Source organism: Suncus etruscus, chromosome 10 (genome assembly GCF_024139225.1).
Source record: "Suncus etruscus isolate mSunEtr1 chromosome 10, mSunEtr1.pri.cur, whole genome shotgun sequence".
Lineage (NCBI taxonomy): Eukaryota > Metazoa > Chordata > Mammalia > Eulipotyphla > Soricidae > Suncus > Suncus etruscus.
This window is the reverse complement of record NC_064857.1, coordinates 21167889-21312067: the sequence shown is the minus strand read 5'-3', so window position 1 is coordinate 21312067 and position 144179 is coordinate 21167889. Positions and strand designations below refer to the sequence as shown.

The following is a 144179-nucleotide window of genomic DNA, read 5'->3' as shown; positions in this document are numbered from 1 at the left end:
GCCAAAAGTCTGAATTTAAAAAAGAGACCAAGAGGAGCAAGTTAGATGCTCAAAAGGCTAATTTATGCAGGTCACCCGCTACAGCAGAGGAAAAAAATAACATATTGGAAATACCTTCTCAGTGTCACTGGATTTGGGCCCAAACCAAATGGACAAAATGAAAGCTGGATTCAATCTATATTATTGGTCCTCTTCCAAACAGGTATCCATTGGTTAGTATTCCTTTATTTTTTAATACAAAAAACATGCACTGTGTATGCATTTACAAAATATACACATGCTTATATAATTATATATTTATATGTGGATTATACATTGTATATTTATACACATATTTAAACTGAGTAGTAATTAAGGAGAATTCTCAGAGTACATAACTATAAATCAAGAAAAATTAGATATAAACAGCATTATTTTTGCCGAGGATATGGGCAATTCTTCATGGTATATGGTTTAGGATTTAGAAAGAGTGGTTAATATTTTTTGGTAAATAAAAGTAAACTTCTGCTGCCAAATTTGTAGATTGGATAGCTCTCTGCTTGTAGATTTGTAGATCATTTTTATTCTGAGTTAAATCAAGCAAATAAAACAAAGTGGGGATAGAGAGGGAAAGATGAATGTACCTAAAGGAAAATAATTCTCTTTGTCTTCTTCTGGTTGAAAAAAATTTAAAGGAGAGAAATTTCTAATCTCATCTTCATGTAATTTAGTTTTTCACTTAATGTGCAACCATAAGCATATCAAAATTTCAGTGTTGAGATTAGTAATTTCATCTTAAGTACTTTGGAAACATGAGGATTGCAGAAGCATTAAAGCACTTGTCTTGTATACCAGTGGTCCCAGTTTAATCCCAGGCATCACCTATAGTCCCTGAGTACTGCTTGGAGTGATTCTTAACAAAGAGTCAGGAGTAAGAGTAAGCCCTGAGCACAGCCGGACATAACCCATCACTCAAAAATAAATAAAAGAAATTCTAACAAGTCATGGAATGAAAACCAAATGTCTGTAAAAAAAATAAATAACAACCTTTTAGTTAAGGCCTTATCTAATGACCAGTTTCAAAGTCCATGCAAGGGTCACAAGAGTGTATTAAAATATCACAGAATACAGGCAGAATAAAACATTGAAAATATCATTAGGAGAAAAAGTATGAGAAGCAGAAAAATATCTGAAAGACTGTAGAAACTTATACAGGTTACATGTGAAATTATATTTGGGGGGTCTGAATGGTGGTGCAAGAGGTAAGGTATCTGCCTTGCCCTCGCTAGCCTAGGATGGACCATGGTTCGATCCCCCGGCATCCCATATGGTCCCCCAAGCCAGGACTGATTTCTGAGTGCATAGCCAGGAGTAACCCCTAAGCATCACAGGGAGTGGCCCCAAAACAAACAAAAAATTATAGTTGGTATATTTAAATATATATGATCCAAGTCAGTAAATATAAAAACACTACTGGGTATAGCCCAAAAAGCATTGCATAAAAATGTAATTAAAGAAAGTTTGAGCAAGAGAAAAAGTGTAATATAGAACTAACTAGTATGTAAATTAAAAGGAAGAAATATAATGATGAAGATGTCAATGTTTATATCCACAAAGTAATTCAAATTTCCAACAATTGCAAATTATCATGTAATCACAGAACTATATAGCATATTTTAGTCATCAAACTTTGAGCAAGAAGGGAAAAATTAATACTGATTGTACGATATTATTAGAGGCCAAGAATGTGACTCAGTTGCAAAGTATGCCTTAATATATGAAAAATAGGTTCAACCTCTGGCATTTATGAAAAAAAGATAAGTGAAAAAAAGACATTAGATATAGAAGGAAAAATAACCAAGTCATCACATAGTAACCCTAATAATCCCAATGTAATATAGGTAAGTGGATTATGATAGGAAATGGAAGAAAAAATATTAGTAGTGTCAGATCAATTATATTGTGGATAGGGTATTTGCCTTTGATACCTGGCACCCCAGATAGTCCTCTCAGCCTGCCAGGAATGATCCGTAAGTGTGGAGTCAGGAATAAGCCTTGAGCACTGGCAGGTGTTGCCCTCCAAACAAATGAACAAAATTAAAAAAATAAAAAAGAGGGCCCGGAGAGATAGCACAGCGGCGTTTGCCTTGCAAGCAGCCGATCCAGGACCAAAGGTGGTTGGTTCGAATCCCGGTATCCCATATGGTCCCCCGTGCCTGCCAGGAGCTATTTCTGAGCAGACAGCCAGGAGTAACCCCTGAGCACTGCCGGGTGTGACCCAAAAAACATAACACAAAAACAAAAACAAAAGAAATATTAACTATATTGTTTATAGGAAAACTCCCAAAGAATTTAGAAAACAGGGGCTAGAGAGATATAGCACAACAGTAAAGCATTTTGCCTTGCATGCAGCCAATCTGGAATGGCCGGTTGGATTCCTGGCATCCCATATGGTCTCCCAAGATTGCTAGGAGCAATTTATGAGCACAGAATAATTGCTGAGCATTGCCAGATGTGGCCCCCAAACCAATCAATAAATCAATCAATAAATAAACTGCTTTAAAATAATTTAAAAAATATGAAAAATTAAAAAGGTATACTTTAATAACAGAGTAAGGAAATTCCGATGCAAATGATACAGCAATAAAAAGTATGGGAACTCTTCTTTGAGGTGGCTCTAGTGTTTTTGACTTTCCCTATATTAATTTATTACTCCTTGATTGGTTTAATCTGATCTAAGAATGCATAGGCATAACCTGTACAATCAACATATTCCAGACAACACAATAAAGAATTTTAATAATTAAGTTATAAAGGAGAGGAGAGGGTAGCATATATTTGATAGTATTTCTATAGAGGAAATCAACTACAATGTCTTATGGATAGTTGGTAACCATGTGAAGACTTATGTTTAAAAAATTGAGGCATTGTGCCAACAGACAGTACCAATTTACAAGCTATTTGAGTGAGACATTTTCAAAGCAAATCCCTCTGTCCCAGCCAAGTCTTCAGATGTTTGCATCATTGCCAACAACTTGATTATAACCATATGAAAGATTCTTAGGCAGAACCTTCCAGCTAAACCGCTCCCAAATTCCTCATTCATACAAATGGACTATATAAATTTTTGTTATTGTTTTAAATCATTAAATCCTCAGACAATTTGTTGTGCAATGTTATGCAATTTATATCCTACAGACATAATTTCCACTAAATATGAAAATATAATAAAAAACTTAATAGATATGACTATAATGTCAAAATAAAAGGAATAATAACTTGGAAACATTTTAATATAAATTACAGTGAGATTTTAATATTTTAACTTGAAAAATGTTTTGAAAAATACATAGGACAGATGATAACTCAATGGGCTGAACACATACTTCGAATGCAGGGAGCCAAGTTTGATCTCTTTTACCTTATGGTCCCCAGAGTATTTCTAGAAACAACCCCTGTACATTAATCTAGGAACAGACCCTGAACACTGCTGGGTGTAGCACTAAAACAAAAAAATAAGGGAAGAAAACAAACAAATGATGGTGTGTGTGTGTTTGTATGTATGGGTGTAAATTTTAAGAGATTAACATACAGCTATGTTCTCTGAGTTTAGTAAAATTCAACAATTACTGAAAGTGTCCTTATTTGAAAATCAAACATGAAACTTTAATGTTTTAAAGGAGAAAATGTTGGAAATATTTAGATTTGAATTATGAAAATGCCATGTGTTAGAATTTTAGAAATACTACTGGGTTAAAAATCATAAAGAAAATGTGAAGATTTCATATGCTTAAGAAAGATTTTTATGAAACTCTGAAAATAGAGGTGAAAAATAAATAATAAATAGTGAGATATTAAATGACATACGATAGATAGTGAAAATACAACATAGTGATAAAAATGAGTAAGGTTACAATAATATGATAGAGAATGAATAACAGAATAAATAGAAAGCCTAAAAATTTGAAAAGTTCTGAAACAACAATGTGCTGAATATATTGAAATTAGATAATAAAAGGAGATAAATTGTGATGAAGAACAGAATATAGGTATCACAAATAGTTTAATGTTTGTACAGAGAAAACTAGTTATTTAAAACTATAAAAAAACAAAAGTAATATAAAATGTAATCAATGGGGATACTGAATCAACAATCAACAATATTCTCTATAAAGAATATACCCTAGATAACTATATATATATATATAAACATTTAAGTATCTTTATATCCTACAGACATGATTACATGTCTAAGCACCATGATTACAAACATATATGTAGTTGACTTTTAGTTATAAAAAGAACACCCCCCTTCACCAGTGCAATATTCCCACCACCAATGCTCCCCAACTCCCTCATTTCATCTTATTCTTTATTCTTTATTCCCAGAAAACCTGGAAGCACTAAAACATAGTTTTTAGGAATACTACAACCTTAGAGTTAAAATTCAACACACAATATGAGAAAGAAAAATAGTGAGATGCTCTTAATTAAGAATATTCAAAGCTACTATAAGTATTAATATATAAGACTAACTATTCTTAGGATAGAAAGTATTCTAAACACAGAGTCACTGGAATAACCCCTGAGTACTAATGAATGTGGACCACCAAAAAAAAAAAACAAAAACCCATAAATTTTCAATGTAAGTAATGTGATTTTAATCTAGAAAATAATGTAAAATATGATTAAAATACAAAATAAAAATAATTTTATACATATTATTAGTTGATGGTTTAACATGGAAAATTATTATTAATATTTTATAACAAATTATAAAATATTTAGAATAATTAAAAGTCATTTTTATGAAAAATCATACATTTGTACAAGAAATATTAAAAAACTACACTCAAATAAATGTATAATCATAGTATATTATTGATACAAAGACACTGAAAATTATGAGATTTATATGATTTAATGCACTTCCTAAATTTCAACAAAAGTTTTCATGAAAACTGACTAACTTATTTTAACATTATTATTTTAGATCCAAGGGACAATAACTGATATTTTCTTCTTGAAAAAATGAATACAAGGAGGATCCTTTTTTCCTACCACATATCAAGATCTATTTTAATCCTATGATAATTTTTACATATGATAGTTCATGTAATATGCTGCTGAAACAAAATTCATAACTTAAAAACAGCCCACATGTAAAAGCTCTCTCAGATAGAATTGCTTATTATCAGTGAAGAGATGATATTCCCTGGATAAAGGGTGGTAGAAATTTTGCCGTTAGTGAATAAAAAACAAAACTAGTCTTAACCTCAGACTTAATGAAGAAATCAGTTTCAGTAAATATGAAAGGAAGCATAAAATATTATTTTAAATTTTTCATAAAATGATTTTTAAAAGAATATAGTTCTAGAGACAATGACAAATTTCCCCCTTTTTAAATAAAGAGATTTGTCCAAAAAAGGCACTATAGGAGGAAAAATGAAAAAGAGCAATAGATGAGTTGGGATAGTGTGCAGATAGGCTTTTGCTAGCAAAAGAAATCAAAATAACCAAGACTTGTGAACATGCTTATAGTAATTCAAGCAATGGAAAGACAAATATCATGGATATCATGTCTCGTTGTATTCTCAAAATAAATGACTATAAGTTTTATGCATGTCAGAAATTGGCATTCACTATAGATGAAAATATATCAATGCATACAATGTTTTGGAAAGCTATCAAGATTTACAATAATGTTAACAACATTGTGATCCAAGGTTTGATAAGGATATCTAACTATTCCTTTGTACTTTGCATAACTGATTCTCAAATAATCAACTATTTATTTTTATTTCTCTTTTCTTTGATTTTTTTTATATGTTGTTCCTTTTTGTCTTTCTTTTTTCTCTGACTCTCTTTCCTTTTTATCTGTTTTGTTTTGGGGCCGCAATTGATAGTGTTCAGGATTTACTTCTACTGTGTACTAAATGATCATTCCTGGTGGTGCTCAGGGAATCAAAGGTGATGCCTGGGATTCGAACTGAGGTCAACACATGCAAGATAAATGACTTAACCCCTGTACTATGACTCTTTTTTATTTTCTCTTTAAGAAGAGTTCACTTGTTTTATTTTTGCTTTTTTAATTTGAAGTAAAAATAGATTTTATTTAGAGGAACTGAGGAAGGGGAAAAAAAAGAAAAGAAAGAAAAAGAGTAAAGTGCTCAAGAGAGAACTCAGACTTCTTCACATAAAGAAAGATCCCTGGCACACAACCCAGTAGGAAAGTAGAAATATCAAGAGAAAATATGTGAGCTACATGTACCCAAGAAGCACAGGAGCTTGCTTCTTATTACTTTATTGTTTATATATATTTTCAAAAATTTATATGTCACAGATAAATTCATATGTGTCATATATAATATTTCGTTTATTTTTCTAAAGTTGGGCAAAACCCAGCAGTATGTTCAGAGCTTACTCTGTACTTATGAATAACTCTTATCTGCCCCATGAATAGTATTGTTCCAGGTATAACTTATTTATAAAGTTATTTTCTTAACCAGGAACAAGTTATTGATAATTATATGATAATAAGTAATCTTTAAAGACTACTCCTGGTATAATGCTTGGAAGTTGTAGAAGTATTCACATTATTATATGGTATTAGGTATTGAGCCTGATCCTCCTACAGGCAAAACATTCACTCTAGTCCTTTGAATTATCTTCCCGGCCCTTAAAATTATGGAATTTGAGGGAAAAAAAAAAAGATGATATTCCTCAATTATTTTGTGGAAGGCTAAAACTTTAACTACCTTGGATATCCCTGGGCTCTGTTCACCTCAACAAGGGTCAACAATTACTAGTTAAATTTAATATTATTTATTTTTTGGTTTTGGGGTCACAACCCAAATGTGTTCAGGATCTACTCCTGGCTATGTGCTCAAGGATCACTTTTGAGATCCACTTTAAGGATCACTTTGAGGATCTTATGTACCCTGGGTAGGCTGCATGCAAGGCAATTCCCTCTGTCCCTCACTTGTAATTTCAGATATCAATTTTAAGATTTCTTATTTTTAGATAGAAATTGAATCTAAAGCCTCTTTTAAGATTGCTAACACTTACATTAAAATGATTTTATTAATTCCCAGTATTAGAATGAGAATCATATTTAAGCTTATATCTTTATATCATCCTATTTTAAACAGGATAAAGAATCTGTCTTATCCTATCTGTATTTGGCACAGAGCTTACTTTGTTATGTCATAGCTCCAACACAAAATTCAGCATTTTACTTCTTTTATTACCCAAAATTATTTTTAGCCAGAATTGTCTGTTTCTTACACTTTTTAAATCTTCGCATTATGTAAAAAAACAGATCAAAACAAACCTCTTTTAGATGGAGTTATTTGGATTCAATTTGGTTCCCACTACTCTTTTTTGTTCCTACAATTTAGTTGTTTATGAGTTTTGGTAAGTGTGTTTCAAAATATACCTTAACCACAAGTGAGGCTCCTTTCTTTTTCTAGGCTTCTTCAACATTTCTAACCCTACACTTCTTGGTGAGAAGTCACTGTAGAAGTTGTTACTACAGATGTGTCACCAGTTTTACAAACTTGAGTTCTTCAAAATTGTCTCTTCAAATTATAGTGTGCGGGACCTGAGAGATAATCTAGCAAGTAAGGCACTTGCTTTTTGGCTAGGCTTGATTCCTGGCACCTATTATTGTCCCTTGAACACCTCCAGTAGTAATTTTGTGTGTGGAGTGAAAGCTAAGTCCTGAGTATTTCTAGATGTGACCCCAAAATAATAACTGCAATAAAAATCATTCTATGTATAGATGACTTTATTTTTTGAAATGTTACTAGATAGTGAAATATATTCCAGGTGGACTTTTCTTTTTCTTTTCTTTTTCTTTTTTGAGTACCAGTCAATACTTACATACTAAAGTTAAATTAACTTTAACCACTCTTTTTTTGTTGTTGTTTTGTTTTTGTTTTTGGGTCACACCCGGCAGCACTCAGGGGCCACTCCTGACTCTATGCTCAGAAATCACTTCTGGCAGGATCGGGGACCATAGGAAATGCCAGGATTCGAACCACTGACCTGCATGAAAGGCAAATGCCTAACCTCCATGCTATCTATCCAGCCCCTAACTTTAACCATTCTTAATAATCTATGAAGAAATAATGAACTGTAAATATATCTGAGAACATGATAGGATTTAAAAATAATTTGTGGTTGGAGATATTTTAATAAAAGAACTCTATTATTTAAAATAATCTATAATTATAGATGTAAAGCTTTCTCATGGGGTATATAGGTTGATTCTCATCCTGACACTTGAGTCTGACAGAATGATAAAAAATTAATAAGAAACGTGTCTTTGTGTGATCATCTAACTTCAATTTAATAAATAATTGCCATACAACTTTTTATTTTAGCTTTATATATTTGTTGTTTGAGTTTGTTTGTTTGTTTTTTGTTTGTTTATTTTTGGGTTACACCCGACTGGTTGCAGGACTCTGGGGTTACTCCTGGTTCTGCTCTCAGAAATCGCTCTTGGCAGGCTTGGAGGACAATATATGGGATGCTGAGAATCGAACCCAGTTCTGTCCCAGGTTGGCTACATACAAGGCAAATGCTCTACTGCTGTGCTATCTCTAGCTTTATAATTTATATTTTAAAGTAATTTAAAGTAATTTTCTAACTTACTGAATTTGTTTTATCTTATTGGTTTTGTTTGTTTGTTTAGTATCACAACTAGTAGTAGTCATCTGGCCATGCCTCTGGAATTATTTCTGCTGGAGTTGGGACCCTCTGCACTGCTGGGATAAAGCCTGGACCTGGCACATTCAAGGAAAACACCTTACTAGCTTACTCACTACACTGCCTTTTGATTCAGTACAGGGGAAAAAGCCAGTAGCATATTATCTTGTAATCTCAATATGTTATTATTTTGAATGACAGTTGACTTTGGGCTTATTGAAGAAACATCAACTTAATCACTCATAATTTTTTTTATCATATTGCTGACAGTATAAAAGACCTGTCAATGTTCTTAGAATTAATTGATGGGGAAATTCTTTTCTTTTGGTGGCTACAAGACCTGGCAGTGCTCAGAATTTGCTCCTGACTCTGTGTTCATGGATCAGACCTGGTAGTGTACAAGGGACCACATGAAGTGTCAGAGATTGAACCTAGGCTGGGTGCATGTAACCACCTCCAACCGGAAATTATTACTTAATTTAAAAATTTAAGAAGTAATTGATAAAATCTACCAGAAGGATAGTTGCAGTGCCGGGCCTTCTCAATTAGAAAATTTTATTCCTTATACTAGGGTGTTGTATATCTGTGACTTTGTCATAGTCAGGGAATATGGGCTATGACTATATGCTTCTTGTTGAAGAAACTGGAACTAGTAACATCAGGTTGGCTTTCCTAGAAGTAGGTTTCTTGATCTCTCTCTGTTGCTGGTAAATTATTTCCTACTTCTTACCTGAATGCTTATGTTTTACTTTGTATGTGAAAAGTGATATGACATGGAATAAGACTAAAGATTAAGTAAAATATATCTTAACTGGCAGTGTTGCACCCTTGACTTGCTGCTTACCTTGTTTTCTAATCATATTTCCTATGTAACATTTTCCTACTATGTAGAGATTGCTGTCGCTGCTTTGGTGTTTCTGCAGCTGTAGACTCCCCTGGTGTCTTTTTCTCTTCAGCTATCTACTGAGAATTCTTTCTAAACATTAGATATTTAGAGATATCTCTTATAATCAGCCTATCTAATGCTATGAGAGTCAGAGAAATATCTCCATGGACTGGGAGCAAGTACTTTGTGTAAAGGAGTCCCAATTTGATCGGTGAATCTGCTCTTGATCCTCAGAGTACCTCCAGTAGTGGGCCCAGGAGAGACCCTGAATAATGCAGTTTGTGGTTCCCAAATCATAAAACAACAATGAAGATTAAAAACTGACTAACCCATATATAATCTGTAAACATATCTATGTAATGCTATCATCTCATATTCTTGCATCATTTTTCTTTAATAGTCACTGAAATTTTAATGTATGCTTTCATCAAGTACCACTTGCTTATAAAAATATAGGGAATTTTTCCTTTTCTATGTGCAGTGTTCACACAATTACCTGCTTTATAGCATCACCATGACATTACTTTTTGGTCTAATAAATGAATGGTTAAGAAAATTCTTGCACTAAGAACCAAACATGATTTACATGTGGGTGTCTCAGGTTTAAACAATGGAACTGTATTGTTCCCTGAACCTCACATGATCTCTAGATCATATCAGTTCTGACCTAAACAAAAATAAGAATAAAACAAAAACAAAATCAAACTAAAAAAACCTGTGTGTTTGGCTACAAATGTTAAAATTTTAGGAGGAAGATGTAAGATTTTTCAATCATACATACAAAATAATAGTAGTAGCCTCTTTCTTGTCTCTACAACCATTCTTTTAATGCAAAGAACTTAATATTTGTCTGTATTGTTCTCTTTCTTCAGAAAGCAAATGACTAATCCTCTACATTAAGTATTTCAACTCTTGAAGTTAAAACTCAACTAAAATTTGAATAGTTTGTCTGTGCAAGAAAATATTAGCAGACTGTTATGATAATATCCACACTGTTTTTGCCAATGCAAAATGTAGTTTTAAAGAACATAGTACTTATGAACATTTAAAGATCTAAGTCTTATATTGCATTCAGCCTTTCCATTTTTGTCTCTTGGAATATACTTACTTATTTTTATGTAATTCCTTTGCTGTTGGATAGGAGGCCGTTAATAATTAAAAATTAAGTTTCACTACAATGTTGGTATGTTTAAGTACACACATTTTCAACAATGATATCATGAGTAATGTTTAAGTAATGTATGCTACAAAGAAAAATTGAATCAATTGCTACAACCTGGTATTTCCTTTTATGTGTGAACATGAAAAACTTTAATTTTTCTGCATACTTCAGTTAAAATATAGTAAAATGTGCAAATAATTGTGAAAAATGTTCCATAATGGGTATCTTGATAAATTATTTCATTGTTTGGTTTGATTTTGCAGACACATCCAAAATCTCATCGAGTTAGTGAAATGACATTAAAAGGCTCATAGAACTGATAAATTGCATCTATAATTTTCTATAAGGATATTGAAAAGATGTTTAAAATAGCCATGATGTATTACTAGTATAATTTCTCTTTAAGTAAGTTCTGTTACTTTAATAGAGTATAATTGATAATGCATATTTTCTGTATAAAGCTAATTTAATATCATCTCTTGTCTGCCCCAATAATAATCCTACTTTCCAAAATTTTTGTATGAACAACTAAACTTCTGATGTGGGTTTAGCTCAGAGTACTAATTAGATCTTTAAAGATCCTAATTGAATAGAGCAATATCTATGGTTATATTGGGTTTCTCTACCAACAGTAGTTAAAATGTGTTATATGAACTTTTCCACTTCACAAACATAACTGATAAAGTGATTTCAGGGATTATAAAACTTATTCTTTTTCTCAGAACATCTTTGTGAGAGATATATTGATTATAAACCTGTCCAGAGCCTGTGCTATCTAAAAGAGATTTTTGTGCCTATGGTATCTTTTTTTATGTATAATGTTGTAATTGAACCACTCAATATTCAACTAAGTGTTTGGATTATTACTGAAGAAGTAAATAGAAAAACACTGTGTTATTTACAAATGTATTGAACACCCACAAGAATGAGGATTAATAGTATGTGAGGGTGGTAAGAGTCCTTAAATATATACAATTCAAGATGTGACGTGGAATAAAGGTATTTAAATAAAGATATTATAAAAGAAAAAAGGGGCCGGCACGGTGGCACTAGAGGCAAGGTGTTTGCCTTGCAAGCGCTAGCCAAGGAAGGACCACGGTTTGATCCCCTGGCGTCCCATATGGTCCTCCCAAGACAGGCGCAATTTTTGAGCCCTTAGCCAGGAGTTACCCCTGAGCATCAAACGGGTGTGGCCAAAAAACCAAAAAATAATTAAATAAATAAATAAAGAAGAAAAAGAAAAAAAAAGATGGCACGTATGGAGATTTTATAAACATTTGCTATTTTGTATAATTGTGATTGGAAAAATAAATCTTTTCCTAGTCCCTTGACAGAATATCCTCTGAAAAAGAATTCATTCTGTGTTTTATTGGATTACCTAGCTTTCAATTCAAGTGTATATTTGATATTGTAGCTTTTCTGTACCATTTTAGGTCTACTTCCCTTTTTCTTAAGGCAACATAAAGAATTGGCTCTAATGCAATCCTAAGAAGTATAGAAAATGTAGTTCTTATGAGAGTGGTAACTGAAATATTTTCCAGTTATTTATTTATTTATTTATTTATTTATTTATTTATTTATTTATTTTTGGTTTTTCGGGCCACACCCTTTTGATGCTCAGGGGTTACTCCTGGCTAAGCACTCAGAAATTATCCCTGGCTTGGGGGGGGCCCTATGGGACACCGGGAGATCAAACCACAGTCCTTCCTTGGCTAGTGCTTGCAAGGCAGACACCTTACCTCTAGCGCCACCTCGCCGGCTCCATTTTCCAGTTATTCTAATCTAAAAGTAGTGAAGTTAACATTTTGCAAAATGTTAAAATTTTGTTAAAATTAAGGGACGTTTTTCTTTTACCAATTAAAGATCTACCAAGTTTATTTTTTTTTAGTTTAAAGTTTTTAGTTTAAAGATCTACCAAGTTCATTTTTTCATTGATTATTTTAGTTAATTACCAAACTTCTGAAGTATTTACAGCAGAGTCCATGATGTTTTGTAGATTGCTGAAAAGACACTACCTATGAATTAGTTTTTCATAATGAAGAGCCACTTCTCTTAGATATTGTTTATCTACAAAAAAATGAGATGGGGACTGCCATCTGCCACATTTGTGGCATACACTGTTTACCTCTTATCAGGTCATTATTTTATTGTGAGGGGGCTAAGTGACCTATACCAGATTGTGCTTTCAGCATTCACATTTCACACCTGACAGATCTCAGGAGACCATATATGGCGCTGGGAATCAAACCCAGGTTGGCCATATCTAAGGCAAACACCTAACCCACTGAACTACTTCTTAGGACCCTAAGGCCCTTGTCTTATTAAGACAGAAGGGAAGTTGGTGTCTTCCATGGCTACACACTCTGATACTAATTTCTATGGCCATTTAGGAAATTCTTTTTAGAACATAACTTACATTTTTAAAATCTGTTTTATACTAAGGGGATATTTTATTGTTCTTGTAGTTGTTTTGTTTTGTCTTTTTGAGCACACTTGGCCTAGCTCAGTTGTTATTCCGGTCTCTGCACTCAGAAATCATACCGGCCAGTTCAGGAGACAATATGGGATTTCAGGGATTGAACCTGGCTCTGCCACATGCAAGGCAAATGGTCTTCCTGTGTGCTATATTACTCTAGCCCCTAAGGTGAGATTGTTTTATGAATGCCATCATGCACATATTTTAGAGGTACACTGTTACCATGCTATGCCTCCCTCTAGGTGCCAATATCTTTACTCATTGTTTCACCCTACATCTTCTCTTCATTCATAAAACTCAATTTTATTTGTTTATTTTCTTTGGACTTTCTAAGTGGTAGTCAAGGTGCTGGGAGCCAATCTCATGAGTTCTCTGTCAACCTGGTCCTTGGTTCAGTGAGAGCAGTGATGTTGATCCCTATGGTGCCAGGTATTGCCTATCCTAGTCTGGCAATATTAAGGGGCCTGCAGGACTATACTGCATGCTTATCATGGGTCAAGCCAGGATTTTGCAACCATATGCAAAACCACATGCAAAAAGTGTACCTTACAGCTCCTAGATCTCTCTGGCTCACACCCAATTTTTCTCATAAGAGTTTGTTTTCAGTGGCCACTGACTGTCCTTTTGCTTTGTCTGTTTATAAACCGCACATGAATCATGTCATCTGGAATTTTGTCTCTCTTAGCTTACTCCTGTCAAGTTCAATTCATGTTGTAGCAAAGGCAAGAATTAATTTTTGTAGTTGGATTCTGTTGTGTAATAAGTCATTTATTCTTCATTTGGTAACATTATTTAAGTGAAATAATTAAAGTTGTCTGAGTAAGACAAGAAAGAGTAGCAAAGCCAGAATTAAAAACATGAACTGATAATGACTCCAAAGAAACTCTCCTAGTTTTTAGCATACATTATTTGAGGGCGATGGTGATATTTAGGAAGAAGCTTCCATAGAGCTTAACAGGCCATATCTATATAATTAATAGGGAGTGAATACCTAAAAAATAGCATTTGAAATATTTTGGCTGACAGTTTACTATGACTGTTTAGGTTTTTCAGCAGTGGGACATTTTCTCATATAAGCATTTCCATTGACTAGCCTGGGACCCATTTTAGAAACAGGTAGATCTTAATTCTGATGGAGGCAAGGATGTACTTGCTGCAAAACTTGCTAGAAAGAAAACATGATGCTGGAATTTTGTTTGTGATTGATAAAATACAAACATGTGCATAGGTGGCTTTGTTTAAAATTTGTTAAAGGTTCCTGGGGAAGCTGGCAGCATAATTGTAGGTTGGATTCAAAAATTTTAATATGAAATGATTCATTCTGGGAAAAGCCATTCTTAGCAAGGTAGGATTAATGTAATGTCATTAATTTTATGCAAATAAAATATTGCTGTGGAAGTCATGGTTTACTTCTCAAGAAATTATCAACATGGGATCATGAAAAGTGGCATATATAGAATGAAATAATGTTTATAATACTTTAAAAACAGAAACATATATATTCTTGCCCCTCAATATGTATTTACATTCTGGCCAATGATCCCAGTTTCTTTCTTGTATACATATATAAATGGTTATAAATATAAATAGAAAAAAACCACAAATATAAATAAGAAAGATATAGTGTTTTTTGTAATGGCAGAATAATAACTAAGGAAATCTGAGCTGTTACATTATGTTTCAAGATTAACCTTTTTACAGTGGTTAAAATTAGAATAATTTTTTAGTTAATAGGAATAGTTTCAGTGCCCGTTGTACATAGATCCCTAAAGTAATTTGAGCATAACATAGGGTCATAGACCAAGCCTTGGAAAAGATAGAAGTAAAATTGAACCCGAAATAAGAAAATGAGGAAATAAAAACATTTTCAGAAGAAAAGACATTGGTGGCATTTGTTGGTTGTTCGATGGGCCATATTTGTTTTTTATCTACCATACAGGAGTATTTGTAAAAATAAAAGAAACCAGAATATTAGAATAATTTTCAAAAGTCTAATTTTTCCAGAGGAAGTATAGATAAAATTTTATGATTCCTACTAAAAAACCCACTAGTTTAAGTGTGTTTTATTATGAAATGCCATCATAAAATTCATATCTTTAAATTTTTCCATTACTTTTTAAGCTCTTTTTTTTTGTTTTTGTTTTTGTTTTTTGGGTCACACCCAGCTGCGCTCAGGGGTTCCTCCTGGCTCTATGCTCAGAAATCGCTCATGGCAGGTGTGGGGGACCATATGGGATGCCAGGATTTGAACAACTGTCCCTCTGAAGCCAAAGCAAACACCCTACCTCCATGCTAACTTTCCGCCCTACTTTTTAAGCTCTTTTAAGGCAGGAATTATGTAGTTGTTTTATTTTATTTTGTTTTTTAATCTCAGAGCTTATTCCTGATTCTATGCTCATGGATCTCTTCTGGTAGTACACAAGGGATCATCCTATGTGTTGCGGGGATAAAACTGGGACATGTTACATGCAAGGCGAGCATCTTTATACGCTCTACTATATATATATATATATATATATATATATATATATATATATATATATATCATCTCTTCATTTTATTATTCCCTAAATTTCCCATAATTCTCATAATTTACATAGTTAATTTATGTAAATCAGTGTATTCCATTGTGGGAAGAAGTAACCTCCACTTACTAACAAGTTGGAACACAAGGGCATAGTTCATATTGCTTCAGGATTGCAGTGGCTTGAAGTTAACAAAGTTTTCATTGTGCGTTTCTTCTTTCTTAAATCAAAAGTGAAAGCTAAGGAGAATGATAATCATCTCTTGCTTTATTTATCTGTTCAACTATATTACCCTTAACCAGGTGAGATTATAAATAGCTATAGCTATAATTATAATACATAGATATAATTTCTATTTATTAATGGTAAACAACTTTATAGTAGCCAAGTAGCACATAAAGTTAAATAGAATTAATATTTGTTAAAGTTTGATACTGGCTTTTAGTTTAAGAATGCATTTTAGTTATTCAATATGTAGTTATAAAATGCTGTTTTAGAAAGGTTTGATTATAGTGTTCTCTCAAGAATATAAATCCTGATTTGTATTCAAAATTTTATAGTTGTGTCTTAGTTTTTATTATCATTTGTGTTATTTTATAATCTGTGATATATTTATAACATTTTGCTATATATTTGTTCTCATTTGCCCTATTTGTTATAAATTTTTCTTTTTTTATAAATAATATTTTATTTTAAATTGCACTTGTTAATTATTTCAAATTACACATGTTCATTCATATGTAGAAGCTTTTATTTTATTGTGGGCATATGTGGAAGCATTTACTTTACATGGTGATCTTATATCCTATGTTTCTACAACTGCTTTTAGTTCCAGAGAGGATTTTGCTGTTAATTCTTTTTTTGTTTTTTTGTTTTTGTTTGTTTTTGGGCCACACCTGGCAGTGGTCAGGGGTTACTTCTGGCTGTCCACTCAGAAATAGCTCCTGGCAGGCACGGGGGAGCATATGGGACACCAGGATTCGAACCAACCACCTTAGGTCCTAGATTGGCTGCTTGCAAGGCAAACACCGCTGTGCTATCTCTTTTTTTTTCCCTTTATTTAAGCATTTTGGTTACATAAATTTTTTCATTATTTAAAAATATTGTGATTTTTCTGTGCTCAATAAATAAGGTGTACAGACTACAATCAGGAAATCAGGAACATAAAATTTTTGTTGAGTAATGGGTCATGGATAATGTTTAATGTAGTTTTATTTTATACTGTTGTTTCTGTTGTATTATTTATAAATGAACTGTGTACTTTAGCTTACTTTAAGTGAAGAAAAGCCAATTTTTCTATGTTCTATAAAATTTATCAGCTAATTAGCTTATAGGGTTAATTTATTAAAGATTTGTTCATTCATGCTTTTTATAACATATAAGGTCAGGCATGCCTTCTGTCAGTTCAGTTCATATTTTTCTAACAGGTTACTATAGTCTGAGACTTAAAGAACAAGTACTCCCAACAGTTGTCACCTGGGATTATGGTGTCAGCATGATTTAGTTTTATCTTTTACAGTTTGCAAACATTATTGTTTGCTTGTTTTGGGCCACACTGGTTGTGCTCAAAGGTTATATACTTAGAAATCAATACTAACACTTTACTAATATGCAAGAAATGTCATTAAAATTTATCTGAGTTGATAATCAGTCAATAATGGAGCAGTGATTTTCTTTTTTTTTTTGTTTTGTTTTGTTTTGTTTTTTTTTTTCGGGTCACACACCCGTTTGATGCTCAGGGGTTACTCCTGGCTAAGCACTCAGAAATTGTCTCCTGGCTTGGGGGGACCATATGGGACGCTGGGGTATTGAACCGCAGTCCTTCCATGGCTAGTGCTTGCAAGGCAGACACCTTACCTCTAGCTCCACCTCGCTGGCCCTGGAGCAGTGATTTTCTAATTTTTTTCTGAATCAATGTTAATTCTATTATGTTGTTACAATTATTTTAGTGACCATTAATCTTATAATATTGTTGTACTAAGTGATTGTGAACATCTTTATAATCACCTGGATATCTCTGTTTTCTTTAGTAAAGAGCATCATTATAGGGTGTAAAAATCTTTTAGTTTCTTTGTCATACAGAACCTTTTTATTTAATATAGTCAATTTTTGTTTATTCGTTATCTTGGCCACTGCAGTCAAATTCATTGATGTCACTTTAAGGTCTATACCCTGGAGAATTTTTTTGTTTTGTTTTGGGGTCACACCCTGCAGCACTCAGGGGTTACTCCTGATTCTACCCTTAGAAATTGCTCCTAGCAGGCTTGGGGGATTATATTGGATGCCAGGATACGAACCATCATCCTTCTGCAGACAAGGCAAATGCCCTACTTCCAGGCTATCTCCTGGACAATTTTAACTATTATTTTCTCAAAGTATTTGATGATTTCTGACCTAATTTGGAAGTCATAAAACCACTTTAAATGAACTTTTGTGAATGATGTAAGATATAGGATCCCTTTGTTTTGTTTTTTACTTTTCTCGTTTGGGTATGTAGATAGGGAGCTATGCATTTTTCATCATTTGTTTAACAGGCTTTACCTGGTCTACTCATGTACCCCCTCTCCTGTGTCATAGATTTAACTGTTTATAAATCTAATGGTTTATTGCTAGACTTCAATTCTGTTCCATTGTCTGAGATATCTTTAATCCTACACAACCAGTTTTTATTAGTAGAGCTTTGTAGTATTATTTCAAGTCATAAAATGCAATACCTACACTTTTTTTCTTTTTTTGAAATTGCTTTGATTACTAGGAAATTAGAATTTCATATATCAAAAGAACTGGAAACAACCAATGTTGGTAGAGACATAGTGAAAAAGGAACCCTTATTCACTGTTGGTGGAAATATCATATTTTCAGCCTCTATGTACAGCAGTATGGATATTTCTCAAAACAGGAAAAAATATCATTTTATTACTACTTAGTGATTTCACTTTATGACATTTACCCTAAAACACAAAAAACATTCGTTTATATATATCGTGTTCATTTTAGCAGTTAATACAAGAGTAGAATATGGATACAAACCAATTGTCCAACAACATCTGAATGGATAAAGAAATTGTGGGGTATATATACAATGGAATACTATACAGCTTTAAGAAAAAGTGGTTTGAGAGAAAGACAAGTAATTCAAACACTTGCTCTATGTGTTGCTAACTCCAGTTGAATCTGTGGCATTTACATGGTTCCAGGTCATCATCAACAAGAATGATTTCTGAGTATAAGCCTTCAGCACCAGCAGGTGTATCCTCAAAATAAGCAGAATGAAATTATGCTGTTTTTTGTCTTTGCATAGAACTTATGGTTATAATGTTATGAAAAGTTGATCAGAGGGAAAAGGACAGATACAAGTATTTTTTCAGTATGTTCTATTATATCTGTCCAATATAGAGAGACTAAAGTTATATTGGATTATATCACTGAGTAACACAGAAGAGAGAAGGAATGAACATTAGACTACACATGCATAATTTGATAGTGTGAGATATACTAACTTTATATATCAATGCCGTAAACTCAGAACACAACAACCATGTTAACTAAACTATAATAATAATAATAATATTTATAAACTCTAACCCATTTATAAGAACTGCATCCTCATGGAATTATTATTTTTCAAAGGTATTAATGTTCCCATATATGAACTATAATATCACTTATCCATGAGACATAGTTTGATGCTAGCATAGATGCACATTTATATATTTTTTATTAATAATTTTTATTTTGACTAAAGTGGATTACAAATTTTTCACAGTAGCATTTAAGGTACATAGTGACATTGAATCAAGGGCATTCCCAGCACCAATTTTTTCCTCCTTCCACTCCTGTTCCCAGCATGCATCCCATATTGCCCCTCCTTTGCCTCCCGGGCTGCTAGTATAAGTAGTCCCTTCTGTGTCTAGCTTGTTACCAAAAGTCTTGAAAAGTTCTCCACTTCTAGTTTTCAAGTGTGAATTTGTATGTACTTTTGTGTGTGCCTGTATGTGCTTTTTATAGCATTCATTATATCTTTAATTAGTATCACCTAGCTTTTTGTAAGATAGAGAGGTTCCTTTTTGTTGGATAGCATCTGAAATTCATTGTCACTTTCCAGGTAAAAGAAACACAAACTTTAACTCAGAGTTAAAAAGAAATAACCAAATATTACTCAAAAGGATCTTTTTAATCAATATTAACCATATTATACCTAGAACATCATTTCTTAAATAACATTGGGGACTTGAAGCAATGCACATTCCAATGCAAAACCATTAGCCATAGATTATGAACAGTTTTTTAGTAAAATATATTTTCTTAGTTACATTTTATACTTCAATCTAAGTGATTATGCTTTTCGGTTAGATTTCACCTAGTTTGAGGCCTTCTAGGTACTGATTAACTTGTGCTATGTTATGATTTTGTATACAGAAAGTAAATCGATACATTGCATCTGAGGGGCCAAAACTATTTAAATAGAATATGTACATAGAGAACTCATGAAAATGATTAGTAACTAAGTGGTTTGAAAGAGTTAATACAGTTCCCTACAGGCCTAGTTAATGAAGACAGTACTTATCCCTGTAATGAAATGGTTAGACATGGTTTTCAAATATAGCCTATATGGGAGGACTGTAGTGAATAAAATTAGTTACTTCTCTTAATTCAGTTTACCACTTAATCTATGGAGGCAAACCATGTAAAAGAATGCTGAAAAGAATAAATTTGAAAGCCAACATTAAACTCCAAAATCATCTGAAGGTACTCAAAAAAGACAATAAGGGTGAAATTGTATTATACAGACTTCAAGTGGATTAAAAAAAAAAAAGAACGTAGACTTTCCAACTAAAATGATGAATGCTGTTCTGATTCTAATTGACAAGTGTTATATATAAAAGAGTTCTTGCCTTCATTCTTATCAAAACTGTGGGGATTTCCAATGATGGGACAATATTATGTGGGCGGAAACTTCTCAGAAGAATAGAACTTATCAGTATTTACTTAGGTTCTATTACATTCAGAGCCATAAAAGCAACTACACTCATAAATTTATAGCCAGTCAAGGATATTGCCTCTTCCCCCAAAGAGGCTAGATATTAAAGGAGTAGAGTGAATGAGCTCAAATCATGAAGTGGTTTCAATATTGGAACAGCTATCCTCCATATTTCAACTTGTATCCAATATGTTATGAACAGTCACTGACTAGCTAACTTGGGAGACTAGGAAGCAAAATCAACACTAACCATTTTTTTTATAAAACTTTATTTTATTCTCTAATATCTATAATCTAATTATCTACAATAGTATGATAACTACATCTGTTTGAATAGATGCTTTTCATCTTTGCAAAAAAGGAGACACAATAATGAAATTTGGGAAACTTATTCTAAAATCACATAGCAGAGACAACACTTAATGTCAGAAAATTTTTATTCTGAACTAGATTCCATGTTAGCATTCTAGTTGTGCTGTTACAAATTATCACAAATCAAGTGACTGGAAATAACAGAGATCTATTATTTTATAACTCTAGAGGTCAGAAGTCCAAGGCAGTTTCATTAGGCTCAATTTAAGGGGACAGCAAAACATAATTCTCTGGAGAGTCTTCTAGAGAATGTTTCTTTGTTTTATTTTTTCCTATGCTTCTAGAGACTTTTTCCAATATTTGAACAATGGTTCCTTTTACCATCTCCCTCTTCAACTCTCTTCATCTCCTTCTACCACTATTTCATTATATCTCCTTTTCCAACTTTCAACTTGTTCCTTCTTTTTATTTTTATATTATTTTATTTTTTGGTTTTGGGATCACACCGGGCAGCACTCAGGGGCTACTCCTGGCTCTATGCCCAGAAATCGCACCCAGCAGGCTCGTGGGACCATATGGGATTCCAGGATTCGAACCACCGTTCTTCTGCATGCAAGGCAAATGCCTTACCTCTGTGCTATCTCTTCGGCCCCAACTTGTCCCTTCTTTTAAATGTTGTTGTTCCAACTTTTAAGGACATTAGGTCTACTTGATTATCCAGTTTAATGTCACTATTTTAAGAATTTTAATTTAGTCCTGTCTCAAAGTGATTTTTCCCTTTAATAAAGCATTTACTACTTCTATAATTAGTGGAACCTTTGGAAGACCCTTGTTCTACTGTCTACCACTGAAGTGAAAAATAAACCCCAATAATCATGACATATTATATACTGTAATTGTACTTCAAGTAACACTAGAAACTACTTAAAAAAAGGTTTTGTAGCTATAGTGATATAGTAGTGACCTATCACTAGTACTGTCACATGTACTAGTACATGTCACATAGTAGTGACATGAAGTGCTTACCTTATAGGCAACCAATATGGATTCTATGCTGAATACAACATATGTTTCCTGAGATGACCAACATTATGGTCAATCTAAGTGCAGTCAAAATAAACCCTAAGTACCGCCAAGTGTGTCCCTAAAATAATAACAACAAAAACAGAAAATTAACTTTTTTTTGTGTTTATTTTTTTTGGGAGGGTCACATCCAGCAGTGCTCAGGGGTTATTCCTGGCTCCATGCTCAGAAATTGCTCCTGGTAGGCATGGGGGACCATATGGGACACTGGGATTCGAACCAATGATCTGCATGAAAGGCAAAGGCAAACACCTTACCTCCATGCTATCTCTCCGGCCCCGAAAATTAACTTTTAATACTAATAGTTTGATATTATAATTTAGTACACCAATATTAAGATTAATATTAAGATTAAGGATCTCTAAAATAATTTTAGCAATATAATAAAATTAACATTGAATGAGAAAAAATTAGAAAAACCACTGCTCCATTATTTTTTTTTGTGTGTGGAGGGGCCACACCTGGTGATGCTCATGGGTTACTCCTGGCATTGTGCTCAGAAATCGCTCCTGGCTTGGGGGACCATATGGGATGCCGGGGAATCTAATTGCAGTCTGTCCTAGGCTAGGACATGCAAGGCAGATGCCTTACCGTTTGCTCCACTACTCTGGCCCCAACTTTAAAATATTTTTAAAAATATACACAGTGTTGGCACTCTATAAATATTTTCCAGAACTGAGTAACTTAATGAGATTTTTGGACATAGGTCAGTTTCAGGAAATGTAGGGCACAGTTAGGAAACCGTAACATTGCTCAGGTAAACTCTCTCTTTCCTAATTTTTGTCATAGGTGCTTGATACAATTCCTAGCTGACATTTATTTTGAATCAAAACAAGAACATTTACAGCAAGTTTGTTTGTAATCCTTATATTAGTCCTATATACTGCCATCATATCTCAATTTTGTTCATCTAAAGCCCTAGATCTATGTTGTGTGAGATTTTCCTGCTAGAAACTGTTTATAAAAATATGCATATTTTTGGAAAATTTTACAATGTGTCTCAAAATTCCAAAAATATATGAGTGTGGATCTTTTTAAATTAATTTCATTCTTAGTATTCCCGTGAGCTTATTTTATTTAAGGTCCATTTTCTATCCTTTCTTTGACTTTTCCTTTCCCAATTCCTTTCTGTTGATTTCTTGGCTGACCAGGCCAGTTGTTCAATATGAGAGAAAGAATGTGAAGCTGCATGGGCCTCGTGGTACTGGATTACCTCATCCACATGGCTCTGCTCAGCGGTTCCCAGGGGATCATGTAGACAGGAATTAAAACAAGCTTGGCCATATGCAAGGTGTGCACTTTTAGCCCTTTATTATATCTGAGGCCTTTAGATCAGTGTTTTAACCTTTTATTTCATATTTATATTTATATCTTTGAAATAAAGTATTTTTTATTACTTTGTACATTAGGATAGTCTAACAGGTAAGGTGTTTGCCTTATATGCAGCAGACCCAGGTTTGATCATTGGCTCCCAAAATGGTCTTCTGAGAGTGTCCCCCATCCCCCCCACCCCCGCCTCCCATCCAGGAGTAACCCTGAACAAGCTAGGTATGGCCCCAAAACAAACAAAACATTTATTATCTACTTTTGAGAATTCTCAAACATTTTATTTTGGTTACAATCATTTTAATTTCTTTGGTCACTTCTAATTCTATGATTGTTCCTATTTATTTTAGCTTTAAGAATTCTATAAAATATAGCATTCATGTATAAAATTATATTAAAGGTCTTTTTGAAGTTCATCTTGCTATGCATATTCTTCTGAAAACCAAACATACCACATATTAGTCTGTCAATACAAAAAGCCATACTTTGACTTTAATTAAAATACTGTAACTTTATTTGTTGATTTTGAGTCCAGTCATTCAGTTTATTATGCTGGTATGTCCTTACATTGTTGTTTTGTTTCTGGTCCTGTTCAGTGGCTATTCCTGGCTCTTGGCTCAGGAGTGATCCTTGGTACTGGCTTAGGGCATTCTTCCTTGTGGTGCTGGGATTTGAACTAGCAAACCAGATTTATGCTTTCGCTCCTATACTGTCTCACCAATCTCATCCCCAAGTTATTGCTATCTTCAACTTTTATTTTCTTTTTGGGCCAATCCTGTTACACTCAGGGGTTACTCCTGTCTATGCACTCAGAAATAGCTCCTGGCTCATGGGACCATATGGGACCCCAGGGGTTGAACCAAGGTCTGTCCAGGATAGTCTGTGTGCAAGGCAAACAAACACCCTACTGCTCTGCTATCTCTTTGGCCCCAACTATTAAACTTTTGTAAATGTATATATTGTATATTATATACTTCATATATAAGTATATTCTATATATAACATAAGCATGTATTTGTTTATAGTTTCATAAAGTAGATTATAAGTTTGTAAGGAAAAGAAGTTTATAAGTTTGTAAGGAAAAGAAGCCCCTGTTTCTTTTTATTTTTGGGTAAAGTTGTTGTTACTGTTATCATAATTCTGTATAACCAGAAGGGGGTGGGAAGATGGCTACATTAGGTGTTATTTATGTTTGGTTTTTTTTACATTGTATATTGTCAAAGATTTCTTATTCAGGTTATACTCTTTCTGTTTGCTATATAACAGGCCTATCATAGAGTTTTAGGTTTAAGTTGAAGAAGTACTAGATAGATTGACACATTCTTCTGTTTTGTTTTGTTTGGGGAGACCACACTCGGCTGCACTCAGAGGTTATTACTGGCTCTGCGCTCAGAAATAGCCTTACCCGCTGTGCTACCAAGCTGATATTGATTTTTTTTTTTGACAAATCACATGTGCATGATCTAATCAGCCAAACCATGCAAACAATCAGAAGATGTTACTTTACATCCACTAACATTCTATTAGTCAAATTACTTTTTTGGCTGTTGCCAACACTATGGGATGAGGAAGTATATTGCATTTATAGTGGGAGTTACACATCAGAGAGTATAGAAGTTTAATAGCATAAGAAACTGAGGGGCTGGAGCAGTGGCACAGGCGGGTGGGCCTTTGCCTTGCATATGCTAACCTAGGACTGACTGTGATTTGAGTCTCAGGCTTCCCATATGGTTCCCCAAGCCAGGGGCAATTGCTGAGCACATAGCCAGTAGTAACCCCTGAGTGTCACCAGATGTGACCCAAAAACCAAAAAAACACAAAACAAAACAGAAAAAAACCAAAAAAGAAATAATTGGGACAGTAATTTTATTTACATTAAAAGAAAATTATATGAATGTGAGTATTAATATATTTTTTGTGCAACTATTAGAAACTTTTCTCAAGTGTTTTTAGTGTGAGAGCGACATGGGAGCTAGAAGAGGTGCCACTTCTGCCAATACTCTCAGAACTTTCACTTGCCTCTGTTCTCTAGGATCACACTTGGCAGTGCTCATGGCGCCATATGTGGTGCTGGTAATTGAATGGGGTACAACAGGCATTAACCCCTGGACTATCATTTCATCCCTTCATGTCTTCACATTCAGTAAGCATTTATTTACCTTCCAGATTCAACTGAATATCACCTTTGCCCTCTAGTTTGTTGAACTTTCACCCACAAACAGTATTTTCACCCCAACCTTAGGCTTTCATAGCATTCAACACAAATAAGAAAAAGAACTCTGTGTGTGTGTTTGTCTGTGTGTGTGTGCCTGCATGGGGTGACATCAGAGGTCTCAAAGTTCACTCTTGGCAATACCAACAAACTGGCCAGTGGTTCAGTGTTAGATACAACTCAAGGATTTGCTTCCTCTTAGGCTCAAACCATTGGAAACCACCGGGATACTACAATATTATTTTGAGTCTTCCATACCTAATGGTTCTCTAGAGATGAGGATAAAAGTAGTTCCATCTTTACTACCATCTCATCCCACATCATTGAAAAAATTTCCCCTTGGATTTCTTCCCTTAATTATAAATGTATAAATCTTATAAAAATCTGACAATATACCAATAAAAAATTAAATAGATAAAGGCAGAAAGCGCACACTGCAAACTTAGGGCATTTTTTGCAGGTAGAAGGTTGAGATTTGAGTTTAAGCAACACCACATGGTTCTTCTGAGTCTGGAAGCAATATCAAAGCTCTGCCAGGTGTGACCCCCAAACAAAACAAGTGTATGGGAGGGGGCGGATTGATAGCACAGCGGTAGGGCGTTTTCCTTGCTTGCAGCTGACCCAGGACAGAGCTCTGTTGGATCTGAGCTCATAGCCAGGAGTAACCCCTGCGGTCACTGGGTGTGACCTCCCCTCCCCCCCCAAAAAAAAACAAAAACAAAACTGAAAGGGGTGGGGGGGAATAAAACAAAACCAAAAAACAACCAAGTTTATGATAATCATTGTTTTCCTAAGAGAATATAGTGTATGTTTCCATAGTTTGCCTGTTTTAAAGCATGTATGGTTTAAATCATTTAACAAGAAAACCTAGGCATTTTTCCCTAATAATTTAGCTATTTTCTCTCACTCTAAATGTCTAAGAAATATAAATCTGAACTTACACCCTGCTTTCACTGTTTAATGTAATATCTGCAAACAAAAAGCCACCAGGTTAAGTTTTATAAATGTCCAATTTAATCCGAATATATTCCTAACTCCAAGTAATTTAATGAACAACAATATAAGCAAAAGTAATTATAATTAATGATTAGTTGTAAAATGATAGCATTTTATTAAGGCCAGTGTATTATGTTGTTAAAGAACATTTTTGGAGATTGATAGAAACAATGCAGAAGTTTTGTTGTAATTTTTGCTTATCCTATTTTTCATATTTCTAATCGAACAACTATTTTCCACAATGAATATGATCATTTAAAACTTTAAATTAGGTCAAATACTACAAATCTGTTGCTGATAAAATGCACAGGAATTAAATATTTCTAGTTCTTTACTAATTTTTTCTTTTTTGGGGGAAATGGAGCTCCTTTTTTGATTTCCATATGGTCCTTGTCACAACTGTACGGCTTTTAATCACTCATACATTCAGTAAGTTACTGAACTGCTGGAACCTTAATAATGTTCTAGTTTGTTTGGATGATCTTCCAGATAAAATCTTGACACTCTCTCAGTATAATGGGAAGACAATAAAAATAAAAAATACTTCAAGAGTTCAGGTAGTAGGGCATGTTGTTATTTTTCACATGGTGTGAGGGTATTAAAATACTGACATTCTGACTTTCGATTGAGTTTGTGATGAGATTCAAGGAAAATGAAAAATTTGAATTATTCTACTGCTTGTAAGGAGTGTATATTGTGAACAAAAAGCAGAAATATGTAACCAACTTTTGTATTACCATCTCATGAATGCCAGATTATCCTTCTTTTATGTGAATTTTCATGAAATGCTTAAGCAGATATTCATTGCATAGGCCATTTATATTTTCAATTAAAGCAAGTAATTATGCAAAATGTCAACTTCACTTAATAATGATTTGTAATGATAAAATGTTTTACATTTTTCAAGGTGCTTTTTATTAAATTTGAATCACTATCCTTCAGAATTAATTAAAATAACCATTATAATCCCTTACTTGTGCCATCCTTTACTACCTTGTTCTTTATTGTTCCTTGTTCTCCCATTTCTCCTCCTCCTCCTTTGACTTCCTCTTCCTCTTGGTCTTCTTCCTCTTGCTACTCCTCTTCTTCCTATTCCTTTATCTCCTTGTGTTCTGAAGAAATTACAGAACATAAATTTAGGTATCTAATACTGTTGCTATTTCTTTTAATTATTTTATAAGGGATCATTTTTATTTTTGAACCTTAATTTCCAAAATTATAAAATAGGGAAAACATTGATGTGTGTTTTAAATTGTGAAGATTACATCAGCTGAATGATAAGTGGTGAAGTGGAGGGTAATGAATGTTAGCTTCTTTTAAAATATTTTAAGAATCTAATTATTTATTAAGTGATTGAATGATCAGCAATGCCAGTTAGCTCCTTTAAAAGATAGAATGGTATATTGGGAACAGCATAGATTTTGATCATGTTATCTAAGCTTCCTGACCTAAATTTCAAGTTAACTAATCTTTTTTAACTTAATATTCCACATGTGTAAAATATGCATGATTCTTGCAAGGTAGAGTTCTTACCTGCCCTGAGCAAAACCAAGAAAAAGTATTTTTCAATTCTCCCTACAATCTCTTTTCTACCTTGTTTTTCTTCTCTCTTTTTTTTTTTTGTTTTCAAATACTTGGGCATGAGATTGGTTTCCATTTCTGTTTCTCTGAGTAAAGCCTCTTTCTTGTCATAGTTAATTTGTCTTTATTTTTTTATTTCATTTTAGCCAATGTGAGTTACATTTTCAGTGATAAGGTTTAATACATACAGTATGCATTCCAGTACCACAACCAACAACAGTGTCTATTTCTCTCCATCATCATTTCAGGGTTCTCCCCTCTCCTTTCCTCACCCCTGTCCATTCTTCTTTGCTCCTCTTTTTCCAGCAAATTTCTTGATCAAGCCACAGATTTTTCTTACCTTGGTCCATATGTTATTTCCTTACTATGCTTTCATATGTCCTACATATTAGAGATGCCATTTCATATTTATACCTTCATTGAACCCTGAAAACATTATACAAGTGAAATTGAAAATCACTAATGTAGTCCAACTCTCTTACTTTACAGATGAGAAAACTGAATTTGAGAGAACTTGAGTACCTGATTTAAACTTGCAAAGCTGGTAAGTGATTGCTAACACTAGAACTTCATTTTTTTTCTCCAAAGTCAAAGATAGACAAAACAGTAAACAATTTCTTAGAATTGTCTGAGAAATAATAAAAATAAGAATGAAGGAAGCATATAGTTTTGGAAATTGAAATGGATATTGGAGTTAGGGGATTATGTTAAAGAAGATTAGAATATATATTTAGGGATAATCATTAGGGAACACAGCTATAGATTAGAACTGAACTAAGAGAGGTGACAAAATTATTATTTAAAAGATTACCTTAGGGGGACTGGAGTGGTGGTGCAGGCGGTAAGGTGTCTGCCTTGCCTATGTTAGCCTAGAACTGACTACGCGGTTCAATCCCCCAGTGTCCCATATGGTCCCCAAGCCAGGAGCGATTTCTAACAGCATAGTCAGGAGTAACCACTGAGCATCATTGAGTGTGGCTTAAAAACAAACAAACAAACAAACAAAAACAAAAAAAATTATTGGAACAAAGAGAGGTTCTCTATATAAATTCTATTGATTGATACCAGAGGGGATAGGAGGGACACAGGTTGATAATAAAACTTTAAGAAAGATAGCTAATAAACAGTGCTTTTTCTAAGTTGAAGATTGAACAGGGTCAACAATTTTAATCCCTGATGTAGCATTAACTTGCAAGTTTTGTGTTACGAAGAAGAGACAACTATGTAAGCATGATATGAAAAAATTATACTCATGTATCTTATATTTGTCTAAAATTGTGCCATTTGAAAATTAATTTAGAAAATTCTCTATATTGGGCATAAATTGGGAAGTTATAAAAAACTGAATGAATGAAAATAGAATAGTAATTCTTAGATGTTCTTAAAATTAATTTCGTGTAGATCAATTAAATTCCAATAGTAAGGAATTTTATGTCAAGAAATTAAAATGCTTTCATCTAAGTTGTGCTTTTCTTTATACTTTGTATGTATCTGTCATTCTGAAAAGATTCAGAGGCACCATTAAAAATATAACAAATAAAAGTCCATTGCTTAAGTCATTGTTTTAAAATAAAGTTCAAGAATGCCCTTTGATTACTTAAGGGAAAGCTATGATAGTGTTATAGATGTACCATGATCATGATATGTGAATTTACATGTTTAAGGAAAATAAAGGGGAGAATGAGCATAGACATGCTTGTTTGTATTTGTGTGTGTGTGTCTGTATAAGAAAACTCTGTCTCTAGGCATTGCCAGGTACAAAGGTTCATCATTTATGTCCCAGAACTAAATAAACATATACGGTTATGATTGTTTTATTGAACAAATTTTATGGCCCACTAATGGCTTATGGCTCAGTTATTATATTGATAAACAGTGGAAACCTACAACTTCAATTATTTATTGTTCATATTTTAAAGCATCAAGAAGAAATTATCCTTCCATTCTTATTTTTATTTATAAAATATTTATGAAACATAATACTTTTCTACAGTATTTAAGTACATTAATAAGCCATTTTCACTGACTTTCTATCTTATTTTGAATTTTGAATCCAAAAAGTTGAACCTCTTGACTTGAACCTTTTGATAGCTTTACTATCAGTAAACTTAACATTAAGTCTAAGCCTCTTTTTATACTTGTTATATTTGTTGATAAAATGAACCTTCAAATATGATTTAACATCATGAACATATGAAAAACATAATAATGAATAGCATAGTAAAGCATAATTTTTTAAGAAAGGTTTTTATTGAACTTTGTGTATATAGTAATTCATCCAAAACTTCTTTGTTTTCAAGAATTCGAGTGGTGAGAATTCTTTGCTGTGCCATTTTATAAGCGAGAGCCAGAGAGGAGGGGAGAGAGAGAGAGAGAGAGAGAGAGAGAGAGAGAGAGAGAGAGAGAGAGAGAGAGAGAGAGAGAGAGAGAGACAGAGACAGAGACAGAGACAGAGAGACAGAGAGAGAGACAGAGAGAGACAGAGAGAGAGACAGAGAGAGACAGAGAGAGAGAGACAGAGAGAGAGAGACAGAGAGAGTGGTTGGCAGGGTTGTGCGTATCACTTTAATCTTCCCATATTTGTCAACCTAGTAAATTCCTCCCCTTTTAGAAAGCAAGGTAAGAAGGTGTGTAAGATCAGGAGGCATTTTCCAGGAAAAAAAAAAACAAACATTGGGAGTGAAAAAGGGCCTTCACACCAAACAATAAATATTTCTAATAACCATGAATAAATTCAGTTGAAATCAAGCATTAAGGTTTTATTTAATGTAGCAAGTGATAATTTGGCTTACATATCCATTAAAAAATAAAAACATTATTTAAGATTATGTAGCCTCATTTAATACTCTTTTAATCAAAGTTATATCAGTTCAACTCTTACACTCTCATTAAGATTGAAGGATGAAATTAAAGCATTTCTCCTTTAGGTTTAAGAGGCTCCCATCTTAGTTTTTCAAAGTATCCTAAACTTAGGATAAACTATAGAAAAAGTATATGATGTGATGCATATATATGTGTCCTGAGATTGAAGCCCAATTTTATGGTTTTTAAAAAATGTGTTAGCATTTTCTATCTTTTCTTTTCTTTTTGTTTGAATAATGGACTTTCGTGTTAAAATGGATATTAAAATCTTCTTGAGGAAGAGTGGCTGGAGCAACAATATAACAGATAGGGCATTTGCCCTGAACATAGCCAGACCCCGGTTCAATCATTGACATCCCATATGGTTCCCAGAGGACTGCCAGGACTAATTCTCCAGTCACAGCCAGGAATAAAACTGAACACTCTTTTTTCAAAAAAAAAAAAAAAATTCCTGTGGAGTATAAGACCTACTTACTAGAAACCGCATATTCCTTCTGTGCGAAAAAATTATAGATCTATTAATTTTCAGATGGCCTAATTTGGAAACACAGATACTAAGTGAAGGGATAATGCATAGACAAGTAAGAAACTCCTATTTTCTGAGCATGTAAATTTTTTTCGTTTGTTTTGGTTGTTGGACCACACCCAGAGACACGCAAGGGTTACTTGTGGCTCTGTTCTCAGAAATTACTAGAGTAGGCTCAGAGAACCATATGGGATGCTGTTGATTAAACACAGGTTGACCACATACAAGGGAAACATCCTACCTGCTATGCTTTCACTCTGTAAATTTAAAAAAATATAAATTAAAACAAATCTATAGCCAAGTTAAATAACCAAAGTAGTGTCCATTATTTTACTGGACTTAGATTTGATGGTGGTTTTTAGGCTACAACTGACTGTGCCTGAGTCTTACTCCTGGTTCTGTACTCATTGATCATGCCTTGTACTGCTTGCAGGGCCATATCTGGTGCTTGGGAATTTAATTGCAATTGGCTACAAGCACCTTATACCCTTGGACTTACATTTTATAAAATACGACTATTTTCATCATTGTAAAATTAGTAGACAATTTCTCACGATTCATTAGCTTATACAAAATCATAATGGAATCTAAATTTTTTGCTATTCGAGAGATACTTTAGAAGGTAGAGCAGTTGGGGCCCGAAGTGATAGCATTTGCCTTGCACATGAAGACATGGGAGGGACCCAGGTTTGATCCTTGGCATCCCTTATGGTCCCCACGGGCTTGCCAGGAGCAATTTCAGATTGCAGAGTCAGGAATAACCCCTGAGCACCCTCAGATGTGGCCCCAAAACAAAAATAAACAAATCAACATAAAAAAAGGTAGAGCAGTTCCCTTGAATATGGCTGACCCCTGTTCAATCCCCACCTTCTGTACTATTGCTATTGGTACAGTTCTGTGTTCTTTCAGATACAACTCTCAAAATTGTGCCTGACCAAATTCAAACACAATTAAGAGATAGAACTTTTTCTTAGACAGATTTTCTCCTAATTTTACTCATGAGTAGAAACAAATTATTTTTATATGAAGAAATAAATGCCCTTAATATGTTAACAAAATCATGGGTTGAGTTGTGGAGTCAAGCCTTTACTTTCTGCATATTTTGGTGATAAAAGCCATTTTCAAATCCAGAATGGATGGGACTAAGTGCTCTGTTTTTAGAAGAGGGTTGTGCTTTATTAATTTCTTCTGTGTAGACTATTAATAAGTGTAATGTTTTCTCTTCTTTTGCATATACAGTCCTTAAAGAGCTAATGATGGTATTTCATAAAATGTCAATAACTGAGAGACATTATCCTTCCATTTATGCAAGGAAAAGGGAAGAATAGCATTGTGTGGTGATGTTAGCAATTATTTCAAATTTAAGAAAAGCAAATTACATTCTTTTTAGTTTTATATTCCTTGTAAAATATTTGCATTTTCTTCTCCTTTTAGGAAAAAATAGCAAAACCTTCATATGTATTTATTTATTCCTCAGTTGTATGTGTCATTTTTTTTTATAAAGGGTTATTGAGAAAAATAAAGTTTATGTAGAATTTCCTGAAGTCAAACAAATATTTGAACTTGATGAGACTCTCTTAGGGCCATAGATATATTCAAAAAATCATAAACAACTATCATTAAGAAGGTAATAAACCCAGTTTAAAAATTAATACCAAAGCTTCATTGTTAATTAGATTACATCAGGTGTTTTGAAAGGCCTGTGTTTAGTGTGCATATTTTTATGTGTGCTTTGTGTAAAGAAATATTCTTTGTATGATCACTTGTAATTTATTGAATAAATAGTTTACTTATTCAAACTGGGAAATAAATGAAAGTCTAATAAATGTTTTGTATGTTTAATTACTATGAAGTGGGGAGAATTTTATAAAATACTAAATAAAAACCTTTAGTCTCTATCATTTTGGAGGCTTAGATAAGAAATTTGTTTTTGGAGATCTGATAAGAGTTTAAGAACATGTTAAATCTTTTATAATGTATGTTTAAGTGCCTAACAAATACTACTTTGATATTTTCATGGTGTATATGTTTAGTTTGTTGAAGTGAATAACCATTTATTGAGATATAATGATACATAAAACTTCAATAGGTAGGAATAATTAGAAAGTCACTTATATGTGAGTCAACTTAAATTTAAGTTTATGTAAAAGAATATTTCTAACTTTAGTAGGACATGGCTTTTTATTATACATATGTATATCTATGAGGGAATCCCAGGTATTTAATTTTGAAAATATCAAAGAGATCGAAGATGGCAACTCTGTATAAATCCTTCAGAACAAGTACAATTGGGGTCAGCGATCATGGGTTTTCTATGTGATTTTTCAATTTTCAATTAAAAGGTTTTAAAATAGGACCAACAGACACTTGTCTTGCATGTTGACAACCCAGTTACAATCCCTGTTACTCTATGTGATTTCTCTGAGTACTGCCTGGATTGAGTTCAAGCAATGCTGGGGTATAGAAAAATGAAAAATAACGTTTAAAAATAATTGTCTTAAGTGAGACCTTGCATGAATAATGAAGCAGTGTTTGAAATAAGAGAAAAATTCAAAGAAAGTTAAAAGAAAATCTACCACTAATTTCTTCATATATGATGTGATATTTAGATAGCTGTCTTTTTTAACTATATAGTAGATAAAGAAATTAGGTCTTAATTTTTCAAATAGCACCATCCTGGTTTAAGTATATTTTCAACCTTTAATTTTCAGTAGTAACACATTAGTATTTATTAAGCAATGACTTCTCTTCATTTTAATGAGGTAATCATGCTTTTAAGGAGTTGCCATGTCAGGATCTGGCAAGATGAAGAAAATTAATAGAAAAAAAAACATGCTATCACAATAGGGCACTTCCTGTAACATGTTCTGTTAAGAGTGGTCACAGCGTCCTAATAGAATCTTGGAGACAGTCCATAGAGAAATTCACGGTCATTAGTACCAAAATCTATTTCTATTTGTTTGTTTGTTTGTTTGTTTTGGGTCACATCCCGGTAGCACTCAGGGTTACTCCTGGCTATATGCTTAGAAATTGCTCCTGGCAGGCTCGAGGGACCATATGGGATGCAGGGATTCGAACCACCATCCTTCTGCATGCAAGGCAAATGACCTACCTCCATGCTATCTCTCCTGCCCACAAAATCTATTTAAATAAAAGTTTTATGCATGTAATTTTTGTGGAAGTTTAAAATTTTGGAATCATTAAAAAAATAATAGTCTGGACTGCTTCTAAATATTAACAATCTAAACATTCTGAAAGTGTTATTTAGCTATTATTCATACTTATGAATGATCCCTATTATTGTCTAGAGAGAACCCAGCTTGTGATCTGGGATAGGGAGTCAGATATGATTTAAACATAAAGATTAGCTAATGAGGATATTGATTTTATACTTACTAGTTAATAAAAAATAAAATTTATTGGCAAATGAAACTCTGGTTTTGTGAAACTTACTAAATTTCTCAGGGAAGATTTCTCTGAGCAAGGACATTGTTAAAATATCACAGCTAAATGAATCAAATGTCATACAAATAAAATAAAATAATAGTGATGGGACCGGAGAGGTAGTGCAGCGGTAGGGTTTTTGCCTTGCAGGAGGCTGACCCAGGATGGATCTGGTTCGATCCCCAGCGTCCCATATGGTCCCCCAAGCCAGGAGCGATTTCTGAGTGGATAGTCAGGAGTAATACCTGAGCGTCACTGGGTGTGGCCAGTGTGTGCTTTTTGGGTATGGTTCAAAAACCAAAAAACCAAAAAAGAAATAATTATGATGCTAAAATTAAAAAAAAATATGTATGGTGATCACTAGAATGTATACCTAAACTTTTGCCTGAATGTCTTTATCCTCTACTATGGCACAATCTAGTTAAAATCGCATCTTTCTGCAAAGAAATCAGTGAACCTTATTAGATATGTCAAGATATTGGGGGAAAAAAAACTAGCTCAAATTTGACTGTCAAAAGCATTGTAAAAAAATGTCCACAAAGTGATAGAATGTATGTGGGTCATTTCCAAAGGTCAATTTTTTTTTTGTCTAAAACTGATTTGCTGCTTTTCAAACTAACAAAAACACATTCCAGAACAAGAAGGAGATTAAGAAAATATTTCACAGTTCAGTTTCAGTTATATTAGAGACATGCAGATTAGCCTTTTGCCTAAAAGAAAAATTGAAAATCTAGAAATCTGGGACTGTTTTAATGTGATTTTTCAGTGCTACTTATACAAAAATAATTTTTCTAAAATGTTGTCATTTTTATTTTAGTTTTACTGAGTATCCATAAGATTCAATAAATATGTCTGTCACAAAATAAATTTGAAATGATGTTTCTGATAACATGATCTCAGTTATGAGATAAAAGACCAATCATTATTCAATTAACCAAAATTAATGTGAAGTTTGCTATTAATACAAATGTTTATTAAGTTTTTTATTTCAAAATTTATTTTATTTTATTTTATTTTATTTATTTATTTATTTTAAAATGCCCTACATTTTTCTTAGGAAGTTGGAATTGGGATGTGGACTTTTCTTTCTAAGACAAATACAGTTCTTCTTTCTTTTTTTTTCCTTTTTTTTTTTTTTTTTTTTTTTGGTTTTTGGGTCACACCCAGCAGTGCTCAGGGGTTACTCCTGGCTGTCTGCTCAGAAATAGCTCCTGGCAGTCACGGGGGACCATATGGGACACCGGGATTCGAACCAACCACCTTTGGTCCTGGATCGGCTGCTTGCAAGGCAAACACCGCTGTGCTATCTCTCAGGGCCCACAGTTCTTCTTTCTAAGACAAATACAGTTCTTGAAGATGTTTGAGTGTCTCAACATTTGCTACACCACTCTCTAGATCACTTCTTTTTTTCACTGCTGTTTTCAGTTAACAAAGCAAAGATACTCTCTTGGTGCAAAAAGAGGAACCACCTATCCTGCCATGGGAAGTTTCAGTGTCTGTGCCCAGTTTCTGCCCTGCACTATCCCTAGTGATTATGCCAGTTCTTTCCACAGCTTTTGTAATACTGCCCCCTGCATTTCATGAGGAGGCCTCACACCCTAAGTTATTGCTATTATATATCATCTTTGTTTTATCTCTTCTGAACAGTATATAAGGTCTGTCACATTGTCTTTGAAGTTTAGTATCATTTATTTAAGGCTGAGATTATCCAATAATATGTCTTCTTTCTTTAAAAGAAAAATGAGGGCATTTAAATAGAAATAAAATTATTTTTTTCCAGAAACTAAGTACATAACACATCTCTTCAAATCTTGTCATTGCAACTCTTAAAGAATAGAACAATATTTGATTTTAAAATATATTCTTGGTTATGAGTATTTAGATTTATTATCCCTGTCTTAATTTAACTGGATCAATAATATTAGCTTTTATCAAAGAAAAAAACTAAACTTTAAAAGCTAAACTTAAAGTAAAATTTTTATATAAATTATGTTTTCATATGACACACCTCATTGTATCTTTATAATACTGTTTTTAAAAATAATATAGGCTCAAATATAAAGATGTTATAAATTAAGAAATTTAAGAGAATTAATGTTTTTCAAAGTGTCATTTTTTTCACTTTTATGATGAAATTAGCTATTTGGTAAAATTGAGAGGATATTCTCTTATCATTATGATAAGGAACTCTCAAATAAATTTAGATTTTTCTCAATATTTCACAGATCTTATTAGAAATAAATTAAATTATATAAAATTACTAAGTGTATTTGGTTTATATTCATAATAAATTTTACAATTTTTACAAATCACGTGTTTCATAACATAAAAAATTGGTAACAGATTGATGGTAAATGTTTATGATTGAAGTGATCAAAGCAGTCACTGACTTCTGAGCCTGAATACTTCAATGCAAAATTGCCACTCAGTCAACAGCATCCCTTTCTATATCCCTTTAGCTGTTTATTCCTCATTCAAGTCAAGATTAATTTTTTTGGTAAAATTTGAATCTTTTAAGACTCTGTCAGTTGCTTAGCTTCCAAGTCACTTTATACTTGGACTTATTCCCCAGTTATATCTCTTCTCCTAGCACCCCAGTTTCCTTAATATTATTTTTATTAGTTAATTTGTATCTTCTAAATATCTGTCATTTTCAGTTGACTATGAACTTAAGGAATTGTAAGGCATTTTTGGCAGTGTCTGTCACAGAGACTAAAACACATATGTATTCAATAGATATCTGTTAAAATGAATGCATGAATGAATGAATGAGTGCAAGATCTTGCATTGGGAAACATTTAGCTACATAAATGTATGATATATCATATATTTTATGATAAGGAAACTATATCTGAGAAAATGTATAGTATAAATTAAATTTAATATCTCTGAATGAAGAAGCTTAGAACTGATCAAAGAATTACACTGAACATAATTAATACTTTAATTCCAGGCCACTGGATAATATTGGAAGGTCTGATTTTTAAAACTGCCTTTGAAGAATATCATCAGACTTTGTTAATATTGTCATGAATTTGTAAACATGTTGAAAGCCTTATAGCTTAATAGTGACAGATTTAGAGATGTTTTAATAATGTATAGTTTTATATGGTTCCTCCAAAAGTTTTCTACACTGAGAGAATTTTTAAAAATTTGGGGCCGGAGCAGTGGCACAAGCTGTAAAGTACTTACTTGTCTTAGGCATGCTATTCTAGGACGAATTGCAGTTCCATTGCCCAGCATCCCATATGGTTCCCCCAAGCCAGGAGCTATTTCTGAGCCCATAACCAGGAGTCACCCCTGAGTGTCACCAGATGTGGCCCCAAACCAAAAATAAAATAAAATAAATAAATAAATAAATAAAATAAAAAAATTACTAAGAAGGGAAAAAATAAACCAAGGTTCAAGTGGGATGGCATAAACTGCTCCAATGGAAATATTGCATGAGGGTTAAATCCCATGTTCTTCAAATATTGCAAGATGCAACAACTGAGTCCTTTGACAGGAGTAGTCCCCAAACCCTAAGGGTGTGAAACCCAAACCAAAAAGAGGAAGAAAGAAAATAACAATAAACTGGGAGGAAACAAAGGTTTGTACAAGTGATAAGGTATTTATATATTTTTGATCCTTTGTGTCTCATAGTGTCCTTTGAGCACTGCAAAATGTGATCTCTGAGTGGGATGTCAGGAGTAAGCCCTGAGCCCAGTTTATGTGGCTCCAAATCCAATAAATACATAAAAATTAAGAAAAGTATAAAAATTCAGGAATGTTGCAAAGGTGTTTTCCATTCATACAGTTGACAATAATTTGCTCCCCTGATTTTGCTTCACTGATTTAGGTCCTCCAAGAACCACAGAGTGTTATCCCTGAACACAGCAGGAGAAAGTTTTTAATCTGGTCAAGTTTGACCCCCAAATAAGCTAATTCTTATGTATCACAAAGTTTATAACATCTTATAAATTGTAAAGGATTTTGTAATTGACTAGTTTTTCTAATATTAAGACTCAAAAACAATTCCCATCTACTAACTGCTACTTCTAATTTCACAACAGGAAAAGTCTTCTATTAATATTCCACCTAATTCAACTCTGTTTAATAGCTTTCCAACATATTGTGAAGTATTTATAATGTGAAATAAATATTTCTCTGTTGCTCATTTTAGCCCCAAAGAGTTGTTTTTCATCTAAGCCAGCTAACTTTCAGAAAATTACCTAGTGAGGAAAATATATTTAAATTTTGGAATTATGAACATGCAGAAGAGTGTAGATAAATCTATGGAATTATCTAAAGTTTAGAGTTGAAATACCATATACAGTTCTGATCTGGATAACTGACAAGTAGCCAGGTGCTCTCCTTTAATTCTTAAAATACATTATGCACCCCAGACATTGAAAAATGTTTGACAAGAGCTGTTAAGACATCCATAGTATTGACTCTAGCCTCACCTTGAATTTTTGGTTCTGTATATTGGAATACTAAGAACTCATGCATTTGTCAAGGTTCAGGAGATAACTAAGGGATTTATAAAATTGCCCTTGTGGTTTGCTTTGGTTTGTTTTTAATATTTGTTAAAGAATAGACAGGAATGGAGAGCAGAAAATAGGTGTTGCTTCATTAACAGTGACTCATGTTGATTTAAAGAACAAATTATTCCCTTACTAAGCTTTAAACATTCCTGCTAACGAAAACATCTGAGGTTTATAATCCATTGTGATTCCCTAGAAATAAGATTTGAGGGGCCGTAGAGATAGCATGGAGGTAAGGCATTTGCCTTGCGTTCAAAAGGACAGTGGTTCGAATCCTGACATCCCATATGGTCCCCCGTGCCTGCCAGGGGCCATTTCTGAGTTCTGAGTGCTGCTGGGTGTGACCCAAAAATAAAAAAAAAAAAGATTTGAAATTATGTTTCTTGCATTAAGGGGCTCAGTTTTCCGTATATTTTTTGGATATATATATATATATATATATTTTTTTTTTTTTTTTGTGGAACCACTATCTTTCTGTCGCCATTGTCTTCATTGATTTTCCATTTCAGTGTCACTTTATCAATTTACCTTCTTCCAAGATTTGAAATTATTAAGTTATTTTTTACTTGTGTCCTGCCTTTCTGGAAGGGATAAACTATACAAAGGTATATCACTTGTAGGGCTCTGTAGTTCTTTACACTTAAGCAGTTAATTTTCTTCTTCATTAGCTTGATCTGCATCAGATGGAATTTATTTTTTCAAAGTACTTATCTTTTCAAAGATCTCCCTCCTCTCCGTTTTCCTATAATTCTCAAATTGTTCTACAGAAAGCAGGTTGTGAAATTAGTCTAGATGATTATCAAAGTGAGTTTGCAGGTTTTTTGTTTGTTTGGTGTTTGCTTTTTGCTTTTTAGGCCACACCTGGCAATGCTCAGGGTTTAGTTCTGGCTCTGAGCTCAGGAATTACCCCTGGCAGTTCTCAAGGGATCATATGGGAATCTGGGGACCATGTGGAAGGCAAGTGGTCTACCTGCTGTTCTATTTCCAGCCACAAGTTTGTAGGGTTTTTTATCCTCGGTCTTTTCTTATTTCTTTAGAAAAATTCACTGTGTGGCATCTAAGATGGCTTTTGATTTTATTCCAGTATTAATTTTATCTTTTCAATTTTTGGCTCCTAAACAAGTTTTATCAAAGGTCACATTATTGATCTGATATTTAATCTACTAAACTTGTCTATCTTTCATCTTAAGTTTCATTACTTTTTCACTCTTATTTAGTCTTAGAGTCAGACAATTGCTTCTGTTCTCATTTGCCCTCAACAATATCTCCTCATTCCAGAGATGCTCTTTAGGGATTGATATCAGTCATAAGCTAAAGGAATAGTTCAAATTTACACTCTCAGCAGATTTTATTCCCATTTGAATCTTGATACCGTTTGAATTTGTTGATGTCTTCCCTTTCTATTATAGAGCATTTACAGGGCGAGATAGAACAAAGGTTGAAACTTGTGCCTGATATGTGACTGCAGGCATGCTAGTGGCTCAAAACCCATCAACATCTATGGCGCCCCTAAACTGCCAGGTATGACCCTTGAATATAGAGTTAGGTGTAATCCCTGAGCACTCTAGATGTGGTAAAAAAAAAAAAAGTAAAGCTTTTGAAGCTCTCAATATCTTTGTTTTTCATAGCATTGTAAAGAATAGAGGTTATCTTTAATAGCTCTTTACATACATATCAATAAGTTTGATAAAACTTAGTGCTAAGCTTAATATTTACCTTGGTGGCATGAACAGTCTATTTCATAATAAAGAAATCTTGATGTTGTTCAAAGTAAACATTGGGAGGTATCTCAGTTTGAGATTCCTACCATTTCACAAGCTAGAGAGACATTTGAGACACATGTCCAAAATTTGATATGTAAAATCTTTCCATAAAAATATGTCATGTTTCTCCTGTGTTTCTCATTATCTCGGTATATTTTGAAGATTGAGAAAACACATAGCACCAGATATATGGGGGATATATCTTGTGGGACATGGTGTTAGATATGATATATATACACAATCTTGGTTTGTAATTGCTGGTCTTGCATAGTTTTTATTGTCTCCCATCATGTAAAATAGACACAAAACACTAGATTGGAATGCTATTTAGGCATTTTACAAGTGGCCTGATTTTAAATTTCTAAATAGATTAAGTCCCATTTGTGAATGAATGACAACACTACACTCTTTTCTTAACTTATAGTTATTTTTGGGGGGGGGGTCACACCTTTTGGCACTCAGGGGTTACACCTGGCTTTTTGCTCAGAAATAACTCCTGGCTGTCTCAAGGAACCATATGGGATGCTGGGGATCAAACCACCATCCCTCCTGTGTTGGCCATGTGCAAGGCAAATACCCTACCACTGTGCTCTCTCTCTGACCCCTAATTTATAGCTATTAATTCTTGACAATAACATTGAAATTTCTAGTCAAACTTTAAAAATGATCTGCCTTCTCATTCTCTGTACAACTAACTTCTGCAAAATTATTTCTCTAGAATCTTCCATATTTTAGTTACCTTGTACATTTGTTTGCTTCTTTTTACTATTATTTCTTTTTCCTCATTCATGTTTTAAAATGTGCATCTATATTTGAATATTAAAAGCAAAAAACAAAATCTCTAAAATTGAGGCAGGAGCAGAGGAAGGAACAAAATTTTCAGAAAAACCATTGGAAGTTTAGCAGGGGTCTCAAACTCAATTTACCTAGGGGCCGCAGAAGGCAAAGTCGGGGTGCAAAGTCAGTAGTAAACCTTAAACATTGGGGGGTGTGACTCAAACAACTAAAACAAAACAAAACAAAAAAAGATTCCTCTAGGGCAGGGCCACAAAATGTTGTATGGAGGGCCGCGAGTTTGAGGCCCCTGTTAGAGAAACAAAATTCAGGAACCAACACCATTAGCTTGCAGATTCACCAGTAAATTTGTCTTCAAAAAGCTGCCAGCATGATCAAACTGCATTCAACAAGGAGGTAGCTGATCCCCAGAAAACAATAACATTTCTCGTAGGCTCCTATGTACTGAGGCTTAAGCATTTATTTGCGTGCTTCTTCTCAAAGAGCAAATTTTGGAGTCTTTTGTACCTTCTGAATGCTATACGAGTGCAGTTACATAGAATTTGAACCGAAAAAATAAAACTTTATTTTATGTCTATCTTGTTTATTTGTTACTATTATTAGAATTATAGTTGTTGTAGTTGGTATTACTGGGCTGGAGAACAAACCCAGGGACGCACACATGTAAAATAACTCATTGTATTACCAAACTCTTAAATCCAACATTGTGATTTTTTACCTAGACCATTTGGCACCATTCAATTTAAGATGCTATATTCCTATATATCTCAGAACTCTTAGAATATTGGTCTGTTGTAGAACAGAAAAATAATTGATATTTACATTAAGAATATGCTTTTGGAGCCAAAAGGAATTAGTTTTTAGCTGAACTAACATTTTACTTTAAAATATCAAAGTTAGGTAGATAGAGATAGAGATGGTGTATTTTTCTACTACACTTTGGGAATCTGTTTGTTGTTACATGTGAGCAGTCAATTTAATTTTATGAGTTCTTATTTATTAAGATTAGGACTTATGACTATCATCAGATAATTTGAGTTTTACCAGACACTTCAAAATTTTTACTAGATCTTTATCCCACTGGTGCAAACTCAAAGGGAGTGAAAACTGCTCATTGTTTCAAGATCAAATCACCATTTTCCTTGATGACTTACAAACAGAAAAGCTGGCCAATAAATCCATTTAATCAGATCTCTCAATATTGTGGACAATTCTCTGGGTAGCCAGATATTATAAGTCTATCGTGGCTGCTTCTATTTTTACTTATTATTCTAGACGGAACTTGCTCTGGCACTGGGGTTTTCTTAACTATAAACCTTTCCAAAATTGTACCATTATTATTTAGTTTGTTTTGGCTTCAGGCTCTCTAGTATTCCTTTTGGGCTATTAGTCTTTCAACATGCAGTTAGTGGATTAAAGTCAATCATTTAATCCTTGTAGTATATCACTCTGTAGTATACTTTGGGAAATTGTTTTCACTGGAGTACCAGTGAAAACAGTCAGTCTGAGATATTGACACTATAGAAAAAACTGACAGTTTACTCCTTGTATTGATTCTATCTTCCGTACAAATAGAGATTCCATTCCCTACCACAGCCTTGTAAGCAGTGATTGCACAATTTCCAAATTGCTTTGTGAATTATTTATTACTTGGTCACGTTATAAAGGTCTCTTTTTCTTGTCTGATTTCTTGTGATTTCCAAGGTCTCCTATATATCAACAGGGCTCCAAACTTCTCATGGAATTTTTTTCCTTCTTCAGATATATTGCAGATCTGATTGCTGGATCATTACGATTATAAAAGATTTCTTTGCTGACCTATTGTTGAAAATTATATATTTTATATACATAAAAGTTTTATGCATATGTTTTTCACATCTTGTACTAGATAGAATTTCAGCAGGAAGTGTAGTACTTGGCAGTTAATTAGCATATTTCTCAAAAGTTTACGGTATTTCAAATTCATTAGTTTAGTAATGGGGAAGAAAAAATCTGCATATAACTGTGAATAAAAAATAAAGATGTTCACAGTTATTTACTTGCACTGATGCAAAGGTATGATATTTTGAAAATTTTTCCAGCCTTTATTAAATTTGAAGAATCTTTCATAGATATTCTTTTGAGATTTCATTAAATATAAGAATTTTTATTTTTTTGGTTTTTGTTCTGCGCCCGGTGACACTCAGGGGTTACTTCTAACTATGAACTCAAAAATAACTCCTGGCTTGGGGGACCATATGGAATGCCAGGAATTGAACCCAGGTTCGTCCTGGGTCAGCTGTATGCAAGCAAACATCATACCACTGCACTATTGCTCCTGCCCCAACTATAAGAATTTTTAATATTATAATTTAGATAATAAGATACACACTGTTGTTCCAGGTAATCAGAACAATTAGAACATTATGATTGCATTGAGTTGTCTGACAAAACTTTACTCAACAGAAGGATATCTGTGCTTTCTTCCTTTTTCTTCCCCTGAAACCCTGTATAAATAGGCTGGGACTAGTAGTCACTAAGTGAATTCGAAGTGGAGTTATTTAGTGATCTTTCCAGTTTGCTCTTCTTACCCATTTTTTTTAAAAAAAAAAAATATTTGTTTGTTTGAAGCAAGACATTTCAGTTCTACCTCTACCATTTATAAGTTCCATAACTTGAGGAAAGTAGGTTAAGTCCTTCTAAGCACAAATTATTCTTGTATAAGATTAAGTGATGGTGATGAGGATAATGTTAATAATAACATCTCTCCAAAGATTATTAGAAGCATAAAAGTAATTCATAGAATTTTAACACAGGTATCTATTAAGTGGTGACTTAAGGGATATAATTTATGATGATACTATTTTCATGTAGTAACCATAGACATAAAGAATAAATAAAATATACAATTAATAACTAAACATTTTAACAATCATATGGACAATTTTTAATTATAAAAATTTTAGGAGCAAATAAACATAAGATCTTTGATTTTGTTTTTGTTTTTTGTTGTTGTTGTTTGTTTGTTTTTGGGCCACACCCGGCGGTACTCAGGGGTTACCCCTGGCTATTTGCTCAGAAATAGCTCATGGCAGGCACAGGGGACCATATGGGACACCGAGATTCAAACCAACCACCTTAGGTTCTGAATCGGCTACTTGCAAGGCAAATGCCACTGTGCTATCTCTCCGGCCCCAGATCTTTGATATTTTAAATAGAGTGGAGGAGGTACAAATTTATTTCAAGACAGAAGTTTAGGTCTATTATGAAGATGTACAATAGAGGAAACCATCATCTTCTAGTTTTTCAGACAGATTGCTGTGGGTAAGGACAGAACTGAAAGAAGCTAGAAACAAAGCAGCAGTTAAACAAGAAGATGTTTTGGTGGCCATTTCTTCAGTCCTGCAGCAATGTTCTGCCAAAGCCAAGCAAGATTTGCTTCAGGATAGTGCTAATTTTTATTTTGTCTCCTCTTTTGTGCCAGAGTGTATTGTTATGGCCTCTTTTCATTTTATTCCTGGAATTTTGTAAGCAATTAGCTTTAAAATTTTTTGCCTATCTCTGGGGCTGGAGAAATAGAACAGTGGTAGGGCATTTGCCTTTCATGCAGTGGACCCCAGGAGGGACCAGGTTGACTCCTGGCATTTCATATGGGCCCCCAGCCTACCAGGTGCAATTTCTGAGTGCAAAGCCAGGAGTAACCCCTGAGCACTGTTGGGTGTGGCCCATAAACCAATCAGTCAATTAATAAATTTAAAAATAGGATTTCTGTGCCTATTTGTTATTCAGCTTCTGGCTTGGAATGCTGGAACATTAACATTATTGCAATGTCTCTGAAGTTTCATCTCCTCCATGCAGTCTCTCCCTATGGATCCACCTACTTGTTTTTCTTTTATCTAAATTCTTTCACATTGATAGACTTGATAGTATATATCACCCTCTCTTGCTTCTTAGATTAGATACTCTTCTATCTGGTTAATTATTTGCTGTAGACTTATTTGTCCAGCTAGAAAGCTGTAGAACAGTGAATTTTCATTTACTGTCCTTCAGTAGTTATACCACCTTATATTAATTTTTCTAAGTTCGCAGACCTCTGACTAGAGCTATATTGGTATCTATATGCTCACATTTAGGGTTATTACATTATTGTAAACTTAACAGCTTTTTTTTGAAGTGTGATCACCGAGCCTATGTTTTGGGAAGATTGTTGGGTAATCAAAATTGTTTAAAACATTGAATTTTCCTGCAAAATGTAGAAAGTGATAATGATATGATTACATTTATGAGCTCTCAGACAGTATGATATAAAATATACGATAAGACTGTATTTCGCAGTAGTGAGACAAATTTCACTTCTTTCTCAACACACACACGTACTCATTAAAATAAATGGCTACAATTTTGGAGAGTAAGAAAAATTGTGTAATAAGTGAAAATTTATCATTTTTATTGCCGAAAATACTGAGATGGTCATTAATAAGGTCTTTTATTATAATTGCATAAATTGGGCTTTGATTTGTGACCCTTGAGAATACTGCTACTGACTGGAGATTGAATTTGTTTTTATAGAAGGTAATAAGAATTTTGCATTAAAGTAATATGAATCATGTATATTTAGAAATAATATTAACAAGTGCAGGTGCTCTGACACATTAACTCTTGAAATTATTGACAAGACTAGTGTTTGGACATAAATACTACTCATTAATTCTTTTTGAATGAATAGCTGTCAAATGTAATGTTTAAAATGGGCAAATTTTCTTTTTTTATATTTTATTTAAACACCTTGATTACATACATGATTGTGTTTGGGTTTCAGTCATGTAAAGAACACCACCCATCACCAGTGCAACATTCCCATCACCAATGTCCCAAATCTCCCTCCTCCCCAACCAACCCCCGCCTGTACTCTAGACAGGCTTTCCATTTCCCTCATACATTCTCATTATTAGGACAGTTCAAAATGTAGTTATTTCTCTAACTAAACTCATCACTCTTTGTGGTGAGCTTCCTGAGGTGAGCTGTAACTTCTATCTTTTCTCTTTTGTGTCTGAAAATTATTATTTCAAGAATGTCTTTCATTTTTCTTAAAACCCATAGATGAGTGAGACCATTCTGCGTTTTTCTCTCTCTCTCTCTCTGACTTATTTCACTCAGCATAATAGATTCCGTGTACATCCATGTATAGGAAAATTTCATGACTTTATCTCTCCTGACAGCTGCATAATATTCCATTGTGTATATGTACCACAGTTTCTTTAGTCATTCGTCTGTTGAAGGGCATCTTGGTTGTTTCCAGAGTCTTGCTATGGTAAATAGTGCTGCAATGAATATAGGTGTAAGGAAGGGATTTTTGTATTGTATTTTTGTGTTCCTAGGGTATATTCCTAGGAGTGGTATAGCTGGATTATATGGGAGCTCGATTTCCAGTGATTAGATGTTTTTTTCTTGTAAATTTCTGTCAGTGCCTTGTATATTTAGGAGATTAGCCCCTTATCTGATGGGTATTGGGTGAATAGTTTCTCCCACTCAGTGGGGGGCTCTTGTATCCTGGGCGCTCGATATTTCCTTTGAGGTGCAGAAGCTTCTCAGCTTAATATATTCCCATCTGTTAATCTCTGCTTTCACTTGCTTGGAGAGTGCAGTTTCCTCCTTGAATATCCCTGTAGTCTCAATGTCCTGGAGTGTTTTGCCTATGTGTTGTTCTATATATCTTATGGTTTTGGGTCTGATATCGAGGTCTTTAATCCATTTGGATTTTACCTTCGTACATGATGTTAGCTGGGGGTTTAAGTTCAATTTTTTGCAAGTGGCTAGCCAGTTTTGCCAACACCACTTGTTGAAGAGGCTTTCTTTGCTCCATTTAGGATTCCTTGCTCCTTTATCAAACATTAGGTGATTGTATGTCTGGGGAACATTTTCTGAGTATTCAAGCCTATTCCACTGATCTGAGGGCCTGTCTTTATTCCAATACCATGCTGTTTTGATAACTATTGCTTTGTAGTACAGTTTAAAGTTGGGGAAAGTAATTCCTCCCATATTCTTTTTCCCAATGATTGCTTTAGCTATTCTTGGGTGTTTATTGTTCCAAATGAATTTCAAAAGTTCCTGATCCACTTCTTTGAAGAATGTCATGGGTATCTAGAGGGATCGCTGTTAAATTTTAAAGGACTTTGTAAATATAGGCAGATATTTGGAAATACAAGAGGCACAAAGTGGTGGATAAAATAAATGAACATATTGGAAGGTGCATATTTTCTGACATCACAGGTAAGTACAAAGCAACAATAATTAAGACTTTACAAGGCCAAAGAAAGTACAGGGTTATAGTGCCTTTTTAATGGTTTTTTTTTTTTTTGGGTGTGTGTGGCCAACTATAGCTTGATCCCTCATACATAATATGGGTCCCTAAGTACTTCCAGGAATGGCCCCCTTTGCACAGAGCAGGAATAGCCACCAAATACTGCCACATATGATCCACCTACCCCATAAAGAGACTACAATACAGACGTAAAATATATATATAGATTATTGGAAATGAGTTGATAGTCCAGGGTTCAGAGTATTATTTAAGTGTTAAGATGTTTTTTCTTGAATGTGGCAGATCTGAGTTTGGACCTCAGCACCACGTAGTCCAGCAAGCATTATATTGTGAATCCCCGAGAAACCTCTGTATCCCTTGGGCTTCCTGGGTAATCCCCGCAGCAGAGGGCTTGAGCAACACTAACTTTTCTAGCTCTAAATTGAACTACTGACACCCAGTTGGAGAAGAATTGCCAGGCCTCCTGGAATTTTGCTTTAGAAATATTTCCCTCAATCTTTAAAAGTTACAGTGTGTAGGGTGCTTGCCTTGTATGTAACTAACTAACCCACGTTTAAACTCTGTCATCCCATATAGTATCTCAAGCCCACCAGGAGCAATTCCGAGTGCAGATCCAGGATTAAATTCTGAATAACATAGCCATGTGTCACCCCAATACAAAACAAATCCACAACAAAGTGAATCCAAATAAAAACTCAAGTATAGAATGATCCCCCAAAATTAACATAGAATTATAAATGGTTCAAATATGACATATAAGGTACTTAGAGGAAAACATTGCTTACATTTTTTCTTGATATATTAGACTATAGTTTTCTTAGAATGACTTAAAACAACACTAACAGCAAAAATATAAATAAAACAAATAACATTTAAAGACTGAACTTCACCAGAATTAAAAGCTTTTGTGCACTAAGTCCACTCTCAAGAGACTAAAACTATAACCCTTAGATTGCTAGATATAGTTTCAAAAAATTGATCTGTGAAGAGCATAGTATTTAGAGAAGAAAATTAAACCTTATACAACAACAGTATTATGTTGCATTACCCAATTAAATGTCTGTAAAGGAATTGCAGTAATATTGTTACAAAAACTTACAAAAATAGCCAATAAACATGTGTAAATATACTCATTATTAGTCATTACAGAAATACATTTTAGAAAAATAATAAAGTAATATTTCAGACCCAGTGAGAGTCTTAAATAAAATAAGTATATACCTCAACAAGAGTGGCAAGGATTTATAGAAAAATGAAATTTTGCATTCACAGAGGCCTGGAATATAAAATGCCAGCTACTTTGGGAAATATTGGCAGTTTCCCATTCATGATAAACACTCAACAAAATGGGAATTAAAGAAACTTTTCTAAATATAGTCAAACACATTTACCAGAAGCCCTTAGCCAGAATTATACTAAATAGGTAAAAACTGAAAGTCTTCTCTTTAAGATCAGGCACAATATTGGGTTGCCCACTTTCATCATTTCTGTTCAGTATTATACTATTCTGTATTGTACTGGATGTATTTGATATCACATTTAGGAATGAAGATGATATCAAGGGCATCCAGATAGGAAGGAAGGAGTTCAAGCTCTCACTATTTGTGAGACATTATAGTATACTTAGAAAATATAAAGTGTTAGTAATTAAAATGTCATGGAAGACAGACTCTCAGATCATTAGAACAGATTTGAATATCCTAGGAGAGAACCCAGGTATATGACAAGTTAATTTTTGATAAAGTAGCAAAAAAAAAAAATGTGAAGTAGAACAAGGATTTCCTTTCAACATGTGGTTTGGGAAATCAGGTCAACTGCATGCAAAAAATTGAATTCAGACCCCTTGCTGATACTGTTTTGTTTTTTGTAGTTTAGTTACAAATAAAACATTATTTTGCAATGTTTCTAATCACCATGTAAGCTGTGTCTTGGATTCATTTACACTGTGCTTTTTTTTTAAATTCCAAACCACCTATGTAACTTTCAAATGGAGTTGGATTCTTTATCTCATATTTTTTTCTAATGAAGGATTTACCAACCTTACAAACGTTTTAAAATTGTGGCTCCGAAAGCCATACTATCTGTACTTATATTCATTAACTAAAGTGAAAACAAAATATTCACAAATAAATTTTTATCTTGCAGATTTTTTTTTTTTGGTTGGGGGTGAGGATTGGACCACACACCTGACAGCACTCATAGGTTTATTACTCTAAGCTCTGCACTCAGAAACTACCCTAGGCAGGCTTGGGGGTCCATATGGGATAACAGGAATTGAACCTAGGTTGGTCATATGTAAGAAAAAAGCCCTCCTTGCTATGCTGTCGCTCTGGCCTCTTACTTGAAGACTTTTATTTGTATCACAGTGCTATTCATAAACATATAAAGTATGTCATATGTCAGGGAGTTATATTGAAGTTTGATACAAGAATTGCAAAAATAGTATATGATATAAGAATTGAAAAATTAAATAAATTTTGATTTTTCTTGTTATTATCATCTAGTTTAGAAATGACCTGAGGAAGAATGTGGTGAATCCATTGAGCTATCAGTTTTAAATATTTTGTTGAGGGGCTGGAGCTTTGGCACAGCGGTAGGGCATTTGCCTTCCATGGGCTAACCTAGGATGGACCTCAATTTGATCCCCCAAACCAGGAGTGATTTCTGAGCACATAGACAAGGAGTAACCCCTGAGGTGTAGCTCAAAAACAACAACAAAAAAAATCATTGACATTGGACTAAGATTATTATTATTATTATTATACTATTCAATTGCATTGCATACTATTCAGATTTAAGTGGAGTTATATTGAAAACTTATTTTATTAAAAGTAAATTATTTTGTTTGTTTTTTGGGAGCCACACCTAGCTTTGTGCTCAGGGCTCAATCCAGGTGAAGATTGGGGAAGTAGATAGGCTAGGAACTAGATAGGTCAAACCCAGGTATGCCTCATGTCAGGAAAGTACCCTACCTCCCACACTATCTCTCCATTCCCTTTAATAAGTTTTCTTTAGTATGTAAATTAAACCTCAAGTTTAAGATTGTGAAGGTACATTTGAACTTTCAAAATAGAAACTTTAGTGATTTTTCTTCTTAAAGAAAATGAAATTTTTTTACATTAAAACAAACTGATTTTAGTTTTTAAAATATTTGTATAAGATTAGAGATTTTTATTGAGAATTCACCCTTTTCTTCTACCATTGCATAACAAATTTCTACTCTATTAGAAATAATAGTAGATCTGAGAACATTAGATGATTTGTATAAGAATCTGAATTTGAAACTTCAAATACTGAACTAATTTCACAAACAAAAATTTAACATATAAAATAACAAGGATAAAATGTATCATAAAATTTACAAGCTGCTTCAGTAATTACTACCTACTCTGTTTAGTAAGCAGGAACTCTTATCTTCCACTCCAAGTCACTGTTTATCTTATACTTGAACTGTTCCCTCATTTTATCCTTTTGAATAATACTGTACTAAAGTAAATCTCTGATTAATATTTAAATGTACATGTGGCGAAATAGTAACCTAATCAGAGAAAATAATTAACAAACCACCTCATTGTCCTATTCCTTAATTTCTACGAGGGAGTGTTTCTTGATTACTAGCTATGATTCCCTTTGACCTCCTTTCTAATTTAAAGCATGGTAGATTTCATTTTTGAATTTATTCTCTAACACATTATTATAATAGAAGAATATGTTCTGAATATGCTTTTGCATGGGATTTTTTTCTAAATTCAACTCCTTCCTTTTACAGTACTAAGATATAGTCTCTTAAGGATAATGTTTTTCCCCTTCAAGTTTGCTGATTTCATAATAGAAATCAAGAATAATGTTAGGCTTTCAGTAAGAATCCCTGAAACTATCTTCTGGCAGCAATTCTGTTATGCAGAGCTAGACACAAGATATAGCTCAATGTGTAAATGTAGATCAGTAATCATGTCACAGTTATGTTTCAACACCAAGTTTTATTTGGGTTGAAATTTTTTTTTTTGGCTTTGGGGTGACACCCAGCAGCGCTCAGGAGTTATTCCTGGCTCTATGCTCAGAAATAACCCTTGACTGGCACAGGGGGCCATATGGGATGCCAGAATTCAAACCACCATCCTTCTGCATGAAAGGCAAATGCCTTACCTCCATGCTATCTCGCCGGCCCCCTGGCTTGAAATTTATATAATTCCTTATATAGAATTTTCTAGTGTTGGTGTTTATATGTTACATGTGAGTATATATTTATGAAATATATATGTTTGTTTATATATAGAAAAAATTTGGATAATTTATATTTGAGACATTAGGGGTCTTCAGTGGTGCTCAGTGGATTCTATGATACAGAGAATTCAACCTGGGTGGACTGTGTAGGCAAATGTTTATTCAAGGGTCTATCTCTCTAACCCACTTTATATGAATAATTTTAGGTGTATTTTATTTAATAACCTTTCTATTTTATCTAATGTCTATTATTGCATTCCTAAAACTGAGGAGTGACTTTGGTTGGGAAGGGAAAGAATTGACTTTCAGGTTCCCAAATACATATATATTTTTAAAATACACATATATAACTTTACATAAATGTAAAGTTTTCTTTTTTAAAACATTTATATAATGTTTGTAATCCAAAATATAAGGAAAACAGTAATGACATGCATTATTCTTTTCACAAATTATACATTTTACAAAACTGTTCAATATTTATGATGAACGTTTAAAACTAGTCCAACCAGCATTAATGAACTTTATCAAAATTTATGTTGTGGATGGCCAGAGAGATAATACAGTGAGTGCTGCAGGTGTCTTACTTGCTGCCTACTCGTTAGATCCCCTCAGTCCCATGAGCCCACCAGCAGCAATTACTGAGTGCAGAGTCAGGAATAATACCCGAGCACGCCAGATGTGACCCAAAGACAAACAAAAAATTGTTGTGTAAAATTTAAAAAGTGCATCTTGGGGAGCTGGAGTTATAGAATAGCAGGTAAGAAGTTTGCCAAATCCATCTTGTTTCAGAGGATCAAAGAGTAGAAGCACATGCTTTGCATGGAGGAGATCCAACTCAATTCCCACATTGGATAGTTCCCTGAGCACCCTAAGCTTGCTCATACAAATGATTTGTGATAAGTAAAGTAAATGAAGGACCACTGTCTTATATCACAGCTCAAGAAAATTCTAAATATGTAAAATACTTAAAATCTATATCTTGTTAACTTCAAGGAAAAATTAAAGCTCAAAGAAAATTTTTCTTCGTTTATGTTTCTTTCTTTCTTTTTTTTTTTTTTTTAAGTTTGGGCATCACCCCAGGTGTGCTCAAGGGTTACTCTTGGCTTTGTGCTCAAGAATCATTCCAGGCAGAGTTTGGGGGACTTCACCAAAGTGGGTACATGGGATCAAATAGGCATCAGTACAAACAATGTCCTTAGAAACTTTACTATCACTACAACCTCAGAATTTTCTCATTTAAAAAAATTATTTATTCAAAAACTACTTACTGAAAACTATTTTTCGGGAAAATTTTCTACTGTATGCCAGAATCAGTTTTTGAAGAAATCAGAGATTAATTGAATATATACAGAAATAAGAAAAAGTGATAAGAGCAGAAAGAAAGAAATTTTTGTTGTCTTTGTGGCTTTGTAGTAACACTGCGCGGTGAGCATTTCTGGTGGTGGTTAAACATATGCGGTGCACTGAATTGAAGTATGTGCAAGGCAGTATCTTAATCCTTGTGGTAGCTCTTCATCAAGAAATAAAGAGATTGTAACTATGTGCATCGGCACAAAGACTAGGAAAAATGAGGTGAAGTATGACAATTAATATTGAAGCTTTGTGGGATAGAGATGAGGAAACCAGGAGATGGATTTGAGGAGACCGGATGCTGAGTTGCATCCTGTATTCCACTGTAAGTAACTTGAAATTGTAGAAATTTAACATAATTTAAATTTCTAGGAAATTATTTTGATTTTCTTACAAGAAATATATATCAAAAGGAGGGAATTAGTAATAAATAAGCCTGGTGAATGGTGAGGAACAGCTAAGAGAAAGTGACAATAGGCCAAGATAAAATGATAGAGGCATTTTTATATTTATCACAATACTAGTTCAGTTTTTCTATGAAACAGATAGCAAGATATAATTAAACATGTGTTAGAAAAAGCACCTCTTAAATAAAAAGGGAAAGAAGCATTTAGGAATAGAAACTCCAGCATTCTCAAAGTTACAGCTTTTTGAAACTGTCTATGATAGGTCATGAGATAAAGTAAGATTAGGAAGAATCTCAAATTTTAATTTTTTTTATTTTAAATTTTTTTTTTTGTTTTTTGTTTTTTGTTTTTAGGGCCACAGCGTTTGATGCTCAGGGGTTACTCCTAGCTAAGAACTCAGAAATTGCCCCTGGCTTGGGGGACCATATGGAACGCTGGGGGATTGAACCGTGGTCCTTCCTTGGCTAGCACTTGCAAGGCAGACACCTTACCTTTAGCGCCACCTCACTGGCCCCTCAAATTTAAGATCAGTTGTGAAGTTTTGGTCACCAAATAAGTCTCTGATAAAGCATCCTGGCATTCTGAGGGGCGGCATTGGTGCTCTGACATCCACTGTTCTCAATTAGCATTTGATTAGCATAATAAAAATGGCTTCTTATGAAACTTGGTGGAAGTTATCATGATACTGTAGCTGTTATCATTAGCCAGTAATCACAACAAATTCTTTGTTTATAACCTAGGGGTCATATGATGAAAATCATATAAAAATAAAGTTACAATACAAAACTATGGCCCTGCTACCAAAAGACAGTGAGGCAAAAAATGGTAACCAAGTTGAATGGAGCCATATTTCGGAAAAATAATAATAAAATAATGGTCACATTTGGGAAAATATCAATATTATTAATATTATTAATAAAATAATGAAAATAATAGTCTAGGTAACATGCCTCTGTGACAACCAGTATATAATGGAATCAATAGATAATCTAAAGAGATATTCTAGGATACTTGTGGCAGAGTTCAATTATTGAATAGATGATTGTATATTAAAAATAAAATATATAAATTCCCTGTGTAGGGTGTATCCTCCCCCAGCACGGCACCTCTAGCCTCTGGTCTGTGGGTCTGAGGATGCAAAGAAATAATTCACAAGCTGTCAGAAAAGTTATTCATTGGAATCAACTCGCTTTATTCCTCAGGACTTTTTTCTTCATTGAGTATCTCTGCCATCTGCTTTCTTTGCCCAGCTCTTGCTGACCTGTGCTTCTAAGACAAGTCTTTTCCTGCTGAGCACTGTCCCTCCCATGTGTCTTCTCTGACCCAAAGTCAGCACTCTTTTCCCACCAGGGTGGGGAAGACCCTGTAATGCAGGTGTGGTTTTACATATCAAAAGAGTTAAGGAAATAGGAAAGTGGGAGAAGAGCCTTTGTTAGGCTTTTACCTGGGTTCATTTTACAGTTGGAAAAAGGTTGACTTCAGAAGGTTTATGATTTTATGTTGTACATCAGACTTCAGGGTTGATTTTGGTGCCATGTGCAGGGTAAGGGAGTACTGGAATAGAAGGAGATTTGATTTAGGAATGCAGGATGCATTTTGAGAGGAGGATAATTTCCGACTATAACTTACTGAATTTAAAATAAAACAGATTGAGAGTATAGGTTTTGATTAGCTTTGCACACCCTAACCATTATCTCTATATAGCCATAGTCTCATATTCTATATTTTTCTTTAGGTGTATATAAACATATTTATAACTGCAACTGTGAAAAAAGATTGACAAATGAGACTATTAAGAATAAGAACTGGGGGCCAGAGAGATAGCATGGAGGTAAGGCGTTTGCCTTTCATGGAGAAGGATGGTGGTTTGAATCCCCTCATCCTATATGGTCCTTCGTGCTTGCCAGGGGCGATTGCAAAGCCAGGAGTAACCCCTGAGCATAGCCGGGTGTGACCCACTCCTCCCCAAAAAATAAGATCTAAGGGGCCTGAGTGATAGCAAGCGGTAGGGCATTTGCCTTGCACGGGACTGATCCAGGGCATCAACCCCCAGCTTCCCATATGGTCCCCAAGCCAGAGCAATTTCTGAGCACAGAGCCAGGAGTAACCGCTGAATGTCATGGGGTGTTTTCCCCTCTCCAATAAATAAATAAATAAATAAACAAAAAAATAAAGAATAAGAACTAAGAATTTAATGCTATACTAAGTTCCTCCATCTGCAGGGAGTTCATTTTTCTTTTCTTCTACCTTAAAACAAACATTTCTAAAATAAAAAGTGTAAGAACTAACAGGTAAAGTGCTCCTATGGTTATTACTAAACTCAGGATCATAGAGCCTTTTGACTCTGCTTTCTTCAATTTTTATAATTCTGGGTCTCATATCTAAATCCGCTATCTATTTTGAAATTATTTTTTGGTGTATGGCTTGAGATTGTGATGTGGTTTTATTATTGTGTGTGTGTGACTATGCATTTTGCACCAAATCATTTACTAAAGAGACTTTCCATTCTCTATATTGTACTCCTGGCCTTTTTTTTTTTTTTTACCATAAATTAACTGTATCTAAATTAGTGAAGTTTTAAATTTTATACTCCTAAGTTCTTCCTTTGATTCATGCATCTATTTTTGTTTTACTAAAATGCAGCTTTTGTAGCATAGTTTTGTATTATAGTTTGTAGTCAGGGACCATAGTGCATCCATTTTATTATTATTACTATTATTATTATTATATTATTATTATTTGGTTTTGGGGTCACATCCAGCAGCGCTCATAATGGATGGAACCATAATCCATCCTGGATCGACTGTATGCAAAGCAAACGTTCTACTCCTGTGCTATATCTCTCGGGCCCGCATTCATTCTTTCCTTTTTTCTTTGGGGGGGGCACACCTGTTTGATGCTCAGGGGTTACTCCTGGCTAAGAGCTCAGAAATTGCCTCTGGGTTGGGGGGACCATATGGGACGCCGGGGGATCTAACTGCAGTGCTTCCTTGGCTAGCGCTTGCAAGGCAGGCACCTTACCTCTAGCGCCACCTCACCGGCCCCGCATTTATTCCTTTAATATGTGAGGTCTTATACAAATTTCAGTAACATTTTTATTTTTTCTTGATCAATTTATTATCATTTTAATTGATAAAGAATTCTGTCTGCATGTTACTTTCTGTAAGTTTTTTTTTTAACTTATCCAGGAGCATGAGACATCTCTCCCATTTCTATTTATCTTACATTCTTTCTAACATATTGTATATCTAACGTACAAGTCTTTCACCTTCTTTGTTACAATAATTTTTTCCTATTATTTATCTTATTTTATTTTATTTAGTTTGGTTTTAAGGTCACATCTGGCAGTTTCCATATCTTATTCCTAGCTCTGTACCCATGTGGTACAGGGCATCAAACTCAGATAGACTATTCTTTAAGGCAAATGCCTTTGCCATTGTACTATTTCTGACCCAGAGTTTAACTTTCAATATAATTATATAATCATATCTATCAGTACCGTGAGCATTTACAATATTATAATCGTTACCTAATATGCTATAAAAAGAAAAAAATTCATTATTTCTATATTGTTTCTTCTTACATATAAAATGCCATACATTTTAATATATTTAATATATTTTGTAACCTGACATCTTATTGTATATTATTTGTAATAATTACTTAGTGTATATTATAGATTTCCTATATTATGACATCTGCAAGTAATGACAGCTTTACTATTTATTTTCTTTATATTTTTTTTGGTTTTTCGGGCCATACCCATTTGATGCTCAGGGTTACTCCTGGCTAAGCACTCAGAAATTACCCCTGACTTGGGGGGGACAATATGGTATGACGGGAGATCGAACCATGGTCCTTCCTAGGCTAGCACTTGCAAGGCAGACACCTTAGTTCTAGTGCCACCTTGCCGGCCCCTACTATTTCTTTTCAAATTTGAATTTCTTTTTGTTTTCCTAATTTCTCTGACTAAGATTTCCATACTATGTTAAATAAAAGTGGTGAGAGTAGACATACTTGTCTTGTACCAGATCCTAGAAGAAAAAAAAATATTTTTAACATTGAATATGATATTAACTGTGGATTTGTAAAAAAAAAAATGACCCTTAGTATGTTGAGGTTTATTTCTTTAATTCCCATTTCATTGAGAGCTGCTTTTAAGCCAAGTGTCTTAACACTACTGTTTTGGCCCTGTCTCTTTATTTTTAAAGTTTATATTTAAGTTAGAGTTTGCTTTACTGTCATCTTAGCTATATTTCATCTGAAACCCTTTTATCTTCCTGAATCTGGGTATCTGTTTGCTCTCACAGGTCTCTGATCAATTTAGACTCTTCACACATTACCTGTCCTTGTCATAATAGTTTTTATATTTATATAGCTAACATCATAGTTTCTAACTAATAATTCTATTTATTAATAATTTTATATTTTTATATTTGTACGTGTTATCTTACAACTACAAAATCGTAGATATACAAATATATTAAGAGGAAAATAAATTTAAATCATAGAGGTTCTCTAGTTAAAAGCAAACCAGTGGTGTATCAGTTTGATAAATTTGAGAAGCAAATATATATATATATATATATATATATATATATATATATATATATATATATTAAAGTGCAGAACAAGTAAAGTATTTGCTTTGCATCAGCTAAGTAGCGTTAAATATATTTGTATAACTTTATGTTATTTATATATATGGTATATCTTGAAATCTCTTACACATGTTATTTCACCTGTAATTATAAGGACTAGATAAATGATTGATTTTTCCATAGTCATTTCATTGCTCCAGTTTGCTAAATAATTGTGTGTCTTATTCTAGAAGTTAGATGGATAAAACTATAAGTCTAGATGGAAATATATAATAACATTATAACAGACCTGGAATCTGGTGCTATAATTCTAGCCAGCATAAATCTAAGATCAGAGATATAAATGAATGCATACACAAGCAGCACTATTTCCTCAAGCTTATGTATATTCCACTGCTAGCCCAGTGGCCTAATTTCGACCTTCCACAGCCTACTGTTTGAGAAAGCAAGAACCCCCATACCCAAATGCACAATATACATTTAAATTGAAATTTTACTTAATTTGATAAATATTGTCCTTTGAATTTCCTCTTTGATTAGTTATCCCATTGATATGGTAGATTGGGTTCTGCAGATCTGCTAAAAAATAGTCATTTTTGGACCCAATTATCTTTAAAATAAGTCATAACATTAAAATTCAACATAGGTTACAATTGAAATGAGTTAGTTTTACGTTATCAAAAATAAAATCTGACTAAAGATTTTTTTAAACAAAACAAAAATAAGTTAAATGTTATCTGTACATTTGATTTTAAATTGTAGTCACTCCATATTTATATTTTTCTGCTTCCCTTCTCAATTCAGAATATCTTTCTCATCAATTATATTAGAAGGCCATAAATCTATACTTAAATGGAAAATATATATTTGTTAACCTTTCATAGAAAAAATATTTGTACAGGAATTGCAGTTCCTAGAAGGAACTTTATTTGTTATTTTTAACATATTAGTTTATTAATATCATTGTGTTTGTTATTGTTGGACTAGAAAGACAATATATAATGATATATCTATACTTTTGTCTATAAAATTTAACATATACTGGAATATTTTTAATAATAATTTTTATTCTGATCAAAGAGTGAATAACAAATCTTTCACAGTAATATTAAAGTACATAGTGACAATGAATCAGGGCCATTTCCACCACCAGGGTTGTCTGCCCTCCACCCCTTTTCCTAGCATGTGTCCCATATCTCCTCTTTGTCCCCCGGCATGTTAGTGTAACTGTTCCCCTCTGTGTGTAGCTTGTTGTAGATAGGGTATCGATCTGTTGTCCACTTTAGGTTTGATGTTTTAAGTTTGATCATTTTTTAAATTCCATTCAGTGTTCATATGGCTGTTTGGTCCTGGTACTGTCCATTTTTATTTTCCCCCTCAATTCATGAGTCTGAACAAGATGATTCAAGTTGTGTGGTTCTGCTGGAAGGAGACAAAAAAAAAAAAGAAGAAGAAGAAGAAGAAGAAGAAAATCAGACATACAATTAACCAGGGCCGATCTCACATCAGTGTCCACCTTCCTCTATCTTTGTTCCAAGTGCATCCATCCCATACCACTCTGCCAGAATAACAGGGACATTTTAAGTTTTGATGGTTAAAATTTGATTCTCTTGATTCCATTGATGTTGTCTTTGACTTGAATATTTAGTTCTGACCTTTTTAAACACTGCCAATGCATCTGAAATTCCTTGGTCCCTGGCCCCTGTCCTTTCATATTTATGTTCTTCCTCTTCCACCTATTTTCTTTCCTTCCCCTTGCTATACTCTAACAATATATTTATCTAAATATCAATATATAAATATCAATAGAGCTAACTATAAAGTGGAGATACTTGGACAAGAGTTTGATTACTTGAATTTAAATAGCTTGACAATAAATTAAAGTATGCTACAAAATAAACTGCATAAAATCCAAATGCCTAAAAACAGATGACTGTATAAAAAAAATCTATGGTACAAATATGTAATGGAATACTCGTCTTTAAGAAAAGATCATGTAATTTTATGCTACCTGGATCGATCTGAGGAATAACATGCTGAACCAAGTTAGAAGGGGACAGACACAAATGATCTTTCATATGTGAGATATAAAGAAACAAATTAGGGATATAAAAAAATCTCTCAAAGCAATAGAAACTGAGAACTGATCTTTCTTGGGAAACTTACCTGAGAGAGGGAAGGGGGTTGGGAAACACTGGAACAATGTAGAAGGGAAGTGAATTGCCTAGTGGAGGGTGTGGTGCTGGAATGTGTTATGCGTGAAACCTTATCATTAACATTATTGTAAACCACCTTGCCTAAAAGAAAAAAAATTAAAGAAAAGAGAAAAAAAAAAAAAGCAAAGCCTTTGGAACCAGAAAGACCTGTTTTGAATTCCAGCTCTATTTGATAATATTTAAAGAAATAGAAACACCCTTGAATTTAAAAGATTCTCTTCTCTCCCAGGCTCTTTCTAGATGCTAATGCAATTGTCAGACATCTCAAGGAATTTGAATATTGTATTTCTAATATTGCTCAATAGGCTCTCTAAATTACTCCTAAATCCCATAGCTGTATTAGTTTCATTAGCAGTGATAAACAGTCACCAGGCATAAACCTACTCAAGAGCCAAAGATATGAATAAAATATTCAGGCATGTGTTTTGGACATATTGGTTCTAACCCTAGCACTGAATGGCCCCTTGAGCACTACTGGAAATGTCTCCCACAACAATAACAATCTATTTGTCTTTTTTTCTTTCTTCTCAATAATACCAAACTATAAACACGTTGATCACACTATAGTATAATAGTTTTCTTACATTTTGGGCCTGACTGATGAATCTATAGTGATAAAATGAGCAGCGTCTACATAATTTATTTGATATATTAAACATAAATATGCTTAATATGTATATAGAAAAACTGGAGTATGCAATAAGAGCTCATATGCATGCAGATATAAATTACTGAGCTTATTTTATGTAAAGAAATTTATTTAAAAGTTTGTTTCTATGCCAGAGGTACTTCTGGAGGATGTTCACTTAATTTTTTTTAAATCTCCCAGAGTCTGTAATATTAAAGGGTATTAAATTTATAAAAAAAATATTTGACAAAGGAATTTCCAGACTATTTTATTATTTACCAAATTCAATTAAGTTTGCATATTTTCTCTTTCATATTTTACATAAAGTATTAATAAGTGTTATTGCTCTAAGAATGGCTGTAGTTAGGGGATGTAATGATAGGAGAGTGGACAGAGCATATGCCTTGAAGGCCATCAAGCCAGGTTCAATCCTTAGTACTCCATATGGTTCCCTGAGCTCCTCTGAGAATGATCCCTGAGCTAGCCAGAAGTAAGCCCTGAGCACATATGAATGTGGCCCCTAAACAAGCAAGAGTAACCATAGAGGTGCCTACATACACATGATGCCCACAATATGTATAGTGACATGGATCTTCCTAGTCTCATACTGGTATATGTACTGGGGTTCTCTGCTTTTGGAGAAGCCAGTGCTCTCTTTTGAGCATGTTTCTCTGTCTGTCTGTCTGTCTTTCTCTCTCTCTCTCTGGGTATGTCTCTGCTTCTCTCTCTTTCTATCTCTGTCTTTGGGTTTGTCTCTGTTTCTCTCTCTTTCTCTCTCCCTCTCTCTCTCTCCCCCTTCCTCCCCATCCTTTCTTACTCAGAAATTGGAAATAAAACCTAGTTTAAAATAATAGCCACAAAGTACTAATCCATATTGCATGCTGAATTGTGAAATATTTAATTGAATATTTATGTAGAACTTATCTTAAGCACCTAGAAATAGAAATACTTCCTTAAGATACATTTTACTGCAGACTACTTATTTAGACTTTATTGAAGTATAATAAAGATACTGAAAAATACTGATATTATAAATACATGACTTGATAAAGTTTCACAATTATACACTCCCATGTATACCAATTAGAATTTCAACAGATATGAGCACTTTAAAGGTCCAGTGACAAATGCATTTCATGTGGCTTAACTTCCAAATAATTAAAAAATCTCTGGTATACATATTACATGAATAGTGACTAGATCCCATAAGGAATGCCAATGACTTGCAAAGATTAGACTGACAGAAATTGCTCTGAGCTTGAGCGATACAAAAAAAAAATCAAACTTTAATCAATAATTTAAAATAATCTGTAATTTCATATGCAACCTAATTTTCCTCATTGCAAAGGAGAAACAACTCAAACAATCATAAAATCGTGAACATTTCCTTATATTTTCATTAGTGCCAAATCATGACTAGTTTTGAAAACCTAACATTGATGTAAGGGTGTTACTTTGTTTTGTTTTGGGGTCATCCATACCCAATAGTGTTCAATGCTTATTCCCGGCTCTGCTCAGGGATCAATTCTTGTAGACCTCATGTGAAGTCGGCCATGTACAAGGCAAACACCCTATACTCTGTACTATCTCTTCAGTCCCTATATACCTGTTATTTGTTTGTTTTTATGTTGAAGGACTCATTGATTTTGTTTATTTTTTGAAGCACAAGTGGCAGTGTTCAGGGATCACACCAGGAGGTGGTTGGAGACCATATGAGATGTTGAGAATTGAAACCAGGTCAGCTTTGTGCAAGGCAAACCTTCTACCTACTGCACTATCATTCTCACCACCATCATTCATTAATTTTGAATCAGTGATAAAATGCTTTTTATAATATTAGTATTTTATATAGTATGCATACGTGATGAAATGAATGGAAGACAAAAGAAATGATAGGTTGTAAATCTATTGCAATAGCTCATGCAGGAAACGAATTCATCCTGAATTAGAAAAGACTATAGGAATGAGTAGGTAGTAATAAATAGGAAAAGCATGATTTAGAATGAGTCAACATGACTCATTTATTGAATTGTTAGATTGAAGTAAATGAATTTTGCAAGCTTATACATATAATATTAAGATATATACAGATATAACATTAATTTTTCCAAATTATTTCTCTAATAATTATATTCCAATAAAAGGAAAGCTTTTAGGTTCATTTTGGGTAAACATTTATTACTTAGAAATTACATATCTGTATCAATTTTACCACAGTAAATATAAGAACATTGTTGCTTGTTTGCTGTGAGTAAATGAGTTTTATTTACTGGTGCAATAAAATTTGCAATTTCCTATTTCATAATAATGAATATTGGGCATAATTTGTTTAACAGTTGATTTTAATATGCCTGTAACCCCAGTGCTAGGAGTGTGAGGGAAGGGGAAACCCATGAGGTCATGGCAGCGAAACTGCTAAAAAGGACTGAGACAAATAGTTAACTCTCTGTTCTAATCATTCTCACCATTCAGAATGTTTTTCACTACTATCTCAACCTGTACAAAATGATTTTTGTCATGTCCAATCTATTTTTGGAAGCTAGAAAAACATGTATTTTACAAGCTGATACTTTGCCTCTAATTCTACCCGGAAGGAATATCTGAATTACTTTTTAATTTCACATGACCAGATTGATTTGTTTGGTTTCCAAATTTTGTAAGTTGACATTTTGGGACTTTAAACAAAATGTAAAATTTTATTTTCAAATGGAGTTAAAACTATAATTAACTCAATTATCCTATTTCTAAAGAACTAAATGTCTAAACCAGAGGCAAACAGCAATGTAATCATGAGACCCAAACTTGAACCATCAAAACTTAAAGAATCTTGCTGTGCATGCAGACTGGGGGCAGAGGGGCAAGGGCATAGGACACACTCTGGGAACATTGGTAGAGGGAGGTTGACACTTCTGGTGCAATTGTCCCTGAAACATTGTATGTCTGAATACCAACTATGAAGAACTTTGTAAATCACAATGGTTTAAAATTATTTAAACTATGATAGTCTTTTTAAAGGCATATAATTAAAGCAGAATAATTGCTGCAGAAAGTTAACAAAAGTAAACATTTGGGTGGTAAAAATGGAAGTAAAAGAGAAGAATGATGATGCACCCAGATAAAGGGGTGATCAGAATATGTTTTTGGTTTAGAGGAACTTCCTAATAGTGTTGGGGCCACTAGAGATAACATGAAGTACTGGGCAGCCCTATGGGACCAAGGTTGAAGCTGTCCCTTTTACTTTACTTTTTATTTTTTTATATTATTTTTGATGTTTCTTATTTATTTAATTTAAAATGTTACTCAAAAATTAAATATTAAAATTATTTTAAATTTCGATGTTAAATTTTATATCAAGTAAAAATTTTTAGTTAAAATATTTACAATCTATTTATTGAATCACAATGAATTACCAAGTTACAATCATTCCTGATTGAGTTTGATTGATTCTGTTACTTCCAGAAACCTTTCTTTGCTTCAAATTACAATTTGTATGCCACATACGAATAGTTCTTTAATTATTTTTGTTGTATGGCCGTGAGTCAGACTCAGTATCTCACACATATGAGGCACGTGCTCTACACTCAAGGCCATAGCTTTCTTTTTATTTGTGTTAGATAGCATGCCGATACACAAACTCAAATCATGAATAAGTCAATAACTCAAATACACATACAAAGCTCACAATGGTTGTTTCAACACCAAACCCTTCATCAGTGTCCACTTTCCTTCACCAAAGTCTTCATGATTTCCCTCCCATTTCCCAACCTTGCCTCATGGCAGTCACTATTTTCTTTTTCCTTTTTCTTTTCTCATCCCCACTCCTCCAGGACTGGTACAGTGACTACTTCCTTCTGTTTCTATCATAGTGCTTCCTTTTCAGACCTATCCCACTTCTCTTCCAACTGACCCAGTGGCAAGCTTCTTACCAAGGGAAGCTGTCATCTTTTTCATGTGAGACTTATGTGCCATATGACCTTTGGAACTAACTTCCCCATCTCAGAAGAGAAGCTAATTTTAAATGAAATCTCCTGTATCTGATATAAAGAAGGTTTCAAGGTCCATCAGTTATTTGTATCATTTCCAAGACCTGACTGAGGCATTGGCGATGTTTTTTTTATCATTCGCTTCAGGAAATTTGCTTAAGATTTTCTAAGCTGGGGCCGGAGAGATAGCATGGAGGTAAGGCGTTTGCCTTTCATGCAGGAGGTCATCGGTTCGAATCCCGGCGCCCCATATGGTCCCCTGTGCCTGCCAGGAGCAATTTCTGAGCCTGGAGCCAGGAATAACCCCTGAGCACTGCCAGGTGTGACCCAAAAACCAAAAAAAAAAAAAAAAAAAAAAAAAAGATTTTCTAAGCTTTACTTCCAGGAAAAATAAATAAGTACCATTTTACTGTTTAATATTTTGTGTGGTATAAATTTTTAGTCATTATATAGAGAGAATGATAATACTATCAAATTTATTTTGATATGTTCTTACCAGTAAAACAGTTGCTTACCCCTAAACTTTTGATATAAGTATATAATAAATTTATTTTAAATGTAGTGTATTATTCCAGTGACTCTGCTTCTAATGAAAGTTGCTTTTCCTTCTCTTAAATTTTTGTTATAACTGGAGACAAAATAAAAACATTTCTACTATCAAAATGTATATTTGTCATTAAAATGGATTTACCTAATTAACATTAGTAGAACCATGTTTAAACAAATATATTTAACTACAGTAATTCCATATCTATTAATTACTGACATTTTAAAATTAAATATGTATACATAGAGTTTATTTGTAGAAACCTAGAGCTTAAAATTAATTTTGACTTATGAACATATTGATATCATCTCAACAGAAACAGACAAATTAAAAAAGGAATTGGATTTTATAAATATGCAGATTTCTGTAAAATTGTTTTATTTATTCCTTCATAATATAAATGTTTATATATAACTTATGTAATATAAATAATTTTGAGAAACATTTTGAGATCACATCAACAAAATAAATAAATCAAAAAGGAAGTGGATTTTATAGATATACAGATATTTTTTTGTAAAGTGCTTTTATTTATTTATTTATTTTTGTGGGGAAGTGTGGTTGCACATTCACCTGTGTTCAGGGCCTACTTCAGGGTCTGCAATCAGAAATCACTCCTGGCTGGGTTCAGATTATATGGGGTACCAGGGATTGACACAGATCAACTGCTTGAAAGACAAGTACCCTAGCTACATTACTAAATCTCACAGCTCTCTTATGTAAATATTTATCCAAATACAGATCATAAGATATTTAAATTTTACTTTTTTTTTTCAAGATTAATTCCTTAACATAGAGATATCTTTAAAGCATTTATTTATGAGACAACATAGGGCCTATGGCAGTAACTTTCTGGAAGAACTCATAACTTGGATATAAAAGACCCTGATTTAATACCTAACCCCCCCCCAATTTAGAAATAAAAAACTAAAATGGATTTTGTTATTTCCAGAAACCTTTCTTTGCTTCAAATTAAATTAATATGACACATATAAATACTTCTTTAGGAGCCTGAGTGATAGTTCATCTGGGAGGGCGTTTGCCTTTGCATGCTGCCAACCCGAGTTTGATGGTATCTCATTTGGTCCCCTAAGCTTGCCAGAAGATATTTATGAACATAGAGCCAGGAGTACCTCCTAAGCACCATCAGGTGTGGCCCTTTTGGGCAAACAAAAAATAAATCAAACAACAAGTAAATAAATAGTTCTTTAATAATTTTTTTGGATAGCCATGAATCGTGCTCAGTATCTCACACATATGAGGGATATGTTCTATATGCAAGGCCATATCTAAAATCTAAAATGCCAAATATTAATTTTATTCCTAATCTTCAAATCAGTATGCTGGATAATTTGCTATCATTTTAAAAAATTAGCTAAATGCTAAGTCATTGTTTCTCCAGAAGCTTGGTTCCAGCTTAAGTCAAACAAGACAGTATTTCTTTTTCTTTTTCTTTTTTTTTTGTTTTTTCGGGCCACACCCATTTGATGCTCAGGGGTTACTCCTGGTTAAATGCTCAAAAATTGCCCCTGGCTTGGCGGGACCATATGGGACCCCAAGGGATCAAACCGCGGTCCTTCCTTGGCTAATGCTTGCAAGGCAGACACCTTACCTCCACCTCGACGGCCCCTTTTCTTTTTTTTTTTAAGACAGTATTTCTACCTGCTTCTTTTTGCTTTCATAACTTTTTTTAATTAATATTTTTATTGAAACATCTTGGTTACCAACATGATTGAGGTTGGGTTTCAGTCATATAAAATGACACCCCCTCATCACCAGTGTAACATTCCCATCATCAATGTCCCAAATATCCCTCCTCCCCTCCCCGCCCCCACCTGTACTCTAGACAGGCTTTCTATTTCCCTCATATATTCTCATTGTAGGATAGTTCTCAATATAGTTGTATCTCTAATTAAATTCATCACTCTTTGTGGTGAGGTCCTTGATGTGGGCTGTAACATCCAACCCTCCTCTCTTTTTGTCTCTGAAAATTGTTGAGAAATGTCTTTCATTTTTCTTAAAACCCATAGATGAGTGAGACCATTCTCCATCTTACTCTCTCTCTCTTATTTCACTCAGCATAATAGATTCCATGTACATCCATGTATAGGAAAATTTCATGACTTCATCTCTCCTGACAGCTGCATGACATTCCATTGTGTATATGTTCCACAGTTTCTTTAGCCATTCATCTGTTGAAGGGCATCTTGGTTGTTTCCAGCGTATTGCTATAGTAAATAGTGCTGCAATAAATATAGGTGTAAGGAATTGGCTTTTGGATTATATTTTTGTGTTCCTAGGGTATATTCCTATGAGTGGTATAGCTGGATCTTATGGGAGCTCAATTTCCAGTTTTTGGAGGAATCTCCATATCACTCTCCAGAAAGGTTGAATTAGTCAGCATTCCCACCAGCAGTGGATAATAGTTCCTTTTTCACCACACCCCACCAACACTGCTTATTCTCATTCTTTGTGATGTGTGCCAATCTCTGTGGTGTGAGGTGGTACCTCATAGTTGTTTGATTTGCATCTCCCTGATGATTAGTGATGTGGAGCATTTTTTCATGTGCCTTTTGGCCATTTGTATGTCTTCTTTATCAAAGTGTCTGTCCATTTCTTCTCCCCATTTTTTGATGGGATTAGATGTTTTTGTCTTGTAGAATTTTGTCAGTACCTTGTATATTTTGGATATTAGCCCCTTATCTGATGGGTATTGGGTGAATAGTTTTTCACACTCACTGGATGAATCTTGTATGCTGGGCACTATTTTCTTCAAGGTGCAGAAGCTTCAATATATTCCCATCTGTTAATCTCTGTTTTCACTTGCGTGGAGAGTGCAGTTTCCTCCTTGAAGATGCCTTTAGTCGCAATGTCATGGAGTGTTTTACCTATGTATTGTTCTATATACCTTATGGTTTCAGGTCTGATATTGAGGTCTTTGATCCATTTTGGTTTTACCTTTATACATTATGTATGATATATATGATATATATAGTATACATATACTATATATATCATATATATAATATATAATATATATATATTAGCTGAGGGTCTAAGTTCGCTTTTTTGCAAGTGACTAGCCAGTTGTGCCAACAACACTTGTTGAAGAGGCTTTCCCTGCTCCATTTAGGATTTTTTGCTCCTTTATCAAAGATTAGATGATTGTATGCCTGGGGAAAGTTCTCTGAGTACTCAAGTTTATTCCACTGATCTGAGAGTCTGTCTTTATTCCAAATACCATGCTGTTTTGATAACTATTGCTTTGTAATACAGTTTAAAGTTGGGGAAAGTCATGCCTCCCATATTCTTTTTCCCAATAATTGTTTTGACTATTCGAGGGTGTTTATTGTTCCAAATGAATTTCATAAGTGCCTGATCCACATCTTTGAAGAATGTCATGGGTATCTTTAGAGGGATCACATTAGATCTGTACACTGCTTTGGGGAGTATTGCCATTTTAATGATGTTAACCCTGCCAATCCATGAGCAGGGTATGTGCTTCCATTTCCACGTGTCCTCTCTTATTTCTTGGAGCAGAGTTTTATAGTTTTCTTTGTATGGGTCCTTCACATCTTTAGTCAAGTTGACTCCAACATATTTGAGTTTGTGTGGCACTAATGTAAATAGGATTGTTTTCTTAATGTCCATTTCTTCCCTATTATTATTGGTGTATAGAAAGGCCATTGATTTTTGTGTGTTAATTTTGTAGCCTACCACATTGCTATATGAGTCTATTGTTTCTCGAAGCTTTTTGGTAGAGTCTTTAGGGTTTTCTAAATAGAGTATCATGTCATCTGCAAACAGTGAGAGCTTCACTTCTTCCTTTCCTATCTGGATTCTCTTGATATATTTTTCTTGCCTGATTGCTATAGCAAGTACTTCCAGTGCTATGTTGAATAGGAGTGGTGAGAGAGGACAGCCTTGCCTTGTGCCAGAATTAAGAGGGAAGGCTTTTAGTTTTTCTCCATTGAGGATAATATTTGCCACTGGCTTATGGTAGATGGCTTTAACTATATTGAGAAAGTTTCCTATCATTCCCATCTTGCTAAGAGTTTTGATCAAGAATGGGTGTTGGACTTCCATTTTTCTTCTCAGGTCTAGTATATTCTTGCTGGGTTTCAGTCTGGTTGACCTATCCAGTGTTGGCAAAGCCGTGTTGAGGTCCCCCACAATTATTGTGTTGTTATTGATATTATTTTTCAGATTTGCCAACAATTGTATTAAATATTTTGCTGGCCCCTCATTTGGTGCATATATGTTTAGGAGAGTGAATTCTTCCTGCTGTACATATCCCTTGATTAATACAAAATGTCCATATTTGTCCCTTACAACTTTTCTGAGTATAAAGTTTGCATCATCTGATATTAGTATGGCCACTCCAGCTCTTTTATGGGTGTTGTTTGCTTGGATAATTTTCCTCCAGCCTTTTATTTTGAGTCTATGTTTGTTCTGACTATTCAAGTGAGTTTCTTGTATGCAGCAGAAGGTCGGATTGAGTTTTTTGATCCATTTAGCCAATCTGTGTCTCTTAACTGGTGCATTTAGTCCATTGACATTGAGAGAAAAAATTGTCCTGGGATTTAGTGCCATCTTTATATCGAAGTTTGGTGTGTCTTTTGGTCAGTCTTGTCTTAAAGTAGGTCTTTTAGTTTTTCTCTTGAGGCAGGTTTTGAGTCTGTAAAGTTTCTGAGCTGTTTTTTGTCTGTGAAACCATGTATTCTTCCGTCAAATCGGAAAGTGAGTTTTGCTGGGTATAGTATTCTGGGTGAAGCATTCATTTCATTCAGTCTTGTCACAATATCCCACCACTGCTTTCTGGCATTGAGTGCTTCTGGTGACAGGTCTGCTGTAAATCTTAAGGATGTTCCCTTGAATGTAATTTTCCTTTTTGATCTTGCTGCTTTCCAAATTCTGTCTCTGTCTGTGGGATTTGTCATTGTGACTAGGATGTGTCTTGGGGTGTTTTTTTCTGGGGTCTCTTTTAGTTGGTACTCTTCGGGCATGCAGGATTTGATCGCAAATATTCTTCAGCTCTGGAAGTTTCTCTTTAATGATGTTCTTGACCATTGATTCTTCCTGGAGATTTTCTTCCTGGGTCTTTGGGACCCCAATGATTCTTAAGTTCTATCTGTTTAGCTTATCATAGACTTCTATTTTCATCTGTTCCCATTCTTTCACTAATTTTTCCATTGTCTGTTTATTTGCTTTAAGTTTTTTTTTCTAATCTCTCCCACTGTGTGGAGTTATTGTTTATCTCATCTTCCACAGTACTAATTCTATCCTCAGCTTCTGTTACACTGTTGGAGAGTTTATCCATTTTGTCATTCAATTCGTTTGTTGAGTTTTCAGCCTTGTTATTTGACCTGTTATTTCAGTTTGGAGTTCTCTGATTTCTGTGTTCATATTTTCTTGGTTCTTATTAGTGTTCTGTTCAACTTGATCCATGCTTTCTTTGAGTTCTGTGAGCTTCTTCCATATTTCTTCTCTAAACTCCTTATCTGAGAGACTGTCTAGTTGGTTGGCTGTTTTCCAGTCATCAGAGTTGCCATCTTCATTCTCTGTCTGATGCTGGCCTGTGTTGTTTCCCCATTGTCATATTTGTATTGTGGATTTTTCTGTGTTCTGGTGGTATTCATTGGCTAAATGATGTGCGGGAGGCCATGCTCCTCTGGCTCCACCCTTTCTGAGTGGGTCGACTCTTCTCCAAGGAAGGAGAGCCCTCCATGGATGAAGCCTCACACAGGGTCAAATCTTAGGCCCTAGCACGCAGCAGAGAAGACAGTCCAGAGAGAAATGCTGGGCTTCAGAGATTCAGCACAGTTCCTAGTGTGATTTTTTTTCTTCTTGTTGCAGTGGTGTTCTTTCATTAGAAAGAGCGCACAGCTGAGAAGGAAGCGGAGCAAAGTGCTCTTCTGGAGCCTCTGGGAGAGCAAATTTTCTGGGCCATTTTCTGCCCACTCCTGAGGGGTTCAGGAGACAGAACAGTAAAAAAAAAAAAACACGCACAAGCAACACTCACAGTTTCTCACAGCTGGGAACCACTTTCTCTCATAACTTTAAGAGTTATTCTATTGCTGCATATCTATTCTCACATATTCTTCATTGATCTTTTCGGGAGGGACAATTTTGGTCTTTTAAATTTTCTAGGAGTTTGTACCTATATTTTTTAGAGGAGAAAAATTCTACTGTAAATTTTACATAGCCAACACAAACTATTGTATACAAATTTGTGACTTGGCAATGTCATCTTGAAAACCAGATAAAGTCTATTTACTAAAGTATCTGTGAGTATAATTTTTACTCTCTTGTATGCTGTTCTTTCCTTTATACATTTTTTTTCAGTTCTAGAGATTGAAGTTAGGTTTTTATCACATGCAAGGCATGCAATTTGTTGCTGAGCAAGATCCCCAGACTCCTTTTTGGGGGGAGTGAGAGTTGGCAGGGAGATATGTTTTATGCAAAAAAAGAATATAGTGTTTTTTACAGAGAAATATTTGCATTAGATAAGCTTTATTCAGGCATGTATTATAATGCTTTTGATTGTGAGTTCAATGTTTATGAATGAACAAAATATACTAAAAGAGGCATTTTCAAGCAAATCTTCATAAAATAAGGTTATGAACTGAATAGTTGATGAAAATGTTGTGGTCAGATGCTTCAGAAACAACCTCGTGTTTCCCTTAGGAATAAGATTTGTTACTTCAATATTTATATAGCTCTACCACAGATATCCTAAAATTTTGCTTTTTCAAGATTATTTTGTTTATTTGTTTATGGGTCACAACACCTGGCAATTCTCAGGGCTTATTCTTGGCTTTGTGCTCAGGATTCACCATTGGGGCTACTTGACTGATCATATGTATTCCTCAAGATTTGAATCAAAGTCAGCGGCACACAGAGCAATAGTCTCTATGACCACTAATTTTTTAAGCTCTTAATAAAAGAAGTTGTAGTCATCAACCAGTTTTAAGTAAATATGAAAAGAAAATTATTTTTATTATCCATGTCATTACAAAATAGGTATTACTATTATTGTTATTATTATTAACATATTGGAAGTTCCAAAAAGAAAGTTGTTGCTGTTGTTTTTCCTCTTCTTTCTTCATTTAGTGAAGATTGAGAAAGTGCTTGACCTAAAGATCAATACACAGGCCAGAGAGATAGTATGAGAGGTAAGAAGCTTAAGCACCTTGCAAGTGGCAAACCCAGTTTGACCTCTGGAATCACTATGGTGCTTCAAGCACTGCCAGAAGCTCTGAGCAAGAGCCAGGGGTAAATACTGGGCAACAACAGGTGTGGCCCCAAAGCTAAACTAAACTCTTTGAAACTAAAAGTAAATATAAGTAGTATCTGTATTTTAATTATTACAATTGTAGTTTATTCACATATCCTTGATTATTGTGAAGCATTCACCATGAGACAGACACTACCTTAGTCCCTGGACTATAACAATGAATAGATAATTTAAGGAATATATCTTAAGTTTAATCTTTAAGTTCTTTCTGGACATTCAAAGCACTTAAAGACCTTTTAAAATATAAATCCTTAAAATCTAACTCCCACCTGAAAACATTTTAATGAATTTGGGATCCATAAAAGTTTAGCCACCCTGATTTTTTTTTTACACTGTGCAATCTTAGTGAATCACTGGTCTAATGCTTTTTATTCCAAAAGAATCACATCTGTGTCTGAAGAGATTGATCTAGGAGAGCAGATGAGTCAGTCCAGGACTCTAAGGTGCCACAGGTACCACCAGAAGTGAGTACAGAATTAGGAGTAAGCTCAAAGCACAACAAAATTCCACATCCTCTCATCCACAACCTGAGAAAAAGAATTTGATATAGGGAAGTGAAGTGGTTTACATTTCAAGTAAGTTGTGTCTATCTGCCTTGATTAGAAATACAAATGCTATTTAATTCTATCAAGATAATTTGTTACTGTTCATGAGTAATAGTAAAATCATAAGTGTATGAATCTTTATGTATATGCTTGTATGTTTGTATATATATAGATATAAGACAGATAGATATATGATAGATAGATAGATAGATAGGTTGATCCCAGATACTAAAATTTGTGGTATTGTAAATTTTAGAATGTTTAAATGTAATCATGCTCTCAGCATGATAAAACTATAAGGATTGCAATACCTAAGAATGTTTCTGAAATAACTATTGACTTTCGTACTTCTTTTTACTTAATGCAGCAGATGTGGAATCAGAGAATTACCACAGTCTTAAATATTGTGAGTAGCTCTGCTGAGTTTGCAGTGGTAACAATGATAGTATATACTATAAAAGGAAATACAGAAATACTGACTGTGGATTCTTAACATGTTCCCTATATCCAGATTTTTTTTTCTTTTCTTAGCAGTATAATCTACTTCCCGGTTAATAATTTAGTACTAATCAACTCCTTATCTTCAGAAAAGGAGAGTCTGTTTTGAATCATAAGGCAGCTGACCTTGAATATAGATTTAATGTATGCAGATTTCTCATACTATCTCTAAGCATTTACTCGAAGAGTGCATTCTTGGTTACAGCTGTGCATTCTTTCTAAAAATAACTGATAACTTCTTTTCTTCTTTAGTTTTGGGTTGTTTCTTTATTACTTTAAGGGAAGTAGAGAAAAACATATATGTGAATACTTGGTATAAACATGAACTATAGTAAGCAACTCACACAGATATTCCGGTATTTTGCAGGGTGTTGACTGTGTTCTCAGTATATTTACATTTCACTATAAGATGATCTTTTCTGTTGTTTTCTTTGCTCAGGTAAAAGAGAAATGTAAAATAGGATATCCAGGTGGGTCTTTATGGGTGTAATTTCTTTTTGTTTGCTTGTTTGTTTGTTTTTTGGTTTTTTGGTCACACCTGGCAGCACTCAGGAGTTACTCCTGGCTCTATGCTCAGAAATCGCTCCTGGCAGGCTCGGGAGACCATATGGAACTCCGGGATTTGAACCAATGACTTTCTGCATGAAAGGCAAATGCCTTACCTCCATGCTATCAGGCCCCATGGGTGTAATTTCGAACTATGATCTGGACAGTAAACTAGAGAATATTAATACATAAAATAAGTAAAACTTCCATTTAAATTTAAGAATATATTAGAATATTATTTATTGGATATTTAAGAATTTTTCAGAATCTTGGATGGGAGGGATGGAGGGAGGGAGAGAGAGAGAGAGAGAGAGAGAGAGAGAGAGAGAGAGAGAGAGAGAGAGAGAGAGAGAGAGAGAGAGAGAGAATACTGTGGGTAACTCATGCTTTATGCCTTGTATATGACATCCATTTCCTCTGGTGTCATTATATACGTCCTCTAGAATGATTTCTGAGCACAGAACTAAGGATAAACCAGGAGCACAGCTGTGCTTTTTTTTTTTTAATTAGGTAATGATTTTACTTTAAAGTGCCTTACTGAGTTATATGATTCTGTTGATCATCACATGACTGTCAGCTAGATAAAAGAAGAGATTTTTATAAAATATTTTATAAAATTTTACTTATCAAAAATGATATAGAATCTGACTTAAGGAAAGGACCCTCTGAAGCTCTTTAAAATTCTCAAAAATTGTTCTTAAAACTCCTGTTATTATTGCAAATTTCTAACATCTTTGTTTGCATGTCATCGATTGCAGCTTTCTTTGAAGATTAAAACACCAATATTTAATGCTTAAATTTAACATTTTTGTGTGATAAAAGTAGAAGAGGAGAGAAATATTTTTTTAATAAGAGGGATTTTATTTAGATTAAAGCAACAAGTAAACATATTTTTTAAAAAATTGAATGTTTTTTGTTTGTTTCTTTGTTTGGTTTCCAAAAGTTAGATGACTTTGCTTTGAATCCTCTATTTTATTGTGTAGAGTTCTTCACTTAAATGATTTCCTTTATGTTGCAAATTTTCCTGGGTTGATTTGGATGGTTATTCTTTTTTCTGTAACTTTGAGCAATTCTATATGTTAATATATGGAAATCAGAATGTGCTTTTGAATTATAGTATATTTTTTACTCTGAAAAATGATCTCAATGGAATAAATTTACAGACAAAAGCTATTAGTTCTAATTTTAAATAAAAAAAAATAAACCTGTGTTGACACACCAGATGATTTTCTTGAAAATATTGTGAAAATAGCCTTGATTTTTATTATTCTATTTCTAAAGTCATGTTTTGAGGGAAACATTAAATCAGATATAAAGTATAGAACAATTTCACATGTTTAATAGTCTTACAGATAAGATAGAAATGTTTCTGCTTTTATCTTGAGTAATAGTAATAAATTGATTTTTCTTTTTAAGCACGATTTATTTTTATACCTTGTTGTTTCTCTAAATATATTTAAATGTCATTTTCCACGCCAGTTTATAAAACATTTTTTCTGAGAGACACATTACAGGAACATTAGTTGAGTATTTAAAATCAACCTTTTATCTACAAATAAGGCTCTTTCACAGGTGTTTGACTTGACCAGGTCTAAGATGGTACAGCTTACCTTAGAAATCAGGATATTTGAGACACTGGTGATGGGAATGTTGCATTGGTGTTCTTTACATTACTGAAACCCAACTACAATCATATTTGTTATCAAGGTGTTTAAATAAAGATATTACTTAAAATAAAAGAAATCAAGATATTATGCTAAAGATTATAGTGTATCACATAGTAAAATTTTATAATATTTTATATTTATATTTATTTTAATTTACATGACTATAAATTAAGAACTCATATTTTAGAAAATTTATTATTACAAATTGCTGTTTGATCTTTTAAAGTAATCTTAAATATTCATAAAGTTATATTTAATGTCAGATTAGTAATGGAAGTAATTTAGGCATAGTTTCTCCATTGCCTATACATGAAATTAAAAATTTCTTTAAAATTTTAACTACTAAAGTTTTTTTTTTGTTTGTTTGTTTTTTGGAGGGGGTCACACCCGGCAGCACTCAGGGGTTACTCCTGACTCTATGCTCAGAAATCGCTCTTGGCAGGCTCAGGGGACCATATGGGATGCCAGGATTCGAACCACCGACCTTCTGCATGCAAGGCAAATGCCTTACCTCCATGCTATCTCTTTGGCCCCACTACTAAAGCTTTTAATTGAATGGAGTTTAATGAATACATTTAAAGAAAGTAATTCATAAAGCAAGAATGAGAATTTTTGACTCATTCCCTTCTGTCCCTTTCCTGACCATAAAACTTCTTTCTTTCTAAAATTTATGAAATTGTTTTATTGTCTAGTAGATATGTTTCCATATATCAAATTTACAAAATCATGAAAATTTCAAAATTGTTAATTAATGAAAAATACTGTGAATGTGATACATCCTTTGATTATGAGGCAGAAATAAAATGCATAGTTAACATAATTAACTGTGACTAGATTTATTTCTCTGATTTTCTTTCACCTACTTCACTTGTCCTAATGATTCTCTTTCAGTAAATAAAAATAATATGGAATATATTTTTACAAGTATGAAGGATTCTTCATAAGGGAACTATAGAATAACTTATAATTCTATCAAGTTAAAATACCACAAGAAAAACTCTGATCTCCTCTAAACTATGCCTTATATTATATCAGTTTATCAATTTCCTTTGTCAACATACTATTTTTCAGTAGTTTCCTTAAGTTACAGGTTCCTTTCTAAAAGGTCATCAATTGTTTTATGTACCTCTGATTATAGTAGAATTCTAAGTTTCTCATGATACAGTTCGGTCCTTTTTTATATATCTCTATCATATTTTTTATTGTGTTAAAAATACAGCATGAGATCTCTTTTAGTAATTTTAATTGTACAATAAATTATTGAACAGGGACACAATATTGTACCACAGATGCCTATAATTTACCCCTATTGCTTTTCTGATATTATATGTCCAGTTATTATTAACTTCATACTTTCCACTCACTCTGCCTCTTGGCAGAAGCCATTCTTTTTGAATATATGAAATTAGCTTCTCTAGAACTCCAGTATTAGAATGATGAGATTTTATATGTTTTATAACTGACTTATTTTACTTTGTCTATTTTGATCATTCAACCCTTTTTGTAGTATTTGCATCAATTCAACATTTTTTTTATTTCTAGTGAATTTTGCTTTTTATTTGCCTTTATTTGGGGGACAAACCTACTGCTGCTTATAACTACTTCTGGCACTATAATCAGTGGTCACTTCTGGCAGTGCCCAGGGGCCATCCAGAAGCTCAAACTTGGATCTCCTGCTTGCAAAGCATGCAAACAATGTATGCAGTAAATTGTGCTATCTCTTTGGCTCTGATATTTTGCTTTTATCAAAACGTAGAAGATGAGTTGGAAAGTGTTGCATCCTAACCAGGGAAATGTCTGTTCTAATCTTCCTGAAATCATGTTGGCATCTTGCTCTGTTTCTTGGAGCCGCTGCACTTGCAGCCAATCATCTCCTCACACCCATTTGCCTGGGTTTCCTTTGGGAAGACAATTTTCTCGTCTTCATGGAGATCAGCCTTTCTTTCTTTTGGAGAAAGATTTCACTCTCTTGGGAAGATTTCCATTCTTAACTGTCACTTATGAATCAATATCAATTTGTTGCTCTGTAGAAAAAGTTTTCTTCTTGAGTTTTGGAGAAAGAGACTGTTGGTACTTCCATTCTGTTCTCCTAAGGTTTGACTTTTGCTTTTTTTAGGTGGATCTTTCACATATCTCCTCCACGTTTGAGTACTGTTACTGGGATTAAAAGGCAATTGCAGAGCCAATTCATTTCTTTTTGAGCAGTGTTTCATCTTGTGTTTCTCCAGTTTTCTCTAAGTAATCTCAGCAGCCACTTCCTCTGCCTGAACCAATGACTCCTTCATGGTATCCAACTTCTTTCAATGAATCTCTCTCGTTTCTTAGAAGAGCCACTACTGACGTTATGAAATAAGTTTCTCCCCAAACACACTTGTTGGGACCTCATAGATATTGTCAGTTTATGAGACAATGCTGTGTTTCTTTGCAAGATTTCAGGAGATGCGGCCTTTGTTCCTTATGGCTGTTCAACCAATGAAGGTAGAGGAGATAACAAGGCATTATTTTGGATTGTTCTACCTTATCTTCAGAGTTCTGGAAACTTGGTCCCTTTGATGAGCCCTGAAACTTACTTACAGAATGAGCCATAGTTCATTCTTTTAAAATTCTTAGTATTATTCCATCATCACCCTTGCTTTCCTTATCCATTTGTCCACTTATATACACTTCTACTATTTACGTCTTGGCTGTTTTGCTTAACTTTGAATTATCTTTACGTCTCTTAGTGTTCTGTAATCCTATAATGAAACATATTTTTTTACCTTTTTATTATCTCCTTTTCCTTCTGTTGGTGAATTTCTGACTGTAATGCCACTTAGTAATTAGTTTGATTTTATCTAGCTGACTGCTACAATGACTTCTAGTTTCTACTGTATTTTTAAAGGGATCAGCTTTCAAAGCTGACAAAATATACTATTTTTAAGTTTCTCTTTTATACTAAGATATTTCATAAGAATTTTCATATTAAGATATGCTATTTTATTATTTTAATAAGAACTATATTTTATTAACCAACGAATGATGAATGTGATATGTAGAATTTTATAATGTAAATGAGAATTAGGTTCTTTCTTGGAAGATACAATCAATAAATGTATTTTAGAAGTAAAAGATACTCATTTAATACTCTTTTAAACTAGTTCCCAAACTGGAAATGTTAAGAACAAACAAAAGATACACTGGACTACATAGATACAAGAATTAATAGGTTGATGATGGAAACATATAAATTCATAGATTAGAAGTAATTTTATTTCAATTTAGTTTCACAAGTGCATCAGGGATCAAGAGAAATGAATCCATATTCATGTAACAATAACTTATTGCATATCTGCCATCTACTAGAAAGTTACCTGTTTCTTCTCTGAGAAAGAACATACCAGGAACACAGACTTATAGATTCATAATTTAAGGAAGTGTGTTAAAGGCCATATTATACTATGTCAAACATGGTATTGGAGTGTAAAAAAGATTCCTGTTATTTCTAAACACAAATTTCTTGCATAAGCAAATTTTAGTTTATGTACTAGAAAGAAAATGAAAATAGTAAGCTTATGTTTAGTGTTAAGTGTTCACTTGTTTTGACTTTTAGAACACATGGTATCTTCTTTAAGCCTTGTGTTTAGGGTAAATCATGTTATAACTGAAATTTAAAACTTGACAATGTCTTTTTCTATTTTTAAACCTCTTAGTGATGTCATTTATTGTCTACTGGAAATCAATTTAGGAAATCATGTTAGTCCACTAAGCACTTCAGATAAGGTGATTCCTTGAAGCATTCCAAGATTATCACAAGGAATTGCTTGCGTATACCATAAAAGAAAAAGAAATAAGCAGAATATGGCCTGCTGAAGACATTTACTGTTTTACGGCTCCTCCCACAGGAGTGCATAAGTCATTCAGTTACAGTTAACTCTGGATTATCAGTCACAGATTGAGAGCCAAACAGCCACCACACACACACACACACACACAGGGCCTGCGGTGCACTTGGATGTGAGTTTCTCAATCAATGATGAGGGTATCGGAACCGATACTTGACATGGATATGGCAAATTACAGTGAAGTTTTGGATCCAACTTATACAACTTTGGAGTTTGAAACTATGCAGATTTTATATAATTCAAATGGTGAGTTTCTATCCGCTTACAGATACAAGGAAGGTATTTAATGGGAGAAGTCAAACTGAGCTTCCCTGGGACTAGTTCTGGATTTTTTGCCAGAGAAGTCAGGACATAGATTTTCAAGGCTTTGAATCTGAGCTTTTACATTTCATCACAAAGTTTTAATTTGTAATAGAACCATTTAATACTTAAGACAGGAAAAAAAAATCTGTATAACAAAGCAATGTCAGAATCCTGTCCTGGGACAGTTAGATAAAATGATTCTGTTTGGCAGATATTTTGTTTGTTGTACATCACATCCATAAATAAGTACTGGCTATGAGGCATGTTTTCTGTGCAATATTTAAGATGACATCATGAATTTAGATTTCCATAGACGACAGGAGGTTTATAACCTGCTTATAAAACACATTTCTTGGGTTTTATCTGCTATAACGTTTTAACTTAAAATAAGGTATGGATTATTTAGGGTTTGTGTCTTTAGATAATCCATTTCAGTATTTTTAACATTTGTATTTTTAAATAAAATTTGTATTAAGTAAAAATACAGATCTGTATTTTTAAGTAGAATTATTGTTTAGAATAAGTTATAATTGTTAGAATTCTTAAAACATATTAAAGTTATATTTAAAGAGTGCATTTGGATCAGTAAATATGTCTAAAATATACTAAATCCTAAATAAATATTAAAATATATGCTAAAATTATATTACTTGATATAATATAGTCTAAAATATATCTTATACTTAGGATATCTTGATGTTCTATGCTGTATAAATTGTATGATTGCTACTACATTTGCTATAAATAATGGCTTATTAGTTAAAAGCCTTTTAAATCAACAGAAAATGAATTATGACATTTAGTAGAGTTAAAATGAACCTCTAGAGCAACTCAAAAAAGTCACTCTTAGAATCCTTATATTTGGACTTGAACATTATTTAATGAGATATTAATTTAGACAAAATCGTGTTTATTTAAATACTGTAGATTATTAAGTAGTAAAAGGAGACTTAAGATTAATTTTAGAAAAATCAATGCCATTCTAAAGTGTTTTCAAGTTTGTTTTTTTTTTTAGTAATGCTGTTAATCATTTGTAAGCATGCATGGCATTAATCTGAAACAAATTATATGATTTTTGTGTATTTTTATAAATCATCTCATTTAGCAATCCTTAATACTTGCAGCAGTCTTATTTCTGTCTTCTTAACATTAGTTTTGATTTATGAAATGATATACAAAATATCTGTCTATTGAAAAACATTAGACTATGGAATATATGTGTTGTCATAGAATCAACTTGAAAACTTCTAACTATACTTTTTTGTACATAACAGCTTGGTTAATTGCAATATGATTATGTTATATAGTTTCATAGTAAATTTAGTTTAATTTATCACCCTACATATTTTATATATTTAACTATAAATATATTCTTAAAGATATAGTCAATATATTGACATAAGAAATGTTTAAGACATGTATAGATAATAAGTAGCTAAGCCATCATATATAATTGAATAAACTGAAGTGTTATTTTTTTAGTTAGTGAAATTATAGGTTCTACTAGAAAAAACAATTTGGGAGAATATTCTTAGATGGGTTGTGCTTTATATATTGATTCACTGTTTGGTTAAGTTTGAAAATTTAAGGAGAGATACAATGAAGATTTTAATGCTATTGGCCTTGTGTACTGTGATAACACGATTGACATAAGAAACCCTAGAGAAAGAATACCTTCAAAAGGAAAATGAAAGAGTATTTTATTTACTTATAGTTGCTTATAGTTTATGGTTTTTAATATTGCTTCATATCTCTACAAAGTAGATTCCATACCACTTCCACCAGCAAAGACTAGTTTTCAATCATTAGTTACCAATTGACCCTTCTTAATGGTCCCTCCTACTTCTGACTATCCTTTTCCTTTCTACTAATAAACTTTGTCTTTGACAGAGTCTAATCGTTTGATTTGTTTTTGTTCTGTTTGTACTTTAAATTCCATATGTAATTGATATCACATGGTGTTTTCACTTTTGGAATTATTTCTTTAGCATAATTACTTAAGGTCCTTCCTGTCACAGATGGCATGAATTTGAAATTCCTATTGAACTTTACGGTTATATTAATATTTTGAGTATTTTAAGCAGATATGCATGTGAACCATAATGACTAAAGTTGAAATTTCTGCTGTTATTATTTGTGCCAGGAATCATACCCATAGCCTTATTCAAACAAGGGAAGTAGACTACCAGTGGCCGACTTCCTTAGCCCCAAGAGAAAAAAATTGGAGATTTGTTCTCCATGATACACATGATAATGTTATAGGACTTGAGGAACTCCTGTGGGAAATACAGTAGCTGATGGTCTGAGCCCTTTGGTTTCCCAAAATTGAAATGTCAGAAATATGAGAGAGAGAATGGTCTAACAAAAAGCCTGTGCTTTAGGGGGAAAAAAAGGGTACTATTTTGAGACCTCCAAGAAGTCAAAAAATAGACAGTTTTGAGCCTATTTGGCAATTAAAACAAATACTAAATGTTATGAACTCTGTCCTTCTACTTTCTCTCACAGATAGTTCTGCCCCAGAGACCTCAAGTATGAATACAGTAGACAGTGGTGTCAACTCTCTTTGTGCTATATGCGGAGACAGAGCGACAGGAAAGCACTATGGAGCATCAAGCTGTGATGGGTGCAAAGGCTTCTTCAGGCGAAGCATACGCAAGAGTCATGTTTATTCTTGCAGGTACTGAAATGGTCCTTAAAGGAAAGAAATTTATCTTTAGGATTGTTTCAAATGCCTGCAAAAGCTTTCTGAAACTTTAAGAAAGAAAATTTCTTAAGATGCTTTCAGAGTGAGAAGCAAAGGTTTCTATTCAATATGCCTTCACATATTGATTCTTCTTTTAGAAAATGTTTTAAACTTATAAAATAATCTTAAAAGAATCCATGTATTTTCCACCCAACTTGGGCCAATAGAATTGAAACATCTAGCAAACATCTATTTCTTTCCTTCTCCTTCTTTTTTTTTTTTTTTTTTTTTTTTTTTTTTTTTTTTTTTTTTTTTAGTTTTTGGGTCACACCCGGCGGTGCTCAGGGGTTATTCCTGGCTCCATGCTCAGAAATTGCTCCTGGCAGGCACGGGGGACCATATGGGACGCCGGGATTTGAACTGATGACTTTCTGCATGAAAGGCAAACGCCTTACCTCCATGCTATCTCTCCGGCCCCTCCTTCTCCTTCTTCTTAGCTGCTTTCTAAAGCTTTTTCTGCTCTTTTCCTTGTTTCTTTACTGTTTTACTATGTATTCATATTCCACTCAACATGTTTAAATCTGTATTTAAATAGATTTGTAATATATGTATTTATTTTTTGGATGTCATTATAGCTTGTGTCTTTCAAAATAGAAATTAGAAAAGTACAGATTTGTGTAGTGAACCAAATTAAGTTTTAACCATAAAAACTTTAAATGTATTTTTCTCTAATGTTTCGTCCTTAAATTTAGGTGTTTTTTTCTAACACGTATTATGTTGTAGATATCATATATTCATAGTAGTTTATTTTCCTATTTTGTAGTAAACATCATGATACAGTTAAGAGTAGATTTATTCAAGAAGTATCAGAATAACAGTTCTTGAATGTAGATTACTTCTACACTAAAAGAGGACTATTAAAATGACCAATTTACAAGAAAAATTATTATAGATGAAAGATGTAAAAAGATAATATTTACCTTACTTTAGGAGCAAAGTTAACATTTTAAATAGTTTACTTATCTCAGGATACAAGAGGAAAAGTTAATATATAACTGTCCTGCTAGTGTTTTCTAGTAATTTTTCTAGGAAAGCATCAAGAAGGATTACACAGACATACACACAAAAAGTAAGCCATCCATGTTCACATCTTCCTGAAAAAACAAAATGGTTTTGATTTTATCTGTATAAAAACTCAAGTTAAAGTTAGGTAAATAGATGTTCTTCATAAAATTTATTTCTCTGCGATTGCATTCAATGTTCAGTATAGGCTTTATGAATTTGTTCTATTAAAGCTAAAATAAAAATTACTACCCTAGCAACTAAATGCAATAACTTTTGAGATTCTGAAAATAGCCATACAGGTATCTTTTATATCTTTCAACAGTCTTTCTTTTGTATATGATAAAAATTGAGAAATAATGTTTTCATAGAACTTCTGGAAATTAGAAGATATTCAGTAAATTTTACATCCACCTTTCCATCATGATCGCTGTCATCAACCTAATTTCCCTTACATATTTTTTCACTTGAAAATAGTTACCATATTTTTTTTCAAGCTTAGAGATATAAAGGTCTTGCTTTTTTCAAATCTAGATATTTTCTTGGCAAGTATAGGCTTTCTTATATCTATTTATCAACATATAAATTAGAAGCAAAATATTAGAATATCATTTATTTTATCTATAAATATATTATAAGCACTATTTTTAGAGTATACTTTACTTAGAGGGTACATATATTATTAATACTTACATCAGTATATTTTATATGACAGGTGCTTTGTAGCATTTATTTAACTCCTGGTTTCATTTAATATTGTACTTGGTAATCTGGTCCTTTCTCTTAAGTTCTTCAGTCAGACATTGCCAAATAGTGTGGTATTTTTTTTCCTCTGAAAAAAAAATTTTCACCTATCTCAATTTTCCTACAACAGATTTTATAACCATCATTTCTCATATCCAATTGTATTTTCAGAAAATAGTTTTTTAAGGATTATAAAATACATTCTTAATTTAACATTGTGAATAATAAATAATAAACTGTACATAATTAGGAATTTATCAATAAGCATTTAAAAATTTTTAGCCAAAATCTAGGCTCCACTCAGGAGTGCTTTAGGGCCTGCACCTTTGGGCTTTGGATGCCAGAATCACTCCTGGCAGTGCTCATGGGACTCCGTGTAGTGCTAAGTATTAAACTCAGGCTAGTCTCATGGAAAGCAAGACTGTTCCCTAAGTTATCCCTCTGGCCCTACTTTTTTGATCCTTTTTAAAATGTTGTTTAAAATGTGATTTTTAAATGTAAGCTTCAAAGTTTTAATGTTTCATATTGATTTCGTGCAATGACTTTTTCGGTTTGTGTGTTTGTTTTATGACCACATCTAGTGGTACTCAGGACTTATTCCTGGCTTTTCACACAGGGATCACTCCTGGTAAGGCTGGGGGACCATAATTCTAGATTTCAAACCCACGTTGGCCTATTGCTTAGCAAGCATCTTGCACACTGTACTAATTCTCTGGCCCCTCATGCAACAGTCTTCGAAGTTTTGGGATGTAGTCTAGTACATGTTCATATGTATGATCAAGGCTTATTCTCTCAAAACAATCATTAAGAAAGTGAAGTAAGAATTGGCTGGAGGAAATTAAATATTAAATTGCATCCGAACATTCTCTGAAGAGTAATAATACAGGATGGGGAGAAGTACTGAAACTAAGAAGAACTAAGAAGAGATAGGTGGAAATAATGGACAGTGGTCAAGTTTCTCAGATAAATTGTTAGTGGAGAGCTGTGGCATATTTGTGTAACTGAGCCACAGAAGCAACAGAACTGAAAGCAAGAGATCCAGATTACAATGACCAAACTTAATTGGGGCCTTGGTGATGGGAATGTTGCACTGGTGAAGGGGGGTGTTCTTTTAATGACTGAAACCCAGTTACAATCATGTTTGTAAACATGGTGTTTAAATAAAATATTATTTATTATAACTATAATAAATAATAACTTAAAAAATAAATATTTGCAGAAAATGTTCCTCTCAAGGAGGATGGTTGGGAGGTGGGAGGAAATCTGGGTTTATTGGTGGAGGTAAGTTGTCAGTGGTGGTGGGTTTGGTGCTAGAATATTATATTCCTGAAACTTAAGTATAAAATCTCTGTAGAGCAATGATACCTTTAAACAATAAAGAAAGATAATATAGTGGATAGTACATTGTCCTCACATGCAGACCACTGGATTTGATTCCTGGCATCCCCAAATGGTACCTGGAGACCCACCAGGAGTGAATCCCTGAGCACAGATCTTGGAGAAAGTCCTGTACATATCTGGGTGTATGACAAAAAAAGTAAATAAATGATAGACTTGGAAATTAAGTGTAGTTCTAATTCTAGAAATAATCACACTTCTTTTAAGTGTAGAGTTCATACTAAGAAGTATATTTACACAGTTGTGCAAGAACACTACAGTTTATAACAATTTTGTCACTTTAGGAAGAAATCATATCTCCTCCTCACCTTTATCACTTCAAATAGCATTATTCTATTTTGTTTGTATCGATTTATCTACTCTGGATACTTACATAGAACGTAAATTTGATATCTTGACATATTTCACTTAGTATTTCTAAAGTTTTCCCATTACAATCTGAATCCTTACATCATTTCATTTATTGACAAATGGTATTCTGTTATGTGTGTGCCCGCTTTTTTATTGATACCAATTCATAAATCGATGAGAATTTCATTGGTTGTTTCTTGTGTGTTTGTTTTTATGTTTTTTGCTTGTTTATTTTGGGTTCCTACCCAACAGTGCATAGAGCTTATACTTGACTCTGCTCTCAAGAATCACTCATGGCAGAATTTGTTTGGTGTACCAAAAGGGGTGCCAGGTAGGACACATGAAAGGCAACCACCCTACCTAGTGTACCATTGCTCTGGCCCCAGTGGTTTGGTTTTGTTATTTAGAGGGTTAGGTCTTTTGTTTTAGTTTTTGCTTTTTTTTTGTTTTGTTTTGTTTTGTTGGTGATGCTCAGGGGTTACTCCTGGCTATGCACTCAGATATCACACCTGGCTTGGGGGACCACATAGGACTCCAGGGGATATAACCGCAGTCCGTCCTAGGCTAGCGCTAGCAAGGCAGATACCTTACTGTTCTGTGCCACCATTCTGGCCCCATGTTTTTTTTGTTTTTGTTTTTGATGAGTATTATTGCTGTCCCTATTTGGGACTATTACATAGAATGCTACTGTTGATATTTATATATGAGCTTTGTGTGATCCTGGTTTTATTTCTCTTAGTTATATTGATAGGAGTGACATTATTGGAATATATAGTAATTATGTTTAACTCTGATAAACTGCAAAATTTTTAACCTAAGCTCAGCATTTTGTATTACATTTTGTGAAGGTTCCAACTCATCACAACCTCAACCACACTTTTTTCTTATTAATGCTACTCTAATGTGAAAAGACTATCTTCTAAATGCTATTCTCAACAACTTTTAATATACAATTTGGCATTAGAGTAAGCTTCAGTTGAAACTAAAGTGAAGTGAATAAGATATTTAGAAAGATAATTGTGAACATGTTGAGAAATAAACTATAATACTCTCTAGCACATTAAAACACTTTAAAATGACCAAGGGGCTGGAGTGATAGCACAGCGGTAGATCATTTGCCTTGCATGCGTCTCACCCAGGGTGAACCTGTGTTTGATTCCCTGCATCCCATATGAACATATTACTTAAAGCCTGCCAAGAGTTATTTATGATTGCAGAGCCAAGAGTAACCCCTGAGGGTGGCCCAAAAACCAAATAAATAAATAAATAAAAATAAAATGACCAACTAAAATTTGTGTATCAAAGTCTTTAAAATATTTTTATTATGGGGCCAGAGAGATAGCATGGAGATAAGGCATTTGCCTTTCATGCAGATGGACCGGGGTTTGAATCCAGGCAGCCCATTTGGTCCCCTGTGCCTGCCAGGGACAATTTCTGAGCCTGGAGCGAAGAGTAACCCCGAGCATCACCGGGTGTGACCCAAAAACCAAAAACCAAATTACATTTTTATTATAGTTTAGGTAAATGGTTAGAATTGTACTGTTTATGGTATTGATGTAAAAAGTATTTCACTTCAACACCACCAAAGAGCCATGATTCTCAACCCTTGTCCTAGTCAGATTTGGTTTTGAAAAAGTGAGATGATTCAACTTTTATTTTATTATAAACAATACTAAATGCACAAGATTTGTTTTTTCATATCATTTAGTCTTGAAACTTAAAAAAGTCATAACTGTTTCTATAATTCTTTCTATGATATACTGTTTATATACTGTATATATAACTCTTTCTATCATGCGAACTTTGTCCGTATTTTCTTAAAATATATTTTGTTTTTATAAATGATTTTCTGCAAACTAATATAGTCTTTGCTTAATATTACAGGTTCAGTCGACAGTGTGTAGTGGACAAGGACAAAAGAAATCAATGTAGATATTGTCGATTAAGAAAGTGCTTTAGAGCAGGAATGAAAAAGGAAGGTAATATTAAAAACATAATATTGATAATTAATATTGTTGATGATGGAAAGTGTTTTTCTCATAATCTATTTTTATTACAATTACATTTCACATGGTTCTAATTTTCCTTAATTATTTCTCAGTGAGGAATTTGAGATCCATTAAATATTAGAATAATAGCCTACTGATAACTCTCTGAAAACTGCCACTGACTTCAGGCAGCATTTTCTCTACTATTGTGTATCTCTGGCAACTGAGACAAATGGTCTAATTTTTTAAAAATAATTTTTATTGTGACCAAAGTGAATTACGAATCTTTCACAGTAATATTTAAGGTAAATAGTGATAATGAACCAGGGCCATTCCCACCGCCACTGTTGTCCTCCTTCATCTCCTGTTCTCAGCTAGCATCCCATATCTCTCTCATTTGCCCCCCAGAATGCTAGTGTAACTGCTCTCCTCTATGTATAGTTTGTTGTAGATTGGGTATCGATTCTGTTGTCATTGACTTTGGGTTGGGTATTTGAGTCTGATTATTTTTTATTATAATGTCTTGTTCAAAATAATGAATAGAAGAATCTAGTAAAAGGTTTCAATGATAAATGTACTATAAAGCACAGTTTTATCCTCAATAGCATACAATATATTTATTTATTTCATAAACACCATTTACTTTTCATATATTCCTTAGTATACAAATATTTTTGAACACTGCACTTCCAAATAATTTTCAAGTTGTTGACGTTTCAGTTATGTAAAAGACAAAATAAATAACACACTCAGAAAGTTTGCATGATTGGGCCTGAGTGATAGCACAGCAATAGGGCATTTGCCTTGAATGCATCCAACTTGGAACTGATCCAGATTCAATATGGCATTCTATATGGCCCTGCGAGCCTTCTAAGAGCGATTTCTGAGTGCAGAGCCAGAAGTAACCCCTGAACGCCACTGGGTATGACCCAAAAACAAACAAACAAAACAACAACAACAACAACCAAAATGTTTGCATTCTTTTAAGCTATATTCTCTATTTAACTTGGTACTCCTTAGTACTCTTCAATAATCTTTGGCTCACTTATTTCACATTGAACATATATTACCCTGCAATCTAAAAATGGCAAATTTAAAACAATGAATTTATATATTTAAATATTTAGCATAGGATAAGAGCCACAATAGTTTATGCTTATCAATTTTACCATATCTTATAATTATCACAAAAAGAGACTTTCAGAAATAAGTCACAAATTATAAAAATAATCTAAACAATTGACTATCCTACAAAAAATACTATCATACTTGCCTTAGACATAATTTTATTTTACTCATTTTTTAAAAGACAAAAATTTTCTTAGTTTTATGCAGGTTGATAAACTCAAAATATGGCAAAGAAAGTTCACAACCTAAATTAATACTTTATGATTTCCAAATCACATATTTCTAGTATATCACATATTTTTAGTATCTGATAGAATTAATTATACATTTGTCAGTCATCTTTTTTTAATTTGTACCAGATTGCCACATTCATTCATACAAAAGTTGAAGCATATATTCATCATTTATTTCCTTATGATTTTCTTAATCATTAAAAAGTATTATTTTCAAAAAATATAGGTAGGGGATGGGAAGGAGGGAGGGGGGCATTGGTGGTGGGAATGTTGCACTGGTGAAGGGGGCTGTTTTAATTTTGACTGAATCCCAACTACAATCATGTTTGTAATCATTGTGCTTAAATAAAGAATTTATATTAAAAATAGTAATTATGTTCTATTATACAGAATAATATATCATTTTTGTGAAATAGTTTATATAAGTATCTTATGATATTTACAGCAATAATATAATAATATGCGATAAAACATTAATTTCTAGCAGACAGAAGTATGTTAAAATACTTTCTCTAAAATTTATCTTTAGATTCTTTACATTGTAAATAAAATTTATAAAAGAATATCTTATATTTAATGTTTTCAACATGCATTTATATATGAGTCACTTTAGGCTGCAAATCAAAAGCAATTTTTGTTGAATAGAACTTAACCTAACATTAAATATTATTTTAAAGTAAAATATTAGTGATTCACTCTAACAAAGATTGTTCAGTCTTATAGGCAACAAAAGATTTAATAGTTTTCTTTTAACCTAATGGATTTTATAGTTAGTAGTAAATTTCGGATAAATTACAGAAGTTTGTCATATATATATATATATATATATATATATATATATATATATATATGACAAACTTCTGTAATTTATATATATATATTTTTTTGTTTTTTGGGTCACACCCAGCGGTGCTCAGGGGTGACTCCTGGCTGTCTGCTCAGAAATAGCTCCTGGCAGGCATGGGGGACCATAAGGGACACCGGGATTCGAACCAACCACCTTAGGTTCTGGATCGACTGCTTGCAAGGCAAACACCACTGTGCTACCTCTCCGGGCCCTGTCTTATATTTTTTATTTCTTTATTTAATTGATAGTTACTATAAAAAATCTGATAGTTTAATGACTTGCTATTTGAACAGATTGAACGTAAGGTACACAGAATTCTTTCTAGTTAGCAAGTTCCTTTATTTTATATCTGGTTTTTGAGGCCAAAACATTTACAATCCTCACAGGTTACTCCTGACTCAGCACTTAGGGATTAGTTTTGGCATGTGCTCAGGAGACCATACAGATTACAGGGATGGAACATAGGTCTACAGCATGAAGACACATGCTATATTATATTTCCAGCCCCAAGTCTGTAATTTTTCATTGATAAATTTAAGCTTTAATATTATTGTTCTTTTCTTTCTGAAATAAATTGATCTAATTGTCTCCCAGAAGCCTTTATACCATTCTGAAAGTATTTTTAATCTTTCCAAAAGTGCTGGATTCACACTTTATTCTTCTCAGGAAAGACCTCTACCATCTGTTACATCTGTTACTTTTACTTTATAAAAATTGTAAACTACCCAAAGCTTACCATTTCCCCAGAAACCATCGAACCCACAATCTTAAAATCACCTTCACTATCACAAATTTACTTTCCATTTTTTCTTGTGTTTTACAAGAAAAAGAAAATGGAAGTTTAAAGTCTATGACTCATATCTTCTGCCAAGGAATACACCCTTATCTTTGACCTGTTCAGTCTCACAAGCAAAACTATCTAGTTATCTTACAGTTTGATTAACTGGAGAAAATGAAAAATCATCCTATTAAAAATATAACGTGGCTGAACTAGTTGACCCAATGCTTTAAAACATGCATACAATCTCTGAGTCCCAAAAGGCATTATCTCATGAGTTTCAGTGACATGCCTGGATCTCTTTCCATTATTTTAAAAAGGTACAGAATGAAAAACAGCTTCAGTCATCCCTCCCCACAAGTTCTTTTAGAAAATATCCTTCTTACTCTGTGGATTATCAAAAAATTTGAAACTCTCAATGCAGGTAATATTGAAATAAACTCACTAATAAACACTTTCATTTCCCCCTGTAGCCGTGCAGAATGAACGTGATAGAATAAGTACCAGAAGAAGCACATTTGATGGCAGCAATATTCCCTCCATTAACACACTGGCGCAAGCTGAAGTTCGATCAAGACAGGTAGCTGCTATTATCCTCTCCCACTTTTTTTTTTTTTTTTTTTTTTTGGTTTTTGGGCCACACCCGGTAACGCTCAGGGGTTACTCCTGGCTATGTGCTCAGAAGTTGCTCCTGGCTTGGGGGACCATATGGGACACCGGGGGATCGAACCGCGGTCCGTCCAAGGCTAGCGCAGGCAAGGCAGGCACCTTACCTTTAGCGCCACCGCCCGGCCCCATCCTCTCCCACTTTTAATAAATTATATGTCTTCTTAGGCAAAATAAAGAAATGGACTAACTTCGGGATTTGATTTTGACACATAATACAAAACACATGTAAACAAATTCAAGAATTTTACTTCGAAATTACTGTTAGGCTTAGATCTGCCTTTTCCTGGACAAGATCCCATTTTTTAAATGGGAGGGCATTAAGATTATTACAAATTAATCTGTACAAGATTGATGAAAAATGCTTAACTCATGATTCAATACTCTGGTCAAGGGAACAACTCAGTTTTGTGTGTGTGTGTGTGTGTGTGTGTGTGTGTGTGTGTGTGAAATGTGTAAAATCAATTGCCATAACTTTTGAAGAGTTTCGAGACCTGTCATCTAAGCTTTCCTCCTTGAAAATAACTTTGGAATTAAGAATTCACGTGCTCATCAGTGTTTGATGCAGGCATTTGAAAGAAGAGCGAGAATTTATAAAAGAGGGAGGAAAGGAGCTTTATTCCGTAAAAGTTACAGAAGGAGAAATATGTTTCAGTTATTTTGAGTGTAAGGCATTGGTAATATATAGAGGAGTAGAATTTTGAACAGTCAAACAATATCTCTAGAACACTTTATTTTAGCATTATTAGAAAAGTCAAAGATACTGCTCTATAAAAAACAAATTTGAAATAGCTAACTAGTTAATCAGGTCCATGCGTGAGTCAGTGTTACTACTTTCATTTTTGATAACTCAAGGGTAATATGATGAGGTTAAATCTCTGCATTATCATCATCATTACTTAGATTACTGATGGTCTATAAAGCTTTTCGTGAGTGACTGAAAGGAGCCTTCGAGAAAATATTATGCAAATACTATGGAAAGATATACACGTAGGTTCACATTAAAAATTATTTGTTAGTACTTTTGACATAGCATATTTTTTTCAGCAGAGTGACATTTTAACATCTATATTTTTATGTGGTTTAAATTTCTAAAGAGCTTAACATTTGTCATGTATTAAGTTCTTCTGGGTTGGTTTTCTATCTTGTATGATAAACTTTTATTTAACACAACAGCAGAGTTTCTGTCTCTGGTCTTAAACATTTTAACTCATTTTAGTAAACTTTATCCACTAGAAGTATTTTATTCATAAACTGCAGCAAAGTAAAATTCGTTTGAGTTTGCTTATGTAAGAGTTTATTAAAAGCAGAGCTTTATAGACTAAGGATTAATTATATCACCATATACACTACTCTATTAAGATGAATTTACTTAATAAAAATGTCATTTTATTTTAAGTATTTGTTACATTTCATGAGAATACTTCAAGTCTCCTTGTATAACTAGTTTAAATCTTCTAGCTTTCTAAAAGTTACAATAATTTACTTTGAAACACGGGATTGGAAAATAACCTACAATTACAGGAGCATGGGGCTATACATAAACTTTTTCTATTTTAAATGAATTCTCTCAAATGTTTATTCTTTATCAAGATTGTATGATAATTACAGCATTCACTTTAATGATGTTTATTTATTTAAGCAAGTTTGGAAAAAATTTAAATACTTTGAATATATATCATTTATAATATAAAATACTGTGTTCTTTACATTTTTAGATATCGGCTTCAAGCCCAGGTGTAAGCACTGACATAAATGTTAAGAAAATTGCAAGTATTGGTGATGTCTGTGAATCAATGAAACAACAGCTGTTAGTCCTCGTGGAATGGGCTAAATACATCCCTGCCTTCTGTGAGTTACCGCTGGATGATCAGGTATAAATTTAGTAACTATTAATACTTATGTGCTATTTTGAACTTTCTAAATTTGTATATGTAAATAATTATAATTATAACATAATATATTTACAAAGATTAAAGTTTATCATTCGAAAATGACTACTTTTCCAGTCCACCTTATTTTCTCAAAATACACTAATGTTTAACTTTTATCTGGAACTTTACATGTTTTGGATGCTAGTAAAACAAGGAACAGTTCTTCCCTCTTGGAATTTAAAAGGTGTATTTGAACTGCAATTATTAGATAGTGTTATAAAGTTAAAAGTCTAGAAGGCAAATGGTATAGTATTGTGTTTTAGTATCTTGCTGTTAAATGAAGCCTCCATACAAAGCTCCTAAGAAATAAAAAGACATCTTGCCAGTACAGATATTGTTAATATCTTTGGGAATACTTTGAAAAATTAACTTTTAATTTTTTTCACGATGTCACTTAGATTCACTTATTTGCTCTATAAAAATTGTAGGTTAGGCCAAGAAGTTTATGAAATCATATTCTAAGATATATATAGAAAATATGCCAATAGAAGTAAAAAGTGATCACTGAAAGTTAGTAAAATTTCAAGGATAACATTTCACCTAATGAGAGGGAAAAAAAATTGTGAAATTCAAAATCATTTTTAAAATGTTCTGTAACAGCCTTCCTGGTTTGAGTCATGTTTATTGACATATCATAAAGATAGCTTGGTTCAGAAGGTTATTGAAGAGTGAATATTGCTAAATTGCTAAAATCTACTTGTCTCACCCCGAGCAATATAAGTAAGGTTATGTTTGTTATCAGTTTTATATTTTTATTATCATTCCTTTTTAAAAGTTGCTGACTTGTATATGAAGACAGTAATGAAAAATTGGAAAATGGAAGTGAAAAGACCTATCAAATGTAGTTTTGATATGTAAAATATGTGAACAATAGCTTGTCTATTGGCAAATGAAGTTTGTTTTCTGTTGCATTACATATTACATTATTTTATTTAAAGATATTGAAACTTATTTTATTTAATTAAGCTCTTAAGAGTTTTAAGTAAAACTTTTAAGAGCTTTATGTCAGAACTTATAACATCTACTTAAATTAGTTTTTGAATATAGACTCCTGATGTGTAAATTCATTATTATTTTTAATTAAAATTATATTATCAAACAAATATACATAGGGACTCTTGTTTAATTTTAAGGCTGAATATTACACTACTACTCTTATAAAGTTTGGCTTCTGTTTGTGAAACATAGTAAACAAAGCTTCTAAGTTAAGTAAATTAATACTAAGTGGGGTTACATCCTATAAAATGAAATGGAACAAGTTGTTGAATGACTGCTGGTTGGTCTAGGGCAAGGAATACATTCATTTGGAATTAAGGAGATTTTTTTTTCTGTGTCTTAAAGACATGGGATGAAGTATTCCAAGATCTAAAAAAAAAGAAAGCTTTTAGAGTACAGAAATAGTATGTTCAAAGATTCTCAGGAAAATACTAAGAAAAGTGAGCAACCAATCTTACAAAAATCAGGAAATTGCATGAGGGGGAAACTTTGAACCAGCACTTAAGATGCTGTGCCTAGCAATTCTAGATCTAATTCTAAGAGCAAAAATCAGTGAGAATTTTCAGAAGAAAAGTGACATTAACTGGTTATTTTTCAAATATATTCTTGAAACTTATAAAGTATGATAGAGGAATCAGAGAGGAAGCAAGAATTGCTTTTAGATATTTGGAGAGTTGGTTGATCAGGTGAGAACTACTAAGATTTGGGGTGAGGTGGTAGTAAGATTTGGGGTGGGGTGGGGTGGAGAAACAGCATTAATTTGTTGTACAAATAGGAAACAGTCAAAATAGGACTCTTTTTGATACAATCACTTTGAAGATGGTGTGGATACTTCTTTGATAGAGGTTAATACTGAAGTATTTCTTACTTTTCTCAGTGATAGTATTTCATAATCAACTCAGTACAGACATAAAGAAAAATGATAGTTTAATGCAAAGAACTAGAAATCTTTTCTAGACTGTGAGAATTATTGATTCCCGTCTTCTTTTCCTGTTTCACTGTTATAAGACATTTTTTATATATTCAATACATGATGTATAAGAATTGTTTTTTTTTCTCATTGGTCTATTGATCACACTTTGTAATTTTTATATTATCTAAATTTGATAGTAATATCTGAGCATATATATATACACATCCCTGTTTTCCGATCTCCAGTTATAGAGGAGATAAGAGACCAGGCCATAATTTAAATTTCTGTTTTGAATCAACTTATATTCAAAACATCGAACTGTATTTGATTCTTTCTTCCATCTTTTCTTTCTGTTATGGCGACTCTTTAGTTTGAGAAAAATATCACTTAGTAAAGTAACATTTGTTTCAAGGACTGAATATTTTTTAGGGGTATGATTACATGCCTCTTCAAAGTAACGCTACTACAACCATAGCAAAGAACCACTATCCCTCCCCAGTCTTTTTGATTTCTTCACACCTTTGATATTTATTCCTCCTTCCTCTTCAGGTAACTTCAGCTCTGTGGTTCGAGTCCAAGGGTTTATTTTTCTTTGCCTTAGTCTGTTTCCTTTGTTTCTCTACATCCTGCATATGTGTGAAATCATTCAGTTTTTGTCTTTCTCCTGACTTTTTTCACTTAGCATGACCTTCTTCAGTTTTATCCATGTTGTTACAAAATGACATATTTTATTTTTCTTACGGCTGAGTCCTGTGTCATGGTGTATATATGCCACATTTTCTTTCTTTATTTGGGTGGTCTACATGGATTGTTTTCAGATCTTGGCTATGGTAAATAGTGTTGTGATGATCACAGCTGCACATGTAGCTTTTCCTGTTGGTTTTTGTGTCCTTTGGATAGTAAGGAGTGTAACTGTTAGATAATTTTAGAAATTTTAATAAGTAATACTCTAATTACAGGCTAATAGAAAAATTGAAGACTTGCTGATGGCTGGTCTCTATTAATATTATAGTTTATTAAAAATCTCCAAGCTTTAAAGAATACAGTAAATCAGACTTATTATGATACCTTTTAATCATTATGTTTTCTTAATTAATTGTTAATCTTTGAATTTTTCATTAAGGTGGCACTGTTGAGAGCTCATGCGGGGGAACACTTATTGCTTGGAGCGACAAAGAGATCCATGGTGTATAAAGATATTTTGCTTTTGGGTAAGTTTTTATTTTAATTCAAGCAGAATTGATGAATGTTCCCTTCTTGTATGTTATCTATTCTGTGTGTATCCATCATTCACAAAAACTGTCAGAATAGCTCATTTCACAAGTCAAATTTAATTAATTTAATTTCTTACATATGTTCTATTGTCTTCTGATTCAATTCCAAGGAAATTCAGTGTTCACTGACAGATAGAGAGGGGATATTGATATTTAAATATAAAAGAAACATGTTGCTCAGTAAACATAATATTGAAGGTATGTTTAAATCATTAGGTCAAGAACTACTGATTTTTCTAAACTTATAAGAAGTGTAAGGGTTCTTTTTTTTATGTCCTCAAAATCCACAACAATAATGTTTTGTATGTTTTTAATCTGTCCAAAGTAACATTATATTATTTTAATTAAATAATTTTTATTTTGACCAAAGTGGATTACAAATCTTTCACAGTAATATTTTAGGTACATAGTGACATTGAATCAGAGGCATTCCCACCACCAGTGTTGTCCTCCTCTACCCCTATTCTCAGCATGCATCCTATATCCCCCTCCTTTGACCCCCGGGCTGCTAGTATTTTAAAGGTATAAAAAATATGTTTACACCCAATGTTCATGACAAACAAAAAAAAATTTCAAGTTGGAAAAAACTAGACAGGTTGCCTGGGTTGTGGCTGAGCCATAAAGCACACGCCTTTCATGCATGAAACCTGAAATGGAGTTTGATCCCTGACATGAAAGGGAGAAATTCATGGTGAGTTCTGAAAAATTCTGATAGTTAAGTGGCAATCCTTGGAAAGAAAGTGTTACCTGAAAGGAAAGAATCTGAGCATAAAACTTTAAACAAAGCATGTATCTTCAGTAATTATATGTTCTAATTCCTACCCTTTACTTACTTAAAACTAGGTTTCTACTAAAATTGAAAGTTTTATAACATACCCTTTTAGTTTTAAATCTCTGGTTTGTGTGAAATGATGATTTTTTTATTCAGTTATATTTTTGATAGATTATATACTCAAATGAATATAACTGAACATATTACAACAATAGTTAATGTTTATTGATATGTAAACAAGATGTGTTGCAGCAAGTGTTTTTCACACACATACAAACTATTTCACTTAGATATCACAGTAAGCCTAAGGTATGATTATTGTTATTTTTAACAAACTCTACAGGTGAGAAAAATAGGAGGCAGAGTTTACCTACATTTAAAAATTTAGTAAGTAATAAAACCTGAATTCTAACCACATAATGTGAATGCAGTGATTCCATTAACATTTTTATCTTACACTTTTTATGACCCTTGTAATGTTCTTACTCCAACTCTATACCTAGAAAGAAAATGATTTCACTGTGTAATTTTAGTCTGTTTTACTCTAAAATAATTGAAGGAGCTATATTTTCATTAAAGCATAGATTATATATTTTGGAATATTTTTATTCCTGTTGTTAAACTAGAGATGTTCCCACCTATAAGGAAATATTGAAAACTATTTTTTCTTATAGAACCAGAAAATAGTTTAAATGTTATTTAAGGAGCTACCACAAACACTTAACTTTATAATATTTCATAATACATTTTTCTATTTTGTTGCAATAAATATGTGTTATATTATGGTCAGATCTTAAGCTTGAAGGATCTTTAGGGATTATAAGTGATCCATTTCTCATTCTGATTTCTTAAATCTATTTAGCCTTTTGATCATTCTCCCTCCACTTAAAAAAAAATACAAGGGAGAGAAAATTTTCTCTTCACTGAGGCAAGTCATAAATATGTACTGATTTAAAAAAATAAATGTGATCCACTTAGACTTTTTAAAATTGTGTCTTCAGAGTTGTTTCTAAATATTGCTCATACTACTAAAAGAGTGCTGTTCTCAATGTGCACTAATCAAGAGAACTTTTTAGATTTTAAATTATGCACATTAATAAGTAAAGAGTGCTATAGAACTACCATAGTACAAGGGTAATCATTATATATTTTTTTCTCCCTTGTAAATTATTAGCTTGTTATTAGTTTGTACTAGCATCTTATCACCAGTGACTGAGGCTGTTAAAATGCATGTGATATTATTATCAAAGTTTTGATTCCTTTAGGTGTTCTTACGTTTACAAGAAATATAACTAACTCAACATGCTAAGAAAGGAAGTACTACCACTCTTCCCTCAAGGGAAAAATACTTGAAATATTAATTTACAAAAATTTAAATAATGCTGGATAGTACAGGTGTTAATGCACTTGCTTTGCATGCAATTGGCCTGCCTGGCTTTTTGCCTGGCACCACATATAGACTCACAAGAACCAACTGGAATGATTATCTGAGCACAGAACCAGGACAATGACAGGTTCAGTCCAAAACACACACACACACACACACACACACACACACACACACACACACACACACAAGCATTATCAGATAGTTGAGTGACTTTTGTTTTTGTTTTTTGTTTTTGTTTGTTTTTTTTGTCTAGGGTAATTTTTTTACTTTTCTTCTTCTAGGAAACAACTATGTCATTCATCGAAACAGTTGTGAAGTGGAGATCAGTCGTGTGGCCAATCGGGTTCTAGATGAGCTGGTCAGACCGTTTCAAGAAATTCAGATCGATGACAATGAATATGCCTGTTTAAAGGCGATCGTCTTTTTTGACCCAGGTTTGTTTAAAAATCCCCGTTAAAATTATAATGAAACTATTCAGAGGGAAATAGATTATTACAGAATGACCTCTCTCATATGTGGGATAGAAACCATACTCATAAAATCAAAAATGTCCAAAGGCAAAGTAAACTGAGAACTGGTCTTTCATAGAAAGTTTACCAAAGAAAAGGGGGAGGAAGATAAAAATTGGAGATAGGATGATTTGGGGGTAGAAGTGACTACTGGTACAGTGATGGAAGGAATCAGACACTCTGGGGGAGGGAATGAACTGGAATGTTTTGTGCATGAGATCCTATTGTTAATAGTGTTGTAAATCATGATGTTTAAAATAAAAATTAGTATCAGGATGTATAAACCACTTTTCATATTATAAAAAATACTCTTAACACTTTAGAAAGAAAATAATCTCTAGACTAACCTGTTATTTCATTATCAGATGCAAAAGGTCTAAGTGATCCCATCAAGATTAAGAACATGAGATTCCAAGTGCAGCTAAGTTTAGAGGATTACATCAACGACCGGCAGTATGACTCCCGGGGAAGGTTCGGGGAACTGCTTCTGCTCCTGCCCACGCTGCAGAGCATCACTTGGCAAATGATTGAGCAAATACAATTTGTCAAACTTTTTGGAATGGTTAAAATCGATAACCTACTTCAGGAAATGTTATTGGGTGGTGAGTACCCTTAAGAATCTCATTGTCATTTATTGGGAGGACATACCTGTGAGCATTTGATTTCCATTCCTGCTTTCTTATGATATAAATGAACTCAACTTTTATTTGCTTCTTTCCTTTTTCACAGTTAAGAATGTCAAAGAACCCATTAGAAGGAGAGAAATACTTGAAAATGTGCAAATGACCATTCTCACTTTCCACCATATTTGATTCATCTAGTCTTTTTTAACCTTAATGTTCAGATGCTTCCAAATATGGAAAATAGAAATAGATATTTAAAAAATAGATTTTTACAACTCCTTGAAGTATATTATGATTTACTATGCCTTAAATTTTTAAAACAGAAAGGATATTAGAAATGCAACATAACCTAAAAAATACAGAGTAAAAACTTAAAATGGGCATTTTTCTTCTCAATTAATTGAAACAACACAAGAATAAGAGTAAACTGGAATTATATTGCTGCAATAAATGTCAGGAATAAATTTTAAAATAATTTATTTTCTGCTCTCTTTAGATTAAATTTTCTTGTAAAATCACTTATATTTTACTTATATTTATAAGTAAATAACTTATATTTAGTTTTCTGGTGCTTAATGTCTTCTTAATGGCATCTTTCTAAAATAAAATAAAATATGTTTATGTTATTAGGGTGATACCAAATACTATCAACTTGAACTAAGTGATTCTTGGAATCGCCTTAACAACAGGCAGTAAATATAATGATTCCAGTAAATAGCATACAAGGTTCATTATTAATATACAATATAATATGATACAGCATTAATCTAACAGAGAAAGCTGACATTGTCCATAATAAGGCATTTGGTCTATTAATTTTTTCTTGAATTTCCAAAAAGGCACTTTGCAAAAAAAGGGCAATATTCAAACTGTCAGTCAGGATACTTCTTCCAAGGTAAATTTGCTCTTCTTGGTTGCATATCACTAATACAAGCATCTGTTTTCATCTTCTCTAGGTACTACCAATGACGTTAATCATCTCCATCATCCAATGCATCAACATTTGTCTCAGGATCCATTAAATGGACAAACAATACTTTTAGGTCCCATGTCAACGTTGGTGCATACGGACCAGATCTGTAAGTATCTGGGCTACTTTTCAAACATAATATATTTTAAATTTGGTTTTCTGTAGCCAGAGCGATAGCACAACAGTAAAGCAAATATTTGCCTTGCTCGTGGCCAATACAGGATGTTCAAATACCTGCATCCCATATGGTCCCTCAACCCTCCAGGAAAGATTTCTGAGCACAGATGCATGAGTAACCTCCAAGCACTATCGGGTGTGACCCAAAAACCAAAACAAAAAAAATTTTTTTTAAATTTGTTTTCTTATAAAATGATTTTGGGGAAAATATCTTAATAGGCAGAAATTATAAAAAAAAATTGATGCATGCCTCCTCTACGACTTAACTATAGGAAAATGTGACATCTGCTAAGCCCCACATTCTCCTTAGGCATAAGTTTTATCTCTAAAATGGAAACATGAGTACTGAAGCATTTCTACTTTACAGAGTTCGTACCTAAAAAAACATTAAGCATTTTTTGAGGATATGAAAAAAACAGAAAATGTATTTTTAAAAATACTAATCACAGAAATATTATAGCATATTTTATATGTGACTCACAGTGTCATCTAGTTGAGATGTTTTTGCAAATTAGTGTTACTACTGCTATTTCTTGGATAGTTAGAATCAGAGAGGTACACCTAACACTATATCAAAGAGACCATGGAGCTGTGTCTCTCTCTGTTATTTATTTTTTTCAATAAAACAAGACTTTTTTATTGAAATAAATGATGTACTTAGAACAAGGACCAGTGCGGTAGCACAGTGGGTAGGGCATTTGCCTTGTACTCAGCCAATTCAGGTTGGATTCTCAGCATCTCAGGTGGTCTCCCACACCAGCCTACCCTACCAGGAGGAATTTATAAGCACACAGAGCCAGAAGTAACCCTATCTAATGTCAAGAGTATGTCAAAAACAGACAAATTTTTCTTAGAGAAAAAGAGAGTAATACATGTTGAAGAGACAACTCCACTCATCCAGAGTGGAAAAAGCAAGCCAGCAAAAAAAAGTACATATTCAAGGGAGAATATGGGCTTTAAAAGGCAACCCTGGAGCTAAGCCTCTTTAAAACAAGTTATTCATAAACTCAGTACATAAAACATATTAACAACACATTAAGGATTGCAGACACCAATTGACAGGAAAGTTTAACAGTTCTGTGGGTGGTTAAATCCTTCACTTTTTAAATGCTTGTTTCTGATCTGAATCTTTAGAGTATCATACTATACTCTCAAAATTTTATTTTACTAATATTTATCAGAATAACTACATATTTATGATACATATTTATATTATAAAGTATAATTATTTACAATAAAAATATATTCTTGTGCTCTTTTGGAAGAGTCTGAAAAACAACACTTTGAGTTTAAGCATGCAAAAATATATGTTCTTAAGTGTTTTCTTTTTTTTTTTTTTGAACAAGCTACTTCATCTTGGAGTTATCCTACATACCCCAAAATATTTTAAGCAAATATCATTTTTGTCAATTAAACTGTATGTCAAATGTTTCTAACCAAGTACTAACTCATCCTTAAAAATATAAAGTTAATATATTAGGTAAACCAGTTAAAAGGTTTGGGTAATGATTTATAAAGTTTGCAGTGTTGTGGTGTGATCATCAAACATTTTCTATTCTGTTAAATGTATGAAATAATCATTTAAATAACAAAAAATATAACGAGTTTGAAAAAGTATAGAATATTTTCAGGTATAAAAAATAAAGATTTGTAATAGTAGGACATGCTATTCATTTTTTCTTAAATGATATTCTTTGCTTCTTAAACCCATGTGAGGTCACATAGTTTTTCAATAAATGATTTTTATATTAAATATCTATGTGCTTGGATAATATAAAAGTTCAGAGATTAAAAAAGGTGTATCGAGCAGACAAATTTAATCATCTCAGCTCTAGAAAGTAAAATCATACTAAAAACCAAATTTGTGTTTCTTAGAAATTGAGAATTTACATGATGACAGAAACATATTTCCAGAAAAAAAAGTGGTCCAGAAATGTTTCTTTCACATTGTTAATGTTACAAAGAAATACACTGAAGGAAAATAGAGTATTCTAGGACTTTCTGTATTAAAATATTTTCCCCCATAATCAACCCCTGATTACTTAGTTTGCTCTTTGCAATCTTGAGGGAAAATAAATAGGCTGAATTTGAGTTGAACAATTAATTCTAAAGCAAGGAAATCTTTGTTTCCAGAAAAATTTTTTTGGATCTTTTTAAAATTTGGTTTGTGACCATGCTGGGCAGTATTTAGAGTTAAATCCTGGCTCTGCATATGAAAATTATTCCTAGTGGTTCTCGGGGTGCCATATTGGATGCTGAGGATCATACCTGGATTGGCTGCATACAAAGCCAAGAGCCTTAACCATTGTACCCATCTAGTACCTCATATAGCTTTTAGGTACAACCTATATTTCATAACACTTGCAAAGTAGCAAAACTTTAATTTTATGTCATCTAATATGGTTTAACTTAATATGCTTTAATTTATGGGATCCAAACAGAATAGATTGTATTATATTTGAATTTTATTTGCAGGGTTTTTTTTAGATTAAATAAACTATTTTGTCTATTCTTTTAATCCATCCTTTTCTGCTGTGTCTGAAACCAAAATGCCCATAAAGACTATTAAGAAAAATAGAAAAATCTTTTAAATGACTATTGATATTTTAAGTATGAACTAGACTAATTTAGTGCAATTTGGAGATTTTGCATGTGCAATCTCTCCAAATTAGTTTGAACTAAATTAGGATTTCATATCTGATCTTTTAAAATCACATTTCAAATAAAATTTGTACTAGTCAGAATCATGATTGCTATTACATAAAACTTTCTGATTCTTTTTTAGCTACTCCTGAAACTCCACTCCCTTCCCCACCACAAGGCTCTGGACAAGAACAGTATAAAATAACTTCAAATCAAGCTTCAGTTATATCACACCAGTCTCTTTCTAAACAAAAGCAATTGTGAGAAGATGTTTACTTCTTAACAGCACTGCATAAATGTGAAAAGTTGTTGGTCTTGAAATATCTCAGGATAGTAATTTTGGCTAATTCTTAGCCAAGGCTTCTTCATGGTGCTGTTATAAGATATCCTGTTTTTTGTTTATATGCTCATTTATTTGTTTTTTTTTTTGATGTTGTTAAAAAGTTTCAGGATTTGTATAGCTGACTTTCCATGTTTATATAGTATGTTTTTCCAATTTCTCTTGCACTGTGTCTCTAACAGTTAAATGTTATGTGCTACTTACATTTGTTGTCTTAATATTAATTTAAATCTGTAAATACGTGCTTTATCAAGGTTTGGATTCAGAAACAAAGTCTGTTTTGCATAGAACAGGATATCAGAAATCTCAGATTAATATCCAATGAGCCAAGTTAATTTGAAACTTTGAAATTATAAAATTAAAACAATTTCTGTAGAAAAGGATTTATTTCTTTGAAGAATCTCCTACAGGAGATTCTTAATCTGTGATTATGAAATCGACTTTCATACACAAATAAATACACCTTTTACTTAAAAGATGCTAAATAGGAATTCCAAGGATAACTAAAATTTTGACACCCACGTGTTTGAAAATATACATTAAAAGAAAATACATTTTGCCAGTATGAAAAGAGCTGAACTATAAAGATTTAAAGTATAACAACCAAGAAAATATTTTTCTCTCCCCAGTATAGAATTAGTCATTGACTGAATTTAACATGTGACCACATCTAGCTCTCAGCAAGGTGGGAAGAGGAAACTTTAGGTACAAATTAATTTACACCAATGAAAATCATAGAAAATGATGGGAAACATATAGGGAGATATATTTAGCATTTTCACACATGTTATCTGAATTATTTTCTTTTGTTTATTGAGGGAGCCAATAGTGTCAGGGCCTGCTCCTAGTCATTTTTGGGGACATGTAGTTCCAGAAATCAGACCCAGGCCTCCCACATACAAAGCCTGCTATCTCTTTGAACTATATCTCCAGGCTATATCTTCATTGTCTAAGTTAAATATTAAACTATTTAAGAGGGGTAATATCTTTTAGAATTAAATAAATCTCTGGCTTACATAGCTTGATAATTGAACTAATGTTCATACACTTAGAATAAAAAGTATCATTAAAGATTTGGTCGACTTCATGAAAATAAACACAATTGAATGATAACGGAATTGTTTCCATAATATTACTTGTTACACATATAAGCATTAAGTGAATTTGTTGCAACGGGAAATAGAAAATTCTTTTCTACCTTTAATTAATATGGCCACTAAAAAAAATGTCCACTAAAAGATGCACCAAATAACTTCTGATAATACAAAAATGAATGAAGCATATTTCTGAAAACCTAGCAGCTGAGTAAATCGAGGGTATGTCTCATCCTGGACTGAGGAGTTGAAAGTATTATTTAAAGAATGCTGGAACTTATTTTAAAACAAATTTTGTTGGACTGTCTTGTGAAAGTATTGCTCTGTCTCTCTTATCACACATATACTCAGAAAATATATTTGCTGAAACAGGGAATAATCGTTGAATGATAAAATGAAATATCTAAGCTCTTAGAATCCCCATTAAATATGTTTTTCAAAATTTTCTGAACTTCTGATATTATTATTTTACAATTTTATAATATTATCAGGTCTTAAAGTTAAATTGTATTCAAGTGAAAAAAAAGAGATTTTTTTTTTTTAGATACCATTATTGAACTAATTAAATCAATGCAAACCTTTAAGATCAGGTGCCTTTGTGAAAATGTAAAATATATCTTTTAATGATCAAGTGAGAAAAGAAAGTTTATTTAACTCTTATTTTTTAAACACACTCTAGCATTGCCATTTAATGAGTATGATCCTTGATATTTATATATGCCAATGTCTTTGTAGGTTTCTCTTTGGTGTTCTCTTAGAAGATATTAAAAAAAAAACCTTTGAAATGTGAAAGGCAAAATTCATTTTCAATTAATCCTTAATGTACATGCATGTATTTACAAACAGCTGTTTTAGAAATTATTGCAAAAATTGTTTGAATATCTGTGGTCAGGGACTTTGTAATATATTTTTTTGTAAACTTAACTGCCAAAAGTGCTGGGCAAAGAAGTGATATTTTCAAAATATTGGTAAGGAAAGTTATTGCTTTTTTATGGCACAAAACTTTTTTCAGGTAATAAAAATGAATAATTTATATTGTGAAATGATTCCTTTTATAAATGTAAAATTATTTTTATAAATTTAATTCTTTTGAAAATCAAACATTACCAGATTTTTTTAATGTTAAGTTATAGTAAGATACAAGTGTTTATGTGATACCATGTTGTTTCACTGAACTTTCTAAATAAAAATTGAGAAGATTAAGTCGTGTCCTCCATTATTGTATCAAAATGTCATCATTTTAGAAGATTTATAACTATTATATAATATTTAATTAATTTATTATACAGTTACTTGGTACTGATCAACAGAGGCCAGAACAAAATTAATTAAAACATATTAAAACGTAATTGTACTATTAGATACTCACTGAAGGGTAATTTACTCAGATTTCTATTTCAATTTTACAGTTTTTCTTGCTTTTAACTTTTATAATGATTAACATATATTATATGTTTTATTTAACAAACATTTTATAGATATATTTTATCAGATAAACATTTATATATTTTAGCTGTCAATATTCTCCATTCATATTTAAAACTTGTAAGTATTTTTTAGTCTTGTAATAAATGTTAATTTATTTTATTTAAGGTGATGAGTATATACTATTAAAAATACAAATTACTGGTCAGAGAGAGAGAGAGCACAGCAAGAGGGCGTTTGCCTTGCTCGCAGCCGATTCAGGTTCGAATTCTGGCATCCCATATGGTCCTGAGTCTTCCAGGAGTGATTTCTGAGCACAGAGCCAGGAGTAACCCCTGAGCACCACCGGGTCTGACCCAAAAAACAAAAAATAAAATAAAATAAAATAATTAAGAAGCAGTGCCTGAGTGACAGTATAGCACATAGGGCATTTGTCTTGCATGAAGCTCACCTGGGTTTTATCCCTGACATCTAATATATCCCCTGAGCCAGGAATAATTCATGAGCACAGAGCCAACACATATGCTGAGCACAGTCAGGGTAAAAAAAAAAAAGCACATATAATAAGTTAACATGGTTTATATTCGTTAGATAGTACATAATAAATATTATATTATTGCTTTATGTTTTGCATGCATATTTTATATTGAGTACAATTTAATATTTAAATTTGATAATTTTTTTGGTTTGGGGCTACACCTGGAAATATTCAAGGGTTACTCCAGGGTCTGCTCTTAGGAATTTCTCCTACCAGTGCTATGAGAACTGTATTGGGTACAGAGGATCAAACCAATGTCAAGCTACATATAAGGCAAGCTACTTACGGAATGTATTATTTCTCGAGCCCCATAAATTCATGAATTTGATCATTTGAACTAAAGCTTTTAACTTAAGACCTTTTTAAACTTAGGACCTTTTTAGCCTTCCAAATTTCATGTCTTTTTTTATCATTCCAAATTTCCACTGTACTTCTCAGAAAAAAAGATTTAATCTCTGTCTTCCTCTCTCTTTCTCTTTCTCTCTCTCTCTCACTCTCTCTCTCACACAGTCTCTTGCAAAGTATGAAAGTTGCCTGCTTTATAATAAAATAACTACAGACAAATCTGTGATTAAATATAAGAAAGTTAATCGAGGAAAATAATCAGAATATCTTCAGACACTTAAAAAAAGATACTGCAATTCTAAAGTTTAAGACCAAAACATCACTGTCTTGAAGGTAACTGTACAGAACAAAAAGAGCTACATCATTGATTCAATCGGAGAAAAGAGTTTCCTTTAATCTCTAAAGACATATGGGTAACCAGTGAAGGAGAAAGAAACCCTGCTTTACAAATCTGGAAAGTTGTCCTCAACTGTAAAAAATATGGAGAAGTCCTAACTTTAAAGTACTATGATAATGAAATGGGAAAATTGTGAACATTTCTCCAGGTACAAAGCATGCAAATAAACCATTACCTGGGTCATTGGTTAGCTTCTCTTCCATTAAGATTTTTCAAAATTCGGCAGCAGTACACTAATTTTTTTTTCACTTAAATGCTCATGAAATATTCACAATAGCCAGAATCTGAGAACAACTCAAGTACCTGAGAAAGATGAATGGATAAAAACAGTGGTATATCTACACAATGGAATACTACACAGCTGTTGGAAAAAAAAATGAGTCAGGCCAGAGGAATCTGCCCCTGCTGTGAAATTTCCAATTGGGAGAGACTGAGGGGGGGGGTTGTCACCTGTGAGTGTTTCTTTACTCTTCTGTATCCTGAACCTCTCCTGAGTGGGCCCACATCAGGAAGATGCAAATCAAAACAACTATGAGGTACCATCTCACACAACAGAGATTGGCGCACATCACAAAAAATGGCAATAAACAGTGCTGGCAGGGATGTGGAGAGAAAGGAATTCTTATTCACTGCTGGTGGGAATGCCTTCTAGTCCAACCTCTATGGAAAGCGATATGGAGATTCCTCCAAAAACTGGAAATCGAGCTCCCATACAATCCAGCTATACCACTCCTAGGGATATACTCTAGGAACACAAAAATACAATACAAAAATCCCTTCCTCACACTCTTATTCATTGCAGCACTATTTATAATAGCCAAACCATGGAAACAACCAAGATGCCCTTCAACAGATGAATGGCTAAAGAAATTGTGGTACATATACACAATGGAATACTATGAACCAACAGGAGAGATTTAGTCATGAAATTTTCCTATACATTGGATGTACATGGGATCTATTATGATGAATGAAATAAGTCAGAGGGAGAGAGACACAGAATAGTCTCGCTCATCTATGGGTTTTAAGAAAAATAAAAGGCATTTTTGGAAAAGTTTTCAGAGACAAAAGAGAGGAGGGCTATAAGTTCCAGCTCACTACATGAAGCTCACCACAAAGAGTGATGGGTGCAGATAGAGAAATAACTACATTGAGAACTATCATAACAATGTGAATGAATGAGGGAAGTAGAAAGACTGTCTAGATACAGGTGGGGGAGGGTAGGGAGAAGGGAGATTTGAGACATGGCGATGGGAATGTTGCACTGGTGAAGGGAAGTGTTCTTTACATGACTGAAATCCAACTACAATCATGTTTGTTATCAAGGTGTTTAAATGAATATTAAAAATTAAAAAAAGAAATATATTAAGTCATTTTGTTGCTGATACATAGATAGATATGAAGAGTATTATGATCTCTCAGAGAGAGAGAAGTAGACATAGAAAAATGTCATTCATTTGTGGGATATAAAAAAGTAAAGTTAGTATGGTATTAATACCCAGAGACAAGGATCAATAAGATCAGACCATAGTAGGAAGCTTGCCATAAATAGCAGTGATGTACAGTTTGGTCAGATTAGAGACCACTGTGGCCATGACAGTTGGAAATGATCAATCTGGACAATAATTGGGTGCTGAGAAAAGATTAAAATAATAAGCATGATACCCTTTCATTAACAATAGTGAAAAACATAGGCAGAATATAAAAGAAAAAAGGGAAGAGAGAAAGATATATAAAGTCTGCCCCAGAGTGGGGAGTGTAGGATGGAAACTGGGAACATTGGTGGCAGGAAATATGCAGTGGTGATGGATGTTGTACATGAAATGCAATTGTGAACAACTTTATAACCAGTATTTAAAGAAAGCAATTAAAAATAACTGCTCAGGAGGGTCTGATAGCAATGCCCAAAGTTTCTGAAAATCATTGTGGGGTGTGTAGTGCATGAGCCATCTGTACCTCAGTCTGTAGTACTTGGGTAATCTAGTGCCACGAATCAAACTGGGCAAGTAGTGTGCCCTGCCCATACACTCTCACTTCCAAGTTCTGCACATTTTTTAATAAGAATCCCCCAAACTTGCCAATATTTGGGGGTTCTGAGGCACAGTGGATGTAGTGATCCTTCTGACAAGAGAGTAATCTTTCAGGAGCTCACACAGATTAGACTTGGACTCTATTTCTTGATTCCACCATTGACTTTCTTACGAACAGTTAATTCTTTATCTGGAAATATTTTTTTAAAAGAACACAAAATTTGGGATGAGCCAGAAAATAGTGTGGGGTTAGGTGCTTGCCTTTTATGCAGCCAAATCTGGGTTAATACCCAGCACTGTACAAGTCTCTCTAAATACTACCAGGGATCATCCTTTATGCACAGAGCTCAGAGTAAACCCTGACTTCAGCGAGGTACACCCTCCCCAAAAAGACCCTACAAATTCTGTTCTCTGAAAAACAGGTACAACAGAAGTAGGACAGAGCAAGGAATTAGATAAATTGTACAAATTCTTATTGTACACATGATTTTAATATCAGGCTAACACACACATAAACACACAAATATACATGCACACACTTTTTCCTTGATAACTCAAAGAGGCAATAAAATTGAAATATAATGTATAGTTCACTATTAAAGGGACTAAATAGAATTAATATCAGAGAAGTCTCTAAAAAATCAAAATATGGAAAATTATAGAGCCAACCTAGTAAAAAATGAGTTTTTGTTTTTTGGTTTTGGTGGCTGGACTAGTGGTGCTCAGTCAGCCCATAAACCAGCCTAGAGATCTGTGGCCCAGGTAGCTGGACAGTTTCGTGCTAGATCTAAAGGATGTATGATGCTTGGGGCCAGGACCTCAGGTACCAGACCAGACCCACAAGGACCACTGTTTTCATCTGTAAAATTGTGAAGACATGTAAAATCACTTTTTCTCTTTCTTTTTACCTTTTCTGAGTTAATTAGCACAAATACTCTTAATTACATCAACCCTGCCCCTCCAGTGATTTATGTTAAACTATGGCTAATAAAAGTGGCTGGGAAAAAAGCAGAGAACTAGAAGATTGGCTGGCTCAGTAAGATCCAAGCTCAAAACCCCTGGCCAAAAAGAACCTTCAACCATGACTACATATAGTTTCTTGTACAACGCACTTGCTGCCAACTGTCCATTCCAGGTTTGGCAGGAACATGAACATTCATGGCAAATACTGCGAACTGCAGGTGGCAACGCCCACCAAAGACACTGCCACTTTGGAATCCTCCACGCTTACACCCTATTGATTTTTAGGAAACTGTGGTGTTGAGGTTGAATATAGCTAGGTTTGAACCCTATTTGCTTTACTGTATTCTTGTATCTACAATGCTTTCTTATTTATTAAAATTTTATTTTTTTAATATACTAAGAGTAATACAGTTACGAGTGTTTACATCCATACTGTGGTATTTCAACTAATTGCCCTTAAGCACTGCCCAAGACCATCACTGTGTGAATTTCACTTCTAATTTTTTTCACTTCTGATTTAACTCTAGGTTTTCCTTCCTACTAACTTCATTGACAAATTCAGTCCTCTATTCAAGTCTAAGTGGTTGTCAGCATGAAAAACTGTCTATCACTTGATAGTGTTTCCTTATGTCCTAAAATGCAAGTATGATCATTTGGTATTTGTTCTCCCTCTGACTAATTTCTCTTTGCATGACCCATTCTAAATCTATGTTGCAGCTAATAGCAATTTTTTCTTTTTGTATAGCTTAAGATTACAGGTTGTACCCTAATCAATATTCATACTCGACCCTAGCGTGTGATCTGATTTTGAGATTATTGGATTATTCCCTACTTAATATTCCTCTCCTACCCTAGGTTGTGGCCTGGTTCTTGTCAATAAAAGCAAGGGTTTGAAAAAGGTAGGTGCTCTTCCTTCCTCATTTTTGGTCTTCCTCCACTAAGCAGCATTCCTTTTTAGGAGGAGAAAGCTTGTGTGGTTGGATTCCTTGCTTGAGTGTGGGATTTCCTGAACCCATTATTGTAAATTTGTTCTGTGTATATTATGCCCTGTGTCAGTATTTGCTTCCAGACCTGCATCTCTCCACTGTTCTGGTGTTTGAATGAGAGGTCATAATTCAATCATATAGCAGAGTAGTATCTGACATGTTTTCAACATATAAACATTTACATGATCACAAACAATGAATGAGGGATATTTTTTGATACAAGGCAGATGGCATATTTTCTTAAATAATTTACTAAGAATTTTAAATTTTGACTTAATTTTAGTTATATCTTGACTTGTTTAAATATAGCAAACACTCACCTGATTATTTTGAATAATTAATCCTTGCTAGAAAAAAATATGAGCCTAAGAGAAGCAGAAATATCAATGGAACTAGATAAATTGGAAGAAATGTCTGTATTTTGGTCTACGGTTAAGAGACTATATTTTGATAGTGGATTCAACTTCTGAACTTGATATGTCAACACTACCTCCCATGAAGGAGGAAATAGGAGAGGACTCATTTAACATGACAGGCTGGTCTCATCCTGTTCATGCTTTGAGAGTAACTGTCTATCCTCAGTTACCACAATTGCTATTGTAATAGAATATTTGCAGGTTATTTAGTTGTAGTTTATCACCTTATTTACAAGTGTAGCAAGATCACACCAGTGAAAAATGGTACATATCAAGTGTTGCATCCTTAAATCATGGATATTGCTAAATACTGAATCACTTGAATATTGCTGGTAAAATCCCTTCTAGGAATGGGTAGAATATATTTGGGTGAAAAAGACAGAACAAAGAAAATTTCACATTAGATACAATTTAGAAAATAATTTGCAGGGTTTGTTACAGAGGAGTGAACCGACCCGGTAAATCTTTGTCTGGAATTTATCATTTAGCCGTTTCCCTCCTCCATTTGAAGCAGATTTACTTCCTGCAATTAGGGAGCCAAGTAATTCGGCAAAATATGAAATTGTTTTCAACTCCAAAAACTCATCATGCCACTTTGATTCATCCTTGGTGCACCCTGTCATTGTCCTCTCATGTTACCCAATACATTATAGCTGCTTGTCAGAAGTACATTCCCACCAAATTTGAAACTTAGTGTTTTTGTACTTGTTTTCGGGTTTTTTTGTTCTTGTTTTTAAGATGGTAGAAAATGAACCAAGAGCTCCTACAAGCCAGACAAGCCCTCTACTACTGAGCTATATATCCTAAATTTTCTTAGTTATATAATAAAATATTATAGGAAGTTATACTCTGAAAACTCAAAACATATATGATAATCATAATCAGGCATCTAATGTAAACAATGTAGCATTTTTGAGACAATGAAGTTTTTTATTGAATCATCCATAATTATGTCATGATAAGCACATTAAGTAAAATATGTTGATTTAAATACTATTATTTTGCTTTTTAAAATATTTTAGCCACACTGTCTTTGTTCAGAGCTTATTCCCTGCCTCCTTGCTCAAGAAGCATTCTGATCAGAACTCAGGAGACCTTAAATGATCCTAGGGGTTAGGTTGGTTTGAGTTTACTTAGGCAAGATTCTTAGTGTCTGTGCTATCTCCCCATTCCAAACTTAATTGATAAAAATTATGACTGGAATTTAATACATAATTTTAATCTTTTATAATTAGAATATAATATAAATTGTGCATTTAAATTGTATTCTTCTATTGTATTTAAACATTTTAACAGGTCTCAGGATTGTATATGAAGATAGACTCTGCATATCTACAAGCTTCTAGAAACAGTTATATATAGTTTATGTTCCACCACAAAAAAACCTTTAGTACTATTAAAAATCAAGAATGAAGGGCTGGAGAGATAGCATGGAGGTAGGGTGTTTGCCTTGCATTCAGAGAGAAGGTGGTTCGAATCCCAGCATCCCATATAGTCCCCTGAGCCTGCCAGGTGCAATTTCTGAGTATAGAGCCAGGAGTAACCCCTGAGCGCTGCCGGGTGAGACCCAAAACAAACAAACAAACAAAAATCAAGAACAAAAAACTCTAAATTATTTTGATGCCCTAAAAAACTCAAAAGTAAAATAAAACAAAATACATATTCAAAACCTATAATTTTATCTAAATTCATTAATCAAACAGCAATTATATCCTATTTACCAAATATAATAACACAACATTTAAATTTTAGAAATAATTCTAAGCAATTCACATGAGAAAGTTCATAGATTTGAGAGCTTTAAGATCAAATTATAATGTGCTAGAATTACCAGTCTTTTCATTCTAGTCAATAATTTAGATCTCATATGCACATATGACATTATGTGGTGTTAAATCAATGAGTATGCTCCAGTGTCTAGTGACTTTACTATTTTTATTTTTATTTATCTATTGGTATCTTTTCAAAGTCATTGGTGTTAAAATTTTCTACATAAGTTAATGGTTCTTGATTCTTGTCAGGAAGAAGGTACAGAAACTATTTTAATCCACTTGAATTAGAAAGTTGGAAACATTTCTAGTCTTCTTCCAAGACTATGTTGACATTTGTCTATTATATAACTATAATAGACCCAGATCAACCTGTTCTCTTACTGAATATCACATCAACTATCTAATTTATTCAGATACTGCTAATTTATGAAAAGAGAACATTTTTTACATTTTTATACATAAAAAACAACCTCAGAATATTTTTTTTGTTTTTGAAATTTTGTGTTTATTTCACTTGAATTGCAACGATCATAAATCACTTTATGTAAACACAGACATTAGGGTCACAAAAGAAATGAATAAACAGTATAATATTTTTGTTTATATTTTAAATTATTTAAATACATGGATTTAAGATACTGATAGCCTAGGAAAATATGGATTGATAAATACTTATAGAAATTTTGATCTTAGAGTTAGAAAGCTTTGTTTAAAGATTGAAATTCTTAAATGACCTCTAATGAAATAACAATACCTAGTCCTTGGCAGTGTTTGACTATCAATATCAAACATAAAAAAAGGAAATGATGATGCCACCGTATTTCATCTACATATCTTACCAATAAATGGAAAAAATTGTTGCAATAATTTATTCTAGAATAAATATGAAATGTAGGGATAATAACACAAGACTATTGATCATACTGATGTTACAAAATTTTATAACAGAATATAATTTATAACAAATTAAAGTGTTAGTAGCAGTGTACTATAAACATTAAGAATTTAAACAGTTTAGATCTAAATGTGTAGTAGATATGAAATATTTACAAACTTTTCTTTTATCATATCAGGTTTCTTACCTGTAAAACAGAAAAATTATGTTAAATATAGTTAGGATGATGTGGAATGTGATCTGAGAATATTTATAAAAAGTGATTAAAGAGGGGGCTGGAGTGATAGTACAGTGGTAGGGTGCTTGCTTTGCACACAACCGATCCAGAACAGATCTGTTTCGATCCCCAGTGTCTCACATGGTCCCCGAGCCAGGAGCGATTTCTGAGCGCAGAGCCAGGAGTAACTCCTGAGCATCACTGGGTATGACCCACCCCGCCCCCAAATAAAAATAAGTAATTATTGTAGAATCCTGGGCATAGTAATCACTGAAAATTGTTAGCAACTATTATTAATGGTCCAAACAATAAGGCCTAAAATTATAGATAAAAATATATATTTACTACTGTTATTTGTCTGTTGTATAGAGGATATATTCGAGGTCATCTATAAGCAGTTAGACTTGAAGCAAGCTTGAGTTAAGGAGAAGTTGTCATATGAATTTTTTTTCTGCTGAGGAAATAATATTCATAAAAGAGAGACAAGAAATGTGAGGATTCTTGTGAATGACTATGGAGGTCCAATCATTTACTTGGAAATAAAGCATCATCTAGGAAGCAAGTGGAGTATAACCAGAATGGCTAGTGATACAAATCACATATTAAAATTATCTAATAATTCAAATATCAATTATAAAAAAGCTTATAAGATACAGGGAAAATGTCAAAAACTTTCTTTTAATGTTTATTTAGCATAATTATCTACTTTGGTGCATTTCATTATATTATGACTTTAAAATCATGATTTAAAGTCCTGGATGATTAATTCAGTGGCTTAAAAATGCCATTGTGCAATTCCAGGTGTGCAAGTCCTGGAAAGCACCATTATTATAAGCAATATACATATATCATAGCCAGTTATGTATGATTTTCAGTCATTACTACAGTCAAGAAAAGAGAAAAAAATATGATCCATAAGACATAAGATACTTTTCATAGGCCAGAGTGATATTGCAGTAAGTAACGTCTTTGCCCTGCATGCAGCCGAGTTCAGGATTCAGTCATTACTACAGTCAAGAAAAGAGAAAAAAAATATGATCCATAAGACATAAGATACTTTTCATAGGCCAGAGTGATATTGCAGTAAGTAACGTCTTTGCCTTGCATGCAGCCGAGTTCAGGATTTGAAGTTCAGCACTGCATTAGGTCTCCTGAGTACTGCCAGGAGTGATCCCTGAATATAGAGAAAAAAGTAATCCTGTGTACTGGCAGGTGTGGATCAAAAACCGACAAAGAAAAATATCAATTTGAAATATAATTTAAAATATTAGAATTTGGGGTGCTGGAGAGTTAGTAGAGCTGTGTTTTCCTGGCAGGCATTTGACCTGGAAAACATAACTGATTTCCATATTATACCCTGAACATTTTCCTAAGCACAACTGGAAAGGGCCCTCAAAAAACAAACAAAATCTTAAGATTATTAGAATATATTTCAAGAACTTTTTATAAACAATATTTCTTTGAGCATGCTAGTATTATAGTGCAGTGATAGAGCACTTGCCTTTCATGCATTAGAACCTGGGTTTGATGCCTGGCATTGGAACAAATGTACAAAAAAAGGGCATTTAAAATATCATTTTGAAAAACAGTGAGGTTCTTTATCAGGGCATTTATGATTATCTTAGTAATGCTGCGAGATGAATTGTTTGAATGTAGATGAATAAATGCAATTGTTATTAGTTAAATCCTTTATATATTCTTTGGTATTATACAATTAATCTAATATTGATCCTAATTAATATGATATAAGAAATTATTTTATATACTGAAAATTGTTTATTTCAGTTGGTACTCTACTATACCAGTGATTTTTTGTTTGTTTGGGGGACATACTCGGTGGTTCTCAGAGGTTACTCCTAGCTCTGCATTCAGAAATCACTCCTGGCAGATTTGGGGACCATATGGGATGCTGGGAATCAAAGCCAGGTCCATCCTGGGTCAGCTGCATGCAAGGCAAACTCCCTATGACTGTTTTATCGCTCTGGCCCTGATATTCCAGTGATATTTTCATATTGCATAAAGTATTGCAGTAAAGAGTGATATAAAATTCCTAACGACCTATTAACCAACCTATTTCTTTAAGTGTATTATAATTATTGAACTTCAGAATTAATAGCAGGTATTTGCTTATTATGCATAAAAGTGTTTCAAATTTAAATGTAATTATTTGAAGAGCTATATAATATCGTATTACTTTTTTTTTATATACATGAGAAACCTGTGTGAAAAAGAAACGCACATATGCAAGAAAGTAGTTATTTCTCCTCTGGGAATTGATTGAAGACCTGATATAGGTATCTAGAATGACCCCAAGAACACAGCCCAGGGGTTCAAGCTTTATGTGGTAATACTAAAAACCCAGACAGTCTGACTGCATAGCCCATGTTCGAACTGCTCTGAATGCCATAAATAATTACACAGGTGCAATTGAAAGACCGTTGTAAATGACAATTACCCTAAGTTAGTTCCTATAGGCTGAGATTTTTTTTCTGTTATTACTGAAAGCTCAAAGTACCAGTCACTCATGGATTTGAGATCTGGCCAAGTATTCACAGCAGTTGACTCTTGGGGCCAAGACTGTCTCCTGACATTCAAGTGGATTGAGATAGCAGATACAGACAACTGCCCTTACTAGGAAATCATCTGAAAAACTACACAATAATATCTTCAATGTGTGCCTTTTAATAGCTAAAAGTCATAAATTTTATTAGCCATAAGTTTAAAAAGAAAAGTATTTTGTTACAACATTTTTGGTAATGGAAGCTTAATTTATGCAAGTGGAAATATGGTGTTTGCTTAAACTGTTTTTAGAAAAGGGCAATATTTTTAAACATGTATTTAAATACCTTGATTTACATTACTGTTAATATAGAGTTTTAGACTATGTTTCAACTCTAAAGTCACATCAGAATGTCAGTCCCTCAACCAATGTCTCAACTCACAAACTCCCTGCCAAACCCTGTGGCTAAACCCAGAGCTCTTTATGCCAACTCTCAGGATTTATTGTAGTGTTTCATTGTTATTGCCTTACTGTGTTTTTAATTCACAGGTGAGATATCATTTTCTCTATTGACTTTATTTTGCACAATATCTTCTAGTTCTATCCATGCAAAAGAAAATTGAGGTCAATCTTTTTTCTTTTTCCTTTAATTATTTGGCACAGAAAAAAATACCATAGTAAACTTTTAAACTGTTTAGATATTAAATAGTGCAGACTGAGAATTCTATAGGACATTGGGATCTGTGGATCATTATTAAATTAAAGACTTAAATAATAATGGTCCCGGACCCACTTAAAGAAACTTAGTAGTTTCACATTGCTTTTTTGAGTAAACTTTTAATTCTATGCCATATACTAACAATGCCAAAATAACATGCACTTTCTCTTTTAGTTTGTTTGAGGTTTGAGGAGTCACATCAGACTGTGTTAAGTGCTTAACCTTTGGGGAGTGTCAGGGATTCATTGAGGTGTTGGGGATCAAACTCAGGTGTTGACTGCTTGCAAGGCAAGCATTTTACCTTCTGTATTATCTCTCCACCTCACTAACATACACTTTCTATCTCTGCAACCAAAGCATTATTGAAGACAATAGATTGTCTTCAATCACAATACTGAACTTTCATCATCATTACTTTCATTATCATGATTTTGGTTAGTGGAATAAGGATTGAATGCTGTTTTCTCTTCAGAATAATTTTAATATCATTAATACCATTAACAGTTTAAGTAATGTTCTTAAATCTTAAGAGAGACATTTTTTCATCTGTCATTTAAGTTATTTTTTTTAGGGCTAACACAAATATTGTTCACATGGTTGTAGGGCGTTTCCTAGCAATTCTCAGCCAATCAGGCTGGTGGTTAGGTGTTTAGAGTTTGCAGAGCTAATAAGGGCCTGTTATAATAAGATTACCTGGGTAAAGGCAGAATTTCTGGGAAATTTAGTATTGCACCTGACTATATTAGGGATACTATGTGGTGCAAGGGATAGAGTTGGAGCCAACTAGATGTATTTATCTTTTCCCATTCACATGTCTCTGGTTTTATAAAATTATTTTTCGTATCCTGTAATGAGCACTCAAAAATATAGGCAACCAGTTATACTCATGTTGTTGCTAGTTTACTTCCACTCTCACTTAGCCCTGTTTAGAATTATTTTATGGAACAAAATACATGTTCATTTTACTCACCACTGTTCTCTTAATAAAGTTAAATAGAATGTGGCTGATATAAGTAAATATGTATTGCATTAATAATTAAACAAGACATTTATTTATTGGTTTATTGGGTCACACCCAGCAGCGTTCAGGGATTACTCCTGACTCTGTGCTCAGAAATAACTCCTGGCAGGCTCTGGGGACCATATGAGATGCCAAGAATTGAACTCAGGACTGTCTGTGTTCAGCTGTGTGCAAGGCAATGCCCTACCACTATGCTATATAGCTCCAGTTTCAAAACAACAGACATTTGAACTTCAAAAATATAGTCAGTAAGTGTTTATCCTTAAAACAACCATTGAAAAATATTATAAATAACTAAAGGTAGAATACAATAAAAAATTGTAGAGCTTGTCTATGGAAAAGAACTTGTGGGTGGGACTGGAGAGGTCAGAAGAATGGGTAGGAGGGTGAGGAAACAGGTTCTGGTGGAGAGTGTGATGTTTGTATTTATGCATGAAACTACCATTTATAGTATTGTAAATCACAGTACCTCAACAAAAATCGGAAAAATTAGGCTTAAAGCTTAAAAAAATATAATAAAAATAAAAGAGTATTGGGGCCGGTGTGGTGGCATTAGAGGTAAGGTGTCTGCCTTGCCAGCGCTAGCCTAGGACAGACGGCGGTTTGTTCCCTGGCATCCCATATGGTCCCCTAAGCCAGGAGCAACTTCTGAGCGCATAGCCAGGAGTAACCCCTGAGCGTTACCGGGTATGACCCAAAAAAACAAATAAAATAAAATAAAATAAAAGAATACTAAATTAATCATTAATATATAGGGAAAACAGAAAGAAAAATTGAAATGTAATGTAAAATTTAAATAAAACTCTATTAGTAATTATCTTCATAATTAATTAACATTTCAGTTCAGAGACACAGTCTGAATATAAAGCAGAAACTAACTACATGCTATTTATGCCTCAATTAAAAAGTAAATGATATAAGGAAATAAAGACTAGAAATATGTATAGCAGAATATTGATGGTTTGATAAATATAAGAGTATTTCATAAAATCTGAGACTGAATCGAATAAGAAACTATACTGACAGCAAAATAGGAGAAAAATAAATATTAAGTAAATTGACATTTATATTTTAAATAAGGGCAAATATGCTCAACAAGATTAGAAAATTTTTCACTCATATTAGTAACTAATTGAGAAAAGTACAGAGAAGTAGTCAATAACATAAAGTACATAGAGTACCTAAAATTTTAATTTAATATATGTTACTGAAAAAATAATATGTAATAGTTATGGTATACATTTTTTAAAATATAAAAGATAATCTATTCACCTTACTTGAAACATATCATGAATATGCCTTTTAAGTTTCCAAATACTGAGTATGATTTCTTACTGCAGCAGTCTGGAATTCAAAGTCTATACTATTATAATATATATATATGTATATATATATATATATATATATATAAAATTTCAAATATTTAAAGTCAAACAACACATTTTAATTAAGCAACGTGATTCAAAATATTTCAATTTGGGTAGAATAAGAACTCAAAGAAAATTAGCAAACATCAAATTAAAATTTAATGGAATCAGAACATGTAAAATTTTATGGATTTTAAGTAAAGTTAGCTACAGACAAAAATGCAGTTTTAAATTATTGTTTTATAAAAAGCTTACAAATTCAGAGACCTGCTTACTTATTGAGAAGCTAAAAAAATAAGATATCTTAGACAAAGAATTAAAAGTTAAAAATAAGTATTGAGGGCCCGGAGAGATAGCACAGTGGAGTTTGCCTTGCAAGCAGCCAATTCAGGACCAAAGGTGGTTGGTTCGAATCCCGGTGTCCCATATGGTCCCCCGTGCCTGCCAGGAGCTATTTCTGAGCAGACAGCCAGGAGTAACCACTGAGCATTGCCGGGTGTGACCCCCCCAAAAAAAGTATTGAAATAATAAATCAACAAATAATATAAGACACATATTAGAAAAAAGTGTGATATATAAAAATAGTTCCATAGTGTATTTATAAAACTGATAACCCCTAAAGAACAACAAAAGGTGAGTCTAAAGTATGTGAAGTTAAGGTTAATGTGTTGTTTATGGCTGACCCTATTTTCCATACTCTGCATGAAAGATGGTTCACTGAGGACTGCTGAGTGTGGCCCAAAACTAAAAGAAGACTTAATCTTCCTAAGTGGAACAAAACAAAATGTGCTTCATATACTTGTATATAGCAAAAAGCTATTAACAACTTAATAAAAATATATAGAGAAAAATTAAAAACAAAATGTTCTTCATACACTTGTATATAATAAAAAACTATAAACAATTCAGTAAATATATTTTAGAAAAATTCAAATTGAGAAATCTATAGTATTTTGTTATTTATAGAATTGTAAATTTCAAGTAATCTTATATTTATTTAATTTTTTCCTTTTTTCTTTTTTCTTTTTCTTATTAATAAATTTATTTAAAAACCTTGATTACAAATATGATTGCAGTCATGCAAAGAACATGCCCTTTCACCAGAGTAACATTCCCATCACCAATGTCCCAAATCTCTCTCCTCTCCACCCCACCCCCGCCTGTAGTCTAGTCAGGCTTTCACTTTCCTCATTCATTCAATTTGTTATGATAGTTCTCAATGTAGTTATTTCTCTAACTGCACTCATCACTCTGTGGTGAGCTTCATGTCATGAGCTAGACCTTCCAGGCCTCATCTCTTTTGTCTCTGAGAATTATTGCAAAAATTTCTTTTATTTATTTATTTATTTTTTTTTGGTTTTTGGGCCACACCCTGTGACACTCAGGGGTTACTCCTGGCTATGCGCTCAGAAGTTGCTCCTGGTTTCTTGGGGGACCATATGGGACGCCGGGGGATCGAACCGCGGTCCGTCCTAGGCTAGCGCAGGCGAGGCACGCACCTTACCTCCAGCGCCACCGCCCAGCCCCTATTTTTTTTTTTAAACCCACAGATGAGTGAGACTATTCTGCGTCTATCTCTCTCCCTCTGGCTTATTTCACTCAGCATAATAGATTTTCATATAGTTCCATGTATAGGAAAATTCCATGACTTCATCTCTCCTGACAGTTGCATAATATTTCATTGTGTATATGTACCACAGTTTCTTTAGCAATTCATCTGTTGAAGGGGAACTTAGGTATTTCCAGAATCTGCTATTGTAAATAGTGCTGCCATTAATATAGGTGTGAGGAAGGGATTTTTGTATTGTATTTTTGTGTCCCTAGGGTATATCCCTATGAGTGGTATGGCTGGCTTAATTTCCAGTTTTTGGAGGAATCTTCATATTGCTTTCCATAAAGGTTAAACTAGATGACATTCCCACCAGCAGTGAATAAGAGTTCCTTTTTCTCCACATCACCACCAGCACTGCTTGTTCTCATTCTTTGTGATGTGCGCCAATCTCTGTGGTGTGAGATGGTCCACTTTCTTCCATTTCTCTTTTCAGAGCTATTATATTCTTGTTGGGTTTAAGTCTGGATGAACTATCAAGGTATGACAGGGCAGTGTTGAGGTCTCCCTCTATTATTTTGTTGCTATTGATGTCTTTTTTTCAGATTTGTCAACAATCGTGTTAAATATTTTTCTGGTCCATCATTGGATGCATATATGTTCAGGAGTGTGATTTATTCTGTTGTATAAACCCCTTATCTGTTAGGAAATTTTCATATTTTTTCCTTACAATTTTTCTGAGTCTAAAGGTTATGTCAACTGATATTAACATGACCACTCAAGCTTTTTGAATGGAATTGTTTGCTTGAATGGTTTTCTTCCAACCTTTGATTTTGAGTCTGTGTTTGTTCTGACTATGCAGATGTGTTTCTTGTAGGCAGCAGAAGGTTGGATTCAGATTTTTGATTTATTTTGTCACTCTGTGTCTCTTAACTGGTGCATTTCATCCATTGTGGTTGAGAAAGATAATTGTCATGGTATTTAGAGCCATCTTTGTGTAGAATTTTGGTGTGTCTTTAGGTCTGTCTTGTATACCTTTCAGATTATCTTATAAGACTATTTATGAATCTGTAAAGTCACTGAAATGCTGTTTATCTGTGAAGCTATTTATATACTTCCTTTGAACCTGAAAGTGAGACTGGCTGGGTGCATTATTCTTGGTGAAGCATTCATTTTGTTGAAATTTTTGTTTTAGTTTTTGGACCACACTGGGTGATGCTCAGGGGTTACTCCTGGATGCGAGTTCAGAAATTGCTCCTGGCTTGAAGAACCATATGGGACACGGGGGATTGAACCAAGGTCTGTACTGGATCAGTGTGTGCAAGGCAAATGCCCTACCACTGTGCTATCACTCCAACCTCTTTTCATTGAGTTTTGTCACTATATCCCACCACTGCCTTCTATTCTTGAGGGTTTTTGTGACAGTTCTGATGTAAATCTTAAGGATGTTCCTTTGAATGTAATTTCCCTTTTCAATGTTGCTGCTTTCAGTATTATTGAGACTATAATGTGTCTTGGGGTGCTTTTCTTCAGTTCTTTTTTTGCTGGTACTCTTCAGGCATGTAGGATTTGTTTACATGCAGTCTTTAGCTCTAGGAATTTCTCTGTAATGATGTCCTTGACCATTGATTCTTCTAGGGGATTTTTTTCCTGGTTTCTGGGACTTAATTGATACTTATGTTGTTTCTGTTGAGTTTATCAAGGACTTCTATTTTCATCTGTTCACAGTCTTTGAGTATTTTTTCCATTGTCTGATCATTTGCTTTAAGATTCTTTTCCAATCTCTTCTGCTATATAGAGTGAGTCTGCATCTCAACTTTCAGCTTGTTGACTCTATCCTCAGCTGCTATTACTTTGTTGGAGAGGCTTTCCATTGAGGTTTTCATTTAATCTACCGAGATTTTCTGTCCTGTTATTTTAGTTTGGAGTTTTCTGATTTCTATTTTTGTTGTCTGTTGGGTTTGATCTTTGATTTCTTTGAGTCCTCTGAACATCCTTCATATTTCTACTCTAAACTCCTTATCTGAGAAACTAACTAGGTAGTTGAGATTTTTGGGTCTTCAGAGCTGCCATCTTTGTTCTTTACGCATGGTGTTTATCAGTGTTGTTTCCACACTGACACACTATACTACCTGTTGTGAGGTTCATGGGCTAAAAGATGTAAGATGCCGCAGAGATAAGCAGGCTGTGATCCTCTTGCTCCACCCTTTGTGAGCAGAGAAAGGCTACCCTATGTTGAGCCCTGAAGGGAATATGTTTGTTGATATCATTCTAGGCTGCCTTAGGCAGTAAAATGAAAAACCAGCCAGGGCACAAAGCAGCAGCCTTTTATAATGGCTCTCTTGTGCTCAAATACATGGCAGAAATCAGCCACCAACCTTTGTGGGTGGAGACAGCATACTTTGTGCTGGGCTCTGAAGAGATAATGTTCATTGGAGTCTTTCTCTGCTGCATCATGCAGGAACACAGGAAACCAGGCAGGGAGCAAAGCAGCAGATTTTTAAAATGGCTCTCTTCTGCCCAAACACATGACAGAAATCAGCCTTCACCCTTCGTGGAAGACAGACTACTTTGTGCTTGACCCTGAAGAAATTATGTTCACTGGCTTCCTTTTTGGCTGCCTCGGGCAGGAAAGCAGGAACTATTCACCAACTTTTTAAACTGCTTTTCCTTGTCATTTTCAGTTTGTCATTTGAGCTTTGCTCTGCGGGTACACTTATCATAATATAGTGGACTTGTGTCGGAGAGTGTAATTAGGTTTCTGCCTTCTCTCTTTCTCTCTTTATTTCTCTCTTTCTTTTCTCTCTCCCCCTTCCTTTCTTCCTTCTTGCCTTCTCTCTCCCTTCCTTTCTCTTCCTTCCTTCCTTCCTTCCTTCCTTCCTTCCTTCCTTCCTTCCTTCCTTCCTTCCTTCCTTCCTTCCTTCCTTCCTTCCTTCCTCCCTCCCTCCCTCCCTCCCTCCCTCCTCCCTCCTTCCTTTCTTCTTTCTTTCTTTTTTCTTTCTTCTTTCTTTCTTTCTTTCTTTCTCTTTCTTTTTCTTTCTTTTTTTCTTCCTTCCTTTCTTCTTTCTTTCTTTTTTCTTTCTTCTTTCTTTCTTTCTTTCTTTCTCTTTCTTTTTCTTTCTTTCTTTCTTCCTTCCTTCCTTCCTCCTTCCTTCCTTCCTTCCTTCCTTCCTTCCTTCCTTCCTTCCTTCCTTCCTTCCTTCCTTCCTTCCTTCCTTCCTTCCTCTCTTTCTTTCTCTTTCCTTCCTTATCTGGCTTTGATCAAAAATTATTTCGGCTTTGCACTCAGGGATCACTCCTGGTGGGAATTATGGTCCTGGTGATCAAACCCAAGCCTGCCATGTAAAAGTAAGCAATCTATCTACTTTACTGTCTCTTTAGCCCTGTGACACCTTTTAAGTAACCAGGGCAAAGATTTTATCTCCTGGTGGTCAATGGGATCACACCTGGAAATACTCAGAAATCATGCAATGCTGATTTTCAAATTCAGGAGCTTTTTGCATGCAAGATAGTATTCCACTGCTTTGACCATTTCCACAGTGTTTAAATATATTTCTGAAATTTTGATAATATAATTTTATAACCTCCTTCCATTTCTTTAGTTACTGTTATAGGTGATAAATGTGGGTTGCACACACTGGGTAATGATGGCTTCTGAGGGTCACATATTTTGGCTAAAATGCTTGCTCATATGTTTGATAGAGCTCACATTCATTTATTTGTGATAATCAGGCACATTGGGTTGTAGTACTTGCCCAAGTTCAGTGTGGTATACTCACACTTGCTCCTTGCAGGTGCAGGGTATGGTGTTGGTTATGCTACTAACTACAATATGTCTTAGTTTTGTTGTTTCCCAGTGGACATATGCTTAAGTTGTAGTGCTTGTAGACACCTGTTTATGTGCAATAGATCACATAATTTATTGGAGTTCTGAGGTTCCAATGAGAGCAGAGATACCAAGACTTAGCTCTGCACATGTGGGCAACAATATGAAATGAAGCCCCAATTTCATGCTTGCAGAGATGCCACCTTTAGTTCCCGAACCCTATTCTTGGACTGATATATCAAATTTTATGACAACATTTTTTCTCAGGATACTCTTTTTGAGAAATATACTACTTCAGCTTTCAATTCTGTAGTTTTACTTTTAGCCAAATAAAGTTATAATACTAAAAATATTTTTATAAAAGTAAAAAATATTACTTTCAGTTTCTAATCTGGCAAGTGAATAATAGCTGAAAAAAGACAGTTCCATTTTAACAATAAATAAACACTGAACAAAATGAAAATTCAATAATTCTTTTGATTAGTTCTGTAAAACCTAATGGCAGCACCCTAAATTGGAAGATATTTACAGAGAATTACAACTTACTAGCACAGGAACCCACAAATAGATATCTCATTATCAATACCAAATTAGTTGAAGGCAACCTGATTGACAAATTACTAAAGATTCAGTGTGGACAAGTTTTAAAGACAAATGTCCAGTGGACTCCAATTAGTTTCTCAAAATTCAGTAATTTTACCACCAGAAATTTAACTAGAATTGTCTAAAAAAAATGAGTATATTCTGTTCTTCCAAACAAGGTATTCTCATGGGAGGGGGTGTTAATTTTTACAAATAAAACATTGAAATTATTAAAAAATATTTACTTAAGAGAGTGAAATCTTCAACTCTAGCCTCTTTAATATCCCTTATAACAGATAGAGTAAGTAGAAAAATTCTTTAAATTTTATTATTCTGAAGCATAGGATTATTAAGAGACAAATAACTATAAAACTATAGCATAGTTGTCTTCTATTACCATTACATATTATCATTACATGATTATATATTGCTGTTTATTTAGCTCACTCTGTAATGTTCATATTTTATCATAAAATTATAAACTTAAAATGGCAAACTGACAAAACACAACAAAAATTACTGCATGTTGAAAAAATATGATTTTTACTATGGAGTGGAAAAAAGAACTACAAGAAGAATAAGTAGAAGGGTTATTAATGAGAAAGAACTAAGAATTTGGCATTGGGATTTATACACAGAGATATGCAGTCAAAATACCGAAACATTAACAGTATTATAACCAATGGTAAACCAATAAATATTTTCAGAAAAATTTTATTGATATATATATATCTTTGCTAATAACTTTTAAACATTAAAATTGAGTTTTAAATAATAAATTCTGTGAGAAAAATATCCCAAATTTTGACATTGTGGCTCAACAGTTTTCTAGTGTACTGTTTTAGAATGTAAATTTAGAATCTATTGAGATTCAATTAAAACAATTAATTTTTTTCCAGGAACATAACTAGCACTGCTCAGAGCATATACCAGGAGGGTGACTCAGTGAACAGAGATCTCTAGTGACAGGGCTTAGGGGAATTATATTTAAGAATACTCAAAGCAAATACTCATGAATTTGTATCTGATATTCCAGGAATTTTTAGTATAGCTACTAATACTAATTTCTTTACTGGCTTAAAGTCATTTTACTCAAAAGAACATATTTGAAAGAAATATAAAGCTCATAGTAGCAGGTTTGATCGTACTTCATATTGAGCAGTACTTTACTATACTGTACTGACAATGTTCTGAAACATGCTGCCTTAATGTTGCCTTAATGTTGGCAGCAATATATGATGCCCCAAGATCTTTGGATGCATGTACTCCACCATTAAAATGATAAAAGTGTCTAATAAACTGCAGTAACACTGTAAATTTAAAAAATCTATTTTTAATGTTATATATATATATATAGTTTTTGAATTTGTTACTCTTCTAGTTTGTACACATATTGATACTTAAAATTTAAATGTGAGTGATATTTGATGGCATTTGGTAATAAAATGAAATGAAGAAATCATAAAATAAAATACCTGAAATAAATCTAAACTTTAGAGTTGACTGGAAAATCTTTAGATGTTAAAATAAATAGGAAAAGTTCCTTTTTATTTTTTTAAATGACTTAATGGTTTATAACGCTGCATACACTTCAGCAGTAGTCTAGGCTTTTTAAATTTTTAATATCATGCCACATTCACATCCCAAATACCAATATCCCTGCCCAAGAGTTCATAGGATCTTCTCTGTGCTTTCAAAACTGTCCCTTCTTCCCTCTGATAAACTCAGTTCTATGGCAGAATTGAAATGTTTGTTATGATTTATTTTGATTTGTTTTCTTGCTTTGATTTTTATATACTATACATGTGTGAATATGTATAGTATTTTTCTTAATAGTTCATCAAAAATACAATGCCTGTGGATAATGGGTTGTTTTCCATTTAATTTTGCAGTTGCTTCATATTATCCTTTTGTTTTTTATTTTATATTTGTCTTGTATTTTGATAAGTGAAGGAAATACAGGTCATATATTGGCGCACACACTCAGTATATGTATCCTTTTTTTTATTTGTGCTTGAGGCTAAACCTGTCAAAGCGGTAGTATGATCAAGAGAGTTGACATTGTTCTTTCTTTATACTGAAAGAATTCCCTTTAGAATCTAGTCTCAAGAGACTTCCTAGTAACGGAAGAAAAAACATAAATATATTAAGGACCAAAATAGTAAAGAAGGTTGTCTGTGTTGGTTGAGAAGGAACAGGAATATTAAACTCCAAATAAAACACATTTGGAAAACATGCATAATGAATACAGGAATGTAATATATAATCACCTTATAATTAACATTATTGAGACTATATTAAAAATAAATCAAAATACACTCTCTTTTTTAGAATAAAAATAAATGCACCCATTTGTTTATATATAACCTTCCAATAAATGTCCCTTGACATTCAGATGTAAATTATTTGTTAGATTTGGACTTTGAAATTGGGAGTGTGCTAATGTGAAACCTTTGGATTATTTGTGACACTAAATAATTGAGATAGCTCTAAAACCTCTATAGATATGATTATATCGTATTATTTATTTGTATAATTTTATCAGCATCACCATTACAAGATGTATGGTTATTTACATAATAACTTCTACATGTGGAAGACACTAAAATAATATAAAGTGATAGAGATATTCCTCTTTATGTACATAAAAATCAAGGTAAAAGATAATGAAGTTAGATCAAGGATAGTGTAGAGTAAGGAACAATATTGAAGAGTAGGAGTTATCTTCAAATACATACCTGACTTTATAAAGTCAGCTTCTGAACACTTTCTTCTATAACTCCTTGCCAAGCTTTTAAAGCCTACTAATAAAATCCCACAACATAGTTAATATATAAACTTTGTTCTTTGAGTTATATAATTAAGAAGGATTTAAAGAATACAAAAACATCTGCATACTAATCATACTTTCAAAATCATTACATTGCTATTTATTATTTTTATTTATTCTTATTTATTGTTCAATATCAATTTATGCTATCACAAATTTTTTGAAATTTGAGATACCTTGAGATACATGTAGAAACATATCTGATTTACTACCAAACTTCCTAATATTTATGATAATCTTTTAATTTTTTGTATCTATTAGGCAAGAATTGAGCTTCTTATTTAGAAATCACAAATCAATATATGTCTCCATATTTAAAAACTATTAAAATTGACTCACAGTTCAAGGAAAATGAAGTTTTTCATTTTTAATCTATTCTGTAAGGTAAGAAATTATTTAATGAAGCATATATTTTTTTAAAAATTATCCCACATTGCAATAAATTCAATATTTTATTGGGCTCCTCTTATACCAGAATACAATTGGTTTGCATAGAGGAAATTATGCAACATTGATGAATATTAAAGAATATATACCACATTTATTGATTATAATTTTGACTATTATAAATAATTTAAATTTGCTCTCTCCAAATTATTATTGAATTTAATTACATTCTAATAAAATTTTCAGCATATTACTTTTCTGACACGGAATAAGCCAGATGCCTAGAAAGTTGATGAAATCAGAAAAAATTCAAAATATTGTAGGTAATATTTTATAGAAAAATATTTGTACATAAAATTAATAAAATATATCAATTTTATTGTATTCAAAAACCCTATTTAAATTTATATTCATTATTCATTTGTTTTTAAAATATCCAATGTAAAAAAGTTTACAGATGAGTAGAAGACATGAGAAATGATGGAGCTTAAATATATAGAAGTGAAATTACTACAGCTGTTGTCAGAGAAATCCATGAAGAAATGTTTGCTGAGAATTATTGTTTGAATTATTTTTCTAATTCTTAACAAATGTTTGTTGAAAATTATTGTTGGAATTATTATTCCCAAATTAATTAATATTATAAACTCAGAAATATAACTTCACTGTAAAATCCAGTAAAAGTAAACATTAAAAACAAATTTGTTTTTGTTTTTGTTTTTTGGGTCACACACGGCAGCGCTCAAGGATTACTCCTGGCTCTATTTTAAAAACAAAAAAAAATTTTTTTAAAACAAAATTTTAATCTCAAGTAATGATGTGTATAGATACATGATAATGTATCCTTAGAAATTAAAGACAAAAAAAACTCTTTCAAGTAGCAAGGGGACACTATATATTATATTCCAAAAGTTCAAAGAAGGTTTAGTTGAATGTCAGTAATAATTATAAAAGGCATCTCAAAAAATAATATAATTAGGTATACTAACACCTCAACATTGAATTTACTACTAGAAAAAATGTTGCAAATATGAGGGTGAAGTAATGTTGTTTTTCATGAAGTAAATCTAAGAAAACACAATGTCATAGCAAAATATAATGCCATTAGTCTAGCTTGATGTATAAAAAGTAGTAAGAGAAATAATTTATATTAAATCCTAAAGAATTAAAGATATGTATTTTAACATATGAATAAATGCATATTTAAGTAATTATTTGGAAAACAGAAATAAATTAATATAAATAAAATAAAAATGAAATCTCAAATAACTCTTTATAGTATATTATGAAAAATTATTAAAATGAGGGACTAGAGTGACTGTACAGTGGGTTGATCTTTTATCTTGCACACAGCTTACCAGGATTTGATCCTCTGCATCCTATATGGTCCACTGATCCTGCCAGAAGTAAACCCTGAGCATGGCCAGATGTGGCACAAATAAACCAAAAAAACCAGACAAAAACAAATAAACAAACAAAAAATGACCCCCTCAAAGAGCTAAATATTAAAGTGACTATTATAAAGCCAAATATATGAGTATAGACAATTTTTGTGTAGAGATGCAATTATTCCCTAAAAAAGACTAAAATTTCCAACTTGGAAAAAAGAAGCAACAAACAGAATAAGGAACAGAAAGTAGCTATATATTGCTCACAATAATTACCGAATTAATTTTGTTTTGTTTGGTGCCAGACAGTGTTCTTTGGGGGGGACGGGACCTGTATGTGGTGTCAGGGATGAACCATTGAATGGACTGGAGTCAAGATCCAGTGCCTTAGACTACTAGGCAAGGTTAACACTACCTTGCCCACTATAATTTTTACTTACTTTTTGGTAGGGTGGTAGAGAGCATGCCTCACAGTAACAGGACTTCTTCCCAACTTGGTGCTTGGGTGTTGCACACAACTGTATTGGTAGACCATAGAATTCTGGGATTGAACCTGGACCTCCTGCAGGCAAAACCTGTACTCCAACCAATTGAGCTATCTTTCTGACCAAGACACCAACTTTAACTTAACCCAATACTTAAAGTTAAAATATTAAACTGAAAAAATGTTGACAAGGAAATAGGTTGTGAATGAGAGGGCACATAGGTCATTTATGGAAATAACTTTTTCTCAATATAATAATTTTGATTAAATTCTGTGTAAGTTGAGAAAGAACCTTACTTTATCATGTAATCATAACATTTGAACTCTTCAAAATAAACAGCTTAATAGTAAGACATGTTGAAGACCAACTTCAAGGTAAAGTAAAACTTTTGTTTTTGGTCATTCTGGTGTTTGAATATAGGCTATCACACATATTTGGCAAGTGCTGTATACAGCAAACTTCATCCCAACCCAAAGCAAGAATATTTTTAAACAAATGGCAAATTAATTTTGATCTCATGTAAACAACATTTAAAAATAATATAAAACCAACTAGTAGGGATAGTTTATCCCTACTATATAATGTAAAGTAAATTAATTTTAAATTATCTTAATTAAAAGATTAAAACAATGAGAAAATAATTACCAGAGTAAATAGGTTTAGATTCACCCTATAATAAATGTTTACCTTAGAAGTAAATTAAATGACCCAAAAATATATTGTGAATTTTATAATATGTATTAAAAGAGCATTGAACAATGTATCATTGTTGTAAGTACTATTTTGGAAAAAAATTTTAGTAAAAATTTCTGTTAAATAAACATATCTTTTATGTCGTAAAGACTTGATTTTGCGATAGAACAAGTATACTGTTTTTGAAATAAGTGACCAAGAAATAATTATAGAATTATCATTAAATAGCTCCAAATTGAAATTGCATTTTTGTAAGATTTTTGGTAATTTAGACTGTGAAGTGAGTCCAAAAGAAAAAATAAATACAAATGGCCAGAATATAGGTGCCATCCTAACTCACTTGCAGTGCCTGGATTTATATCAGCCTGAAGAGCTTATTCCTTGGAACACACATCAACGGAGGGGAGCTGACCTCACCCCAAAGGATGGAGTCAGAGGAGTGATGCAGCTATTTCGAGTCATTGAACCCATGTAGAAAACAATACATTACAAACATGACAATAGGGAATCAATACTGAACTCCACCATGCTTAGATAATGAAGGTGGCAGCTCTGTTGACCCAAAAATGCCAACCACCTATTTATCTCTCAGATAAGATGCAGGATTTTCCTAAAAATCAAAGAAAGCATGGAACAAACTGAATGATCCACAAATTAGAATCAAGTGAATTTGAATATAGAAATGAGAAACCTCCAAACTGAAATAACAGGCTAAAAAATTTAGTAAATGAAATGAAAAGCTCACTGAAAAACCATTCCAACAGAGTAATAGTGGCTGAGGACATAATCAGTGAGTGGGAAGATGAGGTGTATAACAACTTTATACAACAGAAGAGATTAAAAAAGACCCTTAAAAACAATCTGACAATGGAAAAATCCCTCAAAGAGTTTATAGAAACAAAAATAGAAGTATTTGATAAACTATAAAAACAGCACAAGAATCATTATAGTTCTGGAGATCCAGGAAGAAAATCCCCATAAGAAATCTAGAGTCAAGGACATCATTGCAGAATAACTCCCAGAACCAAAGAGTGCATACAACCCAAATTCTGCAGGCCTGAAAAGTACCAACTGAATGAGATCCAAAGAAAAGTCCCCGGAACGATAGCACAGTGGTAAGATGTTTGCTTTGCATATGGCCAACACAGAATGTATCCGAGTTCAAATCCCGGCATCCCATATGATCCCTGAGCCTTCCAGGAGCAACTTCTGAGCACAGAACCAGGAGTAACTACTGAGCACTGCCAGGTGTGGCCCAAAAACCAAAAAAAAAAATTTTTACCAAGACACATACTAGTCACAATGATAAATCCCAGAGAGGAAAGGAGTACAAAAATAAGATCAAAAAAGGAAATTACATTCAAAGGATGAACCTTAAGATATACAGCATTTTTGTCATAAGAGAAACCTCAAGGCCAGATGTCAATGGTGAGATATAGTGGCAAAACTCAATTAAATGAATGCCTCCCCTAAAGTACTTTACCCAGACTAACTTTCAAATATGAAGAAGTATTCATAGCTTAACAGATAAACAGCAGCTCAAACACTTTAGACTCAAAATCATCTTTAAAAGATGAATGAATACCAAATCCAAAGTCAACGACAACAGAATCGATACCCAATTTACAACAAACTGTACAAGCGAGGAACAGTTGTACTAGCATTACAGTGGTAAAGTAGGGAGATGTGGGATGCATGCTGGGAACCAGGGTGGAGAGAGGACAACACTAGTGGTAGGAATGCCCCTCACTCTTTGTCACTATGTGCCTCAAATATTACTGTGAGAGAATTGTAATTCACTTCGACCACAATGAACATTAAAAAAAGATGAATTGAAAGGTCTTTAAGACAGACCAACAGACACACCAAACGTCTACACAAAGATGACACTAAATTCCCACATAATCATCTTTCTCAAAGTCAATGGACTAAATGCACCAGTTAAGAGACACCGTGACAAAATGGATAAGTAAAGCTGAATCCAACATTCTGCTACCTACAAGAAGCACATCTGAATAGTTAGAACATATATAGATTCAAATCAAATGTTGGTGGACAACTCCCTTACAAAAGCTGGAGTGGCCATATTAATATCAGATGATACAAACTTAAGACTTTAAAATGTTATAAATGGACTACATTAAATTCTGAAACCTATGCATCGCAAAGGAAATAGTGGTTATGATACAAAAGCCACCCATGGAATGGGAGAAATTATTCACATAATAAATAAACGAATCTTCCAATTATCAGAGATGTACAAATCAAAACAACAATGAGGTACCATCTCATGCTACAGAGACTGGCATGCATCACAAAGAAAAAGAACAATCATTGCTAGGGAGGATGTGGGGAGAAGGAACTCTCATTCATTGCTGTTGAGAATGCCATCTAGTACACCATTTCTGGAAAATAATATGACCATTCCTCAAAAAACAGGAAGTTGAACTCATATGATCCAGCAATACTTCAGGGATATACCATAGGAACACAAAAACACATTACAAAAATGCTTCTCTGCATTTCTGTATTTATTGCAATTCTATTTACAACAGCCAGAATTTGGAAACAACCCAGATGCCCAACAACAGATGAGTAGCTAAAGAAACTGTAGTACAGGGGTCTCAAACTCGTGGCCCGCGGGCCCTTTGCGGTCCTCCGTACAACCTTTTGTGGCCAGCGGCTGGCCTTCAAATATCGCAGCATTCGCGATTATTCAAGTATCAAATAATCGCAATAAAATCGCATTAAACATTCGCATACCCCGAGCAGTTTCGTTCGGGGTATGTAAATGTTTAATGCAATTTCTTTTCTTACTAATGAGATTTTTTATTGCGAATATTCGGTAAGCGAAATCCCTTATGGAGCCCTACCTCACCCGGACTTTGCCTCCTGCGGCCCCAGGTAAATTGAGTTTGAGACCCCTGCTGTAGTACATATACACAATGGAATACTATGCAGCTGTGAGGATAAAATGAAGTAATGAAATTTGACTATACATGAATGCACATGGAGACTAATATGCTGAGTGAAATAAGAGAGATGGAGAGAGATAAACACAGAATAATCTTACTCTTCTGTGTAATTTAAGAAAAATAAAAGACAGTATAGTAATAATACCCAGAGACCATAGAAATGAGGGCTGGAAGGACTGGCTCATGATATAAAACTTAGCACAAAGAATGGTGAGCACAGTTAGAGGAAAAAACTACACTAACATTTATCATAAAAATGATAGTGAGAGAGACAGAACTAGAATGCCTGTCTTGAGGACAGGAAGAGGATGGGGAGGAGAGAAATGGTGGACATTGGTGGCTGAAAAGTTGCACTGTTGAAGGGTGTGTGTGTGTGTGCATTTCTTTACTGAAACTCAACTACAAACATGTTTATAACCAATGTGCTTTAATAAAAACTATTAAAAATAGACTTGGACACATAAAAAATACTTGCCTGATAATTTAATTCATTATTCCATCAAAAAAGCAAGCAAGAGATTAGACAATTCCCTTTGGAAAACAAATATGAGATGCTGTCATAAGAACTATGATCTGATTAGGGTATTGATGATGGCAATGTTGCATTGGTGAAGGTGGGTTTTTTTTATACGACTGAAACCCAACTACAAAATCATGATTGTAATCAAGGTGTTTAAATAAAGATGTATATATATAAAGAACTGTGATCTGAGAGTGTCAAAGAGTAGAGGCATTTGATAATCAAGGAAATTTGGCAGTCAAAAAGTGCAAATGTAAAGTAATAATAATGTTTCTGTCGTAAAAATTAACAAATAAAACTTATAAAATATATACTGTAAAGCTCACATATAAGAAAGTTCATAAATTGTATTAAATGTTACTACTGTGGAATAAGTGATGGGATAGAAAGGCAATTGAGTGTCTTTGTTTTTTAATTTTTTAATTATTTTTTAAATTTTGTGATATATATATATATATATATGTTTTTCATGCACTTTTCTACATGTGAGCTGTAATCAAGTATATCTAAAAAATGATTATCAGGAATTCTATATCTTGTCCTGAGGGATTCAATGAGAAAAGATATTCCTTCCACTTCAAAAAATGTGTAGAAAACCAGAAAACTTGACAAAATGAATTAAAAAATTGTGTATAAGCACTGGAGAGCATAAGGTGCAGGAACATTGCAATATCTTAGGAAGAAAAATAAATTATGTGAGACCTGCAATCACCTCAGATCTTTACTTAGAGGAACTAACTCTTCAGTTTGTAGAATGGCTTGGAGGTTTGTATGCAGTGAAGAGATTATTCTCCCCATTTGAGAAGTCCAGGAGACAGATATCTGAGTTCAGGGCAACTAAGTCTACAAGGGTCTCCAAACTATGGCCTGCAGGCTACATGCTGCCCACCAAGGATATTTATCTGACCCGCAGATTGTTTCTGCATAGCGTGCTTGGGAATTTGTTCATAGTATTTTTTTAAACTATTTTCTGGCCCTCCAACAGTTGGAGGTATAATGAAATGCGCTCCTGTTTAAAACGTTTGAAGACACCTGAACGAAGGTGTCTGAAACCTATTAACTGGTCTGGTCTGCCCTGTTTTTCTATACAACTGAAAAAAATCACCTAATGCATTATTGTGATAAATAACCTTGCTCACCATACCAATTCTAATCTACTCATTTCTGTGAATTGTGATTATTATTACAAGACAATAAAAATGTGTGGTCCAGTAATAAATGGCATAGCAATTTAATTGAGAAAATTGTATCTATCTGGGTCAAAATCTGTGTTTTAGACCTCTACACTGACATAAGTCTATGCATTTTTTTCTTTATTTCCATAATTCACATTGACCAAACAAATCATCAATACCATTCCTATACTCTCCTCACAGTGGACCTTACAAACAGTGTTCTTGGGTTTTTTTTTCGAGGGGGAGGTGTTGTCTGGAGGGATCAGCATCACCTGTAACATATGAATTAACTGTGCCTCTGAAGGCCTTATATTGACCTCAGTCATTTTGTTCAGCAATTCTTCAAAAGCAGGCCAGAGGCTCACTGGTGAGCATGCTTGAAATACTGATGTTTGTGCTGTGGAAAATTTTAGGAAGGGAATTCTATTTCCCCAAGCAAGTTTCCCAGCACTAAACTCTCTTTCAAATAATAAAAGAGGTTAGGGACTAACTTAGGGAACAGATTCAATTTTTCAATGTGGCGTTAATAGGGGCAAAGCAAAGAGACAGATTGCATTGACAAGGAAACAAAAATGGATAATGGATTTAATGGCTTGAGTTCTAATGGAAAAAATAACATTCTCCATGAGATTGTCATATTTTTTTAAAATGTTGCTGCCATTAATAGTTTATATGTAGACTAAAAAAAAGCTTATATAGCAAATAAATCATTAAAAGTTTTCGGCAAATCCAAGTAGACAGATATTTCCCTAGTTTATATGTTTTCCTCATTATTCATCTTGTCAATAATTTCTTATGTACTCAATGTCATTGGTAATAATATTGCTGTATTGGATATTGATTTGTGATTATTAACTTTAAGAAAATTAATAAAAAGAATCATGATCCTAATATTTAGGTTGGAATAATAAAAATGAATTTGGTATTTTATTTGGGTATATATGATGACACTTGTCAGACTGGCATGTGAACTGAAGTTTAATAATGAAATATTTCAGTGAGAATGCAAGTGAAAATGCATATAAAATAACTATAAATGCATCATTCCATTGAGAAATATATTAGATATACACATATATAGAAAGAGAGAAATAAGAGAGTTAAGGTAGAAGAGATAGAGAGATAAAGCATACTTGACCAAGGAAAGCAAAACAACAAACAAAAAACAAATAATGCTAAAATATGTAGTAAAATAGACAATGGAATATAAAAATTTAGAAATTACATTCTTTACTATTGTTTCATATTTGATGACACATGTTTTACCATAGTACATTGGTGTTTGCCTTGAAAGCAGCCCATCCAGGACCTAAGGTGGTTGGTTTGAATCCCGGTGTCCCATATGGTCCCCCGTGCCTGCCAAGAGCTACTTCTGAGCAGACAGCCAGGAGTAACCCCTGAGCACCACCGGGTGTGGCCCAAAACCAAAAAAAAAAAAAAAAAAAAAAAAGAATAGCCTATCAGCTAGTGTCAGGGACTTTGCTTCGGTGTTAGATTTTCTCCAGAAGGAACAAGATTAATTATTGAAATTAATTAATGAAAATAATTGTGGAGACAATGCACACATAAGGAATAGGAATAAAAACCTTTCAGATATTGTTTGTCAAATAATAATTAGTGGGGCCAGAGATGTGGCACAAGCTGTAAGGGCATTTGCCTTGCACGCTCTGACCGAGGATGGACTCTGCATCCCATATGATCCCCCAAGTCAGGAGCAATATCTGAGCACATAGCCAGGAGTAACCCCTGAGTGTCACCGGCCCTAAAACAAAAACAAACAAAATTAGTCAATAGCACTAATTGATTATAATTTTTCATTTTAAAGAATTGTGTCATTCATGAATGACATTTTTTAAAATTTTATTAAAACCATTGTGATTTATAAAATCCTTCGTAGTTGAATTTCAGGCAACAGTAATACTGAATTGGGGCCATTCTCATCAGCAGGGTTGACTAACCTCCACCAAAGTTCCCAGCATGCATTCCATACATCTCCCCTTAGCCTCTGGCTCTACTTTATCAGGTGCATTTTGTGTTTAGTTATAATTTGAGTCTCGATTCTATTGTCATTGACATTGGCTTGGGTATTTAGTTCTGACCATTTTTTTCCACCTAATGCACTTGAGACCACTTGGCCCATGGCCCCCATCCTCTTTTATTTCTTCTCAATTTTATAGAAAAATGCAGAAATAATGAGGTAAAACAAAGTAATTCATGTCCCAAGGTTCTAAGAAAGAGGTGGGAGTCAGTATCTAGAAAAAGAAAAAGAAAAGAAAAAAGGGGGTGGAAGGTTTTTCCTTCTTTTCTTTTCTATTTTTTTTTGCATATATGCAGTAAACATTATGTAAGTTAGAAAGGAAAAAATCCTTGGCCTAAAAAATGAACAAGATGCTATTTTAGTAGCTGCATTTATATAAAGTATAAAAATGCTAATGATAATAAATATATTTAAATATTAGCATGTGACTGGATGGATAGTACAGTTGGTAAGGTACATGCTTTTCAAATGATTGGTCAGGGTTCAATCTCCATTTATTCCTTGAAATTGAGACCAGGACTCAACCGTATGCAGTGATAAAATTTATTTTCATACTTTCTAAAAAGAAAACAATGTCATGCTTGCAATATAGCCTAAATAGTAAACACATGCGTCTAAAATATAATTCTCTGGGTTTTATTCCTGGTACCAGATGGCCACACACATAGCAACAAAAATATTGAGGAAAAATTTTCTGTAATCTGAAGGCCAGTATTTTCTTTTACACATTTTGTTTGTTTTCATTTGGGGGCCACATCCTAAGTGCTTAGATGTTACTCAGCACTCAGGAATCATTCTGATAAAGCAATGGGGACCATATAGATATGCTGGGGATCCAACCCAGTGTGTAGTGTTCAAGGCAAAAGTCCTACCCATTGTACTATTGTACCAGACCCCCCCCCCAGTATTTTTTGTATGATTTTATAAAATGCATTTAAGTTGCGAGTCTTCTGTGTTCTATAACTCCTTTAGAAGGGTTCTTATACAGATCGTTTTTCAGTTTTTACATTGTAAGTAATAATTGAAAGATATACACACATGTTATGAATGGTATAATTGATGATAAATATGCTTCTTGAAATTTTAAACTACATTGATTCATACCTTTACATCCTTGATCATTTTCCAATGATACTCTTTGAGGACACATATTGCTGCCCTGCCAATTTTTCCTTGTCCCGTCCACTACAAGTATAAAGCACACTTTATTATTTTACACAGATATGAAACCTGGGTGGCATGGGGAAAAAACATGGACCTCTCTGGAAGAATTCCATATAAAAGTGAGAAAACAAGATGCTAGTTCTATACTCAATGTTGAAGTGGAAGAAGACTATCAATCATGGTATTGGGGTTGCCTTCTATTCAAACAAATATATATATATTTTATTTTTGGGGCCACACCAAATTGTTCCTAGGATTTACTCTTTTGTTGTTGTTGTTGTTTTTGTTTTTGGGCCACACCTGTTGACATTCAGGGATTACTCCTGGCTATGCGCTCAGAAAACCCTCTGATTTGGGGGGACCATATGGGATGCCGGGGGATCGAACCATGGTTTGTCCTAGGCTAGCACTTGCAAGGCAGACTCCTTACCTCTAGTGCCACCACTCCAGCCCCTAGGATTTACTCATAGATTATTACTCAGGAATTGCTATCATTGGGGCTTCAAGATCTATATGCCTTGTCAGGGATTAAACCAGGCTCAGAAGCATGCAAAGACATCATCCTACCCACCATACTATCTCCTGCCCAGCTAATTATTTTTGTTATTGTAAAAGGTTAAAAATCTATATTATTATTACTTATTAATTGAATAAAAATATCATTTAACTGTTATACCTTCTGGTATACTTGTCCAGTTCATGCAGAACACAATTTGTGATGATACAGATTTTTACCAACTCTTTTAATAGAACTTGCTAAATTATTTTTTTCCTCCTCACTGCATATGCTTCGAGTCCTGTTCAGTGGTCTTCTTACTACTTTCTTCTTACTTCTATCTCTCTATTCTGATGTGCTTGTGTTGGTTATTGGTTGTCTTTATGTTCTCAAAGAGTGCCTATGAGTTGAGGATTTACAATTTATGTCTAGTTGCCCTTTGTCCACATTCTGAACAAAACAGTTCAACTTTATCTCCTGTTCTCTTCTAAATGACATGAACTACTGTGCTCCACCTCATTTACTCCCCTTTCATTGAACCATGTGTCATCTTGCCAGTGATACTTGAGAGAATAATCAAATTTTTGCTTTTAGTTCTTTAAATTAGAACAGCTTTGTTTAATTTTGATTAATATTTTGCATGGTTCAAAAATCGTGGTGCTTTTTCCAAAGAAATACATGAGAATTGCTACAGGAAACCTATGAAACTAAGCAAGTTCAGGCTCTGCCATAATTTTTTCAGAAAGGAAAGCTTCCAGAAATTTTTTTCAAAATTAATGTTGGAATTAGTGATGACAGTGCTATTCAGAAGAATTATATAATCTCTCACAGAACATTATCAAAAGTCATTTATCTCAAAAGCTTAGAGGGTTAAACAACCAGAAATTATAGAACAGTGTCAAAGCTATGGTGAAAAAGAAAGTCTCTATTTTTTTTATTATAATATAATTTTATTTTGATCATAGTGGCTTACATATTGTTGACAATAATATTTTAGGTACATATTTACATAAAATCAGGAGGGATTCCCATCCATCACCGAATTGTTCTCCCTACCTGTCCGTTTTTGTCTTCCCTCCCATTTCTTCTTCCCTCACCCCCAGGGCGGCTAGAATATGTGGTCCCCTCTGTATCTAACCTATTACTTAGTAGTCTTGCACCTGTTTGGTCTTGATGCCTCCCTTATTTCCCCCTCTAACTGGAGGCAAGACCAGCTATTTCAAGTTACGTGGTTTTGCCTGAAAAAGAAAAAAGTAATAAATTGGGGTAAGAGTCTAATACCCCAAAAATGGGCGGAATCCTTCTAGTGGATTTGGACTATACCTAGTTGTGCATAAAAGTAACTCCTGTTTCTGCACTCAGGAATTTCTCTTGGCAGGATTAAGGGAATATATAGTTTCTGGAGATAGAGCCTAGATTTGCTGTGTACGCAGGCAAATTCCCTACCCTATTTGATATTACTCCTGACTCAAAGTCTGTGATTTTAACAGTACTCATGTTGCTGAATTTAATAAAGTAGTTAGAAAAAGAAAAACTGAGAACTGTTATAACAGAGATGGTCATTTTACAGTAGGCAAGCTCTTAGAAGCCAGTAAATTTCCTATCTTTAGTTACTGATATTTTATGACCATTTTCATTCTGTAGTAAATCAAACTAAATAATTTAATAGTCATGTGCAAATGTAAAAATCTAGTAATATCATGGTAAATGAAGAGAAACGTATTAAAACTGATTTGTTGTGCTTAAGAATGTGTAGTACTATGATGCAACTATATCTTACTGTCATAATTAAAGAAATATCAGAGACAATTAATTTGCAAATTT

The 144179-nt window shown here is 33.3% G+C and overlaps 1 protein-coding gene across 2 annotated transcripts; it reads left to right on the top strand.

Annotated features, from left to right (window-relative positions):
* Positions 1 to 28739: 28739 nt before the first annotated feature.
* On the top strand, positions 28740 to 105642 carry HNF4G (hepatocyte nuclear factor 4 gamma). 2 transcript variants are annotated; one of them, XM_049781828.1, is made up of 10 exons: positions 28740 to 28775; positions 83650 to 83821; positions 89267 to 89361; positions 92830 to 92936; positions 94741 to 94896; positions 97989 to 98076; positions 100583 to 100735; positions 101176 to 101412; positions 102390 to 102512; positions 105366 to 105642. In XM_049781828.1, the coding sequence occupies exons 2-10, from the start codon at positions 83676 to 83678 to the stop codon at positions 105485 to 105487; spliced, it is 1227 nt and encodes a 408-aa protein (XP_049637785.1). In that variant the 5' UTR covers positions 28740 to 28775; positions 83650 to 83675; the 3' UTR covers positions 105488 to 105642. The 2 variants fall into 2 exon arrangements, with proteins under 2 accessions (XP_049637785.1, XP_049637783.1); XM_049781826.1 differs by lacking the exon at positions 28740 to 28775 and adding an exon at positions 80970 to 81087.
* Positions 105643 to 144179: the final 38537 nt, after the last annotated feature.

Bases quoted from the DNA above. Each gene is read 5' to 3' on its own strand.
- HNF4G (XM_049781826.1), top strand. From the start codon at position 80,970: ATGATGAGGGTATCGGAACCGATACTTGACATGGATATGGCAAATTAC. The intron at 81,088-83,649 runs GTGAGTTTCTAT...TTTCTCTCACAG, and splicing joins GATTTTATATAATTCAAATG to ATAGTTCTGCCCCAGAGACC. The intron at 102,513-105,365 runs GTAAGTATCTGG...ATTCTTTTTTAG, and splicing joins GGTGCATACGGACCAGATCT to CTACTCCTGAAACTCCACTC.